The sequence below is a fragment of the Eulemur rufifrons genome, chromosome 10, assembly GCF_041146395.1.
Source record: "Eulemur rufifrons isolate Redbay chromosome 10, OSU_ERuf_1, whole genome shotgun sequence".
NCBI classification, from domain to species: domain Eukaryota; kingdom Metazoa; phylum Chordata; class Mammalia; order Primates; family Lemuridae; genus Eulemur; species Eulemur rufifrons.
The window spans coordinates 28,450,650-28,594,828 of record NC_090992.1 but is presented as its reverse complement, the minus strand read 5'-3'; the positions used below and the strand labels follow the sequence as shown (position 1 = coordinate 28,594,828).

Sequence of the window (144,179 nt, the reverse complement as noted above, 5' to 3'; positions counted from 1 at the left end):
TACAGAATGCAATGCTGGGTTAACTATGGAGTGATTTAACTATTAGATTATTAAGTATGAAATGTTCGATTTCCTAGGTACTAAGTTTGACAGTTGATATCTCTAGCGTTTCACTTTGACACTTCTTGTTTTACATTTATTGTGAAGGCACATCCTCAGTCTTTCAAATGCACATTTTGACTTGTGATTATCTTTCACATTTTTTAAGAGCAATTTTTGTGAAACCATGGATAACACAAAAATTTGTGTTATTTCCGAATATGAGTTCCATCATGGAAGAAATGCAGAGCAGACAGCTCAAAATATCAACAAAGTGTTTGGGAAGGATGTGGCTAGTAAATGCACAGTACATCGATGGTTTGAGAAGTTCCACCCTTGTGATTTTAATCTTGAAAATGAACCAAGTGAGTGACCTGAGACCAAAGTGGGTAATGATGAGCTGAAAGCTGTAGTGGAAGTGAATCCATCTCAACCTACGTATGAATCAGCAGCAAGATCTGATGTTACTATTCCAACAATATTGGACCATTTGAAACAAATGAGCAAGGTAAAGAAGCTGGATAGATGGGTACCACACGAATTAAAAGGGCATCAGAAGAGGAATCATCTCGAAGCTTGCCTCTGCTGTCACGACCTAAAGGCAAACCATTTCTACACTGTATTATTACTTGTGATGAAAAATGGATTCTTTTTGACAACTGCAAGCATTCGGCACAATGGTTGGATAAAGATGAAGTTCTGAAACATAGTTCCAAACCAGATAGTCATCAAAAAAAGTTACTGGTGTGTGTTTGGTGGTCCAGCACTGGTATTATCCACTACAGCTTCATGAAACTTGGTCAATTGATTACAGCATGGATGTCTACTGCAACCAATTAGACGAAATGATGAGGATGCTTGTGATTAAGCAGCTGAGATTGGTCAACAGAGACAGGCCAATCCTCTTGCAAGACAATGCTCGACCACATGTCCCACAAACACTACTGCTCAAACTACAGCAGCTGGACTTGGAAACGCTGTCATCCACCATATTCACTAGATCTTGCACCAAGTGACTACCACTTCTTTCAGGCTTTGGACCACTTCTTGCAAGGAAAAATATTCAATTCTCAACAAGCTATGGAAAACACCTTTTATGCTTTCATCGCCACTCACTCTCCAGGCTTCTTCACTGCTGGCATAAACTAGCTACCATTAGGATGGCAAAGCTGTGTCAATAGTTTAGGCACATACTTTGATTAATTGTACTGCTTCTTGTTTGAGATACAATAAACTACACTTTTGATTTGAAATCAGACATTTTGTATTCAATGACCTAATATAACCTAGCCAGTGACTACCCAGCACTTTCAAAGACTGTGAGGGTGGGTCACACCTTCCTTGGACCAGGGTAAACTGTCCTAGATGGAAGGGCCAGACAGACCACTAGTTAGTCATTTGGAATCTTCTCAACCTGGGATTGAATCCTGGCTCCTCCAGTGTGACCTTGCGTAAGTGCTTGCATGCTTCCAAGCCTCCAGAAAATTGGGTGGGGGGGGCAGGGGGGTGGTGGTAATTATACTTACTTCCTTGGGTTGTGGGAAGAATTATATAAGACAAGATGGGTAGAGGTTAGCCTTTGTACAGTGCCTGGCACCTGCTCAAGAATTTGATAAATATTCATTACTATTAGTGGGACACGTGAAGGTAGAACTTGCCACTGGATCTCAATCCTTGTGTACCAAAGACACAGAAAGTCCTCGCTGATGTCAAGTTGGCAAATGTACAGGTAGAGAGAATAAATTCCAGAGAAGCCAAGTGACCAGCCCAAGGTCACACAGCAATCAAAGAGAACAGTCACGTGATAACTCAGCCCTTCAGTGCCCATCCAGCTGCTCACTCATTTCACCAATGTAGCAGCCTTCGTTATACTTTGACCATTAACCTCCAAGTAAATACCAACACACTTCAAAAACAGGGGTGGGCAGGGGATGAAAGGAGTTCTGTGAACAGACCTGAAGAATTCCATTCAAAGGAATCCTTATGAAGTACCTGCTACATATCATGGATTTAAAGATGACTCTTCCATGCTCTCTGTACGGCTGAGGAACTCATAGTCTTGTGGAGAAGAGACAGTTATAAAAACAATTCTAACCTTTGGGGCAATCTCCCTATCAGGTGGAATCATTTACTCTGCCCAGGGAGTTAGGGAAGGGAGTCGTAGAGAAAGTGACACCTAAGCTGACTCTGGAAAGGTATGGAAGGAACCAGAAGGAGTTTGGCTGGGCTGAGCAGAGGGCAAGAGTCAAGAGGCAAGAGGCAAGACTGGGAAGGGGGCAGAGCTCATGAAGGCCCACCTCCTGACCACGGAGCTTGAACTTGATGGGCAAGAAGGATGTGCTGAGCAGGGGAATCTCCTGCTCAGGTGACATGTGGCAAGGTCACTCTGGTTGTGGGGCCCAGACAGAAACAGAACGACCAGTTTGGAGCCTACATTGCAAGTCCAGGCAAGAAACAACACGGGCCTGAGCTGTGGCAGTAACGGAGGGAAGGAAAGGAGACCGAGTCTGGAGCCGTGATGAGGAAAATGGGCACCGTGTGTGACATGGTGAGACAAGGGAGAGAGAGAGAAGGGACAGCCACTGGGCTGGGTCTGCCTTTCACCAGAATGGAAAATCCAGAGAGGGGAGGCTGAGTTCATCACAGAAATAGAAGTGATTGGGCACGGTGGTTTCCAGTATTGTTGTTTTCCCTTTTTTCTTGGTGGAAATGCTTTTCAAACCTCCATGACATAGACCAGATGAAATCAGGGCTGCTCCAGGAGAAGGGGAGGAAGGAACAGAGACTATTCCCCTACTCAGGAGCCCAGAGAATGAGAGCCCTTCTGCTCTTTGGGTCTCTGACCCTGAGAAGTGGGAGGCTGGGTCCTGAAGACCGGGAGGAAGCAGTTTGAAAATCCCTGCTGCAGCGTGGGAGCCTGCAGAAGGCCGGAGAGGAAGGAGCCCGGAGCAAAGGGCAGTTGAGCAAACCCAGATTGGAACCAGGCCCTTGTGTGCATTTTCCACTCTCCACCACCCGGTAGCATACTGTCCATGTGCTGTCCCTCCCCTCAAAATCACGGAAGTGCTACGACTCAAATCTACACCACAGAAGAGGCTGGAGCCCAGATTCAGAGTTCTGTTCTTGGACTAGACGTTAGCGGCCTTCCCTTCTACTCCCCCTCTCCCACCTTGTTAAGTGAAACCACCCTAGCTCCCACAATGATCCGGACCCCTCTGCCGGTGCAACCACCCGGCACAGACAGCCTGAGAGCCGCTGCCATGGTCCCGCTCCCGTTGCACCGGGCTGCCTTTCTATTTTTCCTGGGCCTGATTATTTTAAGCTGCCTCTGAGGCCCCACCGGGCTGGGCCCCGTGTTATCTCCTATGCACAGTCGCCGCCTTGTTAAAAGGCAATCAGAAGAGCTGACTTTAATAAATGTTAACACCCTCTGTGTGAAGTCTGGCAATTAAAACTCCTCCCCAGGACCTCGGAAACAGGCCTGTGGAAAATCCCCCATCTTAATAAGCTCCTATCCTCAGAGGACACGGAGGGAGAGCAGGGATAAGGAGGAGGCATTAAAACTTGGGAAGCGGGGGGGGGGGGGGGGGGGGGGGGGCCGGAGGGGGGGGAAGCAAGCAGGAAAGGTACTGTCCCCCGCTCTCCTCCCTCCTCCGAGAGTCCCACTCCAGGCCACTTTCATCCAACGGGCCTGAGAAGCAAACACAGGCAGTCAGGAAGGCCTTAGGGATCATCTAGTCCAGTAGTCTTCAGACTGTAGGGCGCATTAGACTCACCTGGAGGGCTCGTTAAAACCCAGAGTGCTGGGCTCCACCCCTAGCGTTTCTGATTCAGTGGGTTTGGGGTGGGAGCTGAGAATTTGCATGTCTAACAAGTACCCAGGGATGCTGCCACTGATGGTCCAGGGACCACCGTCTGAGAACCACTGACCTAGCCCAACACCCTGACATTACAGACGAGGAAACTGAGGCCCAGAGAGAGGCAGGGACTTATCCAAGGTCTCACCTCTAGTTAGCGCAGCCCCATTAAAAAGGACCCAAAGCAAATGTCTTGAGAGCAATTCCCAAATGTATGTTTTAAATTCTTTTTTTCCCCATAGGTACATTGTGTTTATTAATAGTCATCATCACCTTTATCATCATTATCCTGAAACGAGATCTTTGGAAGTCGAAGGAAGAAAGAGTAGGTGGTTGGCACGCTGATAGGGGGAGAGCCTGCCTCATCCGTAAACATGAAACCAGGTTGGAAAGGAGCTCTCCTGAGTGAGTGCTCCGACAAGAATTCCTCTGTTTCCTCTGCCTTTAGATAAGATTAGAGGAAGGTTAGGTTACATGTAGGCCCCAGTTAGATTTCAGGGCCCTTAAATGGGTGGCCCTGTGGCCTTGGGGCCACATGTGGCCTTTTGGATCCTTGAGTGTGGCCTTGAACAGAACAAATCCTTTTAATAAAGAGATTTGTTCTGTGAAGTTTGGATTCAGTCGAGGGGCAGCACTTGGGGATCTGGAGGGCCGCGTGTGGCCTTGAGGCCGCAGGTTCCCCACCCCGGCTAAGGCTCAGAAAGGGCAGGCGTGTTACCCAGGCTCACACAGCAGGGTGAGTAGCAGAGTGCCCTAGCTCGCAGTCCGCACTCCCTCACCTCTGTGCTCCTCCTCGGCCCATCAGGCATCACCATACTCCAGTCTAACTCTGAGCGGTCCAAAGCTCAGCCCCTCCAGAGAGGAGTGAAGAGCTGTCTGGTTTGCCAGGACCGTGTACGTGTCGCGCTGGCCGCAGCTCCAAGGCTGCCTGTGCCACTAACGCGCACTTCTCCTGACCCCACCCTAGCCGGCCACACCCCGGCTGAACCCCTGCTTGGCCTCCCTTGCCTTTGGCTGTCACAGTGAGATTCACAGCACTTCACTGTTACTCCTTTTCTCTGGAACCTAGAAATAAAATCCTCTCAGCTCCGAGCACCTAGGATTCTGGGAAGTGGAAGGCAGTGTGACAAAGTCATGCACAGCATGGGTTTGTGTACTGGCTTCCTAGGGCTGCGGTGACAAAGTACCACAGACTGAGTGACTTAAACAACAGAGATCCATTGTCTCACACTTCTGGAGACTAGAAGTATGAATCCAGGTGTGGGCAGGGTTGGCTCCTTCTGAGACTGTGAGCGAGGGTCTGTTCCAGGCCTCTCCCCTGGCTTCTGGCAGTTTGCTGGCCAGCTGGCCTTCCTGGCTTGTGGAAGCATCATCCCTGTCTCTGCCTTCATCTCCATGAAGCTCTCTCCCTGTGTGCATGCTGTACCCAAGTCTCCCTTTGGTAAGGACATTGGTCATATGGGATTATACCTCCCCAATCTTCCCAATACATTCGGCTCCACGGCGGCTGAGAAGGCCTGCAAATTCCAAGAGGAACAACAGAGACTATTTAAGCCAGAGCAGTGCTGCCCTGGCTCTGCCCTTCATCACCTGGAACATTGGGAAAGTCACATCTGAGTTCTAAAGCATCCTCCTACTCTAATATTCAAAGGCTGAATGTCATAGCTAAATGTAAATCGGATCCTGTCATCTGGCTGTTGCCCTGGCCTTTAAGGTCCTGCACTATTTAGGCCCTGCTACTCCGAGCCTCATCTTGACTCTGTTTTCTCCTGTTGCTTAAACACACCAAGCCAGTTCCTCGCCTCAGAGCCTTTGCGTTCACAGTCCTGCCTGCCCGGCACTCGCTTCCGCTGGACATTCCCATGCCTGGCGCCTTCTCGTCATTCAGGCCTCAGCTCAGATGTCACCTCCTCAGAGCTGATGTCCTGATCACCCAAACGGAACACGTACCATCACATCATTCGCACCGCTTCACAGCCTCTGAAAGTCACCAATCTCCTCCACTAAACCCCAGGCTCACAAGAGCATGGCTGTTCTTAGAACCGTGCTGGCACTGACATGTTTTCAATTGTTATTTGTTGATGGATTTTCTTAACTGAGTGAGAAGCATATTAGCTAGGAACGGATTCGTCTGATTAATTTATTGACATTTAGTAGGGATCTGAGTCCTGAGGCCATGGGCTGAGTAAGATGTGATCAGGTAGAAGGCAGGAAGGTCACTCTGGCACCCAGATCCCAAGAAACAGCAGGAAAAAGGTTGTTACAGGGTGAAGAGAGTCTAAGGACCAATTCCAGCCTCTGTCCTTTACACCTACAATGCGCACAACACACACACACAATCCAAACTCTGCCTCCCAAGAAAAACAGCTTGGCAGCTGAGCTGCCCAAATCACACCATGAAGATCCCAGACAGGAGGAAAGATCATCCTCTATAATTACCGTGCAGGAGCTTCCATACGGCACCCTGCAGAGAGCGGGGAAGCAAGACGGACCAGAACAGACGGCTTAATAAATTATCCAGTGCATCAACTCAATGCGCACTTCCAAATGGCTTTATTTCTTTTCCCTCTATTTTTCCCTGCCCATGAGTTTTTAATGTTTGCTTTCTTCTCTCCACTGTTTAGGATTCCCCTTAAGTGTTCAGATCACTTCCTTCCTCCTGCCAGCTGCTGTCTTCTATCATCCACCTTCCTGAATCGTTCAGGTAGTGTGGGGGATAAAGCAAGAGTCAGGTTGCAGCTGGAACCAGCTTTTAAAGTTAGAAGACCCACATTTGAGTCTTGGTTCTTCTATGTGATCCTGGGAAAGCTACTAACTCTGAACTGTGTTTTTCTCAAAGGTAAAATAAGGGTGATAGCACACCTACCTTGCCACCCGGGTTGGGCCAGAGATTAGAGGGGATGATGTATAAGCAGCCTGCTTTCCAAAGTGCCAAAAGAGGAAACAATTATGAGCTTTCAGGACCAGGTTAGCTGGATCTTTTCCCCTTGTCTAAGACACAAAATCATTTGGCAAAGTGCTAGGAAGAGGTCTTCTGCCTCCAGATAGCTCTGCAAAAATGCTCTACAGAAGAGTTCTTCAATCTGATTAGCAAATATCCACATTAAAGATATAAACAGATTGGTGAAAGGATGCATCTGTCTACCTATCAGTCATTCTCACTTTAGTGTGAATCTAATTGAAAGCATTGTTTTCCTCGAAAGGGCTAGATGAGGCCTGCCTGAATGAGAGAATGAATCTTGTGTCCAAGTTCGGGCAAGCAGGAAGGAAATGTGAGAGCTTGGGGATACTACAAAAGAGAATTTGAGGGGATGGGCAGATAGCACCCCTTAGAAGCTGGGTGACCATAAAGAGAACTCAAATTCTCTAAGCTCCAGTTTCCTTCTCTGCAAAATGAGAATAATAATATCTACCTCATCAAGTCATCATTAGAATGAAATGAGAATGAAGTCTGAACCACTCAGAATGAGCATAGCACAGAAGGAAAGCTTACTGAAACTGCTGGGCACGGTGGTTCACGCCTATAATCCTAGCACTCTGGGAGGCTGAGCAAGGCGGGAGGATTGCTTAAGGTCAGGAGTTAGAGACCAGCCTGAGCAAGAGCAAGACCCCATCTCCACTAAAAATAGAAAAATTAGCCAGGTGTGGTGACACATATCTGTAGTCCCAGCTACTCAGGAGGCTGAGGCAGGAGAATCACTTCAGCCCAGGAGTTTGAGGTTACTGCAAGCTAGGCTGACACCACGGCACTCCAGCCCAGGAGTGAGACTCCAACTCAAAAAAAAAAAAAAAACCTTAGTGAAAATTAGCTACCACTACGGGTATTAAGAGTTGGTATCATTATAATATTTATTTTTATTCCTATTACTACCAGCTGTGAATAAGCTACACAGGGCCCTCAGAACCTTATTTGGAAAGATGTCCATCTTTCAAAGCCTCTTTTGTACCACTGACTTATTGCTGTTTAACAAACCACCCCAAATTTGATGGTCTAAAACAATAGTCATTTATTTTGCTCATGAACCTGTAATTTAGGCAGGGCCTAGCGGGGGTGGCTCGCCTCCTCGCTGTAGGGCATCCACTGGGGTCGCTCATTTGGAGTCTAGAGGATCTGCTTTCAAGATGGCTCCCTTACGCTGCTAAGAAGTTGGTGCTGGCTATTGGCTGGGAGCCCAGCCAGGGATATGGGTCTCGGCTCCTCCCCGCGAGTGGGTTGGGTTTCCTCACAGCGTGGTGACTGGGTTGCAAGAGGGAGCATCTCAAGAGAGTAAGAGGGCATGGTGTCTTATGACTTAGCCTCAGGAGTGACATTGTATCACTTCCTCTGTGTTCTCCCTGTCCAGGGACTCACAAGATCCACCCAGTTTCAAAGGGAGAGGACACAGACTCCACTTCTTGATGGGGGAGCATTAAGATTCTAGAAAAACACGTGGGATGGGAGAGATTGTTGCCACCTTCTTTGGAAAATACAATCTGCCACCCCTCTCAGGAAAGTCTTCAGTTCTTCACCCCCACCAGATACATGTCCTCTCTTTATGTTCAACTTTCTTCTGACACTCACGTTACCCTGAACCTTTCGGCATTGTCCTTTATTTGTTTGTTGTTGTTGTTGTTTTTTAACTACCCAAAATAAATGGCGCAGGGATGGCAGCAGAGGGAGAAATAGAGATGCTTTACAGTTTGGTCTTGCTGTCACTATTCAGACACAAATAGCTCTGGAATAGAATCTTGTTCGTTTAAAACCTTTCAAACCCCAGATCTCTTCATCTGTGAAACAGGAAGTAATAGTAACAATACTTCCATGAATTTTTTGAGAAAATTAAATTAAACAAGTCAAGCTTCGTGAAGCACTTAAAATGTATTAGTAAGCCTGGCTTCTAAGTGCCAGCACAAACATGTGAGCCATTATGATGCCACTAAGATGAAATTTAAAACAATCCATACAGAAAAGAAATTTATCTTACCCTAAGAACACTCTCGTGTTATAACTAGTGGAAGTTAAAGGTGGAGAAAATGTCAAGGAGTGGAGCAGAGAGGAAAGGTATCTTAAATATTTATGGCACAACTTTTCAAAGCCTTTCACATGGAGGAGGTGGGGCTTGTATGACATCTTCAAAGCTGAGTCCATTTGGGAGGGGTAAGGGCAGGGGAGGAGGGCATGAGTGAGTCTAGAAAAATGGGCCACTGTGGAGGGCATGAAGAGAGGGCAGAGCAGAGAGGGCCCTGCATCACTCAGCCAGACCACACAATGCGGCACATGACAATTCAGGCCCCTTCCAGCTCTGCAAGTCTCGACTTCTCCATTAGCAAAGGTTCCTTGGACCTCCAGCAATGGAATCTGACTTTGGCTATCTTAAGTCACAAAGGGAACTTAGTGGAAAGATGCCGGCATATTCAGGAAGACAGGAGGCAGTCCAGCTCCGGGGCCCTGGGCAGCAGGGAGGAGTGTGTGGGTTTTCTCACCAGAATGCTGCCATGACGGGGACTCGGCTCCAGGGACCACCACAATCGGAGTCTTTCCATTCCAAGTTTCCAATTCCCAACATCTTGCCGTGGAATAATCAGCTACAGCCAGAGAAGCAGGATCCCGCAGTACGGAAGTGGCTGCTGTTAGCTCATCCCATGAAAAGGGACATCTGCATGGAAAGATAATGAGGCAGAGAGGCCTGGAGGGGCAGTGGTGGTCAGGGAGCCCTGCCACAGGAAAGGCCCTGCCAGCCTCCTCCTCCTCTCTCTCCCTTGTCAGGAAAACCGCTCTGCACTGGGTGAGGGGCCAGGGCACCTGGAGAAGAATTTAATCACCAAAATATGTTTACTGTTCATCTATCATGTGCCAGACCATGTGTTTAGTGCTGCAGATACAAAAATGAATAGACGCGCTGTTTCACGGCAGAGGATCTACTTAGTGGTTAAGAGCCACGACTGGGAACGACAAAGACCAGGATTCCTACTCCAAGTCTACCTCTTATATACTGTGTAGACTTGGCTCTGCCTCCTCAGGCTGCAGTGAGGATCAGCTGTCAGTTGCTCCTGCCTTTCAGGCCATTACAGTTCATCACAAGGATTAAATCAGAGAAGGTAAACAGAGCCCTCCCAGTACCTTACGCCCAGAGCCCCGCATCTCCATGACTATGACTCTATCGCAAAGGAAAAGAGGACTTCCCTGACTCCTGTGCCTGCCAGTGCTAGAAGAAACTGTAGAGATCACTATTCCAGGGTATAGACAGATCACACCCAGTGTGATCCAGGACCACAAACGTCAGAATCATCTAGAAAACCAATTAACAATGCAGCCCCCAGCCTAACTCCCAGATGCTCTGATTCAGGAGATCAGGAGAAGGATCTGGAATCTACATTTTAAGCTGCCTCCCAAAATCTAAGTGATTTTGAGCATAACCAACATGAGTACCAGTGTCCTAAACTGTAATAGAAAATCCTCTCATTTAAAGGCATGGAAATCGACAACTATGAAAAGGGAATAATTCAACTTAAGATCTCACAATGAGAATGATTAGGCATATTAGTTTTCTATTGTTGTGTAACAAATTACCACAAACTTAGTGGCTTAAAACAAAATAGTACAAATTTATCAATGCATTATTTCTGTAGATCAGATACCTGCTGAGGTCTCATAGGGTGTTGACTGGGCTGCCATCCTTTCTAGAACTCAGAGTCTTCTTTCGAGCTCTCATGGTTGTAGGAAGAATTTGGTTTCTTGTGCTTGTAGGACTAGGGGCCCTGTCTCATGCTGGGTGTCAGCCAGGGGTTGCTGTCAACTCCTAGACATGCTCTCCTGTCCTTGCCATGTGGCCCCTTCCCTCTCCAAAGCCAGCCATGAAGATTCTTCTTCACACTGACTCCTCCTCATGCTTTGAATCTCTTACTGCCTCCATCTCTAACCTCTAGATCCAGATTTAAAGGGCTGATGTGGTTAGGTGAGGCCCACCCTTTTGATTAACTCAAACTCAACTAATTAGTAACCTTTATTAACTCTGCAAAATCCGTTTTGCCACTTAATGTCACAGAATCATGGGAGTGATCGCCTAAGATTGTCGCAGGTTTTGCCTACATGCAAGGAAAGGAGATTATACAGGGCGAGGATCATTGGGGGTCATTAGAAGTCTACCACACTGAGACTATAATCTAGGACTCTGACAAAACACAAGCTTATCAATCATGCAGAAGTCACCACCCCCTCAGACTCCTAGCAATAGCTTCCTAACTCCTAAATAGACATTTGTACCTCCAAACTAAATAATACAAAGAAAGTTCATTAATGTAGGGTGTGGCTTCTAACTGTTAATTCAAGGCATTCTAGCATGTAAGTTGTAGATTTCTTTAACAGGCACTTTCTTTGGTATTTATGTGTGAAAAATTGACAACCTAACTCACTCACCAAACCTGGCCTGTGTCCAGCAAACACACCTGAAATGAATCTTAAACTGACCGTCCAAGCCAACTACTCACAAAATCAAACATTCAGACAGAATTGAGGGAAGATAAAGGAACCTAACCTAGTATAGGTTGAGTGACCCTTATCTGAAATATTTTGGACCAGAAGGATTTCAAATTTTAGATTTTTTCAGATTTCGGAATATTTGCATTATACATACTGATTGAGTATACCTAACCTGAAAATCAGAAATCCTAAATGCTCCAATGAGTATTTCCTTTGAGCATCATGTCAGTACTTAAAAAGTTTTGGGACCAGGTGGGGTGGCTCACACCTGTAATCCTAGCACTCTGGGAGGCCAAGATGGGAGGATCGCTTGAGCTCAGGATTTGGAGACCAGCCTGAGCAACAGCAAGACCCCGTCTCTACTAAAAACAGAAAAATTTAGCCAGACTTGGTGGTGCATACCTGTAGTCCCAGCTACTCGGGAGGCTGAGGCAGGAGGATTGCTTGAGCCCAGGAGTTTGAGGTTGCCGTGAGCTACAATGATGCCACTGCACTCTACTCAGGTGACGGAGTGAGACTCTGTCTCAAAAAAAAATAAACAAATAAAAAGTTTTCAATTTTCGAGCATTTTGGATTTCAAATTTTTAAATTAGGAATACTCAACCTGTACCTCCTACCTACCAACCACAATCCTAGGCCCTCTATGTACATTATCCAATTTAAGAGTCAAGACAACCTCGTAAAATAGACATTATTATTCCCATTTATAGATAAAGAATTTGAGATTTTCAGTTATATAAACTGCTCAAAAACAAACAAACAAATAAACAAAAACTACAAAAAACACAGGTAGCAAGAGATAGTACCAAAGTTCAAACCTAGGTCAGTACAATTTCAAACCACATGTTCTATCCATAGATACAATATCAATAAATGTTGGTTCTTTTCCCTGTGACTTCAATCATACAATGTATTTTTAAAAAAGCAAACAAATTTTAACAATCTCAACCAACAAAACAAGGCAGTGTCCCAGGCAGTGTCTCTCATGCAGTTTTAAAAAATAATAACTACATTTTGTTCTTGCCCTAAGTAAAACTAAATCTCTCCAACAGTGTCAGATGTATTACTAATTACTCAATTACATTATGCAGTCGTGCTTGTAATAAAATTCTTGGAGTGCTTTTAGCAAATCCAAGTTTGGAGAAAATAATGGCTTGCTTTAAAATTATTTACTAAATTAAGCAATTCTTTACTCAACACTGTTAACGCTGTTTTTAATAATTCAAGTACAAGATGTTTTATTATGAATATTTTCCAAAGACAAGTTAAAAAATATTGCATTCTTTTTAGTATGTACAAGTTTGCTCCAGTAAGGTTTTTTTTTTTTAAAGATTTAATATTCCTGCTTTGTCAGAGAGTAAAAGGCTTTTCATCCTTTCCATGATTCTTTCAACTAGAATACCTCTACCTCCTGCCCCCCAGGCTGACAGAGTTGGGGAAGAAAGGCCACAGTTTCATTTATTTTACTCAGCAGGTTACCACGGATGTTTGCAAATTTAGGGGAGGAAAAGAAAAAAAAAGATGCCATGACAGCAACATCCCCCATCCCACGTGCTCTTTTGCAATGTGACTTTGTCCCCCTTCATCTAATTAATCTCCTTGAATCTTGGTGGGCCTGTGGCTGCATGGACCAGTAGAATATAGCAGAAGTGAAGTTATGTCTGCTCTGGGCTCAGCCCTCAACTTGCCTGGCAGCTTCTACTTCCTTCTTCTTGGAACATTCACTCTTGAGACGCTCTCTCTGAGAACCCAGCAAACACGCTGTGAGATGCACAGCCAGGTGGACAGACCATGAGCAAGCACTCTGGTGCACTGCCAGCCTCAGCCGCCAACGTTGGGAGGCAGCCATCTTGGATGCCCAGTCCAGTCGAGCCTTCAGATGGCTGCATCCCAGGCACCCTCAGACTGCAATTGCACAAACAATCCCAAGCAAGAACCACCCAGCTGAGCCCAATCAATGCACAAAAGCGTGAAAGATGATAAACTGTTGTTTAAGCCACTGAACTTTGGGGAGATTTGTTATGTGATGATAGATAACCAGACACTGCTCTTCCAAATAGTCACATATGTGAACCGAGACCAGACCTGATCACTAAGTGAATGACCATGTCTCTATGAAGGAACAATTAGAAGTTTCCTGCTCATCTGTAGACTCCCATTTTCCCACCTGTGAAACACAGAGGAAGGGCTAGATCAGGGGTCACAACCCAGAGGTCATCATGGGTTGTCACTGGTTAGAGATAATATTTCTAAAAGCCTGATGTAATCTGCACATTTACATGTGATAAAGCCACGCTGGCTAACTAAAAACCACATTTCCTTGCTTTTGGCTGGAATTCTATCAATTCAGTGTATCAACACAGCCCTTCTGCTAGTCAGAAGCTGGTTAGCTGTCCCATATGGCTTTGATAGCTAAAAATGAAAAAAAGAATTAAATGCTGCTTAATTCACACAATTTGTTCAGCATATAAAAAAATATTTTAAAACATGAGCTTCTTAGCTGAGAAAGGAGTCCTCAAGGATGGAAAACACGGTAATGACTGAGAAATGTGACCTATGATAATGCTAATAGCTATCACAAACTGACCACTTCCTATGGACCAAGCCATACACTGTGCTGAGTGTGTTCATGTATTAGCTCATCTGATCCTTCAAATATCTCCTAAAGTGAATAGTATTTTTTTTTCCATCCAACAGAGGAAAAACACTGAGACACAGAAAGGCAAACTATCCTGTGTAAAGCTATACAATCAGTAAATGGCAGAGCCAAGATTCAAAACCATCAGATTTCAAAGTCTACATAATACTGGCTCCCAGAAAATTTATATTTGTATCTAACCCAGAATAAATGTTCCCAAAGATTTCTCCTTTCACCTCTCCTCCTTTTAGATAATCTGTGTCAAGCAGACTGTCGGTGTTTGAATAAGAGTCCAGGTCTTTGTCATGGCATGAAGAAGTAGGGCTGGGTGTTTCACAAGACTGTTCAACACCACTCAGGAATGAGCTCTCACACACTGCTTTAGGGGGTGCAAATTGTACCCACTCTTTAGAGACTTGTCCCAACACTTAATAATGTTGAGGTGTGACCATGTCACAGTGTCTCATTCTTATGTATCTGCACCAGAAAAACTCATGCACATGTAGCAAAGTACTTGCATGGAGGTTTATCACAGCATGTTGGTTATAGCAAAAACTCAGAAGCAACCTAAACATCCACCAAAAAGAGAACAGAAAAGTGACTGTATATTATTGTCATTTAAGGAATTACCATACAGCATTTTAAAATGAATCACTTAGAACTATATGTTTCACCATGGATACATGTCAAAAACAATATTAAAGGAAAAAGGCAAATTGTAGAAAGATACATACAGCATGATACCATTTCTGTAAAGTTATATAATATGTAAGTTTTTTTACATACTGCTTATGCATACATATATATATGACACATAAATGCATTATGGGAATATTAAATACTTAAGTCATGATTAAGATTAGCTCTAAGAATGGAGAGAAATGGGGAAAGGCTGCAAAAGAGGCTTATATTTTATCTGTAATGTTTTATTTCCCAAACTTGGTGGTAAAAACATAGGTGTGCATTATAATGTTGATTTATTTTAGATGATTGAAAGATTTTATCAGTTTTTTAATTGTTCGGGGACCCAACTTCAATACTATATCCAAACTTTTTGCCTTGAGAATATTCTGCCAAGCCATTTCCTCCCTCCTTTCACCTGTTCTCTACAGCCTCCCACCCCAAAGTCCATAATCTGAGCATTATATGTTCTTTCAATCAGAAGGTGTCATTTACTTAGAGCTTAAAATGCAAATAACCCTGGAATGGTTTGCATTTTTAACAGAGATTCAAGTAGCAAATACCCTTAAGACCTAAAGAAGTGACCTTATAATGCTGGAACAATTCTCACTGGGTCCTGCTAGGCATCTGCTCAAATCACATTCATTCATTCTACAAATATTTATTGAGAACCTACTAAGTGCCAAAGACTCAGAGGTTGCCATGTTGCACACCTCCAAGGGGAGGTAGCACACCCTGCAGTTGTGTTCTGCAGACCCTGGGGATATAACAGTGACCAGGCAAAAATGGGCCATGCTGTGTTCTCATCAGTGACCTCTTCAAATGAAATGGGACCATACTCAATAAAGGAGGAGCTCTGTCGTCCAATCATCTCATTTTACCAAGTGGGGAAACAGGGACCCAGAGACGGGGGCTAGAGTTGCCTATAGTCACAGAGCAGAGCAGAGATGAAGACTGAGGTCTCTGGACTCCAAACCAGTGCTCATTTCTCTGCCCTACACTGCCTCTTTCTACACTCCATAATGCTATCCCTGAGCAGGGTAGACAGATGGAGCAAGGAGATAAGAAGAAAAAAAGAATTATCTATGCTCCTCTCCTTGAAATGATGCCACTTTTCTCCCCACCTCTTCCTCTCATTGCCTCCCCTGGCTTTCAAGCAGCAGGTGCTAAAAGGCTGCATTGATTCCAATGCTTTCACACCCTTGCGGTGGATCCAGTGTTACCATTAATTCCCCACTTGACAAAGTAAGCTACAGTCCCTGTTGCAGCAGGGCTCACCAGGTACACAGGTCTTCTAGAAGTAGTCTGGGAAAATGCATAGAGTCATGAGAAAGAGAGGGAAAAAATCCAGGCTGAGAACCAAGAGGTCACGTCCTCATTCCAGCCCTGCCACTCACATGCTGGGTGAGCTTAGATAAGCCTTCTCTACTCTGAGCCTCCACCTGATCACCAGGTCCTAAGATACCTGCATCCTAGCTCTTATCAATGGCAAATATCACCAGTGGTTTACAACCCCGAGTCATTCACACAAGATAAGCTTATCTTCACTAGATGATCTACCTGAGCACAAGCCCTAGAAAGCAGCAGAACAGGCCACAGCCATCTATGATTTGTGATGTCCTCCACCCACTTCGTACTCTACTGGGACATGTACCCTGATTTCCCCTCTGAAAACCATCCTCTCAGTCAATAGGCTTTGGAGAGAGTTCCACCCCTAACTTCAGGTATGAATCAAAGAACCCAGACCTAAGCCAATCAGACCATCCTATTCCCCCTTGACACAGTGATTGGTTCAGGAATGGACACATGTGTCAAACATAGTCATTAAAAAATCACCTCCATGAGTTGACTTTTGTGAAAGGTGAAAGGTGCAAGTCCTGTTTCAGTCTTCTACATGTGGCTATCCAATTTTCCCAACACTATTTATGAATAAGGATTCTTTTCCCCAGTGTATGTTTTTGTTTGCTTTGCCAAAGATTAGATGACTATATGAGGATGGTTTTATATTTGGGTTCTCAGTTCTGTTCCATTGTTCTATGTCTCTGTTCTTGTGCCAGTACCATGCTGTTTTAGTTAGTAGCCTTGTAGTATAGCTTGAAGTCTGGTAAATTGATGCCTCCCAATTTGTTCTACTAACTGAAGTATCACAAGAATGGAAAAACAAGCACCACGTGTACTCACCATCAAATTGTTATTAACTGACCAACACTTAAGTGCACATATAGTAGTAACATTCATCAGGTATCAGGCAGATGAGACAGGGGAGGAGGGGATGAGTATATACACACCTAATGGGTGCAGTGCACACCATCTGGGGGATGGACATGCTTAAAGCCCTGACTCAGGTGGGGCAAAAGCAATATACATAACCTAAACATTTGTACCCCCATAATACGCTGAAATAATAAATAAATAAATAAATAAATAAAAATTTAAAAAATTGCTTCTTTCTGGACATTTCCCTGGTTTCTAAAAAAAAAAAAAAATAGAAAGAAAAGAAAAAAAAAAGAAATTGCCTTTTGATGGGAATGCTGGAGTGGAGGTAGATGCACTTATATGCTCTTCCCTGGTGGGTATAAAGCTGACAAGATGGTAGGTCTTGCATTTCTGCTCTCATCTTGGAGCCTGAAGCAAGCTTAGACAGCAGAAAGTAGACCCAAGAATTGGAACAAAATAAAGTGGTTCCCAACAGCATCATTTGAACCCCAGCATCAAACTGTTCCTGAAACTAACCCTAACCCTGGACTTTAAATACCCTGATCCATTAGACTTTCTTTTTTGCTTACTTGAGGTAGGTTTTCTGTCATTTGCAATGGAAAGAATTCTGAATGACTCACTGTCCCACACAGGAAGGTCATCAAGCCTCTCTTTGAATGCCTCTAGTGACAGGGACCACTGTGCCTCTTAATTTTTCTTCTAAGCTTATTTTGTCTCCAAACCTCTCCCAGGGAGACATCAAGAGGCAGCTGAGAGAAGAGAAAGGAAATGACAGATGTGAAGAGCAAGACCATCTACAGCTGCAGGGCTGGCTGACATTTATGGGAAGTGTTAAATCACTAGGGTCTTCCAGGTTGTTTAATATCGTATATTGATTTGCTTTTGTTTCCCTGAAGGGAAGAAGGATTTGACTAACAGCCAATGTTCCCATGAGAGCAAGTGCCAGAAGGGTTTTACTGAACACAGAAGAATGGAAATCCAGAAAAGAAAAGAAAAAGGGAAGAATGATGGGCTGTGAAATTGGAAAATAATATGTACTTCACTGGCTGACATGGCCCTGAACAAGCAAGTGAAGAAGGTGAAATTTATCTTGGGCATCTTGCCACTTCCTCTAATAGCATCTGTAACCTCTTTTCTACCTCACTGCTCCTCTCCCCAAGGGGGCGGCATCTCGATACATCCAGAAAATGAAGGTAATTAGAGCTGTTTTTAAGTACTTTGCACACATTCAGCAATTGGTCTGTTCACATACTCTCTCTTCTTTCTATCTAATAATTATTGGTTAGGTGCCTGTCATATGCCAGAAAATCTTTTTTCTTGTGTTGTTCTTGTTCCTTTTAGGACACAGTTTGAATGTATAATTAAATTTGTAATTATAATTTAAATTGCTCATTCTTTCCATTTCTGTGAGCATTATGGCACCAGTCCTCACAGCGTCCCCACATGGTGGGCACAGTAGAGACTGCTCTATCGGGCACTGAGGGAGAACCAGGATGTCCACTGTATCTCCACACCTAGCCCAGTGCTCAGCATGAAGCAGGTGCCCAGTCTGTGGTTCACAAACCAATCACATGAGTGTCCTTTTCACTAAGCAGGGAACAGAGACTCAAAGAGGAGAAGCAAGCCACCCAAGTGAAAATCAGCTTAATTAGAATGCTGGATTTTTAACACTTCCTTAACCCAGTACCCTCTTCCTGAGTCCATCCACACACGCAGCATTCCACTCCGCTGTAGCCTGCCTGCTGCAATTCTGCACAGTTACAAGCATTGCCGCCTCAGCCCAGTCTCCCAGCCTTCCCTCCCTCCTCCAACCCAGCTGCAGAAGCAGCAGCATACTGGATAGAAGACACCCACCAGCATTTTCTGCCAAACCTACAACCCATGAACACCACACCAAAGAGGTAAAGAAAAAAGGGACCAATAATGGCAACTTCCTCCTGGACCCACTGCCTGGTTTCCTTTTGACCTGCTCAGACCTAATTTTTCTGGATGCTATCAACGCCATCATCATCATCATTGCTGATGTTTATTGAGAGTGCTCACCGTGTGTCAGATACAGTCCCAAGCCATCTCACATGTACTACCTCATTTAATTCATCAACAACCTTAGGAGGTTATATCCTCATTATTCTTGTTAATGAGAAAATTGAGGCTCAGAGAGAGTTGCAAGGTCATGTAGCTACTAATTGGCAGTCTGGATCTGAATTCAGGTCTTTCTGATCCTCTCTTCCCCCAACAGGGCCTGAACTCACCACCAGGATGAAAAAAAAAAAAGATATCATGTTTTAAAATGCAGGGAGCCCTTGATTTCTCACTTGTTTTCTTTCTTTTTCTCTGTAGCAAACTCTGTTTGTCTCTGGGCAAGTCACTTAGCCTCTCTGGGCTTTAGTCTCTTCATCTGTAGAAGTGAGGAGTTGAACTGGATCTAGCTGGCCTTCAAGGATCCCATTTTCAGATTCCTTCCTTCCTTTGCTGCCCAAGGCATGCTCGCCAAATGCCACCAGCCACCTTTCAAGAATGAAGAATACTTCCTCCGTGAGAAAGACGCCCAAGCCCACAGCCCCGGCTCAGACCCACCTCTTTGCCATGAGCACAGCTCGGGAGGATCGAGGGGCCAGGGTGAAACTGTCCATTCTTCGCCCGGGGAAATCGAGGCCCAGGAGGCAGGGGCATTCACCTGGGATCAGAGCCAGTGCCCAGACCCAGAACCCGGTGCTCTGCCTGGCCCCTGACTTCCGAGCTTGCGTTATCTCCTCTTGCAATCCTCTAACAGGGTATATGGATAAATGAGCACTCAAAATAACCGCCAAAAAGAGGACAACGGATGTTCGGCTGTGATGCATTGCAAAGGCGCTGGCCACCCTCTCTTAGACCTTCTTTGGCCCAGCTCCAGCTACACGTGGTGAGTGAACTTTTAAGTAATGTATTGACTCAGAGCACCCATAGAGTGAATTTGCCATTCCCTGAGATGGGGAGGCTGCATGCAAGTCGTGGTGTCTTGGAAGGAAACCCAGGAATCTAACTTCGAGCATGGTCAGTTTGAATGTCTGTAAGGCCACAAAGTGTCTGTGTCACATAGGCAATTCAGCCTTTGACTGAATATTAGAAGGGTCATGCCTGGACGTATAAGTTTGGAAATTATTAGCACATACCGTCATTTCAAGTCATGATACTGGATAAGACTGTAACAGCAACAATCACTCCATCTTAAAGCTAACTAACAACTCTCTTTTACAGTGCCTAATTGTGTGCTTGCTTAAGAATGCCCAGGAACTGGCCATGAACAACCACTTGAACAACTAACCCTGAAACCAAAAATTTCGGTTCCCCTCCCTGGCCCACCCCAGGGAAATGCTGAGAAGTTAATCTTCATTTCTGTTGTGGTCCAGCTCAGGGGTGGGAACCGTTTTCATGTTGGAAGGTCACATTGATTTAGCTGTAATCAAATAAGGCCGCATTCAAGAAAGTTCAATTAGATATACTTAAAAATGTACATTATTTTGTAAAAAATCTAACTACTATGTACTTATTTCAAAAAATGAAAACCATTTGTTAATTTTAAAGTTAACTAGCCTTTTAATGACTTTGTTATGTCTGCTTTTTGTTGGAAAGCATTTGAATATTTGGTTGCAGCGTGGAGGTCCACGGTTTCAGTTGATCCTCTAGATGGGGACCAGTCATTGGTGACCGTAAGGGCATCTTGATCTGGGTTACGCAGGAGAATGTAGATTTGCAGCAATAAGTGGTTGAAAAGCAAGAACATGTTTTTCAAGCATGTTGGCTGAAGGCGTGGGTATTCTGCATTTTTTCCATATTTCGATTGGATCCTTCTTAGCATCAAACAATGACTTTAAAATGTCATCTACTGAAAGCTGAATCAATTCCATCTGTAGTTCTTTAGGTGCCTTGGTGATAGCAACAACTTGAGGCTGAAATGCTAATTTGAGTGTGATGTCATGATTCTCAAAGTCAATAAACCTTTCATTTATTCTCTAATAAAAAAAAAAAGAATGAAGAATAGTATGGTGAAAATAAAAAACACCTGATGTTGTCCCTTCTCAGAAATCATTAAATAAGATTCATTAAGCATTTTGCTATAGAAAATTATAGAATCTTGGAGAATCAAGAGAACAGTCTAATTATAAATTAATTATAAGAATCTAATACTAGTAACTTATTGAAGGTCTACTATGTGTCAGGCATTTTGCTGAGTATTCCATATATTGTTCCACTGAATCCTCAAACAACCCTATAAGGTCAGTGCTCATATCACTGTACAGAGAAAGAAACTGAGGCACAGAGTGCTTAAGTAACTTACTCCTGGTCACACAGCTTGTTGGGCTTGGAACTCAACTGGGCTTTACTCCAAAGCCTTTCTCAGAGATCTTCTTGTGCAAGTGTCCAACCCAGAGCAGACATTGTCTCTGAAAATCCCAATTAACAGGCTCTGTCGGAAGACCTGCAATGGTGCAGAATTTCTAAAAATACGCAGACTTTTTAAAATGAAGATCACAAACAAACAAACCGTAGCCTTGGTCCCAACTGAAAGAAGAGAAGTGTGTGTGCCTCTCTCTAAAGTCATCCACCAGACACAGAAGGAGCTTTGCCTTGCTCTAAGTGTTATCTCTGCTTGCAGCAAAAAGGTTCTAAAAAATGAAAAACATTGTTTTGAATGTGCCAGTTAGTCTCCTTTGCATTGGCAATGTCATTAATTTAATCAGTGATAAGAAGCCAAGTAGGTTGTTATCAGGACAGGCATCAACAGACCGCTGCTGCCCCCATGCAGGGCAGCATTTCTTGCCTCCAAGCAGAGCCAGGTATCATGGTGATGACTCCTATGGTGAGTACCAGGACAGGAGAACAACTTTGCAGACGCTTCCTCTGGCAGCTGATGGAAGGATCTTACATCAACGACCCGGTTTCCTGGTCTCTCCCCAACTTTGAAATCCTGTACATCACTACAAATGCTGCTCCTTTCTCTCCACCTATCCAAGTCCTTCCAGGTCTAGATGAGTCTAATCCCTGCTATAAGCCTTCCTAGAGTCTTCCGGTCCCCACTGGCTTGGCACATCCTTGCATTCTGATTCTCTTATGGGATAGTTTTATCCTCCATACTAAAGTATATTTGGTTATAATTCTAGCTCAGCCATGTGACCTTTGGCTGGTCATGTTCCCCCTTTGAATTTCAGTTTTTCGTCTATAACAAAGTGGTTGAATGAAGAATGGAAGATCAGTTTCATCTCATGAGCCTTCTCCATTCATTTGTAGTGGCTGGCTGGAAGTGAGATGCTCACAAGGATTATGAGGCCAACTCTGAACTCAGCATTAAAAAACTGTCAAGATTGATTGGTGATGTCTGCCACGGGCACAAGAGGAATGAGAAGTGTCCCTGTGTTGTGTCACTGCCATCCATGGACCAGATGATATCTGAGGCTCTTCAGCCTTGACAGTACATAATTCCTCTTCTTTGCATCCACCATGTCAGGAGCACACTCAGACAAACTCTCTCAAATTTTTCCAACAAAATATCCCAAGTGGCAGAGGTGAATTAACTAACACATACTCCCGAAGAAAAATGGAATAAAAACATAGAGAAAAGCATAATGAAGGAATCACTGGTTCTAGACTTTCCAGGTCAGCCTCTGCAAAATCAGCTGAATTGTATTTTTTTTTTCCTTTGGTTGTCTTTGAGATTGCCTATTCTATTTTTACAATAAACCTTCCTTAGCTGAGCTAGACTAAGTTGATTTCTGTTGCTTGTAACCAAATCAATTATGTTCTCACCAAGAGATTATTACTGTCGCCACTTCCTAAACACTTACACGTACTAGGCGTTGTGCTAAGAGCTACATTTAATTTCCATTTAGTCTCCATTATAATCCTGTAAAGTAAGTATTATTGCCCCCATCCCACACGTGGTGCAACTGAGATTCAGAGAGGTTAAGTCACTTGCTCAAGCTCGTAAGTGCCAGAGCCAGGATTTGATGGAGTTTTATCTAACCACAAGTCTTGTGTTCTTAACCTCTACATTTGCAAAAGAGCTTCCAAATTGTATCTCTGTTCATTTTAATCTTAGAAGAAGGAAGGGGTGCCAAGACCAACTGGTACTACAAGATGTGGCATGTTTATTCTGCGACCTCACACGCCTCTTGGGCACAGCACCATATACCCCTGAGGATGTATGTGTGCCAGTTTGAGAAACAGAAAATGAAATAGGTCAATCAAAACTTATTCATGAGGGGTTATTCTGACATCTTTTCAGAGAGCATTTTGGATGATTTTCTGAAATAACCAGCTCCCCCTAGGCTGGTGATCTCTGGCACCCACTCAGTCTCAGCAGTCCTCTCCAAGCTGTGCCAACTCAGTTGCACTTGCTGCAGAAGCAACTTCCTGGCTTCAAGTCCTCTGTTCCTGCCTTCTTTCTCCAAAAAAGTGGTCAAAAGTATTTCATATGCTTATTTATTTGAGGGTGATTTAGAAGTGTTAATACTTAATTCCTTCTCCCATTTTTTTAAGCAACAGTTTAATTTTAAGACATCAAGTTGGCCAATCGAGCAATAAGATGCCTGAGAATGGAAAAATAGTTTCCTATTAACAAGCAGCTTCAAATTAATCTGAGGATATTTTCTACATGGAAATGCGCCTCCTAACACCCTTATCTTTTTGGCCTCGCACACCTGGCTGTGGAAGAGATTTACACTTGCAAATTCTAAACTACAACAGAGCAATATATCTGCTTCAACCCAGCTTCAATATGTTCTTTAAAAAAAGAAAAGAAAAGACTTTGTTGTATTTGGCATTGAGATTTGTTCAGTGCAAAGAGGTGGCATTTGCAGGGATGAAGGAAAAAGTAATATTTAAGGTCTGGGATAAAAAACTGAAAGAGTTGATGGTTCAGGGAACTTCAGAACAGACACAGTGAGGAGAAAGATTTTCTATTTCTGCAAAATTTAGTTCAGGATTATTGTTTTTGTTTGGTAGATCTGAGTTTGGGTTAGACCAGAAAGAAATCTGCTGGTTCCTTCCAGGTGCAAGGAGGGATGAATACTAAGAACTACAGGAACGATTATAGCTGTTTATTAAACATGTACCCCATGCCAGGCACTGAGCTGAACTCTCCGCTTTGTATCATTTTGTTCATTCTCTCAACAAACCCCAGAGGGAAGTCCGATTATTACCACTGTTTTGCAAATGATGAAAATGAGACATGGATAGGCTCAAACACTTGCCCAATGTCACAGCAGTAGTAAGTGACAGAGCTGGGGCATTCTGGGCCCAGAGGCTGTCCTCCCCATCACTTTGTAATGCTGCCACTGTGGAAAGGTCTCTGGGACCCAGAAGATACAGTCCTGACCAGGGTCACCTTCAGCAGCACTGGGAAGGGGACCGTGGGCTCCATCATGGAGCAGAACTTCTCTGTAGCATTCACTGTTCCTCCAACTACTCCACAGATGTGGGGCCTTTTACAGCTGAAAGAGGCCTGAAAGATGTCTACTTCCCTTCCCCGCTCTGTTTTACCTTGAGGTCACTAAGGCCTAGAGTGAAAATAACCCGTCCAAGGTCAGAAACAAGAGCAGCATCTCCAGGATCATCCCATTCTCACTTCCTCATCCCCACTGTTTACTCCGACACCTTTTCCCACCTAGGACTACTGTGCAGAGCACAACTATATTCAATAGTGTTCCTGTTATGCCCACTTCCCTCATCAAAACTCATCCATCCAGTGTCCCAACACCACAAGATTTGCTAGGTGACCCTGTTATGTTGAGAATCTGAAAGAATTCTAGAATGTCCGAGGAGGAAAGTCTCAAACATATAATTTTATTCATTTCCCTCATTTTAAAAATGGGAACAGTGGCCCAGCAAAGAGAAGAGACTTGGTAAGGTCTAAGAACCTCAACGGGTGTGCGGTATTGGAGCACAGTAAGAAAATATACCAGAACCTCTTTTATGTTAATTTTATACTAAAGTTGAGAAAGAAATTAAGCTCTACCACTATATAACACACAGGCTGGCACTGGTTCCCTGAGTCTGCAGTTAGGAGATCACTTACTACCTAAAACACGTGATGGGCCCTGAAAGAAGAATGGAAGTGAAAGTAGGCCAGCCCTCTTGTTTACTTGACTTTAGAGTATTACAACACATTGAAATTTATATGCTCTAGGATTTCACTAAGATTGGCAATTTATTAAAGAAATAAGACTGCCACGTGGTAGAATGTTTATAATACCCTGTAATGAGGTAGAAGGTAATCACAAAGATCTTTGATGCCACACTGAGATTAACTGATTATTTTACAGGAAAATAAGAAAGAGTTATGGAAATTAAAGTTACATTATGCATTTTTTTAAATGAGATTTTAATTCTAATAATTAGAATCTTCCAAATATTTTATTTTCTGGGATGACAAGTAGCTGTCAGTTTATATTACCAAACAGATATTTTCTACAATAACTGAAAAAAAAACTGCCCTTTGAAGTAAAACGTGAAATTTGCAACAAGTGTTAAAAAAAAATAACTGCTTTTCAACAAAAAACTCATGCCACGAAGAAAGCATTTTGAAAACAAACATTGGAAATGTTTTCCCGTTATATATTGCCTAAATTGTGTTCCAAATAAAACTCCACTTCTTAGCCTCTCTGAAAAATCTTCCAAATGAAGAGTGTCAGTGGTTTTAACCCAGTTTTAAATATAAACTAACAACTAACTGATTTTCAATGAGATAGAAATTTTTCAGACAAATTTCAACCCAAACCTTTACATAATGTGGTGAAGGGAAGTTTAAAATGAATATTATGATTTACAAAGTACATTCAGTTATGCCCTTTTTCTCACTCGATCAACATGTCTCTGCGCAGTATCTTTTTGATTTTTCTAGTCATTAAAAACCAAGTATCAAAATAAACTGAACTTGGACAAGAATTCATAAATATCAAAGTCTTCAACCAAGATTTTTTAAAAAGTGAAACATAGCTCAACCACATTGATCTCTCTAAAACATTAATAATATATAACTATTTTATATGCTAGATGAATAATATTTAACTGAGAGCAAAAAAAGCTTTTATTTTAAAATGTTTTACTTCATCTCTTGTGCTTTTAAAATTTCTATTTGCTGCATGTTTATAATGCACCAAATATTTAGTACAGTACAACTGGAATGTAATTCTTAAGTAAATATGTATAAATTTGAGACATATGCTCAACAATATTTTACTGAGAGGAAAGCTGATCCAGAAAGTTTAGCGGCCTCTGGTCTGAAGACCCACAGCTGGGGGAGGGGGCGGTTGGAAACCCAGGGACCAGAAGCATTCTGGTCCGGTCCTCCGGTCATTTCTGCCACAGTCGGAACAGCTCCGCATCAGATGCCAAGTTCCCGCCATGGCAGCCAGCAGATAAGAACAACTAAGCCATCCGAGTTCCCTGAACGCTGAGAAAACCCCAAGGGTCACCCTCCAGCCCTATCTCAAGCCTAACAGGCTACAAGCTCTTTGAAAAGCTTCACAGAGTTTAAAATTTTGTGCCAAGCTGGTATCCAGCCATGTTAATCCTCTCCTAGAAAATCTTCAAAATCCTCCCCTTGCCCAAAGTGTACAGCCTATGGACCCTTCCCCACTTAGCCCTGGAGTTCTCTTACCAAATAAAGAATAAATCTTACAAGAGACCTACGTTACCCTTACACTGGAGTACATCAGTCCAATGGTAGTGTTAAGCCATTAAAATAATGAGGTAGATATATTTTTATTGGTATCACGTAATGTTCATGATATATTATAAAGCAAAAAAGCATACATACAGGATATGTACAAAATATATGTGTAAAATTCTCTCTGCAACACACTCCCATACATGTGCACTTCTAATGATAGTTATCTTTGAGTGATGGGATTGAGGCGATTTTGTTTCTTATTGCACATCTGTATTTTTTTCTATTACAAACATCTATTACTTGTGTTGGAGGCAAAGGCTATCTTTTAATTGAACTTATCCAAATAGGTATTTCCACTACACCCCTAAGAGGGGTTTTACTTACAACAATGAGAATAACAACCACCCCTTACCATAGGATAGCAGTTTTGTTCTAAAAAACCTTTTTAGTCCATTATCTCCTTCAACTCTGGCAGCACAATAATATTCCCAGAGCATCACCTAAAATTGTGTCTCTCCTGCTCAAAACCCTTTCTAAACCTGTCTGCTATTACAGAATAAAATCTAAAATCATTTGTATGGCATTCAGAGCTTTTAACATATAATCCGGCCTTATCCTACCACATCAGCTTCATTTTTTTCTACTTCCTACATCCACATATATTCTAACTACCCTGTACCTGAATTCACCATATACTTTCCTGCCTCTCTTTATGCTTTTCTCTCTAGAATGCCCTTTCTGTATGCTCTGCTCTATAACTCCTGTTGGTTCTTTAAAGCCCAGAGCAAATATTTCTCTACTGAGAAATCATTACTGAAGCATTATACTCTCTCTATCCCCACAGCCCTTTCTTTCATTTTTCTTTCATAGCATCATCCCTAAAGGGGCAGCAAACCCCTCAAGAGCAAGGGTCCTGTTTATTCAATTCTGAATTAACACTAAGACCAATTCCTGGCACACAGGTGGTATTCTATAACTAGTAGCTACCTTAAGGAAAAGAAAGGGCCGGGCGCGGTGGCTCACGCCTGTAATCCTAGCACTCTGGGAGGCCGAGGTGGGCGGATCGTTTGAACTCAGGAGTTCGAGACCAGCCTGAGCAAGAGCGAGACCCCACCTCTACTAAAAATAGAAAGAAATTATATGGACAGCTAAAAATATATATAGAAAAAATTAGCCGGGCATGGTGGCGCATGCCTGTAGTCCCAGCTACTCGGGAGGCTGAGACAGGAGGATTGCTTGAGCTCAGGAGTTTGAGGTTGCTGTGAGCTAGGCTGACGCCACAGCACTCACTCTAGCCTGGGCAACAGAGTGAGACTCTGTCTCAAAAAAAAAAAAAAGGAAAAGAAAGGTACCTTTGCGCAAAACAGAGAGAAAAAAAAAGTTAGGATTCAGGTAGTATTCTCAAGAGACTAAGACAGAATTGATAAGGGAAATTTCAAAGTGATTTAACATTAAGTGACAAGAAAGACCCAGGCAGGAAAAAAATATGGCAGCTGCTATGTTTGAGCCATCCCACCCAAGCAGGAAACCTGAAGGTCTCAACTTCTCAGATAGCTTCTGCCCTCTGGTGACAAGTCAGAAATTGAATACTTTTCATGCAAGTTTGGGATGCCAAAGGATTGGTGGGAGCTCTCCATCGTCCTGAAGCTAATAAACTCTCATCCCCCCATTTCCCTTCATTCATTCAGTAAATAGTGGTCAGCAAGATAAATAATAACTCTGCTGATCTTTTAGAACTTACATTCCAGTTGTGGACAAAGACACCAAAAAAACAAAAGAAAAAATATATGATACTATACCAGATTCTGATAACGATTATGCAGAGAATTAGAATAAGATGACATGAAGAAAAGGAGTGACTACTTTAGAATGGATGGTCAGGAAAGGCCTCTCTGAGAAAGTGACATTTAAGACAGGGTCTGTAAACAAAAATCTTCCAACCAAACTGAAAGCATTCCAGACAGATAAAACACCGTAAGGGGAGAAGGAGCTTGGTACGTTCAAGGAACAGAGACAAAGTCAGGGTTGCTGCAGCATGGTGAGTGAGGAGAACAAGATGAAATAGGGCTTTTTATGTTAGTGCAAGGACCTCCAACTCTTTCCAAGTGTGATGAGATAATTTTGCTAACAAAAATTTTCCAGGCACGGCCGGGCGCGGTGGCTCACGCCTGTAATCCTAGCACTCTGGGAGGCCGAGGCGGGTGGATAGCTTTAGGTCAGGAGTTCAAGACCAGCCTGAGCAAGAGCGAGACCCCGTCTCTACTAAAAATAGAAAGAAATTATATGGCCAACTAAAAATATATATAGAAAAAAAAAATTAGCCGGGCATGGTGGCGCATGCCTGTAGTCCCAGCTACTCGGGAGGCTGAGGCAGTAGGATTGCTTAAGCCCAGGAGTTTGAGGTTGCTGTGAGCTAGGCTGACGCCACGGCACTCATTCTAGCCAGGGCAACAAAGCGACACTCTGTCTCAAAAAAAAAAAAAATTTCCAGGCAGGACCTACAGATGGATAGAGGGCTTCAAACCTTCCTCTGAATTAATCCTAAACCTTAATCCAACCTTGTGGTTTCTCTGGTTATAGTCTTGATCCCTAAGGCGAAACTAGGTAAAACTGACTGTGGAGTTTAAGAGTAAAGCCATAGAGAATATGTGGTTAGGAGGACAGAGAAATGAGAGAGTAGACAATTTACAATTCTATGATAGATGAACATAAAACCCAGGAAAACAAATTGGAAAGTTGGCTCAATCAGAGCACCAGAACGTAAACTTCATGCAGGCAGGTACCTTTTCTATCTTATCTATTACTACATTTCCAGTACCTATAGTAATGCCTGACGCATATTAGGTGCTCAATTTGTACCTACTAAATAAACAAGTGAAGAAAATGAACAAAAGATGTGGTGACCATGCCAATGTATCTTGCATATCTCTGACTACGGGGAACATAGTTCACCAAGAGCCACTGATGAAATCCACCAAGTTTCCCATGGACTTCTGCCAACCAGTGCCTGACAGTGCAGGGATGCTATGGCAGGTCCACTCCTAGAGACACAAGACTCCCCGACAGCCTTGCTGAGTTTTCTTTTGACTGCATATCAGTCTGTGTTGCTCCCACAAAGCCTTCCTTCCCTCTTTACTTCACCAGGAATCTGATTTGCATTGCAGTCTGACAGCTCTCCCAGTGTTTCCTGCCTACCTCCCCATTTTTTCTCCCAGTTGCTTCTCCTAATAAAATCCCATCTTGGTTTCTGCTTCTTGGAGCACTCAGTCTAATGCAAAAGATGTAGAGTACTTTCAACTGAACTAGATACTAATGGAATCTCTTGCTCCTCTGGTATTATCTACTTATGTATGTCCTTCCAAGGCAGGAATTAAGCAACCCTGAGCCAAAGGGAAGAACAGGTAAATAAATGGTCTCAAATGAAAGATAAATTAAAATGGAGACATTGAAGAAAGATTCTGAAAAAGCTTTCTTCTATTTCCTACTATACAGGATCTACTTGATATCCCTAGTTTAAAGCCTAGTAAATTCTTTTTCAGTGTCCTTTATAATAGGTTCTCCATAGCTATAATTTTCACAACGCAAAGCCTTTGATCTAGAAGTAATTTCTCATCTAGCCTCCTGAATTGTAATTGGTTGATAGCAGAATCAGTGATTATGGATTATAAAATACTTGTTCTGTACTCTAAGATATACAAATTCCTCACATATCCTTGATCAAAACTTATCCTCCCAACATCCATGTAAACTAAGTGGAGTATGTAATATTATCCCCATTCCACAAGTAAGGACACTGGCATTTAAGAATGCAAAGTAGCTTCTTAGTAATTTACAAAATACAAAGTATTCATACTCAGCTCTTTTGACATGGAGGACAGTGCTCTTTTACCATATCAAACTACCTGTTACAGCTAGGGCCTTGAAGTCAATGCCTACTTTCCCTTCCCAGCATCCATTCTGCTTTCTTCTGATAACCACATCCCATCCCTATTTTAGATTATGAGGCTAATTCTACCATAGCTCCAAAGGTGAACATGTAACACAAGATAGGTCAGTCATAGCAAGAAATTCCCCATGGATAGGCACATAGCCCAAGCAGAGCCACTGACAGTCCCCTGAAATCTTTGCTGAATCCATTAGGAAATGGTATTTTCACTGGGGTTGCTAAGCTGGTAGACTCTAAGCCATAATGTCGCCCTGTGGGGCATTGTACTTGGGAATAAAGCAATGTAGTGAAAATCAGGACTGAGAGATGGAGGAACATGAATGCCCAGTGATTCCATTTGAGCACCTGGATCCAGCTATGCCTGAAACTATGAATTCTAGATTTTACAACTGTAAGAGCCAATAAATGCCTTTTAAAGATTTGGATAGCTTGAGTTGTATTTCAGTCAACTATCAAAAGCTTGAAAAAAAGAAATGATATTATATAAATAGTGATAGGACCTCAGAAAGGAAAAAAATGCAAGTAAATAATTCTTATGATTTATATCTAGAATGCCATGTGGTTTCATGCAAACTAGTGGCCTCATCATTCATTTTTATTTTCCATTTCTACCAATGAGCACAGACTAGAAGTGAAATCAAGAGACTTCAAAAGCATCTTTCCTTGAACCTCAAAAAGTCAGTTGGATAATTCTCCCTGGATATGCTAACATCTGCACTAGAAAGAATCAAACACAGTATCTTTAATTCCGTAAGCTTTAATTGGGGAGGGGGGGTAGGTAGTCACTGAAGTGAAGAGATGAAAAGTGGGATAAAGGCGTCTCAGAGGCAAAAGAAAGACTTTTTGTCAATAGTGGAAAATGGTAGAATTTTTAAGTTTCACCCCAGCACCCTTTATTCCCCTTCCTTTATTTTTGTACATAGCATTTATCCTCTGACACACAATATGTTTATTTGTTTACTTATTGCCTACCTCTACCAAAAATATGTGTTCCATGTGAGCAGTGGCTATGTCTGTCTTGTTCATTGCTCTATCCCCAGCTTCTAGAAGGGTGTTTGCACATAGTAGATACTAATAAATAATGGTTGAATGTTTGTTAAAAGGGTATTTGCATTTCTATAACCCTTTTTCTAAATTATATATTATACAAACATTTAAGTATTACAGCAATGCCAACTGATGGTTATGTTCCACTATTTAAATGGGGTTCTATATTCATACAAAAAGGAGAAATATGTACTATAAGCCACATGTCTATTTACCATGCAAATTGGGATCATGGTTGACTGAATCATAAATCATAGCAGCATCATCTCTGCAGCTAAAGCACCTCAGAAGAAGTAAATAGACTGCAGAGCTGTACTGTCTAATATATTAATGACCAGTCATATGTGGCCATTGAGCACTTGAAATGCAGCAAGTCTGAATTGAGATGTGTTATAAGTATTAAAAAAATGCAGGGCTTCAAAGTCATAGTACAAAAAAAATCACTAAAATATCTTAATAATTTTTACTTTAGGTTCAACATACACAAATCAATAAACATGATTCACCACATAAATAGAAACAAAAACAAAGACCATATGAACATCTCAATAGATGCAGAAAAGGCATTTGATGAAATCCAGCATGCTTTCATGATAAAAACACTCAATAAACTAGGCATAGAAGGAACATACCTAAAAATTATAAAAGCCATATATGACAAACCCATAGCCAACATCATACTGAATGGAGAAAGGTTGAAAGCGTTTCCCCTAAGAACTGGAACAAGACAAGGGTGCCCACTGTCACTACTTCTATTCAACATAGTATTGGAAGTCCTAGCCAGAGCAATCAGGCAAGAGAAAGAAATAAAGGGCATCCAAATTGAGAAAGAGGAGGTCAAACTATTCCTGTTTGCTTACAATATAATCCTGCATCTAGAAAACTCTGAAGAATCCACCAAAAGACTCCTAGAATTGATAAATTCAGTAAAGTCTCAGGTTACAAAATCCAATGGACACAAATCAGTAGCATTTCTATATACTAATAACAGTCAAGCTGAGAGTCAAATCAAGGACTCAATATCATTCACAATAGCTACAAAGAAAATAAAATATCTAGGAATATACTTAACCAAGGAGGTAAAAGATCTCTACAATGACAACTACAAAACATTGATGAAAGAAATCATAGATGACACAAACAGATGAAAACAACATCCTTTGCTTATGGATTGGTAGAATCAACATCATTAAATGTCCATACTACCCAAAGTGATTTACAGATTCAATGCAATTGCCATCAAAATACCAACATCATATTTCACAGAGCTAGAAAAAATTAATCCTAAATTTCATTTGGAACCAGAAAAGAACCCCATATACAGAGCAATCTTAAGCAAAAAGAACAAATCAGGAGGCATCACACTACCTGACTTCAAATTATACTACAAGGCTATAGTAACCAAACTAGCATGGTATTGGAATAAAAATAGAGACGTAGATCAATGACACATAATAGAGAACCCAGAAATAAAACCATCTACTACAACTAACTGATCTTTGACAAAGCAGACAACAACATACACTGGGAAAAGGAAGCCCTATTCAATAAATAGTGCTGGGAAAATTGGATAGCCACATGCAGAAGAATGAAATGGGACCCCTCTCTCTCTCTTGCCATATATACAAATTAATTCAAGATAGATAAAAACTTATATGTAAGACATCAAACCATAAAAATTCTAGAAGAAAATGTAAAAAAAAAATCTCTTCTAGATATTGGCCTAGGCAAAGAATTTATGACTAAGGACCCAAAGGCAAATATAGCAACAACAAAAACAAATAAATTGGACTTAATTAAATTAAAAACCCTTTGCACAGCAAGGGAAATAATCAACAGAGTGAATAGACAACCTACAGATGGGAGAAAATATTTGTAAAATATATATCTAACAAATGGCTAATATCCAGAATCTACAAAGAACTCAAACAAATCAGCAACAAAAAATAAACAACCCCATGAAAAAGTGGGCAAAAGACGTGAGCTGAAGTTGTTGGAAAGAAGATAGACAAATGGCCAACAAACATATGAAAAAATGCTCAACATCACTAATCATCAGAGAAAGGCAAATTAAAACTACAATGATGCTGTTTTACTTCATGAAAAAAAAACTACAGTGAGATACTACTTTACCCATATCAGAAAAGCCATTATTAAAAAGTCAAAAAAACAATAGATGCTGGCTGGCATGGATGTAGAGAGAAATGAACTGTTGGTGGGACTGCAAATTAGTACAAGCTCTATGGAGAACAGTATGGAGATTCTTCAAAGAAATAAATGTAGACCTACCATTCAATCCAGCAATCCCACTGCTGGCCATCTACCCAAAGGAAAAGAAGTCATTTTATAAAAAAGACACCTGCACTTGAATGTTTATTGCAGCACAATTCACAATTACAAAGATGTGGAAGTGCCCATCAATTCATAAATGGGTAAAGAAAATATGGTATATATACACCATGGAATACCACTCAGCCGTAATAAGGAATGAAATAGTGTCATTTGCAGCAACTTAGATGGAACTGGAGACCATTATCCTAAGTGATTTATCTCAGGAATGGAAAACCAAACACCATATGTTCTCACTAATAAGTGGGAGTTAAATGATGGTACACACAGGCACAAAGTGATATAAAAGACATGAGAAACCAAGAAGCGGGGGAGAGAAGAGGAGAGCACAGGATAAAAACTTACCTATTGGGTACAATGAACACTATCCTGGTGACAAGCACACCAAAAGCCCTTACTTAAACATTATACAAGGTATTCACATGACAAAAACACCTGTACTCCCTTAATATTTTGAAATTTAAAAAAATAAAATAAAATCCATGTTAGCACAGATAAATGAACATGTAAGGAGAGTTAGGAAACTGTGGTTCTGAAAAAGAAAACTATTGAAGGGGGACTTGAATGAAACTTGAATGATAGACACTAAAGTCCTTTTCTGGCCTCTTGCTCAATCATTCCAGGAAGCATCAAGAGCCAGTGTTATAATAAAAACTTTCTTTTGGCTACATTCTTTTTCTCCTGAGCTAACTATTTAAAGCCTTCAAGAGGTGATGCATTTTTTGTAAGCCAAGGATTTCCAGTAGTGGAGCTCCTGACAAAGCAAATGCCACAGAGGATAGCCACAAAGTGCCCTAGGCACATGAAATGTCTGACTCATTGATTCTGATGCCAGAGAAGTTTGATGTCTCCCTGTTAAAAAAATCTCCCACATTAAATCAACAACAATGAAAAACTTGGCTTCTCTCAATCCTTACTCCCTTGCTACATACAGTGCATACTGTTCTCCCTTCTTGGGATTTCTCTGTCATTTTTCATCAGTTTCAAATGTTTTCTCATCTGGTTATATCAACAGAGAGCCTTGAATTATTGCTTAACTCCTTTTAATGTCTATGTATTTTATGTCTCATCACCCAGAGTGAGATTAAATTAGAGTTCACATTGCCCTTCTCTTTAACCCAGCAACAGTCTTCAAGACAAGGCCTTCTAATTCTTTGCTTCAGTCCTGGTTCTCAGGAGACAACAGTCGGACAAATGAATGAATCCACATAAGCCCCAGGAATATCATCTGCATGGTTCATCTGATTTCTCAAAATCAAAAGGAATCCAGAGGAACCACTCTGATTTTCCACAACTCAAGGCTTACCTGTTACCCATGGCCCATTCTCTTCATTCCTTTGCCAAGTCACTGGCTAGACTTGTTTGTAAAAGGACTGGGAGGCAGGGAGCTCAGGGAGTGTGGCCCTCAGACGGGCACTCCTGAATCACCTGAGATCTTCTCAGAAGTGCCCATCACTAGGCCCCATCTCATAGCTGCTAAATCAGAATTTACGGTGTAACTGGAAGTCTGGATTTCAGCAAGCTTCCCATTTACACACACCCTCGGGCTTGAGAACTAGAGAAAAGTGTAAACAAATGTATGGATGGGAAAACACAGGGAGCCAGCTAAGAAAGAAGCAGACAGAAAGGCAGGCATGAGCCTTCCCAGAGGGTAGAACTGCCGTAATGTATGAGCTGGACCCCATTGCCATACCATCTTTCAAATTTTCCCACCTCAAACATTTGCCTTTAGAACATGTTGCACAACCCTCATGAGCACATTGTCTCCCAGTATGTCTTCACCGAAGACACCTGGAGCATTGTGCCAACTTTTACAGAAAATAAACAAGGGCAGGGGTTATAGAGATTCTATAGGTCCTTGTTAAAAGGAAAGGAGGAAAATGATAAAGGGGAAATCATAAAGACCAAGAATTATGACCTTGGGCATAAAGACACTTGGGAACAGCAGTCAAATTCTTAAATATATTTATGAATCCAAAGAGAAAAAAGAGGATTGAAAAAAAGGAACAAGCTTTAGGGAAGAGGATGGAGACACATAGTAAAAAGGAAAAAAAAATTTCATCTTACTTGTAAGAAATTGATCTGTATTTGGGGGCCTAGAGAGGGAATAGCAGCCCTGGCTGAGAATTTAGAATCGTGAGCAGATTTAATTTTGGAGGCACTGGTGCCCCAGTGGACAGGTTTACTCTGAACCCTGCAAAGAGAACAACCACACCTCCTGCATGGTTGTCCCTCTCTGGCTGTGGCTCAGGGGATTATGGAGACCAACAAGTCCCAAAGTGTCCAGTGCACAAGCTAGAGACCCAGAAGAGCTGATGGTTTAGTTCTGGCTGAAGTCCACAGGCCTGAGAACCAAAACAGCCAATCTGAAGACCAGCAGGCTCAAGACCCAAGAAGAATTGACGTTTTAGTTTGAATCCAAACACAGAAAAAGGCCAGTGTTTCAGCTCAAAACAGGCAGGAGGAGTTCCCTCTTACTTACTGGAGGGTCAACCTTTTGTTGTATTCAGGCTTTCAACTAAAAGAACGAGGCCCAATCACATTAGGGAGAACAATCTGCTTCACTCAGTCTACCCATTCAAATGTTCTTCTCCTCCAGAAATACCCTCACAGACACACCCAGAATAATGTTTGACCAAATATCTGGGTACCCTGTGGCCCAATCAAGTTGACACATAATATTAACCATTACAGGGACTCTTCCAACCTATTGCAAATATACCTCATACAGGCCTCTACTGCAGCTCCAGCTACAGGCCTCAGGATTTAGCTTTCATATATCAGCCTCCTTAATACCTGCCCAACAGGAGCTGCTTTTTGTTTTTTTGGTTTTTGGGTTTATTTGTTTTGTTTTTTGCTGTTTGTGGTTTTATTTATTTATTTATGAGACAGAATCTTGCTCTGTTGCCTGGGCTAGAGTGCCATGGCATCAGCCTGGCTCACAGCAACCTCAAACTCCTGGGCTCAGGCAATCCTCATGCCTCAGCCTCCTGAGTAGCTGGGACTACAGTCGCATGCCATCATGCCTGGCTAATTTTTTCTATTTTTAGTAGAGATGGGGTCTCACTCTTGCTCAGGCTGGTCTCAAACTCCTGAACTCAAGAAATCCTCCAGCCTCGGCCTCCAAGAGTGATAGGATTATAGGTGTGAGCCACTTCGCCAGGCTAGGAGCTGCTTTGTGTAAAAATATAACACAAAAGTTAAACAAGTGGATGTGAACATCTCACTAATGTAAGTCGCACCTCATTTACAAAAAAAAGAAGACATGAAATGAGGGCAATGCTGTTGCCACGCAACATGCAGTGAGACCTTGTATTTCTCAGAGCATTAGCAATCCACGGACAGATGCCCAACTGGACAGTCTGGAGCCCCAAGCTGTGAGAGCAATATGTCCAATAAGGGAGGTACCCCAGATCATCCCAGGTTTGATCAAAAGACTCAGCATACAGCTATACTCACAGCCAAAATGCATTATGGTGACAAGATACAAACCAAAATCAGCAAAGGGAAAAAGCATGTGGGGCAAAGGCCAGAGGAAACTAGGAGCAAGCTTCTAAGAGTCCTTTCCCAGTGGAGTCACATAGGATGTGCTGAATCCCTCCACTATCCAATTGTGACAACACATGTGAAGTGTTGTCTATAAAGGAGCTTAGGAACTTTCACCCCAAAACATGACTCCTTGGTATAAAGAGTATTTTGAAATAAAGGCCCTTAAAGATCAGCAGACTTTGGAAGGGGCTTTCTGTCTATCTGCATAAGCCAGACCTCCCATCAAAAAGAACAATTTCCAGCCGGAGCAAGAGCGAGACCCCCGTCTCTACTAAAAATAGAAAGAAATTATCTGGCCAACTAAAAATATATATAGAAAAAATTAGCCGGGCATGGTGGCGCATGCCTGTAGTCCCAGCTACTCGGGAGGCTGAGGCAGGAGGATCGCGTAAGCCCAGGAGTTTGAGGTTGCTGTGAGCTAGGCTGAGGCCACGGCACTCACGCTAGCCTGGGCAACAGAGTGAGACTCTGTCTCAAAAAAAAAAAAAAAGAAAAGAAAAGAAAAGAAAAGGAACAACTGACTTCCCTTTCCTGTTATCTCAATATATTACAGGAAAGAGCAAGAATGCAACCACACCTGGCCCAAATCATTTTAAATACAGTACCTGTCTGTCAGGCTAATTTAATTTACAAAGAGAATCATTTACAAGTCAATCTGTTTTCCTCCATCCATTCATTCTTCCTAGCAACCATTTATTGCCCCCAAACAGAATTAGTATGTTGGTACAAAAGTAATTTCGGTTTTAGACCGTGAATTTTAAATCACTATAACTAGGCTGAAACATGCCTTCATTAATCAAAATAGGAACGATTACAATCAATACATTGTTGCCAATGAGAAATAAATTTGTTTATTCCTGTAGGGTAAAAATCTGTGCTTCAGGATTTCACAAACTCTTGGAAAGCATTTTCTGCATCCCGCTGGTTGTGAAAACGTTTTCCCTGAACAAAGTTGTCGAGATGCTTGAAGAAGCAGTAGTTGGTTGGTGAGAGGTCAGGTGAATACGGTGGATGAGGCAAAACTTCATAGCCCAATTCATTCAACTTTTGAAGCACGGGTTGTGCAACATGCAGTCGGGTGTTGTGGAGAAGAATTGGGCCCTTTGTGTTGACCAATGCTGGCTGCAGGTGTTGCAGTTTTTGGTGCATCTCATCGATTTGCTGAGCGTACTGCTCAGATGGAATGGTTACACCAGGATTCAGAAGGCTGTAGTGGATCAGACTGGCAGCAGACCACCAAATAGTAACCATGACCTTTTTTGGGTGCAAGTTTGGCTTTGGGAAGTGCTTTGGAGCTTCTTCTTAATCCAACCACTGAGCTGGTCATCACCAGTTGTTGTATAAAATCCAATTTTTTGTTGCATGCCACAATCTGATCGAGAAATGGTTCGTTGTCGTGTACAAGAGAAGAGGAAGCTTCAAAACAACAATTTTTTGGATTTTCAGTCAGCTCATGAGGCACCCACTTATCGAGCTTTTTCATCTTTCCAATTTGCTTCAAATGCTGAATGACCATAGAATGGCTGACCTTGAGTTCTTCAGCAACTTCCCATGTAGTTGTAAGAGGATCAGCTTTAATGATTGCTCTCAGTTGGTCATTGTCAACTTCTGTTGGCCGGCCACTGTGCTCCTCATCTTCAAGGCTCTCGTCTCCTTTGCAAAACTTCTTGAACCACCACTGCACTGTACGTTCGTTAGCAGTTCCTGGACCAAATGTGTTGTTGATGTTTTGAGTTGTCTCCGCTGCTTTACAACCCATTTTGAACTCGAATAAGAAAATCACTCAAATTTGCTTTTTGTCTAACATCATTTCTGTAGTCTAAAATGAATATAAAATAAACAGCAAGTAATAAGCCATTAGCAAAAAAAAAGTAAAGAAATGTATATTAAAATGATGTATAACATAACCACATTTATTTAAGACTGCATTCCAATATCAAACCGCAAATTTCAACAATGCTAAAACTGCAATTACTTTTGCACCAACCTAAATACCTATATTTATATACCCTCTAAAATGAGGGTATACAAATTTCTGGATCCCATTGAGATATTGGGTAATCACTCTGTGATTCTCCCCATATGCACGGTAAATAAACCTCTTTCTCTGATTAATCTGCCTTAATTGCAAGTTGATCTTTCAGCAAACTTTTGGGGGAAAGGGGAAGTTTCTCTCTACTCCCACATCTACCAGGGAAGCCCACTAGAGACCCAGTGCCCAGAGTTCTTACTAGGGGCCGCTTGTGTAGGTAGGTTCCCTTTACTTGGCACAGACCAAAATTCCAGACTCCCAGAGGGAAAGCAAGTATGCAGCATAAACTACATTGTACAAACAGTTTAGACAGAGTAAGGGGATCAGGGAATGGTGGAAATGCTCCCCAAATCCAAGTTCCCAGACATCAGCCAAGGGTCAACCTTGCAAGCAAGGCTCTGTAAGGATGGCAGTCTCAACTCTGCTCTATTGATGTTTTCGGCACTAGCAGGAGACACTCCCTGCACCCAGCTCCTTGATTTGGGATGAAAATGAGACTAGAGAAAAAGCAACCATTTCAGAGAGGAAAGTGGGAAAACTGAAACTCAGTCACAAAAGGTTGGACCAAGAACTGGACTTTCTTCTGTCACAATATAAAGAACTTGGAGTTCTGTCACCCCCAGTGCAGAAGTCTGTGGAGGGTCAGAGTGGGAGCATTTACTTCAACGGTCACACAGGAAGGTGACGGAACTTACCAACTCTCAAAGAATGTACATGTCTAGCTGGAATATGTGGACAGAGATCACTGAGTACCTCAGTACATCCAGAGGGACTACTCATACCAGTGACCAGCAGGAATGCAAAATTCTGAATGCTCACATGGACAGATCGCAGTGGGTTAAGTAGGACAGAGCCTCCCAGTACAGACAAAGGTCGCAGGCTCAAGAAGGAACCCAATTACTGAACACTTACAATTGAATGGACTCATCTTCAGGATGTTGCTATTTAATTATTCATTGCACACAAGTTCTAATGATGCTAAATACAGTACAATTTGCTGTTACTAGACTTTCTTTGCTTGCAATAAAATACTCTCTTTTTGTTACTCAGAAAATAAAAATTAACAACTCCTCTGTGATTCAAGCAACATTTGCAGAAATATTTCTACTGTGTTTGGCCATGAAGTTAGAACTATGAATATATATCATATGTTAGAAGAAAACTGCCCTAAGTCAACAAGATACAAGACCACTATGGAGCAGAGATCTTACAGGAGGAAAAAAGTATCCCTAGTGGTAGACAATTGCTCTTGCCTTAGGATTAGTGTTGTGTTTATTTAAAAGGTGGCTGTTTTTATTTTAAAAATGATTACCTAAAAATTCATGGCATCAGCCAAGAAATACCTCAAGGCCAACGGAAAAATCTAAATGCAAAAATGTCTTGGATGGCCTTGGTAGCTCTCCATCACAGACTGAAGAGCTTTGCTATGCTTATGCCTCAGTGGTCTTTGCATTTTAGCTAAAGGTTTATTCCTTTTAAACATGTAAATATCTTTTATAATCATAAAAATCCTTCAGCTACCAACCCCAAGGGAAGGCTGAAAAGCAAGAGGAGCATATCTGTTAGCTTGATAAGAAAGGCTTGGAGCGTGGGGAGGACATAAACAATGTCTTCCAAAGAGTGTCTTTCCCCCTCTCTCTGATTCTATTATACTGATAATCATCTACATATTAGTAACTTACTTTTTTTTTATTTTTGAGACAGAGTCTCACTCTGTTGCCCAGGCTAGAGTGAGTGCCATGGCGTCAGCCTAGCTCACAGCAACCTCAAACTCCTGAGCTCAAGGGATCCTCCTGTCTCAGCCTCCCGAGTAGCTGGGACTATAGGCATGTGCCACCATGCCCGGCTAATTTTTTCTATATATATTTTTAGCTGTCTGTATAATTTCTTTCTATTTTTAGTAGAGATGGGGTCTCGCTCTTGCTCAGGCTGGTCTCGAACTCCTGAGCTCAAATGATCCGCCCACCTCGGCCTCCCAGAGTGCTAGGATTACAGGCGTGAGCCACCGCGCCCAGCCCAGTAACTTACTTTTTAAAAGACTAAAAAGTTGGCCGGGCGCGGTGGCTCACGCCTGTAATCCTAGCACTCTGGGAGGCCGAGGCGGGTGGATTGCTCAAGGTCAGGAGTTCGAGACCAGCCTGAGCGAGACCCCGTCTCTACTAAAAAAATAGAACGACATTATATGGACAACTAAAAATCTATATAGAAAAAAATTAGCCGGGCATAGTGGCGCATGCCTGTAGTCCCAGCTACTCGGGAGGCTGAGGCAGTAGGATCGCTTAAGCCGAGGAGTCTGAGGTTGCTGTGAGCTAAGCTGACGCCACGGCACTCACTCTAGCCTGGGCAACAAAGTGAGACTCTGTCTCAACAAAAAAAAAAAAAAAAAAAAAAGACTAAAAAGTTGAATGTCCGACATCAAGGGGAGCGGCCATCTTTGTTGGGTTAGACAGGATCTCAGGAATTACGAAGAAGAGGTGAAATTTCTGCTTGAGTCTGTGAATGATAAAGGAGTCTGTCCAGAGATGTAATCATCCAATAAATAGTGCTGTGTCCTGCACTCATGGGAAAGATACTTTAAAAGCTTTCATCATTGTGAGTTTCTTGTGTCTTCCTCCATGATCCTTATCACTAACAAGTGGTAAGAAATAGTTGCATTTGGTATTTACCTTTGGGGGAAAATCTTTATGTTAAAATGTACTTGATGATTCTATCTTTAATAAATCTGTGTGTAAAAACACAAAACACAGAGGAAGGAAACTAGATTGTGTTCCTGCTGAAAAGCAGTGAGTGGGTGCAGAGACGCTGATCGAGCTCCCTCCATCCTGCAGCTAGGCTGGGGGATGACAGTTTTCCCATCACCCTCTTGGTTCCCAGACTGTATGAGACATCTTCCTGGCTGTCTGTAATTTCTCCCCCGCACCAGATTTCTGAGTCGCATTAGAGACAAAATGGAGCAAGCCTAGCATACTCTCACAGTTTAGATTGATGTTGGCTAGAAATCTATTCGATTTCTTTTGGAAAAAGTTTCAGGGTCAGAGAATACAACTTGGAATAGTGAGGTGGTACCCAGCTGGGTTCCCCTATACCCCATGGTTCTGTGAGGATGCGCCAAAGAGAATGAAAGGAAAACCACCTTTCTGCTTTGGTCAGAGCCACTCCATCCTTATCTGCATGTGTGTGCGTGCATGTGTACATGTATGTATCTAGGTATATGAATGTGTGTGTATGTATTCCTCATATGACAGATTTGGAAAAAAAAAGGATTGTGTTGCAAAATATAATTTAACAGTTTATAAAGCATTGCTGGTGATGATGAAGTAGTGAACAAGGAATCAAAAGATTAATTTCCTATATGGCCTCAGACAAGTAACTTCACCTCTCTAAATGATTTTACCCTGATCAGCCAAATAAAAGGAGTAGTCTTTCTGTTGTCCAAAGTGCCCTTCAGCTCTGGAAGTTTATGATGCTTCGATGGAGAAGGGAGCTGTCAGAGGGAAGGAGTCAAACTGTCACAAGTGTACAGAACTCTCCTCAGAAATCAGAGAGGCCATCAACACCTTCAGAAAAGGTGGATTGCCTTTTCCTGTATTATATCAAATGTGACACTTGGCAGAATGCCACTCCAAGCCATATCTGAGTCCCCAGATACTTCCTGAGACAGCTTCTGGGTTAAAGAAAACAGCAGTCCAAACCTTGCATTAAAGGTAATAGCTTTTTCCTCCCTGGAGACTCTTCACTTCCATATACCTCCTGCTTCACACATATAAACACACACTTTGTTATCCCCAGCACTAGTCTACCTATGAGCAAGAAAATTCAGCATTGTCCTGAACATCCCACCCTGAACATGTCAGAGGGACTATGGGCTGAGATGTGGGATTGACTGGCAGCCAACTCCCTGGAAAGGTCAGCCTATCAGGGAATCATGAACGGGGCCAAAGTATCTTCAGCCCACCCAGCCACACTTTCCGGAACCTCTTCCTCTTGAACTCCTCAAGGACCAGATATCAACTTGGCAATTTTGTGAAGTGCTATGCTGGAAGCCAAGGTTACAGAGGTTGGTAAAGCATGGTCTTCACTTCGAGGAGTCCCTGGCCTACAGGTAGGCAGAGAGTGCTCACCATAATGTATAGTGCAGAGAACTGTGATAGCTGAGGGCAGAGATGTCTTTGAGCATATTCTCTACTTAGTGTCTAGCAAAATGCCTGGGACATAGTAGGCATTCAGTAAAGGTTTGTAGAATGAATAAAGGAACCAATGGAAGTGTAGAAGGCAAAGCAATTCATTTTGACTGGGTTGTGGGTAGGGAAGAATGCAATTGAAGCTATACCATTTATTCATAGGAAGACTCTGATGAAGTGTGAAATGCTTGATGAGACTTGTTGCTGTTCTTTCTAGGAACATGTTTATTTTACCAGGATGCAGAAAATTTTAGTCAGAGGAATAAATCTCTGAAGTTAAAATTCTAGACACAATTGAGTAAGGTTTCTCAAGGTTGGTTTGTTTAGTTTTTAGGTAGAAAGGGGAACACTGAAATATTTAGCTCTAGTTCTAATTATTACCCCCTTTTTCACATTGCCTTCACCCCTGCCTTCCAGGAATACGCACCAAGACAATAAATGATTTATAAGTTAATGCCCCCAAGCACTCTAATTTAATTGGGAGGTACCAAAACACTAGAATCTAAAAAAAATACGATTAATTTACTTCAATTTAGCAACCTTCCTCTCCATTTATAATTAATGGCATTGGGGGAAAGGTTGCCAGAAAAAATACTGGACATACAGTTAAATTATAATTTCAGATAATTAATAATTTTTTAGTATAAGTATGTACTAAACCTTGCATGGGATATTCATAACTCCAGACACCAGTTAAATCTGGCAATCCTAGCTGGAGGGAGAATAACTAAGGTAAACAGAGTGAAGAGAGCTATGTTCTTAAAAATTGTCACTAATTCCAAAGCTCATGTGTTAGAATCACAATTCCAAACTTCCCCATATAGCCCCAGTTCCTTGGAATTTCATTAGTCCTGCAAACATTTACCCTCTTTTGGATATTATTCCAATATCCTTGACCAAAATGAATTGAGCCCAGATAGGATATTCCAAGAGAGAAAACTCGATAGAGCTGTGCTGATAAAGACAGCCTGTTCCCCCCAGCCAAAGGCTGAGTTGATGACAGTAACTGTAGCCCCATTCATGGTGTCTGCAAAGCTCCCCAAAGCCCCCTTAATTTCTCAGCCCATCAACTCCCACAAGCCACGCTTATACAACGTGACCCTGCCCCTTCGTCACAGTTGTCTGAATCCTTTCTTTGGGGAATTTGGAAGTGGGGCTGAGAGATTCTAATTCAGTCTGGGCTAGTCTCTTCAATGCAGCAGATACAAATTCAGGAGTTGGATGGGGCTATATTCTGGCATCCCTGTGATCCAAGAATAAGAGAAAACTGATCTTCAGGTTAACAAAAAAATGATAGACAAAAGCAGACATTCAGAAAGGGCAAAAAGTACAGAGACTGAAGTCTCATTATCTTCATTCTAGCCCCTTCCCAGAGTCCAGCGGCATCTCTGCCTGTGGTTTCTATGAAAACAAGCTAGATCCATAAAAATAAGTTTTATTTGATCTAATTCAAGTCAGTTTCTATGAATCCTAGCTAATACTGCAAATAATTCATTTTCTTAACATGCCCCTTTTCACAAGGGATTTCAGACACCCATGAATAACGAAAGAAGGGCTGGCCAGATGGATAGAAGACAGACAGACTGACCTCTCCTGAGAGTGCAGTCGCTGATAAGCAAGGCAGCCACACCACCCATCCTATTCTACTGATCCATCTATTCATTTTATAATGAAAGATATCAATTGAGCACTTGCTCTGTTTAAGTTCTGTTTTGGGTGCTGGGATACAGCAGTCAGTAAGGTGGCCAAAGATCTGCCCTCCCAAAACTGTATGTACACACACACACACACACACACACAAAATGTCACAGTAATCCAGACCCAGACGATGTTGGAAAAAATAGAGAAGAAAGTTCAAATCCAAGATATGTTTCAAAGAAACTGATTGAATTGTTGACCCATTAAATATATGGAATAAAGAAAAGATGATTTTCATGTCCATTGCCCAGGAGAATGGAGGTGCTACTTAAAAAAAAAAAAATTGGGAAAGACTCGAACTAATTTTCTGCTGTGCTCTGCGTACAGCATGACTGTTTCTACCATTTTCTCCAAGTCGTCAGCCATCCTCCTTCTTTCAACTACTCCATGTTCTCCGCATATTTGAAAATCTTAAGTCAAAAACTACCACCTACACAACGAGTGCATTGCACACCGTTTGGGGAGTGGTAACACTTGAAGGTGCTGACTCGGGAAAGGGGGGGTGGGGAAAAAAATATGAAACTATTGTTTTTAACTTGCACTGTTCACTTAATAATTTATCATGAATATTTCCCATATTATTTCATATCATTGTACAAGAAATAATGTATACATTATGAGGACATACTGTATCTAACAAGATATACTGTTAGACTCTTTGATTCTGTAAAACTAAATTGAAAAAAAATATATATATAATAAAAAAAAAAATTTCAATTAAATAAAATTAAGTTAAAAATTTAAAAAAAAAAAAAAAAAAAACTACCACCTCAGATCTCCTAATCAGAAAATCAGAAAAACTAAAACATTTATAGAGATAAAAAACTGATAGAATTGACTATAAAAAATATATATGGAAATCATATAAAAAGATAAATATCACAGTATAAACAACCCAAGGGAAAATTGGACCACATACAAAGAAATACAAAATAGGCACAAGTAACTGGTAAATTAAAAGTCTCTCAATCTCTCCAATAATCAAACAAATATAAATCAAAATAAGAAACTTACTTTCACCTATTAGATTGGCAAAGTTGTAAAAGAATAGCAATACCCAGCATTGGTGATATAGTAGGGAAAACACTCTGGTAGACAGAAGTGAGAATTCTTAGCACTTCATGGGAACAGTTTGATGATACTCACCAAAACATTAAATATGTTCACTCTATGACCCAGCAATTCCACTTCTTGGAAGTTTTCCTTAGTAAATAGGAGGACAATGGCACATAGTTACAACTATAATATATTCACTGTAGGAAAAATGAAAACATTTCAACATATGAATTAATATGGGACTTGATCAAACAAACTAGGTATATCTGTCCAATGAAACATTACCCACATAGTAAAGATGATAATATAGGTCTATGTTACATTCATTCACATGGAAAAGAAGTCCACAATCTAATCTATGAAACAAAGCAGTTACAAAATAGTATGAAAATAATGGCCTTATTTTTCTCATTTTCAACATACATCCCTATTTAGATGCATACATATGATTAGGAAAAAAATCTGAAAGAATATTCACCATAATATCAACAGTGATTATTTCTTGGTGGTTGGATTATGACTGACTTTCTCTTTTAAAATGTACCTTCATTTTCTGATTTTTCTGAAAGACATCTTACAATCAGGAAAAATAGCTATTAAAAATATTATTATATAAAGAGCTCACTCAATAAGAAAATACCATAATTCTAATATCAATAATTGGCCAAAAGATATTAGTGAGCAATTCATAAAAGAAATGTAAATCACATACAAACATATGGAAAAATATTCAGCTCTACAAGTAATCAAAGAGATGGAAACTAAAATATACCTTTCAATTTAGCGAAGATAGTTCTCTTGAATTTAAAATATACAGTACAAATAAGAAGTAGTTAAGTAAACATGATCAAACACTGTTAATAGAGATGTAAAATGATACTACTCTTTTGGAAAGCAATTTTGCAATATTTTTCAAAATTTTTTGATTCCTTAACTTATTCATACACTTTGATGCAATATTTCTACACTGGAGAGTATTTCAAAACAAATAAATCTGCAGATACACACATATATGCAATGCAAATCACATTTATTATAAGCAGAAATTTTAAAACAAAATAATTATCTATCAACCGGAGGATAATTTAGTGTATCTTACAATAGAATATCATGAAATACTAGATATTATATTTATAAAGACTTCATAATAATGCAAAATCACTTACATTTTTAAAATATGTGAAGTTAAATATGTATACATTTTACAGAGACAAACTGCATATATATGTAAAAACTAAGTACAAGAAAATAAATAATAAGAAGAAAACCTGTAACAAAGGCTTAAAAGTATTTATGAGTAGTAGGACTAAGAGTAATTTTTTCTTCTTATGCTTTCCTGTATTTTCTAAATATAAAACCATGAATATAGATTGTTTTTACAATTGAATTTTTCCCCCAGTTTTCTTCTCTAGGTTTGGTAGATTTTCTGCTCTGTGAAGCTACAGCACTGAAATATTCAGTTCACGTACAGTCTTGACCACTAGCTCATTTTGTCATGTCATTCCCTTGTCAAACTTCCTCCAGCTGGTGGGATTCAGGCTTAAAAAATTAAAAAAAAAAACAAAAAAAAAAACCTCTTCTAGTTCCCCAGTGCCTAGGATGTCAAGTTCAAATGCCACAGTGGCATGACTTCCAAAGACTCAATAAGCTGCCCCCACCCTCCTGGCCTGGCATCCTTTCTTACTGCTTTCCTAAATGGCACCTGCAGGCTCATTCCTAACCATTGATTCATTTCTAGCCTCAAGCATTGGTCCAGGCTGTCTCCCCACCCAAATGGCCTCTCACCTTCACCTCTTCCTCTCCAAGAACTATCACCACTCCTAGTAAGGCTCAGACAAATCCATTCACTCAGGAGGCTTCCCATGATTACTCTAGCTAACCTGATCGCTCCTTTCTCTAACTCAGTCTACACCACTTAACATCTCATTTTGACCTTTACCTTATACTGCCCTCCCTAGATAATTGGGACAGTATTTTCTGGGCAGGTTGTGTATTGCCAGGAAGACACTCCACACACACACTGACACCGAGTGAAAATTTCTAGACACTTGCTAAAATAAATCAGAAATGAAAGCCAGAGCAAAGTAGCCACACAGAGCAAAAACCAAGGCAGCATCTCTCAGATGTCCCCCAAATCCTCTAGTGGGAAACTCTCAGCTGCCCATGATTTTCTCCACCAAAGGTATTGTCTTCCCTGATCAGAGAGGTTTAATTTGAGCTATACGATAGTCCCCTCTTATCCGCCAGGATACATTCCAAGACTCCCAGTGGATGCCTGAAACCATGGCTAATACCAAACCCTAAATACACTGTTTTTTCCTATACATACATAGCTCTGATAAAGTCTAATTTATAAATTAGGCAGAGTAAGAGATTAATAATTATAACTAATAATAAAATAGAAAAACAACGATATAATGTAATAAAAGTTATGTGAATGTGGTCTCTCTCAAAATACCTTACTGTTCTGTACTCACCTATTTTCAGACTGCAGTTGACCATGGGTAACTGAAATCGTGAATAAGGAGGCACCACTGTAGGATAGTCCTTTTGTACTAGACCCCCCCCCACATCACCAGGAAGGATGCCCCATTGAATCCGTGCGTGTAATGATCCCCTGTGAGGGGACATTTCTAGATATTGGGCTCTCCTTGTCCTTGAAATAATTTCAGCATAGTGAAGCCATATCTTCTCCTGGGAGGGGGAAAGTAGAGTCCTTGCCCTAGAGTTCCTGAGGAGCATAGCTCTTTTAAGCAGCCCAGGCAGCCATGGCCCCTCCCTTGGCTACAGGATCATTTACAAACATAGAGCTTCATCCTCAATGAGACTGTAAGGGTAAGGGACTAGGAATTGATCATTTGCCATAATCATCAGGATTATCATCATATTAAGCACTACCAGTTTTGAGCTCTTCCTGTGGACCAGAAATGCGGCATACATTATCCAATCCACCTGACAATGCTATGAGGGGAGTATAGCATCTCCACTTTTTCAGATAGAGACACAGGATCTCAAGGTCACTATCTTACCCGAGGTTGCATATCTCAAGAGTAGCAGGACCTTCAAAGCACCACCCCACGGGCCTTGCTGTAAATCCTTCACACCCACTTGAATGTGTTAGCGACCATCTCAATCATGAGAAATCCTTCCTGATGTCTAACCTAATTCCTGCATGCTGCAGCTTTACACCCTTTCCTCCTGTTCTCTTCTTGAAGGAACTGGTCCCTAGGCTGGCTTTGAAACAATCGCTCTTCGGCCAGAATTGTTAAATCACCCTTTGGCCATCTTTCAGGATGAGTCATTCTAGATCTTCCCAGGCCTAATTTTTTGCATCATTAATCATTTCCATTCTCTTCTCCCAAACACTATTCTCATTCTCTGTAGCCTCTGACATGTACTGTCCATTTTGAAAGGTACTTAAGAATTTCCAGGGCTGTTTTTGGCTTTTGTTTTTTGAGGGGGGTGGGAGAGGTGTGACGGTTGCAGGTAGAGAACCTCTCCATCTGTCCAAACAGAATGCCTGGTTTCTGAAGGAGGAGAGATTAGAGGAAAGCTCAGAGGACTGCAGCCAGGGAAGTAACTTAGAGACTGAAAATGGATGAGTTCAAATGAAGATGAATCAGAACACGAGATTAAATTTTTCTGAGACCTCCAATCTTACCAGGAAATGGATAAAATAGATTTGGATTTTATTTATCAAATGCAAAATGTAGTTTTTTATTTAAAAAAAAAATGGATGAGATGATGAGTATATTCCTAACCCTCTCACTATGAGAATTAAGCCCCACCAAAGACAGCCATTGCCCTGGAATAGGAGTCAGGTCAAAGTTGGCTGCCTGCCTGGGTCTGCCAGAGCTGGCATTTTTCAGAGGTTTCCCATGTGAGTCAGCATAAGAGACAACAAAAGGGTGGGAATTAAGACCAGCCAGCTGGAAATAAAGAGCCCCTGGGTCCGCCCCTGGGTCCATCCCTGGCTCAGCTGGACAACCCTGGCAAATCCTTTCACCTTCCTGAGCCTCGATTTCCCCAAACTTAAATCCAAGGGCTTCAGACTACTTGATCTCAATGATCTATTAGAGGTCTTATATTTCATAATTCTCCAATGAAAATTCAGCAGACTCCAAAGTGATACTGACCAAACGCTGGTCCTACCAGATGCTGGGTGAAAAGACAGTTCAGTGGTCTCGTACATTTATGAAATGCTGCAGATGGGAACTCCCCAAATACCACAGACTGGGTGGCTTAAACAACCGAAGTTCATTTTCTCAGTTCTGAAGGCTCGAAGTCCAAGATCAAGGTGCCATCAGGTCTGGTTTCTGGGGAGGCCTCTCTTCTTCCTGGCTTGTAGACAGCCACCTTCTCACTGTGTCCTCACATGACCTTGCCTCTGTGCATTGGTGTGGCGGGGGGAGGTCTTTGGTGTCTCTTCCTCTTCTTATAAGGACACTAATCCTATTGGATTAGGGTACCATCCTAATGACCTCATTTAATCTTAATTACCTCCTTCAAGGCCTTATCTTCAAATACAGTCACCTTGGGGGATTAGGGCTTTGACATATGACTTTGGGGGGGACATAATTCAGTCCATAACAGAGATGCCTCTGGATTGTTACAGAAAGGGAGGGAGAAAGGTGAGTTTGGGAGTTTAAGAAGCAAAACGGGTCAGAGGAGGAAGCCAGAGAAAATGTCCTCCAAGGCTAAGTGGATGAAGGACCAGAGCCTGTGGGTGCCTCCTGCCCCTTACAGGGCCCTGGGAAGAGCTAGGACATCAAGAGGGATGGCTGTGCCACATCTGGAGGGGCTGTGCTCTGGTACATGTGTGACTCTGTGGGCCAGCTTGGCACAGAGGTGCAGAGCCACCTACCTTTAAGGTCACATAGACGTGGACAGGAGCGACTTGTGTGGATGCAGAGGCCAAGCCATCCACCAAGCGCACAAGACCTCAGACGTTTCCCCACGTTCCAGGACAAGGAAGGGATGATGGGAATTTATTTCCCCTCCACCCAGAACAATGAAATCTTGCATCAGATTGAATTTGTTTTAGAAAAAGGAAATAAACATGACATACACTTTGCACTTTGGAGGAAATTTCACAGCTGAAATTCTGATATCACTAGTTGTGGGCAGGGGTGGGGAGGTAAAACCACTAGGAGCCAGCCCAGGTCTTGGTGGAAAAGATTTGGCAGATTCCAAGCAAGAGTAGGCCAGCCACAAGTCATCAGACAGGACGTGTATTGGTAAGCAGTACAGTCAGGCCTGAGCCTGGACAACCAGGCCCCGGGAATTCACCCTGGCTTTGCCACTCTCGTTGGGCTTGGTGGATGGTAGGTTGGTTTCCTTGTGGTAACGTATTTCCACAAATTTGACGGATAGAAACAAAACAAAAAAAAATTTATCTTCTCACAATTTTGGAAGCCAGAAGCCCAAAATCAAGGTGTCAGCAGGGCCACGCTCCCTCCAGAGGCCCTGGGGAGAACCTGCTCCTTGCCTCTTCCGGCTTCTGGTGGCTGCCAGTCAAGTTCCTTGAGGCTACTTCAGCCCAGTCGCAGCCTCCATCTGCATGTCACCCTCTCCTCCCCATGTGTCTGCCTCGAAATTGCCTCTGCCTTTCTCTCATAAGGACACCTGTGATTGCATTTAGGGTCCGCCCAGGTAATCCAAGATAAGCTTCTCCTCTTGGGGTCCTTAATCACAGCTTCTGCAAAATAGGTAACATTGACAGGTTCCAGAGATTTGATGTGGGTATGTTGGGAGGGGCGTGGCATTTTCAGCCTACCACAGGAGGGTGGAGCCATGGGAAGCTTGGCAAAGTGTGACCCCCTCCACCACCAGACGAGCCCACCAGCACAGCTCCTGGACTAAGGCCTGGCACACAGTGGGCCCTTGGTATTCATTAAATGAAGACCTTGTTGGGTAAAGACCAATAGGATGATTGATATATGACAAAAGCCCATGGGCTGGCTTACCCTCAAGAGGACTTAACCCGCTGGACCCTAAGTTTCTGGATTCTTCTGAGCAGATAAACTCAAACCCAAAAGGGAAGGGCATGCACAGAAAGGTATTCACATAGAACTTCCGGCTTTTTACATAGCCAAGTGAGGACAGTAAAAGAAAATGCCATTTACTTTCATAATCATTTCATAAAAGAAAGAGCATTTTAACACCAAAAGGAAGGAAGGTCATTCCTTAAAATAAAGAACAGTGCTTAAAATTAAATAAATCCAGCCTCATTAAAAATTCACTTCACAGTCTTTTTTCTCTTCTTCTCAGTTTGCCTCAAATGAAAATTCTGCCATAGACGTACACCAGTTTGCAAATGGGCATTGGAAGCAAACGCAGAGAAACGGTGTTGGAAGGGAAAAAGCCACTTGATTCTGGGAATGAGAGAAAGAGCATCTGCTGCTGAAAGAGCCTCCCCCTCCCCCAAATGCCCCAAACTGGCCTTCAGAACTCCAGGGCATCATCCTGTGATCCTTTCCCTGCCAGTGAGGCAGCGTTGCAGTGTCCTGCCAGGACTCACTGAGAGTGGACACGAGGGAGGCCCTTGGAAGATGTCACCTGTGGCATTAGACCTGCTGAGACCAAACAACTCCCTCCTGCCTCTGCCCTCCCGACTTCTTCCCTCTCCCTGACCAGCTCAGCCTCTGCCCATCTCTGCCTCTCGCAAATGCCTCCCCTTCCGTGGTACTGACCCAAGTCCCCAGAGGCCTCTGCCATTGCAGCGCCTGCCACTGCGCCCTTGCCAGCTTCACCAGGGAGGCCTGTGGTGCAGGCGTGTGTGCTCCATGCATATGTGCACACCCTCCAAGACCCCGTCCCTCACCATGGACCTGGCCCAGGAGGCCCGATGTGTCTCTGCTTCCCATCTCTGGGCCCAGGTAAGGGGAGCCCCACTTTTTCTCCCTTGTTGCTGGGGAAACCAGCCAAGGAGGGACGTACATTTTGCCTTGGTACAAACGTGAAGTCCCCATGGTACAGAGGGGGTAACCATGGGGACTTTAGTGCTGGGTTCCATGAGGTTTTCAGGACACCTTGCAGAAAGAAGGCCATTTGTGACCCAAAAGCCAAGCCTGACAAAGCCCCTCTCTTGTCCATGAGAAGAACTCAGGACCTTGTACATTGCTGATTAACTTGCTATTTGCCAGTAGTCTAGAGGTGCAGTTCCCATCTCCTGTGTCGGAGACCGATACTGGTCCACTGCCTATTAGGGACCAGGCTGCAGAGCTCCACCGCACCCCCACCTGCCTCTGTCCGTGGAAAAATTGTGTTCCATGAAACTTAGGAAGGTGGAGGGCACTGCACAGAAGGAGGTGAGCGGCAGGTGATGAGCCGGCGAAGCTTCATCTGTATTTACAGCTGCTCCCCATTGCCCGCATCACTGCCTGAGCTCCGCCATCCCCCCTACTCCCCTCATCCCCCCCACCTGGTCCGTGGAAAAATTGTCTTCCATGAAACCAGTCCCTGGTGCCAAAAATGTTGGGGAACGCTGATCTAGAAGACAAAAAAGATCAAATGTCTCAAACAGAAGCTAGATCCTTTGATCCAGTAAGGGTCAAATCTAGAAATTCTAAGAAAATATCAGAGATCCATCCACACTTTAGGCATAAGAATGTTCATTACAGTTATATAAAACAGTTAAGCATTGGAAAAAGGGGAAATATCAACATATTAGAATCTCTTGCAGCTAATAAAAGTTGCCCTGGTTGCAAGGTGGCTCACTCTTGTAATTCTAGCACTCTGGGAGGCCAAGGCAAGATCGCTCAAGGGCAGGAGTTCAAGACCAGCCTGAGCAAGAGCAAGATCCTGTCTCTACCAAAAATGGAAAAAATTAGCAGGGTGTGGTGGCACCTGTAGTCCCAGCTATTCAGGAGGAACTCAAGAGGCTGAGGCAGGAGGATGGCTTGAGCCCAGGAGTTTGAGGTTGCTGTGAGCTGTGATGACACCACTACACTCTACTCAGGGTAATGGAATGAGACACCATCTCAAAAAAAATAAAAAAAGGTCGCCCTGTAAAAGAATTCCTAATGGCCTTAATAAATACAGTCACTGTGTGATGCTCATTGGACAATAATAAGCTGAGATATTAGTTGGTGTTTGTCTTCACTATGTAGAAGAATCAGAGAGCACAGGAGCTGTTGTATTTTGTTCTCCCAACATGTTTTTTTCTCCTATACAAGCTAAGATTCTGCTCACTAGCCTCAGGGGAGCTATGTGTTGACGGGGCAATCTCTCTTCTGGATTTTTTCCCCAAATTCTATCAATAAATTCATTGAGGCAATTGGCAGGGGAAAGGGAAAAGCTATTGATGGAGAGAGACAAAGGTGACAGAAGAGAGGGCTGGAGAAAGATTTATGGGACCTGTCCCCTTGCCTCCCTCCTCTCTCCCTACCCCACCCCCATCCTTGCCACAGGCAGGTGACAGTCCTCAGAGGAACGGCAGCAGTGTGTCCCAGGGCACACAACCCTAAGTTCCAGCCTCCTCTCTCCATCCTGACAAGGATCCTCTTGCCAAGCACAGAGCAGTGGCTGCCGCATGCCTGACTTCAAGGGACCTTTCACGTCTGGCAATGACCCCGCCTCGTGGTACACACACGGGACCCAGGACAAGACTTTTACTATTTCCAGGCCCGTTCCAGGGTGACTCAAAGGGTGGGCAGTGAGACGTGGCAGGCACAGAGTCAGAAAATGTTTGGTATAAAGAACTAACCTGCCTTGGCTTACGTGCCCAGGTTTGTGGAATAAAATCCATACCAATGATAGGAGCTAAATGAAAAAAAACAGATGTGGTCTGCGTCCTCTCAATTTTGGATTTTAAAAATGGATGTGTATTTATACATACAGACACACACGCTGGCCAAGATGTACTGAGTGTTTATGAGACGCTCAGCAGAATCCTCCACTGACCTAACTCTCTAGACAGCCCTGAGGGACCTAATGCCATTATCCTCACGTTGCAGATCAGGAAACTGAGGCACCAGGAAACCAAGCAGTTCAGTTAAGGTCAGGAAGCTAACAAGCATCAGAAAGACGCTCTGAACCCGTCTTCGGATTCCAGGGCACCCCTCACCTTCCGTAGTCCCCCCTGCTGACGTCACACCGTGTGAGTGCCCCTCTGCTGATTAAACACCAGAAGCGTAGGTCGTAAAAGGTTCGTAGCATCACCTTGGTGGTGGACTCATAGGTAGTGTTAATTTTTCTCTGCATACTTGTCCATATTTTCTGTAATAAACGTGCATTATTTTCATAATTAGAGAAAAATCAATTGTATTCAAAAGAGAACAGAAAGGCCTTTTTGTTCCCTGAGACTCCAAGACGCTCCCAAAGCTCAGAAGAGCCCCAAGGGAGAGGAAGTCCCCCTGCAGCGCACTCCAGCCAGCTTGGGCCCTGCTCCCTTGCCGGGTCCTCCCGCTTGGGTCCAGGCTGGCTCCCTGGCCGGCAGGGCTGAGCCCAGCTGCCTCCTTGGGGCCTGGGAGAGGAAGCCACATCAACATAGAGTTTAGCTGAGTAGCCTTCTCTCTCCCTCCAGAAAGCTAAAAGGGAAGCCAAAGGCAGCTCCTCATGGCTGTGCTCTCTCCCCCACCACCACCCCTAACCCCTGAATCCGCTCACTCACAGTGTGAGCAGGCTCCCGGGGGTGTCCCGCTGCAGAAGGGTGGGCTGTACAGGAGCTTCCATCCCAGAGCCAGGCGAGAGGCAGCCAGCCCTGGCCCTAATATCCCTTACCAGCCAAGGGGACGGACCTCTGCCTAGACCAGAGCTGGGGAAAGAGGCTCAGACTCTGCTGAGAGCTCCCTGGAGAGGGGAAGACAGAAATTTCCCTGATGGTCAGAAACAGGTGTGGGCAGTTCCCAGCAATTCCCACCCATTCCTGAGGATCCAGGCGAGCCTGGAGACACAAAGACCATGGGAAGTTTAGCTGCCCCATGTCACCGACCCTTTGAGAGCTGTCCCCTGGGGAGCACAGCTGCAGAGGCCTATCCTCTGTCCTGATGGGGTGTCTTTCTAAATTGTTCTGCAACTTTCCCTTTCTTCTTCCCAATGTGCAATCTGTCTTGAGCATTCCAGGAGTTCCAAGAGCCCAGGAAGCCCTTCCTGCCTCAGGGCCTTTGCAATTGCTCTACCCTCTGCCTGGAACACTCTTCATAGGACAGGTGGGGCCTTCAGGTCTCAGCTTGGAGTCACCTCGTCCAGAGCCTCCTGACCACCCTATCTGAGCACAGCATCCCCAGGCCAAAAGTCACAAACTCAGAAGAATGAGACTGGCCCAGTTAGCTGGACAATGCCATTGGCACTGGGCTCATGAGCTGGACAGTGATGGGGAGTAATAGAGACTGTATCAAATAACAGTGTGGGTGCCCCAGCAAAAGTGGGCGGCCACCACACAGCCCCAGCAGGGGTGCTGCCTTGCAGGAATATAAACTGTGTGGCTGAACCTTTAGTTTTCCAAGAGAAGCCTGAAAACTGGATCTCCATGCAAACCCAGTAGATTGTTTCTTTGTCCTTCCACGCACTGCCATGAGCACCTACAAAGACTACTCCCCTCGGTCCCCATGCTGACCTCCTCCACCTGGGCCTGAGCTCCCCACCTGGGCTCTCACGCCTACAGCCGGGCCTCACCTCCTCACACACCTGCCCTCAGCCCTGCGCCCCACCCCCGGGCTGTGCCTGGCGTCCTGGCTCTGGCCTTGCTGATCCCACGGTCCAAGGGCGAGAGTGGAGGCCCCACCTGTACCCCGACAGAAGGAAAGAGCCTGAGGCTCCAGCAGGGTTTTCAAAGGCTGCCAACCCCATGTGAGTGCCCGGCAGCCTCCGTTGCCAAATCACCAGGGAACACAGACAAATGCCACCCCCACCCCTGGAGTCGGTGAGCTATTTCCCACCACATCCTGTCCTCCCACCCACAATCTGCAATCCAGCATGTGTGCCTGCATTTCACTAATTGCAGGCTGAGCCACGGGGCTGGAACAGCGTCTGGTTCTGAGTCCCAGCAGCCAGAAGCCAGGCTGGAGCCTCGGGAAGGCACCGCCAGACCCCAACGGGAGCTGGTGCTCCCTCAGTTCCCGGAGCCCGGGGGCCCTTCACCCCGTGGTCTAGAACTGATGCTAACATTCTTCCCAGCTCTGCAGCTCAGCTCTTAAATTCCTCAGGAAGGGACTTCCAGCTAGAACGAGGCTGTCGATCCCCCAGCCTCACCAGGCCTTTCCTCCAACAATCCCCAGAGAGACAGCTGAGAGAGAGAGACAGAGAGAGAGAGAGCGAGCACGCGCCCAATCTTCTTCACTGGTCAGTCGAGTGAGGTGACAGCCCCGCCTCGATGCCTGCTGCCAGGCTGACGTCAGTATGCAAAAGCAGGGTTTGTTCGTGAGTTCAACAGATGAAACCAACACTGCTGGCTTGGGCTGGGTGGTTCCCAGGCCCCCAGGACTATAAATGTATTAGCTCATTTAATTCTCACAGCAGCCCTGTGAGGTTGGCACTAACATCTGCTTTTTACAGACAAGGAAACTGAGGCACAGAGCAGTTAAATAACTGTCTTAAAGTCACATGGTCTCTTAATACCACACCGGGTGGCTTAGAAACAACAGAAATTGATTTCTTACAGTTCTGGAGGCTGGGACGTCCAAGACCAAGGCGCTGGCAGATTCAGTGTCTGGTGAAGACCAGCTTCCTGGTTCACAGACACCCATCTTCTTCCTGTGTCCTCGCATCTCAGAAGGGAAGAAAAGAGGAATCTCTCTGGAACCTCTTTTACAAGGGCTGTAATCCCATTCACGAGGGCCCGGCCCTTGTAACCCAATTACCTCCCCAAAAGCCCTAAAACTACTCTCACGTTGGCGATTAGGTTTCAATATATGAATTTGGGGGGGGGCCACAAACATTCAGTCTACAGTAGATGGCTAACAAGTGACAGAATTGATATTTAAACCCAGTGTGGTTCCGACGACCACACTCTTAAACCTGCCACGCTGTATTATCAAGAATCTACTGCAGGTGTTGCAGGCATACATTAACTCACATGAAAACAACCTAACCACTAGTATTACCAGTCTATTACTGAGTAAAAAAGAAAGTGGCAAAAGAATGTATAAGCATATGAATCTGTTGGGAGAAAAACTAAATATGAACATTTAATTGCTGCCGCTAGGATATAAAAAGCCATGTCATGTGACAAGGTGGTGGAGGAGGGGAGCTACAAGTGTGGACTGGAGAGTCAGACTGACCTCAGCTAAACCCGGGTGACCCCACTCACCCCGGCGTGACTATTTCAGCAAGTCACCTACGCTCACTAAGCCTCAGTTTCCACATCTGTAAATGAGAAGCTGCACCTAAAATCATCAATGTACAGATTAAACACAGAAGACCACTTAGTGTGTTATTCCACAGAAGGCAAAGCTACAGGGACAGAAAGGAGATTAGTGGCCACCTGGGGCTGAGTGGGAACCAGGATTAACTGTAAATGGACCTGAGGGATTTTACGGGGTGACGGACATGCTCTAAAACTGGACAGTGTTGATGGTTGCACAACTTTTTAAATTATTAAAAATCTTTGAATTGAAAGTATTTATGAATTAAAATGGGTGAACTTTATAGTATATAAATTATACCTCGATAAAGTTCTTAAAAAGCATGTAAACCTGCTAAGTACCTGTAGGCCCTCAACAAACAGAGGTGTTTATCACCATTACCATTGTTAATGGAATTATTAACAGGCTTAGAAAGTGGTATTTCCAGTAAATTTTTTTTTTTTGCTTATCTGTATTTTTTTACATTTGTACAAGAAATATGTATTTCTTGCATAATAAAAATAGAAAGGGAAAAATTCAATTCCATTAAAATATCATTGAAGAAACAGATCCTATTATCATGGCGGTGATTTTAATTTTCTCCCTTTGGCTTATTTCCTGTTTTGCAACAATAAATGTGTACTACTTGGATAAAATAGTGGATTGCTGTTTTTGTAAATAGCTTATTTTATATGCAGCCTTGGCTAGACACCACGCAACATATACAGTGACAAAAGAGGCTGCCCCCTGGGGTCTTTCCGTCTGGAGGCAGGACGCATAAAGGACCAACCTAGAAAGTTGAAGAATGAGTAGACAGTCTGGGCTAAGGAACCAAATGCATAGCCCCCAGCAGGGCTAGGGGACGCCAAGGCGGAGGAAGCCACTAGCTGAGGGCCAGGGAAGCTCTCCTGCAGCAGCAAGCTGGAGCAGGGCCTGGTAAGATGGTCAAAGAGGAGGAACGTCCATGCACTCCATAAATATTAACGGAGCACCACCTCTGTGCCAGACCCTTCGGGGAGGCAGGGATGCATGGTGACAGGACTGGCAAGGTCCCTGCCCTGTGATGCCACATTTCCCAGACAACCAGGGGTCCCTGACACCTTCAGCCTGGCTCTGAGCACAGCACCCACCATTTATCCTGTGCCTGGGGAAGGGGGGAAGGTGGGGACGCTCCCTGGGACTCCCTGCTGCCCGACCCTCATCCCCAGCTGGGGGAGGGCAAGTGTTCGAGAAGGCCCAGACTATGGCAAGGCCTGGGCTCTCATCCCAGCACTGTCACAGATTCCCAGGGGTAAGTGTTTTCTTTGTCCAGATGTCGGGTTCCCCTCCCATATAAATGAGAGTGTAAGGGTTATGCACCACAGCTCTGCAGCGGGGACGCACGGCTCTGCCACCAGAGCAGCTTCTTCACCTCGTCCAACTTACTCAGCCTCTGGAGCTCCGATTTCCTCTTCTGAACGAATGGGTGAAATGCTAGCACCTCACTCAGAGAGGTGTGGGGCCAGGTGGGCTGCACAAGGTAATGCATAGAAAGCACGTGCTCTGCTTGGCACCTGTACACCACAGCTGCGCTGCCTTCCTGCCACCGGAGGGCTCCAGGAGATTTGGAATTCCTGGGGGATCCCAGCCTGGAAGATCGTGAGGTAACACACAGCACCCGCTGGGCAAATGCAAATCTAATAGATCAGGATGGCTAGAATGTGGGAGCGAGAGGGACTGTAAAACCGGTGAGGAAAACAAAAGATTCTATTACTCCGGTTAGTCTCTCCAGCCCCAGCCACATACTCAGTTCGGTGCTGCCACCTGCTGGCAGAAGAGGAGCTTTGCAAGAAAAGAGACTTTCCCTGCCGGCTGGGATACCCAGATCAAATATTTAATCTGGTGAGAAAAGACAGGTGGGAGCTTAAGAGGTGGAGGTGAAGGGACACGGGGATGTTATCATTGGGAAAATATGGACAAAAGGGATTTAGGCTCTGGAGCTATAAGACAAGAGTTCAAATCCCAGCTTTTGTACTTACCAGCTGTGAGACTTTATATAAACTGTTACCTCCCCAGTACTGTTTTCTCATCTATGAAATGGGAATAATAGTGTCTCATTCCAGGGTGATAAGGCATGTAAAGTACCTGACATAGGTGAGGACTCTGTAAGGATTACTTTTCCCCCCTGGACCTCTCTTCCCACCTCACCCCACCCCTGGGATTCCCAAGGTGAAGGACCTTGCAGGGGTCCTCAAGCTCTGGTTTCTATCATCATCCCAAAGTGCTTGTCCAAGGTAGAGATGCTCAGACCCCCCTGGCGTTGCTCTGAATCAACTCTCTGGGGGTGATAGCCCAGGAGTCTGCGTCGTGGCAAACTCCTCTGTGATTCTTATGCCCCTCCAAGTTTGAGAGCTGCTGGAATATGCAAGAGCACCAGGCTAGGAGTTCTAGCCCTGACTCTCCCAGAAGCACATTCCCCTGGCTTCTCTCAGTCTCCACCTTCCTGTCCATTAAATGGGGCCAAGAGTCCTGCCTAGTGTGCCTCTCGGGGGGTGGGGGGAGACACGCTTTGGAAACTGTGATGCCAATGCTGATCTGAGATGCAGGAGTGGAGGGAGACACACTTTGGAAACTGTGATGCCAATGCTGATCCGAGATGCAGGAGTGGTCAGAACAGCAGGGCACTTTCCACTCCTGGGCTCCTCGAGAATGAGAGCCCCGGGAGAGACGAAGGCACTGGAGCCAGGAGGGGATGGAGGGAGATGAGGGGCAGAAGAGGTACAGCTCCTCAGGGTACCTGGGGGCTGAGTGTGCAGGGCAGATGAGCAGGAGCTGGTCACCCGTGAGCTACGTGACCTGTCCCAGCAAGAAGGGTCAGGAGGTGAAGAGAGAACCCCAGCTCTGGGACCCACAGGAGCCACCACAGTAGGCAGGTCCTTCCTAAGAAGCCAGTGGGGACAGCGGGGAAGAATCCTGGCTGTGCCTAGAGCAGCAGCCCCTCCCTCCCCCGGAGCCCTCCCAGACCACCTTCCTCTCCCCTCCTGGGTACCTGTATCCCGGCTGGACTCACAGCCTCCCTGAATCCTGCAGACACATGGGGTCTCCATTTCTTGTGGACGGTATAATCAAGGCATCAAGGCTCAGAGAGGAGAAGGGAGTGCCTTGCCCAACATCTTAGTGAACCCTCAGTCCAAACCTCCCTAAATCTCCCTGACATTACAGAGTAGGCAGAGTAAGGATCATTATTTCCATCACACAGAGGAGAAATCCAGATCAGAGATGATATGTAATTTATCCAAGAACACACAGCAGAGTTGGAGCCTCACACGGGGCTATCTTATTACTACCACGTCATGCATGTTTATTCCTGCCTCAGGTAAAAGATTGGCCAGATGACCCCTTGAGTCCCTTCCAACTCTATCTTTTATAATTCCAGGGCTCCAACCTATTCTTTCAGATTTATCTTTCTCTGGTTCCCGCAATGAACCAACAGCTCAAACTGAAACAGCCTGAGCAAACCCAAGATTTCCCACTTATTTTCCTCCGTTCCAAACCTACCCCCACCCCACCCAATCTCGTCCCCACTCTTGCATATTCATGAACATTCTCCAGTCTTGAAAGCCCAGCTGGATTCTCACCTGCTCCAGGAAGCCTCCCTAATTCCCCCAGTGAGAAATCATATTGACTTGGTGTAAGTAGAGAAATGGAATCAGAAACACCAACCATTTAATGAGCATCTCTTCCAGGCACTGTGCTAGGAAACAAATATACCTGTATTATATGCATTATACCCACGTGCATTATATATATGCACAGTCGACCCTTGAACAGCACAAAGTTAGGGGCACCAACTCCCCCCCCCGTGTAGTTGAAAATCGATGCATAAATTTGATTCCCCAAAAACTTAACTAATAGCCTACTGTTGACCAGAAGCCTTACTGATAATGTAAACAATAAATAAACACGTTTTGGCCGGGCACGGTGGCTCACGCCTGTAATCCTAGCACTCTGGGAGGCCGAGGTGGGCGGATCGTTTGAGCTCAGGAGTTCGAGACCAGCCTGAGCAAGAGCGAGACCCCATCTCTACTAAAAATAGAAAGAAATTATATGGACAGCTAAAAATATATATAGAAAAAATTAGCCGGGCATGGTGGTGCATGCCTGTAGTCCCAGCTACTTGGGAGGCTGAGACAGGAGGATCACTTGAGCTCAGGAGTTTGAGGTTGCTGTGAGCTAGGCTGACGCCACGGCACTCACTCTAGCCTGGGCAACAGAGTGAGACTCTGTCTCAAAAAAAAAAAAAAACACGTTTTATATATTAGATGTATTATATACTGCATTCTTAAATAAAGTTAGCTAAAGAAAATGTTATTAAGAAAATTATAAGGAAAATATATTTACTACTCATTAAGTGGAAGTGGATCATCATAAAGATCTTCATTCTCGTCGTCTTCACGTTGAGTAGTCTGAGGAGGAAGAGGAGGAAGAGGAGGAAGAGGAGGGGTTGGTCTTGCTGCCTCAGGAGTGGCAGGGGCAGAAGCAAATCTAAGTATAAGTGGATCCATGTACTTCGAACACGTGTTGTTCAAGGGTCACGTGTACATTCTATACATATATGTGCATCATCTCATTTCATCCTCAAAACCTCCCTCTAATGAAAGAACAACTAGGATGCCTGCCCTGCAGAGTGGAAACCAAGTCTCAGAGAGCTGATGCGATGCACCTAAGGTTATCTGGAAGGCTGTAGTAGCAGCAAGAAAGGCTCAGGAGGAAAACATTAAAACCCAGTGTAAGGAGGCGTGGAGTGTTACAGGGAGGCAGGTTTCAGAGCAACATAACAAAGAATGTGAAGCAAGAAGGAAACTAAAAATCCTTGAAGAAGCCATGGTCAAAGGGCCCAGAGGCCAGAATACTATGGGGGCGGTTGTCTCCCTCCTGTGATGGCAGCTTGTTAACTGACATAGGACCTTCACCGGCCTTGTAGCATTTAAAATGATAATCTTCTTAGATAGACATGCTCATCATTCTACAGAGAAGAAATCAAAGGCTCCGGTAATCCCTAACCAAGCTCACACAGTCCGTAAGTGGGACAGAGACAGAAGCAAGCTGGATTCCAGAATCCGTGCTCTTTCTAATACACGATGACATTATTTACATTATTGCTTAGAAATATTTGCATAGGAGGCTCCCTCCACTCCCGGTCCGGCCCTGGGCCTGGTGTGCCACCATTCTGGACATCGGCACACCCTCTCAGTGCTCATGCGACTCTGGCATTCCAGGACTCTTTTGCTTCTGTGAAAACTGGTTCGTGGATCTTCGAGTCTTTTTGATCTTTAAGAGCTCTGTGTGCAGATAAAATGATTTCTAGAGTAGCACACCGTTCAGTAGGGTCAAGGATAGGTGCCAAAACAAGGCCCTGGGTAAACAGAAAGCAGAGTGGGGAGAAAAGGACTCAGAGACGGGGTGAATGTCCACTCACACAGGGAAGGCCTGTGTCCCTTGGCAGGTGTCGGGGGAACAGTGAGAACAAGACAAACATAGCCCCTGCCCTCCTGGAGCCCCAGGCACAAATGCTTCTCCCTCCCGTGTTTGTGGAGGGTTAGCGATAGAGGCGGAGAGCACAGGAGGGCACCTTCCCCGCATGGATCCTCGTGGTCAAAGGTGGGGGCACATCCCGGCTCTGAGAGTCCGAGCGGCTGCCAGCCACTGCCGTGGGCTCCAGCACTCCCCACTGCTGCAGGGGGCCCGGCACTTGTCAGGGGCTCAGCTGCTGCAGCCATCCTCAAGAGTTCTCCCACTACCCCCAAAGGCCCCACCTGTCACCTCCTGTCACCCTTCCAGGCCCAGCTCTGAGGGACCTTCCCTGGGGCTCCTCCCAGAACCCCACCTCCCGCACACAGCTGGAAGGGAGCACTCCCTCATCTGCAGTTGCTTCACCCTTTGTCCCTTCCCCCTTCCCTGTGTCTCCGCGGACCCGCCCATGCAGACTCCAGTCCGGGGGCAGGTCCTGATCCCCTCCAGGGATCCCTCCAGGGTCCAGCACCTTGTAGGTGCTAATAACAGTTTCTAAAAGGATGAGTGAGTCAGCGGGTGAGTCAGTGAGTGAGGTCAAACGAGGACAGGAAGGGCCGGCTCCCCATGACACTGACTCCGTGGCCCTGACTCTGTGGCCCTGACTCCGTGGCCAAGGCCACTGGCTGGTCACAGGACACCCCGGCAGGAGAATGTGCGTGGTCCAGCTCAGTCAGACTTGTCCACCTGTGAAGTCACTCAGCAGGGAGGCCTGCCAAGTGCCACCGAGGGTGGCCAGGTGTATGTCCCCAGGAAGCACTGAAAGCACTGGGGCATGGCAGCCAGTGCTGCTGGTCTGGCTGTCCAGAAGGTTCAGGCAGCGCCTCTCAAAGGAGGCTCCATGCAAGAGGAACTAACTTTGAGAGGAGATATATAAGAACGAGCCCTGTGGTCAAATTTGATGAATCCAGCGCATTTCTCTCCTGTGTATAGGGCCACAGAGCCCTGGCGCGTTAAGGCTCTGAGAAGTCATACTGCAAAGACGATAGTTTAACTTAGTGGTTCTCACACTTATATGACAGCTTTGTTGTCTTTTAGTAAAACCTACTTAACGCCCCAAGGAACACGCGTTCCAGTGGTCACACTTAGAAAACGGGAAGGCGCTGGTTACTCAGACATCTAGCTCTCAAGGGGGTAATTTGTGACGATCTACGAGGCCTTCCCTTCATTCTTCTCAGCTCTTCATATGCCAAAAAATAATCTATATTGTATAGGAATTACAGCTTTAAGATGAAAGGACAAAATCCCAATGGTGGCCTGTTAGGCACTGGCCAGTGGCGTGGGAGGGGGAGGAACAGAGCCCTGAAATCTTTGCCCTCTGTCATTTACTAGTGATCTGATCCTCAGCAAGTTCCTTAACTTCTGCAGGCCCCAGGTTCCTGTTCTGCAAACAGGTGTGAGGATCAAATGAGTCACTAGGGTAACCAGTGCTTAAATCGGCACCTGGAAGAGGCACAGCATCCAAGTAACCCTCTGTGTTGTTCGCAGCTCTCACTATCTGAAACAATGTGCATTTAGCAAATTCCTTTTCCACGCACATGGTAACACGATGGGCTTATAACTCAGTGAGACAACCCTTTGTGTGGCATAATTCTGGAGCAGTATGTACTAAAGGACAGAAGAGAGACAAGTCCCAGGAACGTTTGCAAAGGGAAGGGTTCGTGTGTGCCGCAGGGTCACGGGGAGTGGGCGGGTGAGCTGGGCCAGGCACGCGCAGTCCTGGGAGGCCACCTGTAGAGGCCTGCAGGTGCCAATGAGCATAGCCCAAGCCTGATAACTCAGCTCCCTATGAGCAGGCAGTTTGCTCCAAGATTGCTGCCTACGAGAGACCAAACCAACCACTGGGAGTTGGCAGCTTTGTTGATGTTTTGCCGAGTAATAGAGTCATCTCCTGGTCCTGGAGGTAAGGAGAAGTGACAGATGGTCTGCTGAGCAGAACGGAGCGTTTGCCGCCCCAGCTTGCAACATTTTCCTCCCCGGTGGATCTGTGAGGGCCCCTCCCCAACCCCCTTCCAGGGCCGAGTTGATTGGGAACCACATCTTTGCGAGAGACCGAGCCTTGCTCAAGAGCCAGGGTGGTTCTTGGGAAGATTTGGGGGTGTCTCAGGGAAGGCAAGGGCAGGAAGGTCAGCGGGACCTTGGAAAAATACCCAGCGCCAGGGCAGGGGTCTGTCTGTGTCCCTCCGACTTTTTCTCGGTCTGGGTTCTCTATTGCAGTCTCTCTCTCCCTCTGTGTCTCTGTGTGTGTGTCTGTCTCTCTCCATCTCTTTGTGTGTGTCTGTATGTGTGTTTTCTCTCTTTGTCTGTCTCTCTGTCTTTATGTCTCTCTCTCTCTCTCTCTCTCTCGAATCCTTATTCCAATCTCTCTCTCTCCTCTCTGTGTCTGTTTGTATGTCTCTGTGTCTTTCTGTGTGTGTCTGTGTGTGTGTCTTGCTGTGTCTTTCTCTGAATGTGTGTGTCTGTGTGTGTGTGTGTGTGTGTGTGTTTCTCTGTGTCTGTGTTTGTCTCCCTCTGTCTGTGTGTGTGTCTTGCTGTGTCTTTCTCTGAATGTGTGTGTGTGTCTTCCTGTCTCTCTCCCTCTCCACCTCCCTTTCCCTCTGTCCTTCTGTCCCTCTCCCTCTCTTTCCTCTCATTACACAATCCCCCCGTCTGCTCGGCCTCTCTCTGCAGGTCGCCTCTCTGCCTGTTCCTCAGCGTACATGGTCCAACAGTTACCACCTCAGCCCTGGAGTCCACTGACCTCTTAGCTCCAGGGCCCAACGATAACTCTCTTTCAAGAGAAAATCTGCCTGACCCAACTCAGAGGTCAGATGACCACCCTGGTCCAACAGTTTCAGCCAGATAGAGTCATTTGACACCAAGACAACAACAGGAGTCCGTTCCTTCATATAAGAAGGGGTCTGGGATGGACGTTCACCCTAAGATGCGATTACAGCAGGACAGAACTACATGGTGGGAAGAGTAAGCAATGAGAAGTCAGGTGATTGGGTCGGGAATTAGCGCTGTGTGGCCTGGGCCGAGGGACATCCCCCCCGGTTGTCAAATACCCCAGCTATAAAATGAGGAGTTGGACCAGGAGTGCTGTTGAGAACACTCACTTCTAGCCCCCAAATTCTATCACGTCCTAGTTACAAACCATGGATGGAGACTGCGAAAAATAGAAAAGCACAGAAAGTGACAAAGGAGCAGAATGCTGAAAAAGAGAAAATCTTATGTCCTGTGAGAAACACTGCAGAACTGCCCCCAGGGCAGGCGCTGTCATTCCTGAGCTGCCCAGAGGGGGATCAATGGTTCCTGAAGTTCAACGTGCCTCGTCTGTGGAGGCTGTTTTAGATGCAGATTCCCAGGCCTGCCCTTGATGTTTTGATTCTGCAAGTCACCCCCGGTGACTCTGATGTAAGTGGTTTCAGAACCACCCTCGAGAAATGCAGAGTGGGACTTTTCAAAGGGTTAGAGCTGCCTTACCAGGAACTGAGCCTAAAGTGTAAAGCAGTGATCTCCCCATCTTTGGGGGCATGTAAGAAAGGCAGGGCTATTCTTCTCACCCTCTATTTCTTCAACACTCTGAAGTGCAAACAGAATCAAAACTGCATTGGGAGGTCAAGATTCAGGTGGGAAAAATGTCCAGTCTCTGGTCCTCACTCTATAACCTAGAGGCCATAGATCTCATCTCCAGACCAGCGAGGGGAGGATACTAGGGCAAGCTGATCCTCCTCTGCCTCCCTGATTACAGCTCCTGGGCTTTTAAAGGCTGGATTCCAGGTTAATGGGAGTGGCTCCAAGATACTTCCTGGACTGGAAGATAGAGTACTGCCCCCTCATTGAAGACTTTCCAATTTCTCCAGCGCTCCCTGCATCTCCCTCCTCTAAGGTCCCATACACTTGAGTTCATTAAGTCCCACTTAGCATGGAGGTCCTATTTGGCTGAGTAAGAACCCAGACATGTCTAGAAATTTAATACTTTAATAGAGTACTCAAGAATTCACAAAGCACCTTCATACCAACAATCCATTTAATATTCTCAATAATGTCATGGAGCTGATTGCCTGTGTATCAGACGGGGAAAGAGGTTGAGAGAGGCTGAGCTGGAAAAGGGGCAGAGCTGGAGGAGAATGCAAGTCTTCACCTCCCTCTTCCTTCCACATCCCCATTCCTCCAGGAAAGCTCTTGCTCAGAGAGGTGGAGGGACCACCCTACCTAGCCAGGGCTGGAGCTGGGACCAGGAGGGGGTGGGTTGTTGTGGCAGCAAATGCATGGAGCAGTGTGCTTATTAAGCAGGTGTCCCTGTCTCAGGAGCAAGGGGGGAGAGGTGATCAGCTGGGGTGGAACCTTTGGAGCAGGAGGAAGCAGCAAGGCAGAAGTGGGGACAGCATGGATTTCGGTGTCAGGATATTGGAACCTACATGTGTAACCTGGAGCAAGTCCCTGCTTCTCCACAGGACTCAGTTTCCCCATATGTACATTGGGGAAGTTAGGTTCCCTGGTCTCCAATGCCCCTTCCTCATCTGGCACTTGGGACTTAATCACTGGCTGCCTCCCTGCATCTCCACTCAGCCACTAGCAGCAGAGAGACGAGTAATAGGCATCATTGTGACCCAGAGACCACAGCAATTCCCTGGGCTTTCAGGACAACTCTGGGGCTGCCCCATCCCACCTCCAACCCCACACAGAGGCCAGAAATTTCTGAAATGCCTCCAAATTCTCTGATGATCACAGCGGATGGCAAAAATTGCAAAAAAGATGCAGTGACCAAGATTGACCACAAGATGGAGCCAAATGCCCTGGAATCCTAAACAGTTTTCTTTCCAGTGTTTTTATTTCCAGTTTTTATTTGCAGAAACTAAAGCCACAAAGGCAGTAAGAGATGTGCTCAAGGTCTCCCATCTACTCAGGGACAGGGTTGGGAACCAGACCCCATGTCCCGCCCCTGGGTCCAGCCACTGTCTTTCTACCCTTCGCTCCTATTTATGCCACAGGATTCTGATCAAGCTAAGTTTGTTCCAAGATGCTCTGATCTAGTTAAAGCTCATTTATGTTAGATTGATGGGGACTGGGGAAGGTGGATGACTGGTCAGAGGAGCCAAGTTAACAATCAGAACCCCTGGGTTCCTATAATTGGCTTCGCACAACCCAAATCTGCCCCCTCCCCCCAACTCTTTACCTGCAGCTTTAAGATGAAGGCTCAGGTCACTTGCCTGTAGTGGAGGGCCCTGAGCCAGACACCCCAGACCTTTAGCAGAACCGGGTGGGAGTGTGGACAGGAAACACGGCCAGACAACCACGCCTGAGGCTCTCCTCTTCCCTCACCCACCCCACAGCTGTGTGACTTTGCCTCTTACACTCTCTAAACCTGTAATTTAGAATGATGATACTACAGACCTATTGGGTTGCTTTGAGGGTTGCATTTAATAATTGGCAGTAAAGCTCTGAGCATCGTGACTGTCACACAGGAAGTGCTCAATAAATATTAAGGTGTTGTTGGGACACATGTCAAAAATGATCTAAATGAAACCATAAGACAAAGATGGGCACGAAAGGCTTGACTGGTGTAAGTGGATGGTTTTATGGTATAACCATTTCTCCCTCGCTCCGTCTCCCCTGAACGCCCCTTCTCCAGTCCCTCCTGAGCTCTGGCAACCCTGTCTGCTGCTGGTGTCTGCAGAGAATCGAAGTCTTTCTCCTGCTTTTTCTTGGTGATAACCTCCTGGTTCTGGGTGACAAGAAGAAAAGTCAGACCTTGCCACGAGGCTGAGGAAGAAGGGAACTGAGTGACCAGGGCAAGTGGGAGCCACCAAGGAGGCTGTGAGTCCCAGGCCCTGGCCTCTGACTCTGTGTCTGAATCTCTGCCCTGAATCTCTCCAGAATTAAGTTTCAGTAGGTAATGAAATCCAACCAGTCGTTCTGACTTCAGCATAAAGGAAATAACCAGAATCTAGCAGGTTCAAACTGGCTGGGTGGCTAGAATGAGGCTTGGTCATCAGCTACCTCATCTGGTGACCACACTCCCCTCTCATGCTCCCAAACTAGAAAGTTAGGATTCCTGAACCAGGAAACATGATCACAGATGAGGGGACAGCAATGGGTTGGGGGAGCAGATTCCGGGCTGGTATTATGTTCTAATGGCTTCAGCATCTTAATCCTCCCTCCATGAGGCAGGTGTTCCTATTTACATTTGACAGTGGAGAACACAGTCTCAGAGTGGTCATCATTTATTCAAGAATATCTTTTAACGCTTTAGTCCTTATGGGGCCTTATTCTCCTTAAAGTGTTTCCATATACATTATCCTAAGAAATGCACAAGATGTCACAAGGCAAACAGAGGTAGATGTTATTAAACCCATCTTATAGGTGAGAAAACTGAGGCTCAGAAAGAAAAGCTCAAGGACTACAAGAAGCCAAATTTCTCCACTCTCAGCCTCCAGGAGGTCCCAGAGTCTCACAATTAAGACAGAGACAAATCTGACTGGCAGAGTGTCGGGAAGCTTTGGGGACCTCAGAATATCCTCTGCCATCTTATAGTCACAATCTTCGTAGCTAACCCTGGCGGAGTGATCCCTGTGGCCAGGCACTGTGCCACCCGGCCTGGTGAAGGGCATGCCACACCGTCCTACAGACAGTGAAGCTGAGGGTGCAGGGAGGGTCTCACAGCCAGTAGAGCTGGGACTTGAACTGAGGCTGTCTGGCTCCAGAGCTCACCCTTGCTCTTAAACCTGTTGCTATTCTGCCTCCTACAGGGAGATGAGCAGGGAAAGGCTTGCCAGCCCAAGTGGGTTTTAAATGGCCACTGACAGCTGATGGGTCCACCTACATGAGGTGGCAATGGTCCTTCACCCCAATTCCATTTCAGTGGTCACGCCAACCCTGAAGATACAGAATAACCACCCAAAAGTCTCCTCCTCAAATCCTGAGGAACTATGAGATGCAGAAGAAAAACCCTCAGCAATAGTGTTTTTGTTTGTGTGTGCTGGTTTGCATTCTCTCTCGTCTCACCTTGGGTCTTGCCATTGTTCTTCCACCTCCTGCCTTCAGTGCATCCTGTCCTGGTTTCCTTTCTGTGACTTCTTAACAGAGCTAGTTGCTTTTCCAGGTGGGCTCTTTGTGAACTTGAATGAGGCAACATACAGATATTTTGTCTTCCCACTGCCTGTATTTTAGGGAATCAAAAGAGACAGGCTATAACATGCATTCAGCCAACAGGACTCTTTAGAGAAGAGTCTCCTTTCTCTCCTCTATTGGAGAGAAAGGGCTTATTTTTCACATCCAATCAGGATATAACAGAAAATCCTAAGTAAGTCACATCTCTTCAAGGAGTGACAAATCATCCCATTACTCTCTCTGTTCTGGCTGCCTCTATCCTTCAACCTGTCTGGGTTTATCTCCTTCTCTGTTGGGCCAAGATTGGCAGTTCCTAAATTATTTCTTCACTGCCCCTATTAGAGCTCAGGTTGGATTAGCTAATGGGCTCAGCATTCACTGAAGCCATGGACAATCCAAACTCCTTGGCTCAATCTCCTCTTTTTATGGCTGAGAACTGAGAAGCAGTTGGTGCAGTGGTTGAGGTTGAATCCACCCTACCACCGGCACACCATGTGGCCTTAGGCCGATGTCTTAACCTCTGCAGACCACAGGTGTCATCTGTAGATAGAGACAAGAACAGTTGTGGCTTTGCGGAGCTGCTGTGAAAATAAATGGAATAATGTATCTAAAACCTTCAGCACAGTTGAAGTTACTGGCACATAGTAACTACTCAGTTAATATTAGCCCTTAAAATGATTAAGATTAATAAATAAAAGGCGTCTCAGTATAAATCCTATGAGGTAGGAGCCAAGCGCAGTTAGAACGCAGCTGTCCTGGGTAGCTTCTGTCCAAACCTTTCTTTACATACGGCTTTCATTTAATTTGTGGAGCTTCCTTTGCCTGTTTAATGTAGGATATGGCTTTAATGATGTTGGAAACAGAATTCCATAAGCAACTTTTCCTCTGAACTGGTGGATTTCAGTGAAGAATGATGGAGCAGAATCCCCCAGGAAACCTCAAACTCCCCCTGCACTCCTCTCTTCCCACTGTGAATCCTGCTACCAAAGTACCTGCTGATAGAGAAGAACCAGACCGAGCCACGCCTGCCACCATTCCTGCTTCCAAGTGCCCGTGAAAGGGACATTCACAGGGGCGAGAGGACCCCACTGGGTCTTTGTTACCACTCCTGGGGCCACATTTCTTCACTCTTTGCCTCCCTTGGCACAAAGCCCTCCTCCTCCTTTTTTTTAATTGAAATATTTATTGGGATAATTGTAGATTCACATGCGGTTAAGAGACACAGAGAAATCCTGTGTACCCTTCGCCCAATTTCCCCTACAGTAACATCTTGCAAAACTAAACTACAATTTTACAGCTGGGATGCTGACATTGACACAATCCACCCATCTCATTAAGATTCCTCAGTTTTCCCTGTACTTATTTGTATATTTTATGTGCATGTGTATGTGCATTTAGTTCTATACACTTTTTTTTTTTTTTTTTTGAGACAGAGTCTCACTTTGTTGCCCAGGCTAGAGTGAGTGCCATGGCGTCAGCCTAGCTCACAGCAACCTCAAACTCCTGGGCTAAAGCGATCCTCCTGCCTCAGCCTCCCGAGTAGCTGGGACTACAGGCATGCGCCACTATGCCCGGCTAATTTTTCTATAGATATATTTTTAGTTGTCCATATAATTTTTTTCTATTTTTAGAAGAGACGGGGTCTCGCTTTTGCTCAGGCTGGTCTCGAACTCCTGACCTTGAGCGATCCACCCGCCTCGGCCTCCCAGAGAGCTAGGATTACAGGCGTGAGCCACCGCGCCCGGCCAGTTCTATACACTGGATCACATGTGTAGGGTCATGTGTCCACACTGGTCAAGATACGCCATCACCACAAGGATCCCTCCTGCTGCCCTGTTAAAACCACACCTACCTACCTTTGCCCCCCACCCCCATCCCTAACCCCTGGCAACTCTTAATCTATTCTCCATGTCTCTAATCTTACCATTTTAATGCTATATAAACAGGATTATACAGCATGTAAGCTTGGATCTTTCTCACTCAACCTAATTCCGCTGAGATTCACCTAAATTCTTGCATGTATCAATAGTTTGTTCCTTTTAATTGCTGAGAGTAATCCATGGACGTACCACAGTTTGTTTAACCAGTCACCCACTGAAGGATATCGGCATTGTTTCCGGTTTGGGGCTATTACAAATAAAGCACCTTTTATTAAGGCATTTTTTATTTATTACCAATAAAGCTGCTAAGAACATTTGTGTCCTCCTCTTTCCCTTCTGATCGCTAATTTACACAGATGCTCCCACCTCACTGAGGTCCTTTTTCCTGCTGTGGCAAACATGACTTGTCACCACACCGTCCTTTCTATGCCAAGTCCTAGTGGCTCTGCATCTGTCCGGATGCTCCCCTGTAGATATTCATCATGAGGTAGGCGCCTCTCAGCCTTATTTCCTAAGAAATAAAATAGAACAAACATGAGTTAGGGAACCATACAACCTAGGCTCCAACTGCAGGAGCTCTGTCGTGTATAGTTACGACATCTTGAGCAAGTCACTTGACCCTCCGAATCTGTTTCATACTCACCATAATGGAGTAACTAATAGTTGTCCAAGTTTCTTTAGTGACAGCTTATGGTGACAGTATAATGAGATGGTTTAAAGGAGGACCTCTGGCACCAAGCTGCCTGACTTGAGTCCTGGCTCTACCACTTGGCTCTGTGACCTCAGGCAAGTTACTTACACTCTCTGTGCCTCAGTTTTTCCATCTACAAATGGACATGTTAACGGTACGTATCTTGTGGGGTTATTGTGAGGATTAAATTAATATATATCATTAATACATGTTCCGAACAGTGCCTGGCTCATAGAGTTTGTGAGCTCAGGAACATTAGCTCATCTCATTATGTGGCAGGCACTGTTCTAAGCACTTTACACAGATTATTTTATTTAATCCTATCAATGACTATAATATAGGTGTTGTTATAAGACTGATTTTACCGATAAAAAAAGTGAGTTTAAGGGCATACATCACTTGCTGCAATGTCATAGGGCTGGAAGATGAGGGAGCTGAGATTCATTCCGAGCCTGTCTTTGCTCCTACCTTCTACGCCATCCTGCAGCTCATAAACTGGGGGTGCCATTTCCCGGCCTTACAGAGCAGGGATTTTGAGGATTACGGAGAAAAGTGTATTCCATGGTGCTTGGTATTCAAACTGTTCCATACAAGCTAGTTTCCTCTTTTATCTACCAGGAGTCGATAAACAGTACATGATTCTGCAGTTCTACATACAGCAGAAATTGGCCCCTTAAGACGCAAACCACCAAAACAAAAGCAGCAATTTGAGGGTATTGATGAATGCGCCTGCTAACATTTGCAATGCTGACCTGACTCAACAATCACAGCCAGATTTGGGACAAGTCCACCCAACTCAGCCACAATTCATTGCAACAGAGAGCAGCTGCCTCACTTCCTTTCTCAGAGGGTTTTGCAGCTACAATGCAGATTGCTCAGCCAGTAGCACCAGTGTGAGCTCCTATGGGACAGGGGCCACACATTCTACATTTTGTTGCCCCAGCACTTAATGCAGTGTCTGGGAAAGGAGTAGCCTCTCAGTAATTGTGCAGAATCCCAGTGAGATTCTGTGGTTGTCACTGGTGGCATGATTTCTTGCCTTGCCCAGGTCAGGGTGGCAGGGGGGGTTGGTGCATGGTGGTGTGAGCCTTTGCCCCACCCAGGTCCATCGATGGTGGCGTTACCCAGGCGATAGTGGTGGTGGCTGCCTCACTCAGATGGCAGCCACAGAAGACAGTGGCTGCAGGCATTCGCTCTCTCCAGGTTCTGTGGCAGATGTGGTGGGCGGGGCTGCCCAGGCAGCAGCAGCAGGTTCCAGCTCCATGGGCACCCACTCGGCCCAGGTGCCCCAGGAGTAGTCAGGGCACAAGAGCACCCACGCTTCCTGCTCCTTCCCCAGCCTGGCAGGAGATGAAGAGGCAAAAGCAATGGATCTGACCCCCAGGTAGAGACAGTGCTCTGGGGCTGTGACCTCAAAATGGCACCAGCCACAGTGTCTAGGGTTTATAAGCCCTTCTTTCCGGAGATGTCACTCCACAGTCTCCACTCAGCTCCCTCTGTCAGTCCAGCAGCCTGCTGTGGTGGAGGGGCCCTCCCGCAGCTCTGATTGCAACGTCCATGCAGGAAGTGTGGAGCCCCAGGGTTCTCTCCTCTGTCCCTCCCCCACGTACCTCTGATCCTGCCACGCGGGTCAGCCCAATTCCTTCTCCTTCACTTTGGGAGCCTCTCGTCACTTCTTTGTGGATTCCCAATGCTCTTCCTTAGATAATCGATCTGAAGGTAGTATCTACTCACCACTTCCGGTCTTCTCCATGACAGCGGCATGTGCAGGCTGCTTCTAGTCCGCCATCTTGGCCCCTTCTCAGTAGACTACTTCTACAGAGGCCTGCTTCTGTCCCAATTGAGCAACTGGACTTTAATAATTTTGGAACTCGTTCACTATGTGGTTAATGTGCCTCTTCTATAGAGTATGGTCCCTGTTAGGTTCGTTCACATTATTCTCCCCCTTTAAGCATTGTGAAGCTAACACATTCTCTTTGTATGGCAATAACCAGTATGATTTGTGAAATCATATTTTGATCCTCTCCTTCATATGCAACAGCTTCAGACTTAGCCTGAGAACACAGCAATGGCCAGCTTGTAGAGAAAGAGACAAACGGGCTACAGCAGAAAGAGATGACGGTTTCACTCAATCTGCAGTTTCTGTATCCACCTCTTACCAGGGTAGGACAGTCAAAAATTTAAATGTCTGGAAAGTTCAACACTGATTTGTGAGGATAAAGAGATTAGTGTAACCCTCCTTTTCTTTTAGCTCAAAAGGCAGGTGAGTTGAGAGAATTCAGATTTTTAAAAAATTTTCCTGACAAGTTTATTGAGAAAATGATAAACACGGATAGAGGTACTTTGGGATGTGGCCAGACAAACAAGGGTGGGACCTCAAGCGAAGCAGGGAGAACTGAGTAGTAGACTGGTATTTGAGGAACATCAGGATGCAGTGAGAAAGTCACACCAGTGGGCAAGTTTTCAAAATTCTTCTCATACATTTGCCAGAGGCCTTTACGATATGTTAACTAAGAGGCTTGTTATTTTTAGAACTTCCTCATTTCTCAAAGGCTTCATTTTTAAGCATTTTATGAAAACAGACATCATGTTATGTTAAGACATAATTAAAGATTTTAATCTTTGACATTTGTGAAATATCACAGTTACTGAGAGCCCACTGTGGGTATAATTTTATTCTGGGTTTTTCCAACCTGAAGAGTTGAGGTTTAAAATCAGAACACAACTAGAAATACAAGAAAATGTTCAATACTCAAACGGAGACATCAGTAGCAATTACTACAAAATATCTCTCCATCAAAAAGGTCTTAAAAACAAGTACAAAAGAGAGGATCCTCTTTCAGCAGTAGGAACCCACAAGGTCTTATTTTCTGATTATAGGATTGGAAAATTCCCATTTATGTCCCAGCATTGATTTCAGGTTTTGGTAATGCCATCTACATGAATTACAATTTCACATTTCAGAGGCCTGTCAATCTCGATATCTATGCTTTAAAAAAAAAAAAAAAAAACACTATCAAAAGCAAGTAAGGAAAATATAGCTTGTCTTCAACACATTTGTAAGATGTTATACAAAGGAAAACAAGAATTAGTTCATGGAAGCTTCTATTTCTTTTAGGTCAAGTTAATGAAGTATCTTTTAAACACAGCCTTTAAAGATCTTAGTAAGAAAAGAAGCATTTATCCCAGCAATAACTGAACATTTCCCCAATCAAGGGGCTAAATGAATTGTAAAAAGGAGTGGCACATGAGTAATTAGTGCTAAATCTTAGACATCAGAAAATTAAAAGTAAAATAGTGTAGGTATCATCAAGAAATCACATCATGTACCCAACCCAAATGGTATAATGAAGCATACACCATCCAAAATCCATCACCATCTTCCACTAGGTTCCAAAGTGATGCCTGACTTTACCTATTCACCTGTCCATGAATGCTTATGCCTATCTCTACTGAATCAAAAAACTTGAATTATTTTTCATTATATTCTAGGTGAAGAGTAGGCAATTGTTACTCAGAATTAATTGGGCATCATTTCACTGGTGGTCCCCAACTTCATTCAAAAAAAAATTTGGATGGGTGGGGGAAGCTGATGGGAAAGATGAGGAGAAAAAAAAAAAAGAGAGAGACCTTTTATAAGGCCTAATCTAAAATTGGCTGAATTCAGGACTGAAATCTGGGAAAGCACATAAATAGAGTCATTGCTCTCTCTCCCGTATTGATACCATATCTTGAAAGAAAAATCCTAGATATGTTTCTAGAATAAAGAGTTAAAACTGCCAAATTGCCATTGCCCAAGAGGCTGAGCAGGTAATAGGCAGTGAGCAGTTTCTAAACTTTGCTCAAGAGATACAGGTTCAGACACAGTAACTCAGCTTGAGGCAATGATTTAGGACTGGAGACAACAGCTTTAATAACTAAAAGGCAACTGTTTTTCTTCTGAAATTTCAGAATTATTTAAGTTCGGAAGGATGAAATTTGTCTCTTTTTAAAAAGAAATATTCGAAAACTTTCTGATCATATTAAAACAGACTATAAGCAGAGCAACATTTTAGTGCTGTTGGCATACCCTTTTAATCCAAATCTATTTATTTTCTTCCTTGCTTACTAACTGCCTCCTGCCCCAATGATTATATAGAAACAGTCTTGATACCAATCTATGTTATAGCTTCACTCTGCTATTTTTTTGATCTGAGAAAGATACTGGGGCTCATGATTTAGAAAAGTAAATGAAAAGATAAATTAACACAATTAATACATTTTATTTTAAAGGTTTAGAAAATGAGGGGAAGCGCTCACAAAAGTTACCTTAGTCATTAAAAACCACAAAGGTGGAGAACTTTTAAAAAAAAGAGTGTATACCAAAATAGCTTTTGGGAAGATGACATCTTAATAGTCTCATAAGTTGTTGAAGAGAGCATAAGAAGTCTTAAGATCTGGAGGATAAAAGTTATATTAAAAAACATGCTAAAGAATAATAATGAAAACAAACATAAAAGAATAAGGAAAAAATATAGTGTCTTAGAGGTAAATCCTGTTATAAATGAACACCATTTCTACAGGACTGTACAGTCCACCTCAGCAATACTGAAATAATAAACATCCCATTACTAAAAGAGCTTCAACACTCCTTTGGAGTCGGCTGTTGAAGAATTTATCCTGCACATAGGGTAGGCATGAAAAACATCCTGAGAGACTCAGAATATCTGTAATCATGACACTGTTTCCCTAAATTGCACTTGCTGGTCTTGAACCCAGTTGCGAGGGGGTCAGCTACAACTTGAAACCTGTCATCCTAGGGTTGGGGAGTAATTTGAAGCCAAAGGGCACTTTGCTATAGTTAATTCATGGTGGCTACACAGATACAAGTTTCCTCTCAATGCCAAATATCTACTGAGAATTAAAGAGCAGATGAAACCTCCTAACCATTTCCAAGAATTCATGTGATAAGTATAATCATTACAGAGTTTATATATGCTCAGTTTTATTAAAGCCATAAATTTTATTCTAGAAAGAAGAAAGTACATGGCATTAATAGACCAAGCATGAGCAAGTCATGAATTCTAGAATAATAAATAAAGTTGCTTCTCTTGTTTAACATCCAATTATATCCACGGGCTATGAATTATATGCATGACAAAACTGTTAGTGTTTTGCAACATTTCAAGGAAAGACCAACATTTTTGCCTGAGTGTCCCACTAATCTTTATCTAGAACTATTATTCTTGGACTTTCTATAAAAGTTTCTTTTCCAATAATTTATTAATTATAACAACTGGGAAGAATAGTGTGAGGACCTGAATACTACAACCAAGCAGTGAAGGCAACAAACCACCTCTTTAATCCTGCTCCCCTGTCTGAAATTTATATACTGAAGTAACTCCACTCCTTTATTTCTGTAGGAGTACTCAGAAAAAAGTGGTATTTCTTGGCTATCACAAGTCCCAAGTGGAATTTTCTCTGTTCTTCATTGTTCTCACAAAGGCTTCTGGCTCTACAGCTCATGTCTGAGTGATTCAGTCTTGTTCTCAATGAGAGAGATTTCTAGCACAGGTAAGAGTAGCTGAAAGGCATCCTGGATGTAGGAGGCACTGTTTGATGCCTGGGATTTAAAAAACAAGAAAATATCACAGTCACTTAAAATTTACTGCAAGACAACAAAGAGATAAATTTTTGCAATCTAACACTGAATTTGTAGCCTGGTAAATAAGAACATAGACTTGGCCATTTTGGTAAACTCTGTTATAGGGAGAAGAATCTAGCTCTTAAGGTGCACCAAAAAAGAATGTCAGCATCTTTGTCTAACTTGCCCATCAAAAATGGTCTGTTCTTTGGCAACCTGCTCAAACTTGGCATTCAAATCTTATTTATTCCTTGACACAGTAGGTAGATTCTGCCACAGCATTGTAGTCAATTATTGAAAGAGGCTGTCATATATATCCTGCACCTATTGGATTTCCAGCCCCTTGTGATAGCTCTTCTTCCATGAACTAAATGCAATCAGCGAACACAAGATAGGTACTTGCAAACATAAACAGCGAATGCTGCATTCAAACATGACACAGTATAGATATATTTCTATCTCATACAACAGACATGTTTATGAGAAGTGTTAGGGAATCATTATGCTCAGAGTTTACCAGACTTCACTAATATTGAAAAGCTCTTACTGTCCAGAAAAATAACCACAGAGTTCATTACATTAAGATAAAAATGTGTAATTTCAAGGACAAGAGTATTTCAAATCTGTAAGCAAGAAAAATCAACTCAAAATAGCAATAGGGAACCCATATCAAATGAAATTAACCTTTTTTGAATTTATCAATGGCAAGTATTACTATTTAAACTTCAATGTGACATTTGATACTGAATTTTATAGCCAAAAGAGACCTCAGGTATCATCTAGTTAAATCTCTTATTTTACACATAAAAATAATGAGTTTGTCAACAAGGTAAATGCCTGGTCCAGAGTCATACAATAAATCGAGGAAGATTCAGGGCAGGACTGAGCTCCTAGGAGGTTTGCAAAGTTTTGTTTTTTTTAATTTCAGCTTATTATGGGGGTACAAAAGTTTAGGTTATGTATATTGCCCATGCCCCCCCACCCCCACGAGTCAGAGTTTAGCAAAGTTCTTTCAACTATACCATTCCGTCATTTACTAAATCACAAACTTCTACTTTTAAAAATTATTTAAATGATCAAAAGAGTTTCCCTGACTATTTAAGAAGAACTGTGCAGTTAAAGAATAAGATTATTTACCTGATGGTAATTTTTAAAGAATTTAAAACTAAAGAAGTAAAAGTCCAGTAGTTAAAACTTTTTTCAATTCATATTTAAAACCTAATTATCAAATATATTTTCTCCCTCAGACTTACATAAACATGTTTTAAACAGATGATCAAAAGTCTGTTTGTACAATTAAGATAGAATAAAACAGAATTCTTAAAACATGTAATCAAGAAAGCATCACCTAAGGAAGTAATAAAATCAATCACAGGATGCTCTTACATCTTCTGTCCATGGACTTAAACCATCCATCTCCTTCTAACAGACTGATGAGGATTATATGAACACAGGTACCTTTTTCACAAAACAAAGCAAGATTTCTTGGCAACGAAATGACAAAATGTTTTGTTTTGTCACAAATCTCCTCTGCATACACCTTATTCCTTTAGGAAGCAGTGTTTGCCTTTTTGTAATTGGAATTGCAGCCCTCCGTGTTTACCAGCTGGTATCCAGAAGGTGTTTCATTACTGAGAAGTGTCCATTAAGCTGTCAAGAGGGGGTACGAAGTAATGACAGTCTACTGCTTCTTCCATTCTCCTTTACCCTACAGCTTTAACTTCATGCTTTGTAATTAATGAGCAGGGAATACACCACAAATATACACTATTTTGGTCACATCTGCAGCAACATGACCAAACTACCAATCTGGTTAAAAAAAAACCACACAAAAAAGCCAAAACTAAAGACTTAAGAAGAGTTAATTAATACATAATACCTTAGGAGTCAGAGACTTAAAACAATGACTACTAACCTCTAGAAATACTGCAGTGATTAATGGGTTAAGGACATCTGCCTTTTCTTTGACCTGGAATAAAGGATACAAATAGTAAAAAAAAAAAAAAAATCTTAAAAAGTGAGCAGAGCAGGTAAAAAAAACAGTAAGTAGTGTATAATCTCTCTTTGAAACACAGGCACTTCCATATATAAATATAAGCGTAGAAGTGTGGACTGAGAGCAAAATGGCATTTCTACAAGGTAAAATTTTAAGTGCTTTAAACTTCTTTATATCTTTCTATGCTATTCATATTCAGAGTGTACTGCTTTATAGTTTTTTATTGACTTTAAAAACTGTCTTCACTTTGGAAGAGGGGGTGGGAAAGGCACATGTGACCACAAAACTTTATAATCATTTTAAAACAAAATACATAGATAAGGAACACGTGCTCAAAAAACTCAATGGTTTTTAGATGGGCTTTGGAAAAGTCTTATTTCATGGAAATGAACAATGCGAATTTAATACTTACATGTGTTAGCACCTTACAGTTGATTTACTGGCTTAAAATATCTTTATGAAACACATGGAAAGATTTGGCCTCATAATATAAACTTCAGGAAACCCAGCCCTCTTTTAAAGAAAACACTAAGAGGAAGCGTGAAGCTATATCACAGGATTATCCTTTACAGGAATAATCTAAACTTAAATTTTTAAAAATGAACTTGGGCCAGGGTCCTCGCTAAAATAAATTTAAGGACCCACAATAACTTTGCTGTCACACTGACACTGATATACTTACTAAAAAGTGATTTCACTGCTTATTTAAAATGCCCTTGATTTTATCCTAACTCATTATTACTGGTTTCTCAATCGTCTTCCATAGTTGACAGACTTTCAGTAAATTTTTACAATACTAATTAAAAAAAAAAAAAGAAGTTAGTTTTAACTACAGCTCTCCCATTGGCTGGCAACTACGTAACATTAGTATTACCACAGTCTAACAGTCTAAGTTAGGAGCTGCTCTTTAAACCAGAGTCAAAATTTGGAATTTTTATTTTATGAGGGTCTACATTTCCATTATAGGTCTCACAGGGCAGCCTGAGAGTACTGAATACTTCATAAAAAGAGAATAAAAATGAACTATAACGATCTGTTAGACACAAACAAGCTGATCCTAAAATTCATATAGAAATGCACAGAGTCCTAAAAATTTCAAAAAATCTTCAAAATAAGAACAAAGTTGGAGGACTCAAACTTCTGGATTCCAAACCACTTACAAAGCTACTACAATCAAGACAATAAGGTACTGGCATAAGGACAAACATACAGATCAATGGAATAGAAATGAGAGTCCAGAAATCAATCTATATCTATGGTCAACTGATTTTTTACAAAGGGGCCAAAACAACTCAATGGGGAAAGAACAGTCTTTTCAACAAATGGCTCTGGGACAACTGGATATACACATGTAAAAGAATGAAGTTGGACCCCTAGCTCACACTGTACCCCCAAAATTAACTCAAAATGGATTACAGACATAAATGTAATAGCTAAAACAAAACTCTTAAAAGAAAACACAGGAGTAAATCATATTGGGTTAGAAAATGATTTCTTAGATACAACATCAAAAGCACAGTGATAAAATACTGACAAGATGAATTCTGTCAATATTTTAAAACTCATGTACTATCAAGAAAGTGAGATGACAACCCATGGACTGGGAAGAAATAGGTGCACAGCTTAGATCTGATAAGGACTTGTATCTAGAAAATATAAAGCACTCCTACAAGTCAATAATAAAAAACAACCCAATTCAAAAAAATAGGCAAAGTACTTGAACAGACATTTCTCCAAACAGGCTACACAAATGGCCAAAAAAACACATGAAAAGATGCTCAACATCCTTAGCCATTAGGGAATTGTACACGTGAAACAGGTAAATGTTATGGTATATAAACTGCTAAAAAAAAAAATTAAGTTGCTAAGAAAACACCAAAACAGACATTAGTCCATTAAGAGGCTCGAATTCTTACCCCAGCAGTTGTTAGGCAGGTGGTGAACTCTTTAGACAGAGAGGACAACTCTTTACACAACACAACTGTCATCCTAGGAAAGAAAAAAAGAAGTCAAGAAAGTTCTCTCTTTTTTTTTTAAGCTATATTTAACAACTGTCAGAAGAAAACAAACTGCTCCTGTTACTAAATGCAAAAGAAGAAAGCTTTTAAAGGAAGTAATACGATAGTCCACACCTATCTGCAGTTGCTCTTTCTGCAGTTTCAGTCACCTGTGGTCAGCTGCAGTCTAAAAATATTAAATAGAAAATTTAAGAAATAACTCATAAGTTTTAAACTGCACATCATTCTGAGTAGTGTGATGAAATTTCACACTGTCGTACCTGGGACATGAATCATCCCTTTCTTGAGCATATCCACACTGTATACACTACCCGCCCATCAATCACTTAGCAGCCATCTTGATTATCAGATTGACTGTCACGGTGTTAATAGTGCTTGTAACCAAGTAACCCTTATTTTATTTAATAACTGACCCTTGTATGGTTTGAGTGTATCCCCTCCAAAACTCATGTTGAAATTTGATTCCCAATATAACAGTGTTGGGGGGTGGGGCCTAGTGGGACATGTTTGGATCATGGGAGCACCACCTTCATAGAGTAATGATGTCTCTAGAGAGTGAGTTCTTGCTCTCGTGGAAATGCATTAATGCCCACAAGAGTTGGTTGTTGCACAGCAAGCCCAGCCTCTAGTGCATGTCTCTTTGCAGACACCCACTCACCTGTCTACTCCTGTCATACTGTGAAGCGGCACATGGCTCTGACCAGAAGCCAAGCAGATTCTGGTGCCATGCTCATAGACTTTCAGATGTTCTGTGATAGCAATACCAAACAGACTAAGACAGCCCCAAAGCACAAGAGTAGTGATGCTGGCAATTTGAATATGCCAAAAAGAAGCCACAAAGTGCGTTCTTAAGTGAAAAGATGAAAGTTCTCAACCTAATAAGAAAAACAATAATATGCTGAGATTGCTAAGATCTATAGTAAGAATGGATCTTCTATTCACGAAACTGTGAAGGAAAAAGAAATTCATGCTAGTTTTTCTTTTGTACTTAAAACTACAGAAGTCGCAGCCACAGTGCTTGGTAAGTGCTTAGTTAAGATGGAAAAGGTATTAAATTTGTGGGTGAAAGACATGAACAGAAATGTGTTCCAACTGACGGCAATCAGGTTCAGTACTATACACAGTTTCAGGCATCCACTGGGAGCCTGGAATGAATCTCGTGTGGATAAGGGGGTCTATTGTTGCCTAAATCAGCTACCGAATCTGGGGACCCATTTGAGCAGGCATTCATGCTATAGGAAAAAAAAGTTCAGACCTTAGAAAAATATTTTTCTATAAAATCCTCTAGAACTGCGGTCCCCAACACCCAGGAACCAGTCCCTGGCCTGTTAGGAACCAGGCTGCACAGCAGGAGGTGAGCAGTGGACAAGTGAGCAAAGCTTCGTCTGTATTCACAGCCACTTCCCATCTCTCGCTTCACCACCTGAGCTCCGCCTCCTGTCAGATCAGCTGCAGCCTTTTTGAAAGTCTCTAATCCTTTGGCTTTTTAAAAAACTGAGGTGTAACTTTCAGTGCACAAATCTTTAAAGTATAGCTCAAGAACTGTTCACATGTATATACCTTTGAAACCGCAACCCAGAACAAATACAGAACATTCCCATCATCCCCAAAAGGTCTCTTCATGCCCCTTCCTCGTCAATACTGCTCACACCATGTCCCCTTTCTCCCGCCCAAAGTCAACTGCTCTAATGCTCACTATAAATCAATTTTACCTGTTCTTAAAATGCACACAAATAGAACCATAAGTTCACTCTAATTTGTGTCTGGCTTTTTATGCATATTAAGACTAACAATCTATGAAGAAATAGTTTTCAGAGCATGAGCTGGTTAATCAAAAGAGCAGATTAATAATATAGACTTATCATGACTCAAGAAAAAAACATGAACCTCTAATATGTGAATGGGTACAATGTGAATGGTATCTTGTTGAGAAGGAAGTTTCTAAAACTTTAGAAATAAGCCAAGAAAACTCTTCCAGCAAGTTGCATTATGTAGAGTGCTGCTCACACACTTACTGGGAAAGAGTTCGGCTCCTTTCTATGGCTGTCACTTCCTGCTTCCTGCCATGTAGAACCAATGCCGCTGTTTTATGGAACAATTCAATTGAGCAGGCAGTCAGTTCTGCTAGGCTCCGGATTGCAAATGCATGGATATCCTGGATGGAAAAACAAAACAAAGCATCAAAAAGTTGGTTTGTTTTTTTTTTTTTTATTCGAGTGGAAATCACACCACCTTGCTTCTCTCACATTAAAGGATTCAACATTTTGAAAGCAGCAGAGACAGACAGCTGCCCTTCAGTAAGCATTCTCTTCTTCTTCCACAGTCGTGATATAATTTTATAGCTGGGCTCACAGCTACAAAAACAAAGGCTCCCCTGAAGTCAGGTATGACCAAGTGACTAAGTTTTGGCCAAAGAGTTTAGATAAAGAGTGCCCAGTGACAGCTTCTGGGAACCTTCCTCATGACACAATACACACGCACCCTTTCTCTTTTTTTCTTCACTCCTTTAATCTTAGTCTGGATTTAAGATGCTCCAGTCATGGATCACAAGGTTGAAATTATGAGTAAGTAGCACAACAAAATAGAAAGAGCCTGAGTCCCTGATTGTGATACCCACATCTCAAATCTATTAAAAAAAAAAAAAAGTCCTGTGACTCAAGCATTACAAAATTGATCCATGTAACCAAAAATATTTGTACCCCCTTAATATTTTGAAATTTTTTTTAAAAGCCTTCATTGCTTTGGCTACCTCTATTGAATTTTTATTGACTTGCTCATTATTTTCTGCTTCCAACTGTTTTTCTCCTTCTTCTTTCTCTGCTAATGGGTTGGTCAGAGATGTCCTGATCCATTCGTGGGCAGTATTTCTTGCCTAAATAAGAAAAAGATTATTGGCCATCAACATTTCAACTTAGCTCACCAAGACTATTGCACAGAAACACGTTAGCATACTGGAAGTCAGTGCTCCTGTTCTCACCTGAACATACCATATAGCTTTTTAGTCCTTTACCCTACTAGACCTCTTGACAACACTTAACACTGCTGTCCACTCATGCCTTTTTGACAGTCTCTAATCCTTTGGCTTTTTAAAAAACTGAGGTGTAACTTTCTTTAAAGTACAGCTCAAGAACTGTTTACATGTATATACCTTTGAAACCGCAACCCAGAACAAATACAGAACATTCCCATCACGCCCAGAAGGTCTCTTCATGCCCCTTCCTCGTCAATACTGCTCAAATCATGTCCCCTTTCTCCCGCCCAAAGTCAACTGCTCTAATGCTCACTATAAATCAATTTTACCTGTTCTTAAAATGCACACAAATAGAACCATAAGTTCACTCTAATTTGTGTCTGGCTTTTTATGCACAACATAATGCCTGTTAAATTTATTTATGTTGTTGGATGTATCAGTAGTTCATTCTTACTAACTGCTGTGTAGTATTTCATTCTATATATAGTCATGCACCCTACAATGACATCTCAGTCAACAATGGACCACATATACACAGTGGTCACCTAAGATAATACTGTATTTTTACTATACCTTTTCAGTGTTTAGATATGTTTAGATAGACAAATACTTATCATTGTGTTACATTTGCCTACAGTATTCAGTATAGTAACATTATGTACAGGTTTGTGAGGTTTGTAGCCTAAGAGCAACAGGTTCTATCATATAGGCTAGGTATGTAGTAGGCTATACCATCTAGGTTTATGTAAGTATACTCTATGATGTTTGAATAATGACAAAATCACCTAATGACACATTTCCCAGAATATATTCCCATCATTAAGCAATGTATGACTGTACATACTACAGTCGATCCATTCTCCTGACAGTGAATCTTTGGGTTGTTTCTAGTTTCCTTTGGCTTTTGTAACACCGCCATCTTCTCGTTCTCCCCCAACCTTTATGATCATTCTTCCTCAATCTCTTGTATATATTGATCCCCCTTGGCCAGTCCTTTAGACACCAGTATTATCTGAATTACTAGTCTTGACTCTTGACTTGTCGCACCCTATTCCCTCTCTCCTTGAACACCTCTATCCATCCTATTCCAGTGATTTTAACTGTAGCCCACCTGCTGCTGACTCCTAGATCCTTATTTCTAGCCCTGATCTCTGCTGAAAACAACTTATTCCAAATGCCTACTGGACATATGTGCCAGGATATTCTGCACATACAACATGTAAAAAATCTGAACTCACCATCCTTCTCCTCTTCCTACCCCAAAGTTTTCATCCTCTTTTATTTCCTAAGGTTCAGAGGGGCTACCATATACCAGTCACCTGAGCCAAAATATAAAAGCCATCTTAGCTCTTTTTCCCCTCCAATCAATCACCAAAATAGTGTGATTTTTACCCAAGAACATTTCTCCCATCTGCCCCCCTTCTTCCTCTTCCTTCCCATCCCGTTCCTGCCTATTATCACCACTTGAGTTTAGACCCACTTCATGACTAGTCTCCCTGTTTCTGATCTGGTTCATCTTAAATCTATCTTCTGTAATGCTGCCAGTGATCTTTCTTAAGCCCAGAGCTGACTGTTCCTCTTTCCTTCAATGGCGCCTCATCAACTAGATCGTGTTCTTTCATGGGATGTAACAAGTTACAGGGCATAGACCCTACCTACTTCTCTAGCCTCATTGCTTACCACTTTTCACTTTATGGTCTGATAATAATTACCTGTACTGGGCCCATTCGTACAGTCCTCCACCCAGGTATCACTTCTTCCAGGTAACTTAATTGAGTACTTATCAAATTGACTGGCCACTTCTTGAACTTAGTTCTTAAACCAAAACATACTAGAATTAACTATATATCTGTTTTCTAACTAAACTCTGTATTGTACGATAGCTACAGAGTATCTCATTTGGCTTTGCACACCCAGTGTTTCGCACACTGTAGAGAACATCTACTGTTTTTATCTGGCCAGCATCCATATGTCCTTTCCTTTGGTAGCAGGTTCTAGATTATTCTCAGTTCAGTGGTTTGTGTGTGGCTGCTTCCATTCTCTGGCTCCAGGCGTTCACAAATGATTCAGGTTTAGCTACTAAGAATATTAATCCCCCTGTGATTAATATTCAGTGATTTGTTCATGAATAGTGATTCGTTCATGGATAGAAAAGTAACCCAAGCCAGGTCAATGGGCATCAGCCTCAGGACATCTGGTAAATTTTTTAGGAAAGAGAAGTAGTCTTTCTGTTGGAGTTACTCAACTAATAAAAAGTTACCCTGAGCTGACAGTGGTCATGTTACTACCACATGGAAAAGCTTCCCTAAGAATGAAGCCAAAGCAAAAGAAAGAAAGCCAAAAGATGGAAAGGGACAGGTTCCTGGGGAGAGCCATGCCTGAAGCCAGTTCTGCCCATTGATTTTTTAGTTTCTTGAGCTATTGAATTCCCTTCCTTTCTTAAGCCAGTCTGACATGAGTTTCTGTCATTTACAAGTGAGAGAGTACTGGTTTCTAAAGACATGATTACTGCCACAAATGAAGGCATCCATCTGATTAACTTAACAGAAAGAATGTGCTCAAAGCTATAATGAGGTATTAATAATAAAAATCCAGAGAAGGCCTTGAGAGTCATTCCAACTAAGAGAATCACAATTTTTATTACAGATACGACACTGGAGTCGGCCCTTTAAGGATCGCTAGGTGGGGCTACACCCAAGGCTACAATACAAATGAGCTAAAGCAGAACCTGTGTTCCTAGACATTCATTTCAGGGTTCTTTTCCCCTATATCCTCCCACAAAAACTTTCAGGAACAATCTGGCTCTGATCTATACCTTCCCGTTACTTAAGCATTAACTTTTCAAATTCAAAAATCCAACCAGAATGAACTATATAAAGATGGGAAGCAGAAAAATGCAAAGTGTGTTAAGCCAACTATTAAGATACCTAGCAAGACCAGAGTACAGGGTATAGGCATTTATTAATCCATTCACTGGCCAGATGTGGTGGCTCATTTCTGTAATCCCAGCACTTTGGAAGGCCGAGGGAAGAGGACTGCTTAAGTCTAGGAGTTCAAGACCAGTCTGGACAACATAGCAAGTCCTCGTCTCTACAAAAAATTTTAAAAATTAGCCAGGCACGGTGGCGCATGCCTGTTGTCATAGCTACTCAGGAGACTAAGGCAGAAGGATCACCTGAAGCTCAGGAGTTCAAGGATGCAAGGAGCTATGATAATGCCACTGCACTCCAGCGTGGATAACAGAGCAAGACCTCATCTCAAAAAAAAATTTTTTTCCATTCATTCATTGCAAATACGTACTGTACACTGTGCTGGTGACAGAGGTTCAGTGGTGAATAATATAAACAAGAAGGCTGCTCTTCTCTATTCTAGTGAGGAAAGAGAAGTAACAAGCAAACAAACAAACACATGCATGAAGAAAATAAAACGGGGCAATGGAGAGTACAGACTGGATGGCTAGAGGGTAGCTAGAGTTTGGGTGGTCAGGGATGGTCTCTGAAGAGTGATACTTGAGCTGAAATCTGAAGGATAACAAGGAGTTGGCCATAAAAATATTCAGGCAAAGAGAGTTGCAAGCACAGGAAATTAGTTTGGTATTTGAGGAACAGAACACAGGCCATGGGAAGAATATAGAGGATGGGGGAGCATGACAGCAGATGGGGTTGGAATAGTGAGATTTATAGGAGAGAACAGTGAGAGTTGAGGTTGAAAAGAATCCTAACAGGAGACTAATAATCCAAACAGTATGTTAAATTCTTTGCAATTTCTTTGAAGAGAGAAAATGAGAGAAAAACCAGGGACTGGCTCATCTGAAATTAAAAAGGGAAAAAACGGAGAGTGATAAGGATACATAAAAGAAAAAGCTGATATCATAAATTTTATATACTTGAAGGAGATACTTTAGTAGGCATACTGCCTACCCAAAGTGACCTCTTTTGTAATAAATACATTAAGTGAAGTCATCATGAACTACAGTGCCAACTCGATGGAATTTATTATCCTTTTCTAATCTCCTGCCCCACGATTCAGTCTGAAACTGCCCATTGGTGAGATTTGGAGACTTAGGCATTAAAAGGCACCTTTAAGAAGGCTTAGCTTCTCCAACTACTTATTTTTTTCCATCTGAAAAATAATGAGGGCTGGAGAAAGAATGGGATTTGCCAAAGATCATACCACATGTGAGTGTCAGAATAAGAATCATATTTCCAGACACCCACTTCAATGTTCTTTTCCCTACATCAGAGCCTCTCATATAAATCCTTGGGGATCAATGGTTAAGGCTTTGACCTTTAACCATTCTACATCATAAGTCTAAATGCCTAAAATTTAAATAATCTGAAGATTGCTTTCAGAGAATGGCTAGAACTACCAGACAGATAAGGAGTTACTGGTCTTTTAAAAATATTTATTAATATGATCTCCTGGATGGGGAGGCATGGGCAATATATATAACCTGAACTTTTATACCCCCATAAGGAACTGAAATAAAAAAAAAAATATATATGATCTCCTTTAGCATGTAAACTATATATCTTTCATTATTATTTCCCTAGCATCTAACAAATTACCTAGCATAATAAAGGTTTCTTGAACATGTGTATTTTTGCTGAACACCCGAATGTATAGGGCTGGGTATGGTGGCTCACACCTGTAATCCTAGCACTCTGGTAGGCCGAGGCAGAAGGATCACTTGAGGTTAGGAGTTCAAGACCAGCGAGACCTCATCTCTACTAAAAATAGAAAAATTTAGCCAGGCAACTAAAAGTAGAAAAAATTGGCTGGGTGGGGGTGGCGCGCACCTGTAGTTGCCGCTACTTGGGAGACTGAGGCAAGAAGATCACTTGAACCCAGGAGTTTGAGGTTGCTGTGAGCTAGGCTGATGTCATGGCACTCTAGCCCAGACAACAGATGTATAGGACATCAGGCTACCTTCTGTGAGGACATCAACAGTGAACATTTATTTACTATGAGCCAGGCACTTTGTAAGAGCTTTGTGTATATGAACACATTTAATCCTTATAGGAACCCTACATTATTCCCACCTCACAGAGAAATTAAGGCAGAGAAAGGTTAAGCAACTTGCTCAAGGCCACACAGAAAGTAAAAGGTGAAAGAGTTGGGACTTTAAGGACCAATTATGCACAGATTTTGCCTTGAAGAAATTTAAGATTTAAGACAGGAGGTAAGATCAAACCTTTTTAAAACTATGATAAATTTATGAAAACACATATGCATAAGGTTAAGTGAAAAAAGCATAGTTCTAAAGAACAAATATAGTATGTTAACTTTTGTGTAAGAAAGAGATAAGGAAATATAACCACTTATCTTGACAAAAGAAAGATAGAAAGGATAAGCCAGAAAACAAAGTTGAGTACCTAAAAGGAGAGAGAATGGAGTAGAAGGACATTGGGAGAGAGTGACACTCCTGAGTATATTTTTTGTAGAGTTTTGACCTTTAGAAGTATGTTAATATTCTACATGTTCAAAAATTAAATTAACACAGAGGGGCAGCAAATAAAATCATAAATTGTTTTTGTAGGTTGCTTTTATAGTACAGGTTGACAGCTTATTAGCAGCATAGGAAAATAAATCATAACTCTACAAAGAGAAATCAGACAACACATTACTGATAAGGGGTAGGTGGCTATCATGTGCCTTCAGATGTGATACCCTGGATAGGACACCCAAACACTTACAGAGTATTTGGCCAGGAATGCATACCCTGACCTTCATTGTGAGAAAGCACCATACAAACCCCAAATGAGGAATGCTCTATTTTTATAAAGGGGCAGGGGGAGCTTATATTTTTCAAAAATGTCAATGTCATAAAAAACAAAGAAAGGCTGAGGAACTATTCCACATTAAAGGAGACTAAAAGTACAATATAATTCATGATCATGTGCTGGCTCCAGTATCGAAGGAAAAAATTTGATATGAAGGACATTATTGGGTCAATTGATAAAACTGGAATATGTACAATAGATTAAATAAAAATATGGTATCAATGTTAAATTTACTAAAGTTGAAAACTATATTCTGATTATGTAAGGGAATATCCCTATCCTTAGGAAATACATATTGAAATATTTAGGAGTAAAGAACTATAATGTTTTCAACTTACTCTCAAATGACTACAAAAATAATAAGGTATATGTGCATATATGTGTATATGTATATATATACACATACAGAGAAAGAGAAAACACATGAGCAAGCACAAATAATTAAGCAAATGAGGTAAAATGTTAACAATAATATGCATAAAAGGTATATGAAGGTTGTTTATACTATTCTAGCAACTTTTCTCTAAATTTGGGATCATTTCCAAAATAAAAAAAACTGATACAAGATGGAAGGTGCTGTAGTAAAGTGCTACAGTTGAGATGAGGGAGATAAGCTGCCTGGGGGTGGTCCGAAAAGCTTTCTTAGAGAATGCAGTATTTTTGCTGGGCATGGAAGAGTGGGATAACACACCAAGCAGCATATTCCTTATTCTGGGGAATGGGGACTAGGCTGACTACACAATAGCTATCAGCTCTCCCTGGCCAGGAAGCAATGTGCATCTGCTGTTAACTGGTCCTCAAATGTTTCTCAAGATTGGGAAAGGCTGGTCAAGAGGCAAAAAGCAGCCCATGACCCAGTGAATATTATCCCCTAGGCAGGTACTAACATATGTGCTATGTGGATACTACTCTAGAAACGGGACCTCCCAACCCACTCTGAGCTAAAGTCCCTCCATGTTTCAGATGTGTGAAGATAATTTGAAAGTCACTACCAAAGATGAAGGCTTGGCCACGGTACTTCCTCACTTCTATATCCTACATGGTCATTATTTGAGTCACTGGGCTATAGGAAATGACAACCTCCAGTTCCTTTGGGCAAGGGGCACATCTCATCATCTCTGAACCATTCAGACCCCTGAGAACAGTTGGCACCCCCACAGAGGCTTGCCCATTGGTATCACGAGGCTGGTCAGCACTGCCAACTTTACCAATACTGTGGCCGAAATTAAGTTTGTAGATAAAGCATTCCCAGTGAAAAAGGTGAGGATGGGACAAGTGTGGGAGAGCAGCTGTGGGTTCAATGCACTAAGCTGAGGGAACACGAGGCAAGCAGAAAGTGTAGAACCCCTTCTGGGTATGGGTATATCAAGTATATACTCTCGATTTTTAAGTGACATCACTGCCAAGAATTTATAATCTTATGCTCTTTATCCACTAAATTCTTACAAGTAAAATACTAAAAATCACCAAGAAATAATAACTTACCTTGGCAAGTTTCTCTGGTTTGGAGGAGACGTGCAGCTGGGAAAACAGCTCTGTTACCTCTTTGGTAAAATCTTCATCCTCTAAAAAACAAAGTCTCATATAAAACACTCAGGAAAGACTGTTGAGGATCAAGAGGAGGAGGACAAGGAGCAAGAGGAGAGGGGCTGAAATAGGTGCAGCAGCAATAACAATAGCAGCAGCAGCAAGTTACATGAGCATGGTGCTTTAGTACTTACAGAACCCTTTTATGTATATTGTATCAATAAATGCTTCAATGAGCTTGTGAGAAAAGTGTCATTATCCCATTTCAGAGATGCAAAAATCAGAACTTGAAGACATTAAGTGACTTCCCCAAGATCTCATAGCCAAGATTAGGAGTCAAACCTTGACCCTCCCACTCCTAGTCCAAATCCTAGGCTTTTTGCAGTATAACTCAGAGCATGAACCGAGAAGCAGTGATGGCAGAGAACTAAGCAGGTACTGTGCATGTGCTTCTAAGGAAGTGGAATTAAAGTTGGGACATGAAAGATGAGTACAAATTAGCCAGAAGAATGGGAAGAGTTTCGGATAGAGAAAACATGTACAAAGAGCCAGAGGTCAAAGAAAGCATGGCACTAAGTTTAATGTGGTTGAGAATGTCTGATGTAAGGAGGAGAAAAGGGGTAGAATGAAGCTAGAAAGGAAAGATCCAGATAACAAAGGGCCTTATAAACCACAGTGAGTTAATTCAAACTTTTATGCTAAGGAATAAGGAACCACTGAATGGTTTTAAGCAGAGATAGACATGATCAAATTTAAATTGTAGAAAGATCATTTTGGCTGCTGGGTGGAGAATGGATTAGAAGGGGAACAAGAAGGAAAGCAGGAAGGCTGAGGCAATAATCCAAAATCCAGGTAAGAGATAATGGTGGATAACAAGAAAAGAGAAGGAAAAGGAATTCGAGAATGCTACAAGGAAAGTAAAGAAGCTGCTAAAGTTAGCAAGGTGAGAGATAATGTGGAACGTGGAACACCTATGATACTTGAGAAACACACAAGCAAATGGGAAAGTCAAGTTCCAAAAACAATTACACATCCAAACAAATGGCAGGAAATGCTCTTTTTCCCTCTCCACGCATCTAAATCCTACTCATTTCCCCCTTTAAGGCCTAGCCCAAGGCTTCTTTGCAACACAGAATGCAGAAGAACTCTTGTACACTGAAACCTTCTAGCACTTACAACCTACATGTGTATTTCATAATACACCAGTCCATGGCTTACCAGGGAAAATTATTTCTGCTTCATACATGGCATCCTTCCCAATATCCCAAGGGGAAAAAAAGTACATCTTGGCTCTTCTCTCTCCAACCACTATCCTTTTGTCCCTCTCTCTTTGTCTTTAAGACAAAGAATTCAAATGGTTTAGTGATCTCAGGTATCACATGGTTTGGGAAAAGCTGATCTTACGAACTGATACAACTGACCTACATAACTCATCTAAATAATTCCTAATAATTTCCCACTATCGGAAATACAAAACTTGACTATTAGATAGGCATTTTGTCTTCCTAAATAAGCTCTAAATTATTTGGGCACAAGGGATGAATCTGAATTCATAATTGGATACATGCATCCAAAGGGGTTCACAAAATAATGCAACGGAGTGCAGGAAAAAAATAATGAACCTTTTATTTCTAGATATTTATCTCATTCTATTAAAAAATTCTATTTTAGGGTATATTTTAGAATATAAATATTATTATGGTAGTATATGTATATAACTTATAAACATTCAAATATCCATATATTATATGAGTACTCAAAAAACTTTTACTGCTAAGGATTGTTACCAGAAATGTTTGCAGATCATTGTCATATACTCTCCACAGAAATGAGTATAAAAAGTAGTTATTATATTGGAATAAAAGTGTACAAAGATGGAAAGGAGACAGGGCTAGTGCTTTGGAGGGACTGCCCAAGCAGGAAGACTTCTGAAGCAAAGGATCAGATGCACAAGAAGGGCAAAGGCTGAGGATGCTGACGGAAACTGAAGATGACCAACATCACCAGAACCAGGTCCTACGGTTTTTGTCTTGTCCCCTGCTACCACTACTTTTTTTAAACATCTTCATTCAGATATAATTAAATACCAAGGTCACTGTTATATTTTCAACCAAAACTACTGAGAAGGGCTGGAGCAAATCCGGTGCTATCTTTTCAGAGTTCTGATCTCTGGAGAACATGTAGGAGAAAAAAATATCAAAGACATAAATCCATCTGTTTAGAAAAATCCTTAGAGTCCCCTAAATAGCATTTAAAGATTGGGATTTTTGATTACTATGTAAGCCAGATGTTGAGTAAACTGAACAAATACTGTCAATGGCCTCGTGTACAAATAAGTTAAATTAAGCTCATAAATAATGGGATTGTCATACCAGGGCTTGGTTAGGAACAACAGGGCAACTTAAGCAAATCAAAATTAATTTCTAGGTTTCCTGCTGAGATTTTTAAAATGCAGAATTTTATCTATTTACTTTTATCTTCCTAATAATGAAAATATTATATTAATAGCCACCATTTATTGACTACTTACTATGTGTCACATATTAAATATTTCATTTAGTCCTTACCACACCCTGAGGCGAATTAGCACATCATTCTTACAGATGAGGAAACAGAAGCTCAGTGTTAAGTAACTTCCCAAGGTCATATGGCTTAGTAGTAAATGGCAGACCTTGATTTTGAACCCAAGTCTAACTCCAAAATCCATCCTTTCATTCACCATGCTATGCTGCCTTCTCAATACCTCAGGACAGCTCTAAAATTTTACATTTAAGAACAATTTTCTAATCAGGACCAGTACCTTTACATAGAATAAGATGTCATTTAGCAAGACGTTACACAATCAGCCAGTATGACTTCTTAGGACATATGTAAAATATAAATGGAAACAAAAAAGAAGTCCCTGTCTATGCAGAAGCCACACATTCAAATTTACACTCTTCTCTCATAGGAAAAGACCCTAGAACTCTCATTCAGAGCTCTTTGCTCTTAACAGACAGCTTGAATGAAACTAGTTATCTGGTATCCCATCCACAACAGATCAGAAATAGAAAAGCAGATGTGATTCAGGGGGTATCAGAAATAAGCTCACTGATAGTGAAGAGAAGTAAAAGATGGACAGATAAATGCACAGAAGGAAACAAAGATGCATAATTCCAAAAAGCAATCAGAGACATTTTTAAAAAGCTTTGCAGTTTAAAATACTTTAATCTAGCAGTTCTCAAACATTTGGATCTCAGGACTTCACCATGCTCTTAAAACTTTTTCACAACCCCAAAGAGTTTTTTAAATGTAAGTTTTATATATGTATAAAAAACATGATTAATACTTATATTTAAAAATTAAGACAAATGTTTAAAGTATTTTTTATTAAAGAATAAATTCACTACTTATTAACATACTTTTTAAGAAAAAATAACTATATTTTCCAAAAGAGAAAAATTTTAGCAAGAACAGTGACATTGTTTTATATCTTTGTAAAATCTCTTTAATGTCTAGCATAATAGAAGATAGCTAAATTTTCTTACCTGCTCTTACATTCAGTCTGTTGTGATATATTGTTTTAAGTATATGAAGAAAATCTAACCCTAGCAAGACACACAGTTGGAAAGGGAAGAAGTACTTTAATAACCTTTTTGAATAATTGTAGATATTGTTTAATACTATGCCAAAACTCAACAGGGGTCATTTCTTATAGGTTGGTTGCTATGAACTATATTGCAATGAACCTGAAACCGTATCATAAAATTTTGCATTCAGTTACAGTAAATTAATATTCATTAGTATACCTTTTACTCATGAATGATTTGATAACATCATGCATTAGTCATTTGGAAAAACTGGTTCTCTGAGTTATGTAGATCTTCTAAACGCTGACACATTTCATTATAAAATATCCAAAAATGATTGTATTTGTTACAGCCACCACTGATTTCATTAAGAGTCTGTAAGCACTGGGAAGCTGTCAAGCTCACCACAGTAGCAAATATGTTTTATAAATTCTAACTTTCACTTAGTTTTAATTTGTATCATGAATCACAAATACAGTTGGTTGCTTTTCTTGAAGTAAAGGCTGAAAATTTCATTCATTTTCAAGAAAATGTGTACCAAATACCCTATTCTGAATAGTCTATGTAACTATTATCTTTTAAAGTGAAAATTGTGTTCCACAAAAAAAGCAAGTAGTTCAACTCACAACTCATATAATACAAGTGCTTTTCCTTGAGATAGCCATCATACTTCAGTATGTATCACACAGAATATTAAAAAGATGTGTACTCAAGATGTAATAAAATTAATTTTTACTGCTTCATCAAGAATAAGGTTAAATGAAACTGGTACAAATATCAAAACAGTAAAAAAACAATCATTTAAATAATTTTTTTTAAAGTACATAATATCTTGGTAATATTATGCAGAGTTTTGACTCACAAACTCCCTGATAGGGTCTTGGGGACTCAAGGATCTGCAGACCACACTTTGTTGACCACTGATTTAATCTACCACATGGGTGATTGGCCCTACGTCTTAATGGAACCTGAGGGAATTTTTCTATTTACTTTTAATGTTTGTAACTGATTGTTTCATCAGGAAAAGGCAAAACTGCATTTGTGAGATTCTACTTTTTAAAAATTCAGTTAGTGTACAATATATCTTAGAAATGTTTCCCAATCAAAATGTTAAAACAAAACAACCCTTAGAGCTTAAGATTCAGTTGCCCAGAAATTATACTTTATACGTAAGCCACTTCATTTCCTGATAACTTTGCAAAAATAGTTTTTACATTTACATTTTCTGAGGGATGCAGATATTAAAATATGGGATAAAAGAACTTTTGAAAATGAAAAAGACAAACTATCACCCACATTTTGGATAACTGCCACCCTGCATGCCTCAATTCAAGATGGAGTCAGGGGTCACAGGAGTCAGAGAAGCATGGGTGAAGTATCTTGGAATATAAAAGCGTATAAAGATGACCAGTGAAACCGAGGCAAGAATTTGACAAGAACAGCTCTCTAACTGCAAAAATAGGCAGAGATTTGAGTTGCAAGATAAGACTTGAAGAAGCTACAAAGTTTGGCCAGGAGGAGATGAGGAGACATAGGTATAAGGCCAACTGCCCCCATCAATGCCTAGTTAGGGGCAAGGATGCAGAGAACTTTGCATAGAAATTCTCACTGAAAAAAGGAAAATAAGGCTAGTGCAATTGGAGAGCAAATTTATTTCAAACACAATGCACTACATGAGAACACTGTATCCTCTCCACTCAGATACTAAATCTTCATATTACCTTTTTTCTCTTCTTCCTCTTCTTCACAAAACTCTGCTAGGGAAAATGCTTCTTTTAGTTGCTGTAATTCAAGTTTTAGAGTCTCTAATTCTTCTCCACTCAGAGAATTAAGGACAGATTTCACCTGAATGGATATAAGACAGTAATTAAAAAGGTGTCGGAGTATAAAAAACACGAAAAACATTCTCAAATGGAAAAGAAACTATAGATCAAATTGAAGTCAAAATTATGAGCTCACCAGCTGGTAAGCTATTCCTTAAGAACCTTAACATAAAGGCTAGTTATTAGAGAAAGGTAGGGAGAATTTGTACTTCCAAAAATAATACAAGCCAGAAATGTCTGGAAATTATTAGAGCTTAACAATGGTTTAGAAATCAGGGGAAAATGAAATGATCTTGAGTCAATTAAAAGCTAACAGGTAACTGTATACAAATTGGCAGCTTAGGTCCACAGATTTCTTGGCAGCTTAAGCCAAAGAAATTAAAAAAAAAAAAAAAAGACCAAGGTGAAAGAAAATAACAGATGTGCTATTAAGACCTCTTTATTAACCTGTACTTTTTTGTTTAAATTTAAAGAAATAACATTTGACTCATTCTATGTTTAGCAATTAGTTCAATCAAACATTAGTTTTTTTTTGTTTATTTCAGAGTAGTGTTTCCAGAGAGTCTCTCAAGCCTCCATCTGAAATACATTTCATCTCCCAACTGTACAAAGAGAAAAGAAATTATGCAGCATTCTTTTGCGTGAAGCCTTTTCCCAGTTGATATTTCTGTTTGGAATTACCTTTATTTCACTTTCTCGGGAAAGCATCTCCAGACCTTCTAGATGTGAAAGGCCTTGAAATTCATCAAAGAGCAGCCCATAATGAGTTTTCTTCTCTGTTTCCATGGTAACCTCATTGGAGGTCCGTAACTCTTCTTTCTCCTTCGCCTCTCGTAAAACCTAAAAAGAGGTGGAGGCATTGTACTGCAGTTAATAACGAGAGCTCAAGGGTGAGTTTTGAGAGTTGAAGAAAGCAAAGCTGAGACAGGTTACAGAGAACTACCCTTTCATTCCTGGCATTGCAATTCAAATCCGATAGGCTCAGGAGCTGCAGGAAAAAAATGATCACACATAATTTGATCCTAACCAGTGTAAATAACACTCAAGGAATCAGGTATTTCTCTGAAAGTGGTTTAAACATTAATCTAATAAACAACTCTGACAGGGTTTAGCATTTTGCACTGCACTGACAGGAGGATGCTGCCGAATGGAAAGAGGAGGGAAAAAAGAGCTGGGCATTTTTCCTAAGCATTAGTGCTCTCACCACACTGTCCCCAACCCCCCAAAACAGCCTTAATAAAAAAAAAGTAAATAAATAAATAAATAATCACTGAAAATTCTTTAAAAAGAAACAGTAACAATATCCCAAGTTAACACAGGTAAAAATACAGATCAGAACAGAAACAGGAAGTAAAGAGGTAAAACAATCAGTACCTGAGACAATGTAGAATTCCGGTTCATCAGACCCTTTGTTCTTTTAAATCCAGGATCCCCTTCTGCTATTACATCCATTGTCTTTTTCCCAATGAACTCTAGGGCATCCAAACCCCCACTGATAACACTTTTTCCCTGGAAAACATGCAATCTCATTACAACAATATCGAGAAAACACATCTGCATGTTTTTATTATATAAAAGTAGTGTCTAAGCTATCAATACCAAGCATTGGCAAGAATGTGGAATAACTGAAACAATCATACACTGCTTGTAGGAATGTAAATAGGTACAACCACTTTAGAAAACTGTCAATATCTATTACAGCTGCATGACCCAGCAATTCCACTCATGGTTATGTGTCCAACAGAAATGTATACAGAGGTTCATCAGAAGACATGTACAAAAACGTTCATAGTAGCACTATTTGTAATAGCTATAAACTGGAAACTATCCCCAGTGCTCACCAATTGTGGAATGAATGAATAAAATGTGGCATAGCCTCACAATGAAATACAGCAAAGAAAATGGAATCCACCACACAAATTGCACCATGGATAAACTGCACAAACATAATGTTGTGGGAAAGAAGCCTGATACAAAAGAGTACATATTGTATAAGTCCATTTATACAAAGCTTAAAAGCAGGCAAAATTAATCTATGATGGTAGAAGTCAGAATTGTGATTATCTCAGTGGAGGAGAGGGAGAGGTACAGAAGACTGGGAGAGGACACAAGTGTGGGGGGCATCTGATGCACTATAATGTTGCTTCTTAGTCTAGGTGTGTTCACACTATGAAAATTCAAATTGGACACTTATGATTTCTTTTTTATGTATGGTTGTTATATCTTAATAAAAAGTTAAAAAAAAAAACTATTAGCTATCTATCCTCATTAGGAAAGACATTAAGCTTCCTGTATAGTCCTTTTAAGAATGTTTTTGATCATCTGTAGTTTTACAAATATCTATCACAAAGATCACATTTCCACTTTGCCTAAAAGATAGTTATGAGAAAAATATTTTTGCAAAGCAGAGGCATTTTCTAGAGCCATCAAACTAAGAATTCCTAGTCCATATGTACACTGCCTCCCTATAACTCTTCACCTCTATTCTCTTCTTTATTGGTTCAAAGAAAGTTTTCAAGCAGTTCTCACTCTATCCCTAAGATCAAAGTGATGGATCTTCAGTGATCTAAGCTTCCTTATGAGTAATCAGTTCCCATGGCTCTTCAAAAAAAAGAGGGAGAAAGATACACAAACCCATTACAATAATGGAGGCAGCAGGCTACCTTGCATTTTTTACTCACTGTACTCTGAACTGCAGTAGAGATGGTCGAGAATACACCAAATGGCCCAGCCACGGGGGAGGAGTTTTCATCCTCTTTGGCATTTATCTCACCTACAAGAGGGAAGGGATACATCAACATGAAGGGAAGGTTCATTAATTGTTTTGCTTTATTAACATGTAAGTGAATTTTTAAAAATTAGATCCAGCTTCCTAAACACAAGGCCTTAGCCTCTTTTTTTATTATTTTAAACCATTTGCTTATTTTAAAATGAAAGCTATGATAGGCACCTTTTTTTCTTTTTCATATCATTTTAAAAGTAAAATTCAGTCTTTTGAACAAACTGCTGATTTATACAACAACAGACTATATACTGCATGATCTTCTGGACAAGGTAAACCCATAAGGTCAGAAAACAAATCAGTGATTGACAAAAGCAGAGAGTAGGTAGAATGGAATGATTACGGAGGGGCATGAGGGAACTTTGTTGGGGTAATAAAAATACTCATATTTCTCAGTTGTCTATATACATGTAGAAAATATTCTATAACTGCATAATCATAATGTACTATGATTATACAGCATAAATAGACTTGGGTGACAGAGCAAGACCCTGTCTCTAAAATAATAAAAAATTTAAAAAAGAACTGTATATGTTTGTCAAAACACATAAAACTGTATACCTAAAAAGAGTAAATTTTACTGTATTAAAATTATAATTCAATAAACTAATTTTTTAAAATCCAATCTAAAATCCAGTTAAAATCCACCAGGCCATGCACGGTGGCTCATGCTTGTAATCCCAGCACTTTGGGAGGCTGAGACAGGAGGATCATTTGAGGACAGGAGTTCCAGACTAGCCTGGGCAACATAGTAAGATCCTGTCTCTATAAAAAATTATAAAAAAAAAAAAAAAAATTATCTGGGTGTGCTGGCTCATGCCTATACTCCCAGCTACTAAGGAGGCTGAAGCAGGAGGATCACTTGAGCCCAGGAATTTAAGATTACAGTGAGCTATGATGGGGCTACTGCACTCCAGCCTAGGCTATAGAGCAAGACCTCTGTCTCGGGGAAAAAAAAAAAAATCCAGTCTATTTTAAATTTTATCCTAGAAAATTATGTTTATTAGCAGAAATCAAGCAGACATACATTATAAAGATGGGTATGTTTCAAAAAATAATTTATTCTATTAACTTTAAAAATATCTTATAGAACAACTATAATACCAAATAATCTAACTATATTACATCAAATACTTTATTACAGGGAGGACTTCTGCTTCTAGCCATTATGGATTAACTGGTATTGGACTTGCCCTCCTACCACAGCAACTAAAAAACTGAACAATATGTAAGAAACAACTGTCTTCAGACATCAGACAACAGGCAGTACAAGACTTTGGTCCACACGAGAAGAAAAATAAAGTGAACCCTACAACTGGCTTAGCATTCTGTCTAGAAGAGGTTTCCAGACCATGACACAGGGAGGGGAAACCCAAGCAGAGCATGGCAGCCACAGTGAGTGGGAGAAACAGAGACTGGAGTCCAGTTGGAATTTGCAGGTCAGAAAACTGGACAGGAGAAAGTTCTAAGAACTTACACAAGCGTGCCCTTTTGTCTTTGCCTAAATACAACACTGCTCAGGCACTCGGAGACTCCACAAGTGTGGGCAAAGAACTACCATGGATCCATAAGCTTAATGATCCCCAGAGCTCATATTAGGTTGAAAGACATTTGACTGTCAACCAACCAAAGCAGAAAGACTTCATTACACACCTGGAAATTAGGTAGAAACCTCAGAAGAGTCAGGCCGTAGTAGCAGAGATAAACTAGTACTTAACCACGCAGGGGTGGGGAACCTGCGGCCTTAAGACCACATGTGGCCTTCTAGGCCCTTAGGTGTGGCTTTTTGATTGAATCCAAATTTTACAGAACAAATTCTTTTATTAAAATGGGTGCATCAGAGAAAGATGAAGCTTTTCTTGCCTCCTTCGGTGCTTAAAAAAGAACAATCTTGAAATAAGAAGGCCGCAGGTTCCCCAACCCTGATACATTCACCCTGAACAAGCTTAGAAACGTGGCTTACAAGGATCAATCTAAGCTACATATACCTTAACTGCCTGCCAACAAAAGCAAGGCAGAAGATAACATCGTTTAAAGGAGGATAACAAAATCCCTAGAAGATGATCAAATGATTTCCATCAGGGCCCTCTGCTTACCTCAAAATCCTGAAAAGACACATCTCCAAGACATATCCTTGACAGAGGAATTAACCCCCAACCTCAGGAACTTTAGAAGATGGGAGGGGCTTATTATGAAAAGGCAGTTCATTCTAATTCTGGAAAGTTCTCATCGTTAAACTCTTTATTAACTAAGTCCATATAACTTCCACTGAGTGGTACTAGTTCTTTCCCCATGAGTCACAAATAATAAACCTAAGTCCTCTTCTCCATACTAGTCTTCAGAGTTATAAGAACCAGTATATTCTTCCAATCTCCCTTCCCCAGATTTCCAGATTCGATATCCATGATGGCTTCAACTTTCTCTTATAAGACTTTAGTTCTAGATATCTGACTATCTAGCTCACTCTTTTCAGGATTACTGCAGTTTTTCAATGCCCTTCTTAAAACATGGCCCTGTGTGGTAGACATCTGAAGATGATGCTGTTTACATATTCAAAGCCTCTTCTAAAACCCTTTTTCCTTGCCTGCTAAAACCATTTCCTGATCTGGAAGTTTCTGATGCCCAAAACACACTTTCCCAGCATCTCTAGCTGCTACATCAAGAACATGAGATCCTGTTCATGATGTAGCAGCTAGAGAAGAAAAATGCTGGGGACTTCTGAAAAAAACTCTCCTCTCTTTAAAGAGAGATGCATGAGGAGAAACGACATTTCCCCAACTACTTAATTCCTGACTTTGAGGACAGATGTTTTAGAACACTATACTTGGAGTTGCAGTATTATTTGGCAACCATAAAGAAACGAACAAAGAAAACTGTAGAGAAGCCAACCCAGAACCCTGACATCATTAAGCCACTAAACTAACTCTGGAACAGCCTACTTCCATAAGTGAGAAAAATAAATTCACTTTTAATCATATATTCTATAATTTGCAGTCAAAGTAGTCTAACTGATGCAGCCATCACTAAGAACGATGCCCCCAATTCACATACATAGTCCTTTGCTGCCATGTTTAAATAACGTGATCTTGACTCCTGGCCATAATCGACCCATGGACCCATGTCAACCTAATTTTCCCTCCTAGGAATTCAGAAGTGGAAATAACTGATGCCTGTTAGTCTCTGATGGGCACTTATAAAGCTGGAGCTGGGGAAGATAAGCAGAGAAAATCAGCTTCGAGAAAACAAGAATGATACAGATCACAATAGAGAATCAAGAGTGAAAGACAATAAAGCCCCTGAGAGATGGAGAAAGCAAACCAGGACCTGAAAAGCTTTCGATTTTCCTGTCTCAAGTCCTCTTGATTTCTGGTTATAATCCTAGCCTTTATGGTTTACATGAAAATAGGTTTCTGTTTGATCAAGACAAGCCTCCAGAATACCTTCATAAAAATGTGAACACAAAAAAATATATCCCCAAAGCTAACACATTAAAATATTTTTTGTGCCACAAGAGATTCAAATTCAGTTAATTTATTAGTCTCTTGCTCAATTATGCCAAACAAAATGCTAAGCAATTTTTATAATACATTCTATATTCATGGCCTTATTCAAGATATAAAATATTATCCCATTTTATAGATGTGGAAAGTGAAGTGAAGAGACACATAACTGGTTAAAGGACACAGACTTCCAACCAGCAGCTCAAGACTCCAAATGCTCTTTCTCAGCACAGTCCCATGAAGCCCTGAGTATCAGATATTTGATAAACAGCTACTGAAAAATGAGCTCAACTGTTCCATTTCAACCCATAATTCTAGACCTTGATGTTTCCATATACTGACCTGCTGCATACTTTTCAGTAGAAATTTCACTGGGACTAGGGATTCCAAGAGAAGTCTCTGCCTTCTCGATGACAGTTGAAATACCTTGCCCTAAAAAGAAAAATGATAACCTTTTTTGCTATTAGTCACCAAACTGAGGAAACAAACCAAAAATCAAACTTGCAGATATTTTAAAGCATTTATGGTCAGAAGACATGTTATTCTGACAATACATAATGAATCCTTGGGATTATTTCCTTATTTTAAAAAAATTGATTCATCATCACCAAAGAATCGGTTTACACTGATAATTCCTAGACTTCAATTTTCTAATGAAAAACTGCTGCAAACTCTAGTGGAAGTATACATCAGCTTATCCTTACTGATGCACCCTCAAACTATAAAGCCTCTGAATAAGCACAGAAGGAAGAATTATTACCGTCATTTGTAACACATACCTATAGCAAAATACACACAAAAAATAACTAAGCGACTGATGATCTTACCTACTGTGGCTACTGTAGCTGAGGCTGAGGACAGTAAGGACTTGCCCCAACTGCCCCAATAGCCCCATCCGGTCTGGGGTACATCTTTGGAAATAGTCTCCTAATTTCCCAGTAAGCAAAAAAACAAAAGGAAAAAGAAAATGGAAAAATTAGAGGAGAATGTATAGATACGGTATTTACTTATTAGCCCAAAGTATGGGTAAACAAATACATATTATTTGCTTAAGGAAATGTATTGCTTGACTGAAGATAAATGTTATCAGCATGTAAGCACCACATAGCAAAGGCTCAAACTACTCATAAAGGCATTTATAGAACTGAGAAAATTATATTTTATCGTTGTAAAAGAGAAAGAAATAAGTTGCAATCCTAAATTAATATTAATTCCAAATTCCTTTTAACACCAATATTTATAGATACTGTACTTTGCCTGCAGCCTGTGATACCTGAACAGGGGGAACTTCTGAAGGCTCCAGATCACTGGAAGGTTTGGCCTCTGGTCTTTTCCGAGTGGAAGCTACAGGTTCTGATTTACTCTCTGGCTTGGCATTTTGGTCAACAGACTCAGAATTCTTGGCTGGCTCACAGTTTCCATCTTCAAGGATGGGGACTGCTTCAGTTAGCACCGGAGTCTCAGAATCATCTTTATCCGACATGATTAGAACATTGCCTGGTAAAATAAAAGCCCAAGAAAAAAATTATTTATATAGACTTCTGGTATAAATCATTTGTTTACATTTTTTAGTTTGGGATTATTATAGAGTCACATGCAAGTTTAAAGAATAATACAGAGATCCCATACACTTTCACCAGTTTCTCCCAATGCTAACAACTTCCATAACTGTAGTATAATATCACAACCAGGAAACTGACATTGATGCAAGCCACCAATCTTCTTAAGATTTCACTAGTGTTACATGCACCCATTTGTGTGCATCTAGTTCCATAAAATTTTATCACATGTATAGATTTGTGTGACCATCACTGCAATCAATATATAGAACAGTTCAATCACGAGGCTCTCTTGTGCTTTCCTTTTTTAGCCATAGCTATATAAATGGAATGATACGGTATATTACCTTTTGAGATTGACTTTTTTAACTCAGCATAAGTCCCTTGAGATCCATTTAAGTTGTATGCATCAATAGTTCCTTCCTTTTTATTTCTGTGTAACATTCCATGGTATGGATATATCAAAATTTGTTTATCTATTTACCCACACATACATACATACAAACACACACACACACACACACATATCTTAGGTATGTATAAACACATTTTTATACTAATATGAACTAAGAGCAGAGTTAGACCTAATCCGTGCCATCAAAATGTTTGTAATGTATTAGAAGAGACATATTAACCACTAAGGCTGACACTATAATTGAAGTACACAAAAATGCTAAAACAACAGAAAGGAAGAAGTCCATTAGAATCATCAAAGAATATAATTCATGAACAAAGTCTTTAACATAAGCCTAGAGCAGAGGTCACAAATTGGGAATGTGGGTACCAAATCTCACCTACATATGTTTTTATTTGGCCTGCACAGTTTTTTTTAAATTAATTGCTAACATTTAAAAATCAGACTTCATATAAAACTCTAGTTTTCTAACTTCTCTCTTGTAAAAATTGAAAGATCTAGCAACACTGGGCCCACACTCAACTTGGTAACAACTAGTTCATGCCAAATAGTTACGGGGCCCTTTTAGAAGGGGCAGGTGCTCTCCAGTTCTCTACAATCTCCAGCCAAATCCACTTCACTCATTTATGTTACCTGATTAACCCCCGTAGCCATTTGAGTTTGCAGCACCTGCCTTAAAAGGTGCTTAGGATTTTGACAGATAAAGATGCCAATGAGAGAATTTAAGGGTATGGAAACAATACATGGGAACGCTCAAAGGCCTGAGGTGTGACAGTACAGAATATGGACAGTTACCAGTAGTTAATATGGCAGACAGAAGAATGATGGGGAGGCCTGAGACTAGGAAGGTAGATTAAGACAACACCATGGAGCCTATGAGTGTATGATAAATACATACATTCTCCATTCCCAAAACACAGAGAGAAAAAAAACACATACAACCACCCACTGACATACAAACCAACTTGGAAGTATTCGTTTACACACTTGCAAACATTTTTTGAGTACTTACTATGTACACAAAGGTACCTAGTACTTCTGGAGATAGACAACTAATGTAAGACACAATTTCTGCCCCACTCACTCCAAGGGCCTATTAGGAAAGACCAGACAGTTGTTGTACAATGTTCAATTAATGTTTTGTGTGTATGAATAAATATTTCTTCACTACCTTTTCCTTATGCTCTCTCCAGGTTTCAACACAGCATCATAATCACCACCACCACAAATGTTATATATAGCATACTATATGTAGTATATATTAAATACAGGTTACATAAATATAATTCATATAATTTTATATAATTCTATAAAAAACTGGAAGGACATATTAGCTATGAATATTTTAAACTAGTGTTTAAAATATTAAACACTAGTTACCTCATTTGTGCAATAAATGAAACAAAGATTCAAAGATTTAAGGAGCATCTAAAATCTGTTAGACATTCGAGCTAAGCAGGAAGAGAATTTTTTGTGGTAATGGCTGTTTATATTATCGTTACCACCCACGATCGTTATTAGAATGGCTGTACCATCCCTGTTCTCAACGGATTCGTAATCTAGCAGGAAGGCAAAAAAAGCGGAGGAGAGGAATAAATACCAGGTACGTGGAATTGCGCTATTTAATGTTTTTTTAAGTTTTCCAGCTACTCTGGTGGCGCGTGGTATTTTCATAATTGGAAAAGAAAGACTCCAACAACTGGACCATTAAAAGTAAAACTAAATGGCTGAGCCCTATTTTTAAGAAATAAAGATGCATACACTTAACACCCATATAAATACTTCTTCTCATGTACCAGATTGGAGAGCGGGACAGCTCAGCAGCTGAGAGCGGGGCTCTGGCGTCGGACCTTCTTGCTGTCCTGCACCGAGCGTGGGGGAAGGTCAGTTCACCCATCGCGTTTCAGTTTTCCCATCTGGCAAACGGGGCTATGGGCTCCTATAAAGATTCGATGACGCGATAGATGTGAGGGGCGTGGAACGGGGATCAGCACGTAACCGTTCACAGGTTAATATCTGCTATTAGTATTTGTGGTGCTGGTGGTTTGTATGCTTACGGTCGTTATTAATACGCTGCCTCTAGGCGAACAAACGTGCGCCCTCACGTCTTCCCACATCCAAAAACAGGTCCCAAACGGGAGATCGGGTGTAAACCAAGCGCTCCTAAGTTCTCTGACGCTGCCAACAACGCGAATTCCTCACACAATCGGAGCGCTTCAATACCAAAGCGCTTTCACTGCCCTGCCACCCTGCCGTGAGGTGTCCGCCGCCTCAGGCCGCCTCCTCCCGCTCCCAGATGACCTGAGCTCCCGGACAAGCCTCGCACCCCGTCTCCCTTGTCCCAGGAAGCCCCGCACCTAGCCGGCCGCCACCCTCACCACAGCCACCGCCGCCGACTCGCCGCTCCTACTGCCCCGGAAGTACTCCCTCTGCGCGGAGGCGGGCTCGCCTGCCGAGAAAACGTCCGGGTCAAGCAGCAGCTCGGGCCGGAAGGAGGTCGGTGCCAGTCCGGTGAGTGAGGGTTTGGTGGGGGGTCGCAGCGGGGGAGGTTGGGGGACGCCGAGGCGTGGGTGCGATCGGAAGTGAAGGAGGCTAGAATATCCGCCATCCTTTTGAAGGCCTGGCCCGGGGTACGGGACTTCGCGGTCCTCGAACATTTACTGAGTGCCAAATACCTTCCAGGCGCTACCGTGGGCGCCAGAGACACATCTGTGAATGAGCAGACAAGGGCCCTGCTCTCAAGTAGCTGACATTCTAGTGGGCGAAGCAGACTATAAACGAGTAAACGAACAGTATTATCTGAGATGGTAGTAAGCGCTTTAAAGAAATCTGGACAGGATAATGTGGGAGAAAGAAGTGAGGGAGTAATAAGCCTTACGAAGATCTGGAGTAGAGCATTCCAGGCAGAGAGAATAGCAAGTGCAAAGACAATACAGTGGGAACAAACTTAGCAAGGTCAAGAAAAAGAAAAAACGCCACCGTGGCTGGAGCCAAAGAGGCAAGATGAAAACGGAAGGAGATGAAACCAGGGACTTAAGCACCAAATCTTTTAAGGCCTGTGAGTCAGGACAAGGAGTTTGATTTTTATTTGGAACTCAGTGGAAAACGTTTGAAGGTTTTAAGCAGATGAGTGGCATGCTCTGGTTTATGACTTAAAGATTACTTCTGATCCTTCATCAGAAAGATGCATCTCTTCTGTTGCCCTTAAGCAGTGGGAATGCATGAAACCCGGCCTGACAGAGCTAGAAAGGCATCAAAGGTATCCTTATTGTACAGACAGGAAAAACTGAATCCCAGAAAGGTGAAGGGACTTGGCCCTTAAGAACCCAGGCCTTCCAACTCCATTTAATGCCTCCAGAATTACTATCCTAATGTCTAGATATAATAATTGTCACTTTCTAAAACCTTTCAGGTATTTTCCTTTGCTACAGATGGTGGCTCTTTAAATTTATGTGTATCAGTATCACCTGGGAGCTTGTTAAAAATGCCTATTCTAAAACACCACATGTACTCACCATCAAATTGGTTTCACTGATCATCACCTCAGTGCACATTTAGGAATAACATTGATCGGGTGTCGGGCAGATGTGGGTGGGGGAGGGGATGGGTGGATATATACATAATGCAATGCCCACTGTCTGGGGGATGGACACGTTTGAAGCTCTGACTCAAGGGGGTGGGGGGCCAAGGTAATATACGTAACCTAAACTTTTGTACTCCCACAATATGCTGAAATAAGAATTTTAAAAATGCCTATTCTAAAAAACAAATTAAAAAACACCTGTATAAGTGTATAATTTTCTGTGATTTTTCTGTTGTAATGGAAAATGCATAGAATTTTAGGCTTAAGTATGGAATCTTGATAAGCCAGTTAAATGTGTCTTAATCTTCTTAATTTAAATATGCTGCTGATAATTATAGCAGCAGTTCTCACGCTTTTTGGTCTTAGAATCGTTTTACACTTTTAAGACTTATTGAGGACTCAGAGTTTTTGTTTATGTGGGGAATATCTATCAATATTTGCCATTTTAGAAATCATCAGAATTTTCAAAGAAGTTATTCATTTTAAAATAGTAATAAACTCATTACATTAACATAAATAGCATTTCTATAAAGAATATTTTCCAAAACACATAAAAAATTGAAAATGGCATTGTTTTACATTTTTACAAATCTCTTTCATGTCTAGCTTAATAGAAGACAGCTAGATTCTCAGATCTCATGCATTCATTCTTTACAATATCATTCTCATCATGTAGCCTTTAGAAAATTGCACTGTATTTTGTGAAAATGAGAGTGGAAAGGGCAAATGTCCTAGTATTATTATGAAAATAGTTTTGGAAAAGTCTCAGGGACACCCAGGAGTCCCTGCACCACACTTTTAGAATTGCTGCATTACAATACTGTCATGACAATCAAGAATTATGGGCTTGATTTGTAAATCAGTAAAATTATGCACATGAAAAATGTAGGTGTCCAGGCCTCCCCGCTAGAGACGCCAAGTCAGTAAGTCTGAGTGGAGTCAGAATCTTCCGCTTTAACAAGCACCACAGATTAGTTTGATGTAAAGTGATTTAAAAATCACATTTTGAGAAAACCTTTATAATTTGACCAGTTAAAATTCTCCACTCTAGAGTGTTCTGCCTACTAAAATCAAAATAGGTGTGTTTCCTTATCTTCAAATCACTCCCTTAACAGTTTCCAGAGCCTGAAGAAGTTTGTAGTAGGCACCTTTCTGCCTACCAGGTTGATGAGTGTCTGAACTCAGTGTTGAGCACTTGCCACAGGCAGGGCCTCTATGCCAAGAACTGAGAAGGTTTTTAGACTGTTATTCATAAGTTTACAGTTCATTGAACAGATGGCTAACTTGGCGAAGGGAAACTGTGCTGAGGCTTAGGATAGAGTATTCTCAGTGTGCTAAGGCTGTGGTCCCCAACCCCTGGACCGTCCGGTACCGTTCGGGTCTGTGGCCTGTTAGAAACCTGCACGAATCACACTGCCTGAGCTCCGCCTCCCCCACCCACCCCCCATTCGAGGAAAAAGTGTCTTCCATGAAACCAGGCTGCACAGCAGGAGGTGAGCCTTCCCCAGTGGCTCCCTGGGCATCAGCATATGGCCTGACTGCCTGAGCTCCGCCTCTCCCCCAACCCCTACCTGTGGAAAATAATGCCAGAAAGGTTGGGGACTTCTATGTTAGCATACTGACAGAGCAAAAGAAATTCATCTGAAATTAAGAGGGTAGTGGCGAGAGTTTAGGTGAGAGAGCTTCCTGAATAAGGTGAAATCAGAGTTGGTTATTATAAAGAGGATAGAATTTCCACAGGAAGATATTGATGGGGACAGGAGCAGAAAGTTTTACGCAGAAGGAACAACTAGAACCAGAACTTTAAGGTGAAAAGTTATTTAGAGAGTGAAACAAGCATAATTGAAGCTTTGTGCCGTGGCAGGAAAGCTGGGAAGATTATAGGATTTAAGCAAAGAAAGGAATGATAATGATAATCGGCCTCCAAATGAGGAAACTAAGACCACTAGAGTACATCATAGCTAATTAGAGATACAACTAAAACCAAACTTGACTTCTAAATCCATTCATTCCTTCAGCAAGCAGTTATTATACCTACGGACACTGCTGGGCTCCTTCTTATGACTTCTGTTCTACCACCTGAATCTTCTTGGAGAATTATGGATGCCAGCCTGGAATTTTAAGCTTATCTCATGGGCAGTGGAAAATCATCAATAGATTTTAAAATTGCCTTAACTGGCTTGGATTTATCTTTAGGACCAATTCTGAGAGGGGCAGTGTTTGGATATGTCAAAGGGGTATAATTGGAGTTAAGGATACGCATTTAGAAATTAAAATAGTTTGGTACCCAGATGAGATAAAAGGACTATGACCTAGGGACAGTAGGTCTTAATTGAAGAACATCTACATGGTGGAATAATATAACAGTAACATGTATTTATAATTTACCCACGTTAGTTCATCTGGTCCTTACAACTACCCAGTGAAGTGGTTACTGTTAATAACCTTATTCAATAGATGTGAAAACTAAGGCTTTGCAAGCCCACAGGTTCACTCAGGGGTAGGATCAGGCACTCTACCTCCAGAGCCTATGCCCCTGACCACCAAACCGTGATAATCCTATAATTTTGATATCGCAAAAACTGTGTGGCTATCATTCAAGCTATGCATATGCTGGGCAAGTAGGTCTGTGGGTGAGAGTGAGGAGTTCTTTTTTAGTTATACTGAGTTTAAGATACTGGGGGATGTTTCAGACTATAGAGGAGAAAAAATGGGGTGGGGAGATCATAAATCTAAGCCTGATTAATCAGTGTTTTTGTCATTCGCATCCAGTAGCTATTCAGCAAATGCTTATGACAAAAGGATAAAAGTTGCAGGTATAACTGAAATAATCCTGGGTTTAAAGCAAACCTCCAATAAAGACAAATACAGGAGATGTTTCTCAGTATGCCAGAAAATATGTTAAAGTGTGAGCTGAGGGTGACCAAATGCCAGTTATGAGGTGTGTGATGGCTCCAAGAAACTACTGTGAGCATAAGAGCTAATTTAATTAGAAGCTTTTAAGTAAATGGCCCTCAAAATAGTGATTTCTGTTTGCATATTGCTAACTTTTTTATGTTACAGATCCCTATAATAATGCTGTGTATAAGCAGAACAACTTTATGTTTGTTCTTTGCAAAAGATAGAGTAATGCTAACAATCTGCTCTTCGTTTGATTTTTCTCCCCCTTGCCAATTCAGAATGCCACTTTGTCAATTTCTCTGCCAGGTGTAGGAACTCCTCCATTTTCCAAGTGTGACAGTGCAGGCAGAGAAGAGTGGATGAGCTGTAAATATAACCTAGAACTGTGGTCCCCAACCCCTAGGCCACAGACTGGTACTGGTCTGTGGCCTGTTAGGAACCCGGCCACACAGCAGGAGGTGAGCGGCTGTTGAGCAAACAAAGCTTCATCTGTATTTACATCTGTATTTACAGCCACTCCTCATGGCTTGGTCTGCATCACCACCTGAGCTCTGCCTCCCCTCCGACCCCCAGTCCATGGAAGTGTTATCTTCCGTGAAACCAATCCCCGCTGCCAAAAAGGTTGGAGACCACTGTCCTAGAACACATTTAATTATGGAGAATGAAGTGTTAATATTCTGATATAATTAGAGTGAAAAAAATACCATCTGGACATCAGTGCTTTTCCCCATTTGTGTTATCTCAGAATTATTTCTGCAAACAGCAGTTTCCTCAGCCAACTTAATATTGAGCCACCACAACGGAAATCAGCCATATTACTTCCTTATTTACTTATGTTGAAAATTGGAACAGAACGGAAATATTTCTTCACTCAGAAGTTGGCAGGAGCAGCAACAGGGCAATCTGTTAGGCATGACAGCTATAGGCTCTTTTCTTTCCCATTTTTAAAAATAATATAGTCGATATTCAGAATGGTTTTCTAGGGTAAAATCATTTACATTTCTGATTATTCATGATCCTAGCAAAGCTTACTTTCTGTATACCTAAAAGATGGAAAAGGAGTTGGATTAAACTTGAGAATCACATTTATCTGTTACATTCTTCTTAATGGTGAGAGAAAGGTAATAGAAAATTCTACCAAGTAACTTAAGCCACAAGCATAGTACAGCCATTTTTAACTGTTTGCAGCAGGGTGGCACTTTGATTTTCCTTTTTGAACTCTTTTTTCTTTGGCTTCCAATGTCAGCTGCTGCATTGAGAATAGCAGGCATGATATTATTATAGGAAGTCTCAAACTTGCAAGTGAATTGCATTTCTAAAATTCATAAATTTGGCTTTTTTGCATTCACAGCATAGTTGTACTTCCCTTCAGTACTTCTCATACTACCTTGGATATAATTAGCTGTTTATGCCCCTGCCCCAAGCTAGTTTGTAAATTCCTGAGCATCAGAGACAGTGTCCTAATTCACCTAACATCCCTTGCAGCACCTGCTACTTCATCTTGCACTTGTTGGGCCCTTGGCTTAGCTGAGCTGTTTTGAAGTCATTAGGCTGATTCGAATGAACAGAATGGTCATAGTTGATGCAATTTGTATCGCAAGTAGCAGAAACCCGTTCAAACTGACTTAACTAAAAGGAGACTTAGTATAAAGAAATAAGTCAAGGGTATCCCCTCCCAAGGATGATTTGTTCCCTTACTCTTATTTTCTGCTTCTGTCACTTTCTTGAACACATACCTTTGCAGTGTTTTCTCTCACAACTGCTCAACGTTATATCTCTTAGTAGTTCTGATGGGTTATATCTCTTAGTAGTTCTGATCAGAAATCCTTTGTGTTCAGCATATCCATGGTATGAGTATGAAGTGCCCAGTATTGACCAGACATATAAGGCAATTATGATACCTGTTTTTCTCCTGGCATGAAATACTGTGCCAGGCTACTTCTGCCACCTTTGGCCTAAGAGCAGTTTAAGGGTGTTCATAGTGTTTTCTTAGACCGTGTCTTGTAGGTTTCTCTAAACTTCTAGTAGAGACAAATGGCTATATCTGCACAGAACAGAAACCACAGATCTTGGCCACATGGGTAGTTTGCGTGCCACACTCCAGCGTGTGAGGAGAAGAGTCAGAGACTGATGGTGAGGACTGCCTGGGAGCCACAGCCACAGTTCAGTCGCTAGTTGTGAACTTAGTCTTTTTTTCTCCTGCCTAACCATTTCCCCGTTTGCTACGTTATTTGCATGTTCAGTGTTCGTTTTCATGGTTTTAATTTTGAATAAAATTGAATGTTTCTTTCAAAAAAAAATACAAAGTCAGGAAGTAGAATTCTGTCAGGAGCCACAGCAGCATGTATGAGTCTCTCTTTCCTTTCTCCACTTTTCTTGCTCTTCCCCTCTCTCTGTTTTACCCACCCTCCCCTCTCCATCCCTCTTGTGCTTTCTCTGAGCTTCTCCTTTTATATGGCCCAAACCTGACTGCCTCAATCCCCAGTCTGCCTACTCTTCCTCAAGTGGCCTTAACCCACAAGAGTCTCAATTCCAAATTCCAACATTAAAGATTCTCATTAGCTTAGTCAGCCAATGGATTGACTTCCTTCTAGGCCCAAGAAAATAGAGGCAGGGCTCAAAAAAGGGAACCATAGGCTAAACAGACCACAACGATGGTTCTCTACCACAAACTCAGGACACACAAAAACAATATAACATATCACGGTTGGGATCCAAGCTCAGTTTATGCTGTTCAATCTGTATTATTATAAAATATTTATTTGCAGTGAGAAAAAGAAAAATGTGAAATTTTAAAGATTAAAATTGCATAATGGTGCCCCCCTCCCCTAAGATTTTTAACACATTAACTGCCATGTGAGTTGTATTTAACTCAGGCTAGTTTTGAGCCCAGGGCCTTGTGAGGCAAAACCTGGGCAAAACTCTGCAGCTGGTTCATGAAAATCTTATTGTTGATGTTCTTATTGTTACAATTATTATTGACAATTTGATTCTAAAAACATGGATTAAATGAATAGAAGTCAATAACAAATTTTTCATTAAATTAGAAAAGATCATTTTGTTTTCGAAGTTTTTATTCTATTTTCATGATAAAACACCGTGGCCCCAAGGAAAAGAATTTTTTTCTAGTGTGGCAGTCAATGTGTTAAAGGTTGCATGGTATTCTGAGTAAAAGTGTTTTATAATGGTTTAACTCTCAGGTATATATTTTATCACAATGTCTGAAAGAATCATAAACGGTAATAATTACTAGAGCTTATTCAGTGATCACTGTTGCCAGACTCTGTGTTTTATATATATTACCTTGTCAGACTTTGCAGTAATCCGATGAGAATAGGTACTGTTATTTTCCCCATTTTAAAGATGAGAGACTGAGGCACAAAGATTAGGTCATTTATAAAAGTCACAAGGCTGGTTGGAGTTAGAGCCAGGATTCAAATCCAGGAAATCTGTCACCATGTTCTGTACTCTGAACCTCTCTGCTACTCTGTCTTTATCAGAGACCATCAATTACACTTATCCAGAGTAATCTAAATCCAGAATGGAATGTGAGTGATTAGTTCTCTCATTGGGAAAGTGTGCAGTCTGGAGCAGCGTTAAGCAAGGTTGTTGTAGAGGAAATGAGGAACTGTATTAGTGGCCCTTAGATGCCAGTCCATGGACCCACTGTCTCAGAATCACCCAGGGAGCTAATTAAAAGCCATAAATTCCAAGACCCAAACCCAGCGATTCTTACTTACTAGGCCTGGGGTGGGACCCAATAATCTATATTTTTAACAAGCTCTCAAGGTGATTGTGATACCCTGGTTGGAAACTCTGGAGTTGGTGATCTTTTATTCCCATATTATCTTCTAGTACAGAATGGTAAATGGAGACTTTAGGGGTTAGAAATCATCAATTCCTTTAGGTATGTACCTTGAAGGTCTTTTGAGATTGTTAGCATTGGCTGTTTTTGTCTCAGAGAATATAATAGGTGCTAATAAATACATGTCAGTTTGAATAATCATGATCCCTGCTATATAACATTATTCAGTTTATAAAGATCCATCATCACTTTATCAAATTTAAACTAATTGGCCGGGCGCGGTGGCTCACGCCTGTAATCCTAGCACTCTGGGAGGCCGAGGTGGGCGGATCGTTTGAGCTCAGGAGTTCGAGACCAGCCTGAGCAAGAGCGAGACCCCACCTCTACTAAAAATACAAAGAAATTATATGGACAGCTAAAAATATATATAGAAAAAATTAGCCGGGCATGGTGGTGCATGCCTGTAGTCCCAGCCACTCGGGAGGCTGAGACAGGAGGATCGCTTGAGCTCAGGAGTTTGAGGTTGCTGTGAGCTAGGCTGACGCCACGGCACTCACTCTAGCCTGGGCAACAGAGTGAGACTCTGTCTCAAAAAAAAAAAAAAAAAAAAAAAAAAATTTAAACTAATCTCCATCAATAAATTATTTATTGACCATGTGCTGCTTATGACGTATAGCAATAAAAAATATAGTCCCTGTGCTGGAGGGGCTCATAGGTGAGATAGAGTAGACTGCAGAGCAGTACAGAGAAGCATATGCCAGAGCCAAGTGAGTGATGTAGGTGGGGAAGGCTCCAGGGGGTCAGGGAGAAGCTGTCCTGTATCTACATATACTCTGGATCCGTGTGGGAGGAAGAGCCAGACCTTGGAAGGAAGCTCAGGGAAGCTGCAGGAAGGAGCTCCACAGCAGTAATGCTGTGCCAAGCCTTGTGTCTGTAAGGACACTATTTACTCTGCAGCGCTCTGTGGAGGCTGTTCATCCTCCGGAAGCTTCTGAATCTCAGAGCAGGGAGAGAGTCCATGTCCTTTATTTCCCATTTCTTCTACAGTAATTGCCTTGATCCTGGGGGGGAATGTGACCATCCGCACAGGTGATCTGTCCCACTCCTGAGCCTCTCAGTTCTTTGACCTCTTCATCTTACACTTTACTCACTTCACTCACTTCACCATCCGAATTCCCAGAGTCCATGTCCAGTTTTGCCGCTGGCCCAGCACATTCCTTCCAGAATCAGGAATCAGACCCAGCTTTCTCTGGCCACCACCTCTCATTACCACACCTTGTATGTGTTTTTTTTTTTTGAGCACCTCCTTACCCATGATCCCTCTGCTTTTTCGCTCTCCTCTGACCCTGTATCTGGAGCACTTCCCTTCCATTTTTGATTCCTGTTAATTCTTCAGGTCCTGCTACACACCTCACTTTCTCAGGGAGGCTTTCTGCAATAAGGTTAGCTACCCATGGTGAGTTCTCCTGTAACATCCTGTATTTTTCCTTGGGTAGCATTGAGCATATTTTTAGTTAGCGTCTATATCCTCTGCCAGACAGCTTTCATGAAGGCAGAGACAGTGTCTGTAGTGGTGCTTGAATATGAAAATGTATACTTCTAGTCTAAAACTTAGTGGTGGGGAAGGGTGGGAAGGAAGAAAATGGCAGGGTAAGAAATGAGGCAGTATTAGAATACACTGAAGGTGTGGGGGCTTTTTGTTTTGTTTTCGCTACAAAGAGAACAGGCGTCTAGCTCAGAGCCTTAAGCAGATGGTAGAACCTCTGGAAGTTAATGACACTGCTTTGTTTTCTTTGTCTTTATGTGTGCGGTTACTTTTATCCACAGAAGTGCTAAGAGTTTCCTTTTAAAATAAATGTATAAAAGTAAAATAATGAGTTGATTTAAAGGAAAGGCATAATAATTTGGTATATGGATATAGGAAAAAAAATCATGACAGCAGAAGGAATGAATGAAGTTTGGATAATGATGACTTGGATGAAGCCACAGTAACTCCTTATCAAAGACCTGGGCAAAGCCTGGAGCATTTTTTCAATACACTCATAGCCTATTGCCATTGAGACCCACTAGTCTAGAATAAAGGACACAATCATATCTACTAATTATTGTGTATCTTATAGTGAAACTTGGGAGCTTACAAGTCAAGCCCCTAACATAGTGCTTGACTTAATGCAGTCATTCAATAAGTATTACTTTCATTGTTTCCGCCCATAACCCACTCCTAAAAAAGAGAGACCAAGTTCTAATCTGGTCCACTACTAACTTCTAGCATAATCATTAAAGAGCAAGTCACTGTGAAGTGAATAGATTAGATCATTTCTAAAGTCCTCTTCAATGCCAAGTCTTTGTTTCCTTTAGTGTCATTTTATGAAGAAATGGAAATAAACACATGTTCAATCTATCATGCATAGCCAAAGTCTAAAGTTTTTTGTTTTACTCTAAATAGTCTATCCTTAAATTTTAAAGACTTGGAAAATTATTTATTGTCATTATTCAACTATCCTTTCAAGGCCTAATGAAAATTAAATGACATTTACATCTTATTGTAATTCAGACTTTGAGAAGTTCAATGGGAAAATACAATGATTCATCGCTTTTTATGTTCTGTGATCACACTGCCTTCATATAAGTATAAAGGAAAGTAAATGTCATTTCCAAAAGTAATTATCTTGGGTCTTTACAGGAGTAAAGCTAGGTGTTTCATCTAATATTTTATAGATGTAGAAGTTGAAATTTTTCTTTGAGAGTCAGTGGTTTTTAAAGGGGGAATCAAATTACCAGGAAGATGATCATAAACACATAGGCTCTTAGACTGGGATGTTACTTTGCTTTTTATTCATGATATTTTCCTCTTTTTTAAGATTTGTCTAACAATCTTTCTCTCTAGTTTTATATTTGCATTTCTACCAGCTAGACACTTAAGATGTTAATCCTTCCCTTAGCTAATTTTACAGACTTTGAGCGAGAGATTTGGTATGCTTACAAACTGTTACATGTGCTGTATTTTGTCTCTTGATATTGAAGAAACTATTAAAGAAAAATTCTTTTGTCTAACGTTTTTGCCCAAGAGGAAGGTTCTATAACCTCAGAAGTCAATAGCTTTATTTATGTATCTGCAGTAAGTGTAATTTTCTTTCTAATATTAAGACAAGTAAAACTACCTTAAGTGTCCCTGCATTATTTATATATCTATGTACTTGAATTACTCAAATTTTGAGCTCCATGGTTATGATTATGATGTACCAGTTGATTTACGTTATTGATACAACAGATGGTAATGGTGCAGTTTGAAATAAAAGATCATTAAGCTAAATATTTTAGCCTTCATTGGCTCCCTGTTGCATAGAATTTGTCAGAGTGAAATAGAATCATAGCATTTCAGAACTAGAAGAGTCCTTAGAGATATCTCATCCAGTCCCTCATTTGACAGATGAGAAAACAAAAGTCCAGAGAGAATGCTACTTGCCAAGATCGTACAGCTAGTTAGTAGCAAACCTAGGACCAGAATGTAAGTCGGCCATTTTCCAATTCAGTGCTTTTTTTACTGTCTCTATGTGAAATTTTTAGGTGATATTCTCTTTAATTACTCCCTGATGTCAACACCAACTATCCTAATCAATTTCATATCTGTTCATTTCTGGAACATACAGTTTCACCCCATTATAAGTCTCGGTTGGTTAAACTTTTATATCTGGCTTTCTTTTAGGTTCGTCTCCACTCACATCTTTTAATCTTGAAGACTGTACAATACACCTGGATCTACCGCTTTTTTGGAAAATTTCCCTACCAAGCAATAAGTTACCCACTGTGCTCTTACAGTATAGAAGCTTTTGAGTTCTCTAAATCTAAACAAGATTTCCTTCTGTTTTCCCATGAAGCCACATTGTTGCTTATTCATTTTAGTGGTGAGTGTTGTTGTGCCAGCTGCTTTTGTTTTGGAAGATGTGGACTTCAACCAAATGGCCCCGCTGGGAGAAAATCATAGTTCTTACAATGCTTCATTTCCCTCAAGCTTTGAACTCTCACCAAGTTCCCACTCAGGTGATGATGTCATCATAGCCAAAGAGGGAACTAGTGTTTCAATGGAGTGTCTTCTCACAGCTGGTCACTATGAAGATGTCCATTGGTACAACTCAAAAGGACAGCAACTGGATGGCAGAGGCAGAGGTAACTGTGTCAGGGTGTAATTAATCAAGGTTACTCATTTCCTGTTAGTTCTGTCTTGGTTTTTAAGATAGTCAAGAAATCTCAAAGATGAGGTGACGGGATGAATAGTTTGAAACTTTTGAAAGGCCTAGAGTATTAGACCTATCAGAAAAAGCAAACTAATTATAATTATTTAACCAGAAGAAGAAAAAAAGAATAGTTATACATTTAAAAAGTGTTTACATGACAGTGAGGTGTTTTCTTTCCTCCTGATTTGGTTTCCTTCTTCACTGAAGGTAGACTAAATCAGGGCTGTTTCATACAGCTGTGCAGGTAGTGTACTGCACAACTCCACAGGTACCATTCACCTAGACTGCTATCAAATAGTACAGTGTGGTGCCCTGTATGAAAACATCAAGAAAGGTCTTAGCTAGACTTAAGAAAATTTGTTATGAATAAAACATTTTTGCACTGAAATGAATTACTATGAATGTTAGAGGAAGTCTAGGGCATTTTTTAAAATGAGTATAAATCTATGCATAAAACTTTGATGTTAGATCTCTGAGCATTAGAAGGGCATTATGGAACTCTGTAAGCCCTTCCAGCTGATTTTTTCTGTTCTATACCTTAATTTACTTGAAAAGAGGAAAGTTTCTCTTGTATTTTTTTGTTTCTCAGTCTTAAAAATCAGACACAATGATAATGTGACCACGGTCTACATTTTGACAGATTTTTATTTAATTTTGCTATTTGTGGATCTGCGAACACATCCTAATCCAGACTACTATTTCTTTAACCAGTGTTGTGTTATAGAGAGTTTTTTCATGCGTACTTGAGTTATAATGTACCTCAAAAAGAAATCACCATGAAAAGCCAAAGGGATGAAGATTAAATTCTGAGATCCTCACAAAGTTTACTTTCAGGAAAGACTATCTTTTTTTTCCTAGAAAGATAATGTAACCTCTTGAAATATAAAGGATATTGGTTATTCATATTAGAGTGGAAAACAGAAAAGTACAAAGGTGTTATTTCCTTCAGAGGTACACGCTAAACATCTTAACCTTTTACAGACTGAGTAACTGGTCACAAGGGGATTGAAGAATTTGAGTTAGAAAGAACAGAGTATTTTTAATGAGCTTGTTCAAAATACAAACCTATTGAATCAGAATCTCCAGAGTGTTACCTGGAGTGTGTATCTTCAACATGATTTGGGGTTCCACATTTGGACCCACTGAACTAGAGTCCTGTCTCCTCTGGGTTCTAGGATATCCTGACCAAACACATCTGAGATTTGAATTATTCCATCAGTGTGATCATTTTAGACTAACTGCATAAACAAAGGCTTAGGTTAGGACAAGACCAGCCAAGTGGAATGGCAGTTTTATTTTCCTATTTTGCGTTTACTCTGAAAACCGCTAACATCTATCATCGATGCTTTCAGCAGCAGCTCTGGAAAATTGTATTAAGTTTTATGAATCTCAAGTGAGAGGAGTTTAAAGAGCATGTCAGTCTAGTATAAGGTTCATAAATCTTGAGCTATTATCAGCAAGTGAGCTAGAGAGTTTGCGGTTGTAGTGCAGCAGTTGATGAATGGAGTCTGCGTAGTTCATAGCTTGCATTCAAAGGGTATCCCTTTCATAGCTCTAAGTTAGTAGAAGAGAAGCTTATGGTATATTGGCTATATTCATAACTGCACATTTTCCTCCTTTTTGCATTAGCAAAGTGATGGCTCTTAAAAATAAATGTACCTATAGAATTTAAATAAGTTTTGATGATGATAGAAAATGGGCACAATCTAGAGTTCTCACTAATTTATGTGCTGCTAACATAATCCAGAACTATAGAATCTCAGGGATGAAAAAGATTTTGAAGATTGGGCATTTAGGTGATACTTAACAAGCAGTCACTCAGCCTCTCCTGGGATGCCACCTCCAGTCACTAGAACACACACCCACACCCCAGGTTAGCCCATCCATCCCATCTTTGAATGGCTTTCATAGTTAAAGCACAGAGTGCTCTGGGAATTTACCACGAAGGTAAGAATTATACAGGCAGAGCCAAGTTACTGAAGAATGTTGAATCAAGGTGAGTGGTCAATATGTTTTTCATCAACTTGTATACTTCTGTATACACGTTCCCTGAATGAAGATACCTTCATGTATGGAAGAGAGGCAGCATATTTTAGGTCTGAAACAGAAGCATAGCCATCTTAAGGGCAACTTTATTCTCTTTGCCAAGTTGTTTGTTTATCGTAACTTGTGAGATGTATCTTTTGGCTTGTGCTTCAGTTACTCTTGCCAAGAAATCAAGATATCATCAACAAACCTTTTGTAACAAAACAAATTAATATGTGCAAGGCATATGAGATTAGCCAGTTAGTAATTGAACAAATATATTAAATTACTAGGTTTTTTTTTAAAAAAACAACTTTTTTTCTTGTAAGTTCACTATGGAAAGTGAGCAAACAGTTAAAAGAAGAAAATAAAAATTATAACAATTTAAAATACCATTATTTTTCCAGCTACTCAGGAGGCTGAGGCAGTAGGATTGCTTGAGCCCAGGAGTTTGAAGTTGCTGTGAGCTGGGCTGACGCCACGGCACTCACTCTAACCCGGGCAACAGAGCAAGACTCTGTCTCTAAAAAAAAAAAAAAAAATTAAAAAAATAAAATAAAATACCATTATTTTAAACCATTGTTTTATATTTCTGAGATATTTTTCTAGTATCTGAAAATGTATAGAGATTGTGATGTCAACACACATACACATATAAACTTTTTTTTAAAGATTAGTCATTTAGCATTATGTAGACATACCTCTCTGACTGAAAGGCTTTTTATGCTTGGCAGTAAAAAAGAGGCTGTGGTAATTATTAGTGTCAGGAAGGAAGATCTTGATTTCCTTTTTAAGTTCCAGGCTAATTAAATTCTGACTACTCTTTTTTACATGATTGAAACAAACAGTAGAATCTAACAGATGAGTTAAGGTACTTTCATGAAGAGGCAGCTGGCATATTTAGTAATAATATTCTTTATGCTATAATTTTTTTTTCATTTGTCGGATTATCAGGTGGAAAATGGTTGGTTTCTGATAACTTCCTAAACATCACCAACGTAGCCTTTGATGACCGCGGGCTCTATACGTGTTTCGTCACCTCTCCAACTCGTGCCTCCTACTCTGTCACCCTACGTGTTATCTTCACCTCGGGAGACATGAGTGTGTATTACATGATTGTTTGCCTGATTGCCTTTACAATCACTCTCATCTTGAATGTCACACGGCTGTGTATGATGAGCAGCCATCTTCGCAAGACCGAGAAGGCCATCAACGAATTCTTTAGAACTGAAGGGGCTGAGAAACTTCAGAAGGCCTTTGAGATTGCAAAACGCATCCCCATCATCACCTCAGCCAAAACTCTGGAGCTCGCCAAAGTGACACAATTCAAGACCATGGAGTTTGCGCGTTATATTGAAGAACTGGCAAGAAGTGTTCCTCTTCCACCCCTTATTCTCAACTGTCGAGCTTTTGTGGAGGAAATGTTTGAGGCTGTGCGAGTGGATGACCCTGATGACATGGGAGAAAGAATTAAAGAGAGACCTGCTTTGAATGCTCAAGGTGGCATATATGTCATTAACCCAGAGATGGGGCGGAGTAATTCGCCAGGAGGAGATTCAGATGATGGCTCTCTGAATGAACAAGGCCAGGAGATAGCAGTTCAGGTTTCTGTCCACCTTCAGTCAGAGACCAAAAGTATTGATACAGATTCTCAAGACAGCAGTCATTTCAGCTCACCTGATGATACGGGATCTGCCGAATCTAATTCTGACTACAAAGATGGGACATATGAAAACTGTCAGCTGTAAGCTATCCCAGTACCTACAAAAACAACTCTCAGAAAAGGAACCTGTTTCTTGGAAGAAACAACATTCTTACCAAAAGATAACTGGGGTTTTCCGTTTGTTAATATTAAGCACATGAGAACATGAATTGCCAAAATCTTTGTAAAAATGCAGTGATTTTCCTATCTGGTATTTCTCCGTCAATTTCCCCCGAGCTTGAGTAAATGATGCATGTTAAGATTTAAAGGAGCCTGAGAGATAAACATGATAGGAAAAGTACTGAACTCTAAGAGTCCCATGGTTTCTCTTCTGGTCACAGATCTTCCATTGGTGAGGTCTGACACTTAGCTTGAGGCCTCAGTTTCCCCATCAGTAAGATGCAGGATTTGCATTAGAGGAGATCTGAAGTGGTTTCTAGCCCAATAACTTCTTACCCATTACCTTTAAACCACCAAAATCTTCAGCATATCTCCAAGTAAACCTTTCCCTAGACTTTTGGTCCTTTCTTTTGGAAAGAATCAAGCTTAAACTTTAGTCTGTGATCCAGATTTCCACACCAGTGCTATAACGTGCAGAGGTATGAGTGTTTTTCGATGTTTTTCCTTGTGGAATGTACAATGATACATGCTAGGTTGAATCTCTTCAATTTAGCACATCTGTATTGTTATACAGATATCAGGGAGCTAACTGCTCTTTTGTAAACTACTTTCCATGAGTAAATTAGTCCTTCCTAGGAGCATATCATGTCTTTAACTTTCTGAGACATCATTTAGTTCATTGAGGCTGGCAGTGATTTCCCAACTGATCTCCTGAAGGGAGCGATTTGTTCCTATGGAATAATGTCTCTGATGCTTTTAGAAAAAGAACAATGTCAAATCATCTGTCTCTGGCAAATCATGGATCTTGATGTTTCTGTTAATAGAATTTCTCAGGCTTTCCTTTTTTAAAAGTATTGGACTCTACAAGTGGATTCTATGTTTGGGATCCCATTCTAGGATAAAACCCAGAGCTGAATTCCTCCTTAGACCTCTGTCAACACTCTTACCCTCTGTGTTCTTAAATACGGTGCTAATGGTTGAATGCTTCCTAATCTTGTTTGTTTATATTTTGTTGTTAAGGTTTTTATTTTTGTGTATTTCAGATACATAATGCTGAACTAGGGCTGCTTTTGTGGCCTTTCTGAGAAGCGCTTACCTGAAATAAGATTAGATAATGTGAGGGTATGTCACCATATTAAAATACACACACACACACACACACACACACACACACAAATGATCTAGACATGAAGAAGGAGAAAAATGATGGAAGATGCCACGTGGTTCAACTGTGTGTAATAAACACTTAAGATGGCATTTCTTGCCTGGATGAGATAGGCTACAATGGATTTGTAAGTACTCATCAGAACAATTTTGTCAGCTACAGGAAGCTTGGTGCCATATAATTTTAAGAACTTAGCAGTGGAGCTCCATTTGGGGCTTCACATTTCTTCATTTGACTTCTGATTGAACTAGAGGCTCCTGAGGGAAATGTTCAGGGGAGGTTTTATCAGGATTTTAATTTAAGGTTTCAAACAGAGGAAGACAAGAAATTCAACGTGTGACCAGGTAGAACTTAGGCCTTTCTTTGTCCAGGCTTATCAGAAATAATGTGTCTGCTCTGGATAGCATGAATGAATCAATGTTCAGTTTTATCAGATGGCATTACAGATAAAGTGATAATGCTGCCTTTTCTCTTTCTCAGGCTGTTTCCATGGAAACCTCCAGAGCCAAACAAAAGCTAACCAATCATTTAGCCAATGCTTGCCTTGCCTCATAGACCACTATTTCTTTAAGGAAAACCGTTTTCATGTATTTGGCTATGAAAGCAAGGGCTCCTGAACATATCCTAAAGTATATAGAATACATTTTCCCTTCTCACAATGTTTCTCTTAAAAAAGTAAAAATTTTTTAAATCCCTTGTCTGAGGTCAGTCCCCTGGGCATCCCTTAGAGCTTCAGATAGTACATTTAACCCTGTCCTAACATATTAGGTTTGGGATCATCTCTTAGAAAGTCACTTGTCACATTAAAGAGAACTGTTTTACCCTACTTGTTCTCATAAGAGACATTAGTGTTTGGAACCCTAAGATAGACATATTTAATGATCAAAGTTCTGGGAAACAGAACTTTGAAAAAATATAGGAAATACTTTTTAAAATCTGAGTTTGCACAAATAATATACAATAATTACATACAGGCTACTCCATTGTATCCTGGATAAATTATTTTAGAAACATAATGGTGACCTAATTTAGTGGCCAAAGTAACTTGTTTACTTTGAATGTTCCAGTTTATGGTGCCATTGATAAGGAATTAAAGGTCAAAATTTAATTGGACTTGGTATTATTTTGTAAAGCTAGTTTTCAAGAAGAAAACCATACTTAACTAATATTTTCTGTATCTAATCAAATACTCTTCGTATATAGTTAACAGTCTCATGTGATCTTTTTGTTAAATCCTTAACCTTTTGAACTTAAACTATAAAGTCTTTTGACAATAACTATAGTGTAATTATCTTTTTGTCTCACTGGATTTTGTAGTTAGTGAAAAATGCCTTTACCCAAAAAAAAAAAAGTATTTAAAATAGTTCTGTCATCGCATTTGTAAATTTTATCCTGTATTGTGATTTAATGAACCTTACTGTCCTTATGAAATGGTAGCTTTGTGAAATACATTTACCAAAAAATCAACATTTAAACATCTTTATAGAGTCTTTACCAGTTTAAGTCAGATACACAGGTATCTTTTGAGCTGATACTCCCCTTCGAGTTCACAGGCGGCTTGATAACCACCTTTCTGCAAAGTTGCATCTGTTATGATGGTTTAATTTTTGAGTCAGGGCCAGGGAGTATTTATATTTGCTACCAACTACCTTGATATAAATATCTTGGAGTTGCCGACCTAGAATGTTGTGACAAGGCTCCTGGCTGCCTCTTTGCCTCACATCTATATTAAGATCAGAGCAGTATCTGCACACAGCTTTCCCTTTGGTCCTCCAGACACAGCAAGCCCCTTGGTCCAGTCAGTCCTCTCCATGCCCTGCATGTATTTTCACCTTAGATCAGACTTTGTCTCTTGGGTCCCATGTGGCACGGGAGCACAGCATGCTTGTTTCCTAGAGCCCAGCCAGTCATGGGTGCTAGCCTAGTCTTAACACACCAGCAGTTGTGACGCAAGCATATTGTATTTTCTGAGTCACCAGTAAGAGAATGCAGTCTTTTCTCATCTAGGCCAGGAGTACCGAAAATACTCAGCCTTATATAGAAATTCCTAGCTTCTCATTAACACATTTCAGAAAGTAAACGAGTATTATTTGATATGGTTCAGATGATGTTTAAATGGTCAGCATTTCAATAAATACTTGTATCATAATTTTGTCTCTTTTTTAAAAAAAGTCATACTTGAATGTAGTTTATTAAATGTTCAATGGAATGTATTTCGCTTGTCTGAAATTTTTATAGAGTACATTTCAATTTTATATGTGATGGAATTTGAGGTTAATTTGAAACAGGAGTAAATTTGATTTCAACTTGGATTCCACCATGACTACGCACTTCAACCTTACAAAGATTAATATTTACTAAGTATCGTGGATGTTTTTGGTGCTACGAGCCATACTGAGATGGGGATGCTGCCCATCTCAGCAGCATCCACAAGTCTGTGGATACCAGACTATCCTCCCTAGGCCCAAATACAGCAATTTCCCACTTCAGAAGTAGAGCATTCCTGGCAAAGGCAAGAGTTTGAGCAAAGGCCTAGAGATAAGAAGGTTTATTTCAGTTTATGATGAAATTTGGCAGGTGGCAGAGGTAGCTCTGGTAGAAGCAAGTCTACGGTCTCATAGGGGTAGAGAGCAGTGATGAGAAGTGGACATGGATAAGCATGAGTATTAGGAGAAAGGCAAAGGGAACAGGTGGGAGGTGTGACTCATTACTTAAATGCCACCAATTCCTTAGAATGAAAACCTAGCCCCTATCTCCCTATGGCAAAAGATGGCTAGACTTGGATCTTTATTTGACCGCTAGCGTGAATCTGTGGGCAAGTGACTCAGCCTTTCTAGGCTTCAGTAAAATAGAGTTGATAATACCTATCTCACAGAATTGACATGAGGATTAAATATAGCAACATGTAAGCAAATGCTATATTAGCAATAACATGCCAGACAGTGTAAGGGGCTAGTAATACAGCCAGAGTGTCAGCTTTGTTAGCAGCCACGTCCAGCTGATGATTAGGGTTGCATTTGTGGTCAACTAAAAATTCCTCCACGCCTGTCTTACTATAGAATTGCATTTGGCTTCATGCCATAGGAACCCAATTATGGCGGCTTATCCAAATAAGAGATTTATTTTCCTCAAATAAGTTCAGAGATTGGCAGTCTGAGGCCGGTGTAGGGACTCAAGGACCAGCCTCAGGGAGATGACTCTTCCAAGATTCCTGTCCATCCTTAGCATGTGGCTTTCATCTTCAAGGTCACAAGCTGTCTTAGGTTGAGGTCCTCCAGAAGAGTTCCTGAGACAGATTTGTGTACAAGTGGTTTATTTGGGAGTTAGGTGATCCCAAGAAGGTAGGGGAGTGGGGAAGTGAGACGGAGGAGAAGAAAGCCAACACAGGATGTGTTAATGAATGTATTACTGCTGTGGACAATGTGTTCAGAACCACTAGGGAGCTCTCTCTGCCCTCAGTGTACGTAGCTCATGCCCCAGAGGTATCCTACCTCAAAGCCAAGGAGCTGGGATATTTATCTACCAACTCCCATCTGTCTTTAGTTAAGGCCTGGTGCCAGGGTCATTAACTCCCTGGCACTTTCAGCCTGCCATCTATGGGCTAAGCATGATCCTGTGGCCATGAAAAGCCCTCAGGTATAGAATCACAGGAGCTTTCTACAGGAATCCTGTGGTGAATATATTAATAGTAATGATAAGTGTCAAGGAATTAATGGGCAGGGCACTGACAGCACCTGCCATACGGGACGTCACCTTCAGCATTGCATCTACATTCCAGGCAGGGAGAAAGGCAGATGGTCAAAGGACAACAGGTAGTAGCTGAGTCTGTACCTTTTTATCAAGAAAGCAATAGCTTTCCTGAAGCCTCACCCAACTTCTGCTCCTCAACAGCCAGAACTGGGTTACATGACTGTCTGCTGTAGCTGTAAGAAAGCCTGAGGAGATGAGCATGGATATTTTTAACTGAGCACATTGTCCCAGAGTTTGGGTTTCTGTTAAGAAAGGAGAGAAGAATGGAAGTTGTAGACAACAGGTAATGTGTGACAAGGTCATCTTCACATGAATTACAGGAACAAAATGTGGTTCTGTGAAGGATAAAATTGAAAACCATGTTCCTTGAAGATAATCACATGCATGAACAAAGCAAAAATCAGAAGCGGTAAATGTTAGGCTAAATAAATCTTCAAGCCATCACTTACATTGTCTCCAATACACGTGGCTCAAACAGCAGACGAGCTATGAGATTCTGCTGGGGGGATAATTGGCTTATCTTAACCTAGTGATTCATTAACACATATTTACTGACCACCTGCTCTGTGCCAGGTGCTCTTCCTCGAGCCAGGGCCTCTGTGGTGATAGTGACTGGCAGGGTGTATATATAATCGGGAGTCAGAAATGCCTCTCAAAAGAGGGCATTGTGCTGAGACCCAAATGATGAGGAGCCAGACATTCAAAGATTAGGAGGGAGGGATACTCCAGGCAGAGAAAAGAGCAATGACAAGGTTGGCCTGTTGGAGAAACAGAAAAATAGTCCCGTGTGCCTGGTGAGGGGAGACAGAGAGGCAGGGGCCAGAAATATCGTTAGATTTCAAAGCCCCTTTCGGCTGGCCCCAGAAATAAATTTCTTAGAAGAAATGCTAGTATCTAATTTGGAAAAGAAGACTTATATATTTAGGGGGGAACTTTTGATCATTCAGTAGTGCTGTTTTTTCCTGAAGTCATCTGTGCTAAAAAACAATTGTACTAATTTTCTTTAAGGAATTAAACTCCTTCAGAGCCCCTTAAATTCTAATCATGTTCTTGAGTTTTCATGTTTTTGCTGGAACCTATTGATTAGGAAATATATATATGTAAATACACATATGTCACTCCATCTGCCTAGAGGATCTGTGGCTGCTGCCAGCGTGCTTATTCTTCCTGACAGTTGGAACACTCTGCTTTGCCTCCAGCTCAGCTGTGCGACAGGGAGGACTCAAGTGTCCTAAGTGATGATAAATCAGCATTTAAGGGGCCTCCTTCGGATAGAAGAGCCACCCTCTGGGAAATAGTTTGTCCCTAAGCAAAAGAGAAGTTCATCAGAAGAAACTCCTTCTGATGTAGTATTTTTGCAGTGAGTTTCGTTGCTCTTTCAGAAACTGCAAGCAGACAGTTGTACCATTCCTAAGGCTACTCCACTCATAGCCCCTTGACCCCTTGAACACCTAAGACCACACCTATTCATTTAATTTTCAGCAAACGTTTCTTGCACATAAACTGGGAACACTACCATGAGCAAAACTAGATGTGGTCTCTGCTCTTTGAGAACTTACAGCCTATGGGAAAATAGATCCAATTCAAATAGTCACATATAGGGTGTATAGTTAAAAACTGAGCAGTGTGCTAAAGGAAATGATTCTATGAGAGCCTAGAACAAAGGAGTCTGATGCAGTTGAAGGTCAGAAGAATTTCCTCAAGAGTGATAGTTGAAGCACCAGGCATTGCATGAGGGTTTATTATGTTTCTTGCCATGAGCCAGGATTTGAGTCATAGATCCTGCTCAAAATGAATTTACAAACCATTTGAGAAAATAAGACGTTTCTGCAATAAACCGTCTGAAAAAGAAAGTGTATTATCAAGTGCTAAGTGGATTAGAACTAGAAATAAATGCAGAAAGACTTAAAGCTGAAATATGAGTGTGTGAGCAGAAGATGGACAATGCTTTGCAGACTGGGTGAGATCTGAGCTAGACATGGAAGGATAAATAAGACATGGATGGAGAAAAAAAGGTGTTGATCTGATCAGGCAACTCAGGAATCTTCAATGGTGTCCTATTGTCTAAGCAGGAAAGGAAAATCCAATTCCTTGGCTCTCCAAGATCTGCTCCCATCCTATCTTGCCAAATTTACCTTTTGAAAATCCTCTCCACTCCATTGGGAATACTTTAACATATTCTACCTTTTATATTATAGTCCCTCTCTCCTTGCCAGTTTTTGAGCAACATGAAGAATGGCATCATATGTTAGTCAACTATCTTTGTAGCTTCTATTTCTTAGGGTAACACCTTTCATATAGAAGAGATAAGAGACAATGTATGTTTGTTGCACATAATGGAAAAGGAGGGGTGAACTTGTGCTGTGGTATATGACTACATCCGTTGGTCGATGTGAGAATTAGGGATGAAGGCTTGGGAGGTGTGGCTGCCCCTTCTCCAACAGCACTCTCTTCCTTGGTGACAACACCCACTGTTTTAAATACCATCTTCCCACTGGCGACTCCCAAATGTAAATTTCCAGCTCCAAATGCTCCCTTGCTGACGAGATGCCTTCCTACTTGGCATCTCCACTTAGCCAGGCATCTCTCAATGACATCTCAAAATTAGTATTTCCAAAATGGAATGTTTTATTCCTTTACCTAACGACAAAAGAATACTCCAGTTTCTCCCCCTGCCATCTTCCCTCAGTAAATGACACCACCATCTATGCATTTTCTCAAGCCAAAAGCCTGCATCACCTAATGCACACCTAACTCACCGTGTGCATTAGGTCCACAAGTCCTACTGTCTCACTTCAAAAAACATGCATCCAATCCATCCACTGCTCTCTACCTCCATTGACACCATCCTAGTACAAGACACCATCATCTCTCACCTGTACTTTTTGATGGTCCCCACTGAGCTCCCTGCTTCCACTTTTGTCCCCAGGTCATCCTTTCTCCACATTGCCACCAGAAGGAACTTTCAAAAGCACAAATACCATCAAGTTACCCTCTGTTTATAATCCACAATGAAAACTCTAGAAGAACATTCATACACCTTGCCATGGCCTACAAGACACTATATGATCTGGCTCTTTCCTGTGTGTCTTGAGCTCATGGTCCACCACTCTCCACCTCACCCATTGCATCCCAGCCACAGTGGCCTCCTTGCTGTTCCTCTAACAAACCAGTGTGTTCCCACCTCAAAATCTTTGTTCCTGCTGTTCCCTCTGTCTAGATCTTCCCCTTCCCATGTTCCTTTCACTGGCTTCTTTTTGTCATTCAGATCTCAGCTCAGTTGTCATCATCTCAGAGAGGCCTCCCTGACCACACTAAAGCAGTTGTGCCCTAAAAGAAAAAGATAAAGATTGCACATGGAGCTGTGCAAAAGAAAAAAAAAGATAAAGAAGTTGCTCCCAGAGTTAGGGTTAGGGTTAGGGTAGTGGTTTAAAAACTCTATTTCATTTCTCTTTCATTTTTATCATAGTGTTTATCACTATTTGATATTTTTTTTATTTATCTACTTGTCTGCTATGTATTTCTCTCACCTAGAACATCAGCTCCATGAAAATAGGCACCTTACTTATCTTATTTCTTATTATATTCTCTGGCACCAAGATGGCAATCACTAAATATTTCTGGCATCATTGATGTAGATACATGGGTGAATACTGAGATTAATTGTGTGAATTTAAAGCATTTAGCATCTTTGCCTCAATTTACCTCCTTAACCGATGAAGATGAAGGAAGTAGGCTACTTGGCTGTTCTAGAAAACAAAGGAAGTGATTAAGATAAAATAGAAGACTGAGGTCTTTACCACTTATTTTGAGAAAAATACTCAAATTTATGGGCAGTAAGCCATTTGAAAGTGGTAATGACAAAGCTAATGGAGAAAGAAATTCATTGTTTTCTTACCCTGAACTTCCTGGAGACTTGGTAAAATGGGGAAAAATAAAACGTACCCATGTGCAATATAAAAATTCATAAATACAGCTTACATTAATTTAAATAGAGTAACACCATATATGGCATCAATGGGTATTTTACTAAGTGTTTTGTTTTTTCAGATAGTTAATATCCCCATTGTCAGAAGCATTTTTTTCAATTTGAACATCTTAACAGAAACAGTTTTCAAATGAATTTCAGTGCCACCTCCTCTGGCAAGAACACTGAACAGAGCCTTTATCAATAACTTGGAGACGTCATTATAAGTATACGTTATTTGGGTATAAAATAATGATAAGCTCTGAAATCATAGATGTGTACAACTGTTAGACTTTCTGAGATCTCTCTTATGTGTATTGCATAGGTTTTTTTCTCGTCTCTCATTTATTTAATCAGTAAGTATTTGGAGGGCACCTAGCACATGCCAGGCTGGCCCTGAGGACTATAGCCACAGTGATGAACAAGATAAATGTGATCCCTGCCCTCCTGAAACCTAGAATCTTCTGGGGAAAGATGTGTCGTGATCAAGTAAGTACATTTGTGACAAGCGTCTCAAAGGCCTATTCAGAGGCTCAAGGAAGGCCTCCCCAAAGAAGTGGCCTTTAAGCTGATTCTATGAAGGAGTTCCTCAGGGGAAGAATGTTCCAGCCAGATGGAAAAGCATGTGCAAAGGCCAGGAAAGGTGAAAGCCAAGGTGCATTTGAGCAGACAAAACAAGACAAGGATGGCTCCTGATGACACTGCAGAGTGACCAGGGCCAGATTGAAGAGACCCCCGTAAACCAAGGCTGGGGATTTGTCTTCGTTCTAAGACAAATTAAATGGTTTTGAAGAGGGGAGTGAGATGACCACTTCAAAATATGTGTTAGAAGAAAGCTATTTAACCAATAAACCTGTGCTTTCATATATATTTTTGGTTTAGTTGATGTTAAAATAGCTGGTGCCACAGTAATTCACCTTCCACAGGCTACGGAATTGACAGGTGGTGCTTAGGCACATGGGCAAAGTGTAAAAATCAAGAAGTGGATATTCAGGTTTGGAGAGTGCAGGTTTCAGAAAGGAACCTAATTATTGGCATTCTATTACATGACTGGACATGTAACAGCCTTAATTTAATTCAGGTCATTATCTAGAGACACCTGCTGTATATGTAAGGCCTAAAGGGAAGTCTGTTAGTATGAAAGAACACACACTGGGAATAGATACCTGAGTTCCAGGTCACCTTGGCCACTAACTATAGACTAAGGGGATGCCTAAGGGACCTCCCCTCTCTAGAATGCTGAGCTGCACATACCTTAGCAAGAAGGAGGTTCAAAGTGGTGGCTCCACCACCTACTCACCAAGTGACCTCGGACAAGTTATTTCTTTATCACTGTACCTATTTGTGAAAATCCTATCTCGCCAGGTTGTTGTGAGGGCTAAGACACCTGGCACGGAGAAAGCAATCAGTAAATACTAGGATTATTCTGAGATTTTATAGTTTCCTATCTAATGACTCAAAAATTAGCCTGCCATAGCAGGAGAAAGAATTTGGAAATGAATGTTTCCTTAAGAAAAAAAGAGGCCTCTTATAGATTAGGAATTCATGTTACATATTACATTTTTCCATATCCTTTTGAGAGTTAGTAACATTTTGGGAAGCATCTTGCACCATCCATCTGCCCAACACTTGTGCTCTAGAATATCTTTCCTCTAACAGCTTGGCCAACTCTGTTTTGAATATGTTCAGTGCTGCTACGCCTTGTCTATTCTGAGCATGTTATTAACCTGAGCTTGAATGTATCAGTATAAATTCTGCTAAGAGCCAACTTTTTCTTAATTTCTGAGCATCAATGCAGAAATAAGCTTGCATGATTTCTTTGTGGTCTCTTTGCAGACCCCAAGGGTGTTAATGATAAGTCATATACTCTCTGTTTTCTTATTATTTTTAAATAACTGGGTTTTAAATTATAAGCTTAATACATGCACATTGTTTAAAACTATGAACAGTATAGAAGGTTTTTAGGTTAAAAAAGAAACGCGCTTTTGTCTCCCACCTCTGGCTCCCTACTCATACTCGCCATATATTTGGGGTATTTTTATACATCCTTCCATAAATTTTCTCCCTCCCTCCCTTCTTCTTGTTCTATATATACATATATTCTCCATTGCTGTCTTTATTTTACACACATATTATGCCATCTTTATTTCCTACCTCCTTTCCTATATTCTGTATAATTGTATTTATTTTATACAAATAGGACTGTATGGTTCAGATCCTGTGTCTTGGACATTTTTCCATGGCAGTACCTATAGGTCTGCCTCATTCCTTTGAGTGGCTTTCTAGAATTCTATTCATGGAATGTACCCTTTAACCAACACCCTGTTGATGGATATTTTAGATGTTTCTAGTCTTTTGCTTTTACAAACATTTCTGCAATAAACATTTCTGGACATATGTCTTTGAATGCTTGAGGGACTTTATCCTTTAAGTTCTTAGAAGTTTTAAAACCCAGAACAGCATCCTCCCATATGTTCACCAAACCATCAGCATGTCACTGCTAATGTCAGTCCTCCAAAAAGAGCTCCTTCCAAGGTTCTTATTGTACTGCCTTATTGTACAACAAAGGAACAATCAATACCTTGATAGGCTTCATTAATACTTATTGTGAAGATTGGTGATAATGTAACAAAGCACTTACCAGATATCTGCAATACCATAGTTACCCAGTAAATGTGGCTATTCATATTGCATTTATCCTTGTGAACAACCAGTCAAGAATTTATCTCCTCCCAAGTCACTGTGGTGTCTGCAATAAATAAAATAAAAAAAAAAAAAAAGAATTTATCTCCAAGGCCTGAGGCTAAATATAACTAGAGTCAGTGGATTGATATTAGTAAATTTCAGGTGGCACTGTTTTTAGGAAACTCGGCCGTTTATTAAAGAGGAATATCCAGTGGGACAGGAAAGTCCTTTCTAGATGGTAAAGGAAAAACTACAAAGCATTATGCTCCAATATTAGAAATTTTTCTGGTTAAATCTCCCAGAAGCCTTAACATTTTTAACAACATGAAATCATTCCATAGCTGGTAGGCATTAACCTGAGTATGTAGAGAAAAGTAATTGCCAATTTAAACAAAGTCTTGTTGGTTTTAATCTTAGCAAGTATCATGAGAACATTATTTGAAGGAACCCTGAGCTAGAGATCAGACATTTGCATTCTCTTCATTCATTCATTCATTCATTCAACAAATGTTTATTGAGCACCTGCTAGGTACCAGGCAGGATTCCAGGTTACAGACGAGGCAATGTGAACCAAACAGATATGGGGCCTGCAATTAAATAGCCATGTGACCTTGGACAAGCCTCTTGTCCTTCTTGGACTTTACTCTCCTCACCTTTAAACTGGCTGAACTACATTATCTCCAAAGATCCTCCCAGATGTATCATTCTGTGCCTCTCCTTAATGTGTTTTTAATGATCTCATTCAGTGCAGCACTAATTGATGTATATGGCACATGAGGGTACCACAAAATCCTTCACAGGTACACTGCCAAGCTCTGACCAATGGGTACTATGTTAGTTTCCTTGGCTACCATAACAAATTACCACAAACTTGGTGGCTTAAGACAATAGAAATTTATTGTCTCAGTTCTGGAAGCTAAAAGTCTGAAATCAAGGTGTTAGTAGGCTCTCTGAAGGCTCTAGAGAAGGATTCTTCCTTGCCTCTTCCTAGCTTCAGATGTTGCCAGCAATCCTTGACGTTTCTTGGCTTGTAGCTGCATCACGCCAGTCTCTGCCTCCATTGACACATGGTGTTCTCCCTCTGGGTCTGTCTGTGTCTGTGTCTGTTTTCTCTTCTTATAAGAAAGGACACCAGTCTTTGGAGTAGGGCCCACCCTAATCCAGTATGATCTCATCTTAACTAATTATACCTGCAAAGACCCGATAAGGTCACATTCTGAGGCTTCAGGTGGACATGAAATTTGGGGAACACTATTCAACCTGGTACAGATTTCTTTTTGCTTCTGTAAAACATAAGGACTGTTACAGCAGTACCTAGCAGCAGATGTTGTGCTGGAAAGGTCATGCAGCCCAGTACAGAGAGGGGTGGGAGTGTGAGGAAGAGGTAGAAAGTCTGGGCATCAAGGCTGGTAGCAAAGGAAAGGGGCGTGTTTAATGGAATCTGAGAGACTGCACTATCACGGCAGGGTGAGTGCCCAGAACGTTCCAGGCAGTAAACAGTTCTGCACAACAGCAACACTGTGCTGGGGGTGACAGAGCAAAGAATGGGAGAACCAGAACTGTGGAAGCTTTTCTGGACACTCAGAGACTTTATAACATAGTGCTGTGGTCACAATTACTTTTGATCGTTAATGTCTTTGCTGGTGTTTTGAGTCATTTCATTCCTTCTAGCTGAGCACCCAAAATTCAAGCATTTAAAAGGGCACCTGCATGCAGACATACTGATGGCTGGGCTGTGCAGATCAAAGGCTAAGGGCTCCAGCTCTAGAGGAGGTTCATCTGCTCTGCCATCTTATTGGCTATGTTTCTTTGGGAACATTAGTACATTTCTCAGAGCTCAGGCTCCTTCCTCTATAAATTGGAGATAATAATAGAACCTCCTCATAGGATTGTAGTGAGGAAGAAATGTGAAGAAAATAATTCACATGCAACATTAAACACAGTGCCAGGAGCATAAAAATGTGCTTAATAAACGTTTGTTTCTATTAAAGTATCTACTAATTTTTCCCTGCACAGGAGGGAGGATCTTTCCCAACAAAGGTATAAACATGCTAATTCTCTAATATTTTTTTTTTAAAAACTTTCTTGACCCTATTCTCTTCCAACACCTTCCCTTTGCAGCAAAATTTTGCAGAAGAATCGTTTGTTCTCTCTACCCTCAAATCCTTCCCTCCCATTCCACAAAGAGACCTCTGCGCCTCTCCTAATCCTGCCACTCACATTGTGGCCCCCTGTGACCTCTGGGCTGCTAATCCAGTGGTCAGTTCTCAGTCCTCATCTTACTTGACTGGTCAGTAGCTTGTGATGATTGACAACTCTCTCATTCATGAACCAGTTTTTCACTTGGGTTCCTGGGGCACCACTCACCTTTGGTTCTCTACCTACCTCCTTTGCCCCAGGGGCTCCCTCAGACTTCTCTTTTTTGTCTCTGCTTCCTCCCTAACTGATCTCATCTGGCCTTAAGTCTTTAAACACCATCTATCACTGATGGCTCACACACTTGGGTATCCAACCTAGACATTTCTTCTGAATGCAGCCTATCCGGCATCTCCGTTTGGATCTCAAATAGACACCTCACACGTAACAGGTTCAGAATCGAACTCCTGATTCCCCTCCCTGGAGAAATCTTGTCTTCCTGCAGTCCTCCCCACCTCACTACATGGAAACTGCATCCTTCCAGTTGCTCAGAGTCATCCTGACTTTTCACTTTCTCTTACACCCTGCATCCAATCCATCAGCAAATCTTGATAGTTCGACCTTCAAAAGAGACCCAGAGTCTGACCGCTTCCCTTCCTTCATGGCTGCCGCCCTGGTCTGAGCAGCCACACTGCTCAGGTCTGTCACAGTGGTGGCCTCCCTGCTCTGCCCCCTGCTTCTTCCCTTGGCTCTTTCATTCTGGTCTCTGCCCGGAAGCCTGGTGACCCTACGCTTGGCTGCACATTAGCACCACCTGGGGAGTTCGAGAAATTCCAAAGCCCAGGCCACATCTCAGATCAATTACACCGGAATCTCTCCGGGTAGGGCCCAGGCGTAAGTGTGTTTTGTTTTGTTTTGTTTTGAAGTCAGATCATTTTACTGTTCTACCCAAAAACTTCCAATGGCTTCTCATCTCAGCATAAAAGCCAAAGTCCCCACAATGGCCTAGGAGGCCTCAGATGAGCGGTTCTCAGACTCACCCGGAGGACTTGTTGAAACACAAACTGCTGGGTCTCTGATTCAGTAGGACTGAGGCAGGGCCTGAAAATGTGCATTTCCACAAGTTCCCAGGCGCCTCTGATGCTGCAAGACTGGGGACCACACCTTGAGGCCCCCCGCTGCCTCTCAGACAGCACCCCTGCTGCTTTCCCCACTGTCCGTTCCAGCTACACTGCCCCGTCTCGTTGTTCCTAAATAGGCCAGGCCCCGTCTCACTTTGAAACCTCTACCCTGGCTATTTCTTCCACCTGGATATCCCTCCCTCACTTAGCTGTCCCCTTATCAGCGAGGCTTTCTCACAACCTTATTGCAAATTGCTTTCTTCTGCCCCTCCTGACTCCTCTTCTCTGCTTTATTTTTTCCTTAGTTCTTCTGACCATGCAATATCTATTTACCCATGTATGTATATGTATTGTGTATATTCCTCAGCTCCCCCATCCACCCATACACTAAAGCATAAACTTTATGAGAGGAAGGCCTTTGTTTTGCTCACTGCTATGTCCACATCATCTAGAACCATGCCTGGCACACAGGAGGCCTCAATAAATATAAATGCAAAGAACGAAGAAAACATCCAAACCTGAGAGACGACTTGAATGCCTGTAGCGCTGGTGAGGGCCACGAGAGGCCACTGTTGCGTCACGGATTGGCCAGGAGGGCACACAGCTGCTCTTCCTCCCGCAGCCAGCAGGCCTAATAGAGTCCTGGGAGGGAAAGAGCACGTGGGCACCTCCACCGCCAAGCAGGCCCAGCTGGGTCATGGAACTGTGGTTATCATCGCCTCCCAAAGCCTAGCCGGGCAGCTCCTGGAGATAAGCTGCAGCCCATATCCAGCCAGCGTTTGAGAGGGAATGGACTAGGGTGAGAGCGTTTCCACAAGTCCCCAATGGGGTTTGATAGACACCAGCTCCTGGAGAAAGCAGGAGGGGAAGAAATGAACTTGGCCTGCTCCTGGTAGACACAGCCGAGGGTCTGAATTAGATAGAATGGGGAGTCACTCCGAGTTGGAGTCTAGAAACCAAATTCCTAAGAATCCCAGAGGGGCAGGCATGGAACCTAGCTTGAATGCATCCCTTCCTGCACCAGGGATGTTCCAGAGCCCTCCCTTTGCCCTTTCCTCATTGATCCGGCCATCTATCTACTTGTAGGCACATACAGGCATAAATCCATACATACATCTGAAGGCTCCAAGAAATGGGACCCAGTTCTCTTTAAAATTCACCCACTTTTATTCTTTATAATACAGCAGATAAAAGCTCTGGGCTTGGGAATGTAAAAAAAAAAAAGACTTCTGTCCCACCTCCAGCTGTATGAGTCAAGACGTACCTGAAACAGGTGGTTAGCACATCTGTGTTCCCTGCTCACGTGTTAGTCGTGCTGAGCAGATGATGACATCTTGCAAACCCTTCTGGTGAACCATCCAAATGTCAGGATAGTTTTTCTGATGACAGTGGGGATGGCTTCTCAGCTTTCACAAGTGGCACTGGACCAGCAGGGATTTATCAGAAGACCCCACCCAGCGGTAAACTCAGGGGAGTCACAGGTTTATTTGCATGCAGTTTGCATATACTTTAACGATAATATTATTAATAATAATAATAGCTAAAAATTATGAAGCCTTTGCCATGGACCCAATACTCATTACAGACAATTTCATTTCATCCTCACAACAAATCTATGAAGTAAGCACTATTCTAATCCTCCACTGTATAGATGAGGAAACCAAAACTCAGAGAGATTAAGTAACTTGCCCCAAATGACAGGCTAATAAGTGAGTCTTGGACCCAGGCAGTCAGCCCTGCTTCCCTATCCTCCACACCAGAGCCTGCCGAGTGAGCTAGAGAGTGAAATCAGACTTCCCATAAAATGGTGGCAAGAGTAGTGGACCAGCCTTGGGCCTTAGGGGCAGGCAGACGTGGTATGCATCCCAGCGTTACTACTTCTGAGTTGCAAAAACAGGCAAGTGATTTGTCTTCTCTAAGCTGCTGGTTTTTCTTCCGTAAAATGAAGATAATATTTCCCTTGAAAGGTTGTTAAATGAGATAGCATGTAAAGCACTCATTGTAGTTCCTGTCAAAGTCCATGTCCATGGACTGTTAGTCCACCTCTGAGTCCCCATTAAAGATGAAAAAACCAAAGCACTGAGAGGCTAAATGTCTTAGTACCTGCTACTCAGTGTGTTCCCTTAGACTTTGTGGTCAGTCCCCGGGCGATCTCCAGATGAGATTTTATCCTTGTTGCAATTGGTAGTCTAGGACCTTGACATTTTTTAATTCTCTCTTAGCCAATTCCTGATCCTCCCCTACCTGTGCTGGGATCCTGAAAGATCGGGCCTACCAGACGCCTTTGCCCAGCCCCCTCCCCACTTGCTGACCCTTCCTTCCTTCCCCCTCCATAGATCTAAGAGGATAAATGGGACAAGGAGAGACTAAAAGCTCCCCTTGGTCATCAAAAGAATTAAGGCGAAGAGACGGGGTAATGTGGAGGGAGGGGAGAGATCAGTGGCTTGGGTCTTGCCTGCTCTCCAGTTAAGAGCCTCTTAGCTCTAAGCTACTCACTTAGGCGCAGCAAGATTCACTTAGTGACACAGTCTAGAATCGCATTTGGTATTAGAGCTAAAAAAGATCTTAGAGACTATTTCATTTTCAGCCAAACTTCATGCTTGATGGATGAGGCATCACAGGGTGATTAACTTGCCCAGAGACTCATATTAGCAGAACTGGCCTCAGCACACCCCCCCATCCTCTTTTCCTTGTACCAGTCTGACTCCCAGGATCTTGCCATTGGCTCTGGAGCTTGGCACAGTCATAGCTGCAGTGGTGGATTCTGTGCCCTCCTAGTGCCATCTCCTCCCCAGAGCTCTTGCTCTGCTGGGCACCATTTAGACCCTACAAAGCTCCTGGCGGCCCAGGACCCCACACTAAGGTATATTCCTTGGGCAAAAACCCATGTTCTGAACCTTCCCCTCTGCCCATTTCTGTATCAAAATTTACCTTTCCCATAACCCTAGCCAACTGTAAAATTCAAAAGAAAATCTGCTATGTAATAAGCACTTCCATGTTTATGACTAAGGGACTCAAATGTTTATTTTTAAAACTGGTCTCCTAGAGGAATGAAACCTTTACATAAAGGACTAAAGCCCTTGTGGCAGAAGAATCTAAAGTCATTTATCTCCATTTCTTTGAAGCACTCTTTCAATCCATGCCTCCTTTTCACCCGGTGCCAGCAGTCAGAGAGTGAAGGAAACACGAGGAGGCTTCCAGCTGCCCTGTTACTACCTCTTCTGGCAACTCCCACGGCAATTGAATTCACCCCTTCCTAAAAATGTCAAGCACCCAAATGCCTCATTTCCCCGGGACTTTAACTCTTTCCCACAATGCTTTCTAAGTAAATTGAAATAATAAAAATGGTGGTGGTGCCTTTCACTCTCTCAAAGTGTCCCAATTCGGATGATAAACTATTTGGTTACCCTATTTAGAAGCTTGGGCTTTAGAGTGAGTTTAACCTGGATTCAAACCCCAGCCTGCTTCTTACTAGCTGAGTGATTTTGGACGAATTACTTAAAGTCTATGAGGCTCAGTT

General features: G+C 41.8%; 2 protein-coding genes and 1 pseudogene across 2 annotated transcripts; 1 reads left to right on the top strand and 2 right to left on the bottom strand.

Moving 5' to 3' along the window:
* Positions 1-38,223: 38,223 nt before the first annotated feature.
* LOC138392857 (histone-lysine N-methyltransferase SETMAR-like) lies at positions 38,224-39,241 on the bottom strand (annotated as a pseudogene).
* Positions 39,242-78,196: 38,955 nt separating this feature from the next.
* On the bottom strand, positions 78,197-109,832 carry FAM114A2 (family with sequence similarity 114 member A2). Its single transcript, XM_069484329.1, has 14 exons — positions 109,791-109,832; positions 106,764-106,987; positions 106,318-106,417; positions 105,833-105,922; positions 101,890-101,981; positions 100,583-100,717; positions 99,890-100,048; positions 99,107-99,230; positions 93,775-93,854; positions 86,285-86,407; positions 85,551-85,690; positions 83,434-83,506; positions 81,437-81,490; positions 78,197-79,500 (listed from the first exon to the last, which is right to left on the bottom strand). Exons 2-14 carry the CDS (start codon positions 106,971-106,973, stop codon positions 79,393-79,395), a joined length of 1,488 nt encoding a protein of 495 aa, XP_069340430.1. The 5' UTR covers positions 106,974-106,987; positions 109,791-109,832; the 3' UTR covers positions 78,197-79,392.
* A 119-nt stretch (positions 109,833-109,951) lies between these two features.
* Positions 109,952-128,247, top strand: MFAP3 (microfibril associated protein 3). The gene is made up of 3 exons (XM_069484328.1): positions 109,952-109,975; positions 121,460-121,920; positions 124,968-128,247. Exons 2-3 carry the CDS (start codon positions 121,626-121,628, stop codon positions 125,759-125,761), a joined length of 1,089 nt encoding a protein of 362 aa, XP_069340429.1. The 5' UTR covers positions 109,952-109,975; positions 121,460-121,625; the 3' UTR covers positions 125,762-128,247.
* Positions 128,248-144,179: the final 15,932 nt, after the last annotated feature.

Excerpts from the sequence above, each read along its gene's own strand:
- MFAP3 (XM_069484328.1), top strand. The coding sequence starts at position 121,626 with ATGAAGCCACATTGTTGCTTATTCATTTTAGTGGTGAGTGTTGTTGTG. Across the intron at positions 121,921-124,967 it reads ACTGGATGGCAGAGGCAGAG|GTGGAAAATGGTTGGTTTCT; the intron begins GTAACTGTGTCA and ends TCGGATTATCAG.
- FAM114A2 (XM_069484329.1), bottom strand. The coding sequence starts at position 106,973 with ATGTCGGATAAAGATGATTCTGAGACTCCGGTGCTAACTGAAGCAGTC. Across the intron at positions 93,855-99,106 it reads AGAGGAAGAAGAGAAAAAAG|AGGATGAAGATTTTACCAAA; the intron begins GTAATATGAAGA and ends TTTGTTTTTTAG. Across the intron at positions 85,691-86,284 it reads TCAATAAAAATTCAATAGAG|GATATCCATGCATTTGCAAT; the intron begins GTAGCCAAAGCA and ends TTTTCCATCCAG.